General features: G+C 36.2%; 5 protein-coding genes across 11 annotated transcripts in view; 2 read left to right on the top strand and 3 right to left on the bottom strand.

The window, feature by feature from the left end:
- LOC121314551 (FSD1-like protein) overlaps positions 1 to 292 on the bottom strand; it is a 33,212-nt gene extending 32,920 nt beyond the window's left edge. For all 4 annotated transcript variants that reach the window (XR_005950116.1, XR_005950117.1, XR_005950118.1 and 1 more), the window contains exon 1: positions 164 to 292. Coding sequence is in view for 1 of the 4 variants with exons in the window: in XM_041247950.1 (XP_041103884.1) it covers positions 164 to 178 (15 nt within the window). In the remaining 3 variants the exon portion in view is untranslated. The remainder of the gene's footprint in view (positions 1 to 163) is intronic.
- Positions 293 to 3,005: 2,713 nt separating this feature from the next.
- LOC121314535 (intraflagellar transport protein 74 homolog) lies at positions 3,006 to 43,681 on the top strand. Its single transcript, XM_041247925.1, has 20 exons — positions 3,006 to 3,094; positions 4,025 to 4,161; positions 4,476 to 4,611; positions 4,712 to 4,760; positions 4,865 to 4,963; positions 5,150 to 5,210; positions 5,875 to 5,934; positions 6,369 to 6,430; positions 19,703 to 19,841; positions 20,414 to 20,476; positions 23,210 to 23,353; positions 24,873 to 24,913; positions 25,681 to 25,760; positions 27,578 to 27,631; positions 28,127 to 28,224; positions 28,925 to 29,051; positions 34,530 to 34,693; positions 38,337 to 38,462; positions 41,846 to 41,906; positions 43,371 to 43,681. Exons 2-20 carry the CDS (start codon positions 4,039 to 4,041, stop codon positions 43,484 to 43,486), a joined length of 1,803 nt encoding a protein of 600 aa, XP_041103859.1. The 5' UTR covers positions 3,006 to 3,094; positions 4,025 to 4,038; the 3' UTR covers positions 43,487 to 43,681.
- On the bottom strand, positions 8,356 to 80,911 carry LOC121314542 (leucine-rich repeat-containing protein 19-like). Its single transcript, XM_041247936.1, has 5 exons — positions 80,729 to 80,911; positions 14,346 to 14,431; positions 13,261 to 13,774; positions 12,479 to 12,676; positions 8,356 to 9,379 (listed from the first exon to the last, which is right to left on the bottom strand). The coding sequence occupies exons 2-5, from the start codon at positions 14,421 to 14,423 to the stop codon at positions 9,123 to 9,125; spliced, it is 1,047 nt and encodes a 348-aa protein (XP_041103870.1). The 5' UTR covers positions 14,424 to 14,431; positions 80,729 to 80,911; the 3' UTR covers positions 8,356 to 9,122.
- LOC121314515 (angiopoietin-1 receptor-like) lies at positions 55,697 to 87,934 on the top strand. Of its 4 annotated transcripts, XM_041247903.1 has the most exons (24): positions 55,697 to 56,060; positions 62,868 to 62,947; positions 69,877 to 70,179; positions 71,759 to 71,869; positions 72,671 to 72,823; positions 73,370 to 73,501; positions 74,077 to 74,214; positions 74,854 to 74,979; positions 75,327 to 75,481; positions 76,024 to 76,168; positions 76,555 to 76,716; positions 77,341 to 77,475; positions 77,967 to 78,254; positions 78,921 to 79,229; positions 80,065 to 80,228; positions 82,746 to 82,956; positions 83,132 to 83,242; positions 83,537 to 83,727; positions 84,199 to 84,312; positions 84,533 to 84,603; positions 85,150 to 85,190; positions 85,724 to 85,820; positions 86,505 to 86,604; positions 86,983 to 87,934. In XM_041247903.1, the coding sequence occupies exons 3-24, from the start codon at positions 69,894 to 69,896 to the stop codon at positions 87,055 to 87,057; spliced, it is 3,315 nt and encodes a 1,104-aa protein (XP_041103837.1). In that variant the 5' UTR covers positions 55,697 to 56,060; positions 62,868 to 62,947; positions 69,877 to 69,893; the 3' UTR covers positions 87,058 to 87,934. The 4 variants fall into 4 exon arrangements, with proteins under 4 accessions (XP_041103837.1, XP_041103828.1, XP_041103819.1 ...); XM_041247894.1 differs by lacking the exon at positions 62,868 to 62,947 and having other exon boundaries at positions 75,336 to 75,481; XM_041247885.1 differs by lacking the exon at positions 62,868 to 62,947 and having other exon boundaries at positions 86,983 to 87,933.
- A 2,162-nt stretch (positions 87,935 to 90,096) lies between these two features.
- Positions 90,097 to 99,675, bottom strand: zgc:152968 (uncharacterized protein LOC564848 homolog). The gene is made up of 15 exons (XM_041250009.1): positions 97,970 to 99,675; positions 96,580 to 96,678; positions 95,607 to 95,820; positions 95,142 to 95,278; positions 94,815 to 94,955; positions 94,436 to 94,547; positions 94,061 to 94,135; positions 92,936 to 93,085; positions 92,327 to 92,440; positions 92,112 to 92,185; positions 91,764 to 91,874; positions 91,559 to 91,674; positions 91,038 to 91,176; positions 90,814 to 90,934; positions 90,097 to 90,407 (listed from the first exon to the last, which is right to left on the bottom strand). Exons 1-15 carry the CDS (start codon positions 99,623 to 99,625, stop codon positions 90,316 to 90,318), a joined length of 3,351 nt encoding a protein of 1,116 aa, XP_041105943.1. The 5' UTR covers positions 99,626 to 99,675; the 3' UTR covers positions 90,097 to 90,315.
- Positions 99,676 to 108,210: the final 8,535 nt, after the last annotated feature.

Genomic DNA, 108,210 nt, shown 5'->3' with positions numbered 1-108,210 from the left:
ACAAAATTTGCTAAATCTGTTAGGTCATGAATAGTCTGAGTATATCATCAGCTCAGAGCAGTATTGCAACGGTGTAATTTATAAAACGTATCAACCCTCCACAGAAATTGCAGTTACATCGTCATAATTTAGAACATGCACGTTGAAATAAGATTTCACTTACTTTCTGGGGGTCCATATTGAGGAAGATTAATATGGAAGAAAAATATCTCGACACAGTTTAAAGAAGAGACAAGTTTTTTAGAAAAGGAAGACGAAGTTACCAGCCTGATACAAGTCGCGGCTCCACAGACATGCGCACTTATCAACACTCCGCCCTCACGTAAACCGAAGGGATATACGACCTCTACGTTTTATTAATAGTCATAAGCTGCAGAGTTGCACTAATGTATAGAGGGTCTGAAATAGAGGGCGCGTGCTCACAAAACATTTACTGTACTGTTAACTTTCTAAAAAGAAACTCAAACGTTAAGTCCAAAAAAATAGAGTTAAAAAAGTGTATAAGTGGAAAGTAAGGTGTATTTGTGTAATGCACATGATAGTGTCAGGTGAAGAAGAGACCTTTGAGGTTTTGAAAGCTTGTGAATAATTATTATTTAGTTAGTCCGATAAAAGGTATCACTTGTCATTCTCTTTGTCTACAGTAATTTTGCAGTTTCCCATGCTTATACTGTGATTTTACAATGTTTTAGTACTTTCTGATGCTTTTGCACTGGTGTACTGTAGTAGACTTGTATGAAAGATAACACAACTGTTTTCTGAATCAGTGATGTGTGGGGTTAACTTGATCTATGTTAACTGTAACTTTCTTTGTTGTTATTTTAAAAGACTGTGTTCAAAAAGATGAACCTCAACCACTCACATATTGTAACAAATATAAACAAGTTCATTTGAAATGCTGAAATTGTGTGGAAACCAGTACAATTCAAGAACAACCTTGAAAGTTTTAACACCTGAGAGATGTCTGTGGTCTACTAACACACAGTTTATCATTTCATACATTTGTATGGATATTTTGTTTCAATTCTACTAATAGTGAAAACACAAAGAGTAGCTTATGTGACAGACAATGAGGGCCAGAAACTTGACATTCCTGGCATATTCACCTTGAAGGAACAGTGATGCTTGAGGATAGTATCACTAAACTATTGCAAACCAAATGATCATTTAGAGATATCTTAAAAAGCCATTTGAGATATCTCTAAATCGTAATTTGGCTTGCCGTACTAAACAGCAAAAGTGAAGAAAAGGTTATAGAGCACCTTTATATCACAGTGCACTGACTGGCAGAGTTGCCAACTAATGTGTGTCACATTTACACAAGTTCCACTGGAACTTGGGGGCCCTGTGTTTCTATAATTTATATAAAGCTGAATTAGCTAGCATCAGCATTGTATATAAAAGCAGTTCCTAGTGTATTAAAAGGTAAAATGTGTCCAGCACACTCCATTGTGAATGGGAAATAAGACTTGTATGCCAAGAATTAAGATTCCATGAGGCCCTTGCAGTGAAGATGCTCCCATCAAATGTTTACAACATCCTGACAAGAGTGGATGTAATTCAAGCAAAGGGACCAACTCATGGATTTAAACCTCTGAATATGTGGAAATAGCTTCCCCTATGGGCTAGAGGAAGCTGTGACAATGCAGAGAACAATCAGTGGCTACTCTAGCTAAAAATTATCATTGCGTAGTGTCTAAAACCTTTTCTAAACCCAAGTGACTTGATAACCCCACATTACATTGGACACATTTGTGTAGTTACATGGATTCAAGCACAAAAATAAAAGTCACAAACAGGTTAAAATGATACTGTTTTGCCAAAACAAGACTATAGGTGCTGTGTATTGAAAGTGATGAGGGCCATCACAGATAGTGCTGAAACCTATATGGAGGCCCACCTGCCTAAATTGTTTGGAGGCATGTTTGAAAGATGATGGTGAGATTACAAAGCATTGTGACATTTATGACAACCCCTTTGCCTCATGCTTCCTTCCTCCTGGCTAATCGACTCAGTAGAAATTCTGCCAAAAGCATAATGAAACACACCTTATCTTTTATGTAGATTCTAGTCATAAACAGCTGGTTGAAGATGAAAGGCACAGTAACTAAGTGTTTCCGCTCTGTTGCATAAAATCATTCCTACAAATTCAAACTGTTGGTTGGAAAGAATTTCCCTTCAGTGAAGCTCATTATTGCGTTGTTTACAATATAATGCACATGTAGTAGCAATGAAACTGGGCCTGTGTTCACCTGATATACTGTATTCACTTCAGAGCCTGGAGAGCTGAAGAATTATTAAACTGCCCACCAAATCTGCAGTGACTCACAATCATGTTCAGCGTTTCAATCATTCTCTCAGTGCATGACTCTAGCCTTTATCATCAGAAATCTTACTTCCTCCACCCTTTCAAACTGCATTTGTTATGGTACTTTTTAATATTAATAATATATTATAATATATATATATATATATATATATATATATATATATATATATATATCCTATATATCTGAATTTATCTGATACTATAGGAGTATGTTATTACATGTATAAAGATTTTTTGAGGCTAAACTCAGAATATTAAAATCCTTCTTATTTGCTTAGGAAGAAGAAACTGAATTCTTAGATAACTTTGATTGCTTTTAGAAAATGTACTTTTCATTTAAGGCACTAGATTCTCAACTAGGTGTACTGCCCTATATGGTTTAAAATATTTGGGTTATTTTTTATGCCTCCAAACATGACCTCTCTCTACAGATCAAGCCTGCTATCAGGCCAGAACTGTAAACTTAATATATCCAACTCCAAAACAACATTAAAGTTATGTGTGGTCCACTTGGGCTTTAAAGACAAGGCAAGGAGTCTAAAAAGAAAATGCATCCAATCACAGCAGTCCCTCGGTTGAAACCACACCATCGCCACTGCTGATGGGAACGAGACTTGGTTTAAAGCTACACAGTACAGTCCAATACGTGAGGTTGCAGATATACTGTGAGTAGAAAATTGAGTTATCGCGATAGCAGCTTTCTGGTTGCTGGGTTACAAAGGAAGAGTCCGCAGTAAGAAAAGGCAACATCCACTGAGACGTAAGGTGGGTTAACGATTACTTAAAGAAAATAATTTCAAATTATGGTAATTATTTGAGGCTAGTGTGTCTCCAACATTGTCGCCGTTTGTTTTTTTACTGCAAATTTGCACAAGGTAATTAGCAAATGTGTTAGGTAGCTAGCTGTACGATCAAGTGACAAACTGTAACTTTGTACTCGATTGTTCTGTTCTTTTCCAGTTTTGTTGTCTTAACTTTACGCTACACGATAAAAGTATTTGTTTAGATAACAGATGTCGTTTTGGGTACTAAATCAGTACTTACAAAAACATACAAGAGATATTGTGATATATGAAGTGAAGTGTTTATATCGTATTATGCAAAGTAAAACTCTTATTATTGTTGGCGGTTCAATTGCTCAATATATTTTATCCAACAATCAATGTTTCATAAGGCAGCTAGAGAGGAAGAAATATCGTGTACACTTGCAGACGTAATGAAAGGTTGGATTGGCTTATTCGGGTCTTTAGAAAAACCTCGTGAGAGGTTAGTGCATGTGTAACAAAGTAGACACCGTCTTCCTGTCAATGCATCCTCATATTCGTGTTGAATGAAATGGGTATCTTTGGTACCGCTTGTTAATTAGGCCGAAATAAAACAACAATTAAAATAAATAAATAAAACAATCAAACAGATCTGCTTAAAACTGCTTCATATTCAGAAAGCAATGCTTTGGTATATGAATACTGTATGTCAGCGTTATTATTATACAGATTTTGTTTACAGAAAAAAGGGAAAGCAACTAAAAAAATAGCATAACTAGCTCCTAAAGGACCACCTGGTATTTTTGTAATGTTAAACAAATGTGTGTAAAGTAAAGGTTGAGCATAGAGTATGACCCTTTTTGTATTCTTTTTACTTCTCATTATGTTTACAACCCTGTATGACATCCATTTCTTTGTCTGTCCAAAACAGTTTTAGAGTCAAAGATGGCAAGTCAAAGACCCCCATCAGGACGCCCATCGACTAAAGGTGGTATGGTACAAGGTGTAGGAAGACCACCACTTACTGGTATCAGACCCCCAACAGCAGCAATCAGGGTTGGAACAGGGGTAAGATGTAGTCACAAATAATTCCTTATCTTGTTAATTTTCTTGTAATGCTTTATACTTAGCCTTACTATATACTGTTAGGTATCCTGTAAGTACATTTTAACAATGAAAAACAAACAAATCTATTTGTCAATTTTAGTTTGGAAGCATGTAAATGGAAGACTGCTGTTGATTTGTCTGATTGATTAATCCAGTGATTGTGAGATGCATTTAAATATTACTACAAGGAATTGTATACAGTACAGCTTACTTGTTTTTTCTTTTTTGCTATGGATCCAATTTCTAAAGATTACTGTATGTGTGAACTGTTCCAGATGCCTCCTGGGACAGGTCGTCCAGGCACTCGTGGAGGATCAATGGGAACAGCCGGGGTCCTCTCTGCTCAGATCAAAGTTGCAGACCGTCCCGTTACCCAGCAAGGACTGAGTGGCATGAAGACTGGCATGAAAGGTATTCTCACTCATCACATAAATAGTTAACTCTAAAGGTGTATTGCACCATCTGGTTTTCAAAATGTAATGTAATTCGCTTTTTTTATTCTGGTTTTTAGGACCACAGAGACAAATCATGGACAAGTCTTATTTTCTTGGACTCCTTAGGTATGCAAGGCTTAAAGTGAATAGTTTCTTAAATGTTCATTTTAAACCTGTACTTGTAACATTTACAGATGTAACATGTTATAATATTTTGTACCCCTTAACAGGAGCAAGATAAATGAACTTACAACAGAGGTCAGCAAATTGCAAAAAGAAATAGACACATTCAATCAAGAGAATTCTGTCTATCTGTCCTATGAGAAGAGGTAAGTACAGAAGCTGATGGACCGATCTTTTATAAGGATTCAAATAAGCACCGGATTCTTGTAGATTTTTGCAAATGGCTGGTAACATTATTAGACTATCCGTAAAACACTCATTAGAAACATTACAATATGCAGTACCAGTAATAATACAATTTTCAATGTGATTACCTGTTAATCTAATTTCAGAGCTGAAGGTTTGGCTCTTGAAATAAAGGAAATGCAAGGACAACTGGCAGATTACAACATGGTATGTATTTGCTTTAGCACATAGTTAGAGCTAAAAGTATATGGTGCCGGTGGTAGTGCCATGTGTCTTGATTTATGCAGATCATTGGCTATCTGGTGGTGTGATGTCACCAACACATGGCGCACCTCCGATTCAATTTAGTGTTTAGTTTCAAATGTATTTTTTGGCTTCACTACATCAAAAGAAGGCATACAAATTGTATGTTATTGGTTACCTGTGGTTTAACAAGTTGCTGCATTTAACTAGTAAATCAAATACACATTGTTATTTATTTATCTTTTTGTTTTGTTTCAGCACAAACTAAAGTATCATTGCAAAAAGTGAACCCTACTTTTTTCTATACTGCTATAAACCTCCATAGAGATTTACAATTTTGAAAACGTTTGAGTGAGACTTGGCTGTCCTGGTATCTTTTGGGAGATTTAGTTGAACAGGGGCATAGCATTGGTCTGACAAAAGTTACTCTGAAAATGAGGGATGGACAAAACTTGCTTTGGTCATACACTATACCGTCTGTGTGTAAATTTATGATATGAAAGATATTTAAAATGCAACTACTTATCTCTGTAGCATGGTCTTCTGTGAAGTCTAACTTCTTACCCCATCTAGTGGTATAGGAGTATAAGGATCAGTCTTTTGTTTTATTCGCTAATGTCTTTTTCAGCTAGTAGACAAATTGAACACCAACACAGAAATGGAGGAAGTTATGAAGGATGTTAATATGGTAAGTAAATCACAAATCATAAAGTAATAACTTGAAACTGTTAAATTGTCTTAATTTTTCTTTCCTTTCCTTTGTTCATACCAAGGGAAGTCTCTGTTAAATTGAATAGAAAAGTGGGGTTTGCAAAGGAATGTATATATTTTTTTCTTGTAGATATCATTTTGATATCTTTTAAATGCAATTAATGCACATTTTTTTCAAACACTGTACCAGCTTAAATCACGTTTATAAACTCACATTTATAATGCTATTTTGAAGCAAGTCCACAGGCAAAGGCATTCAAGAAATAAAACAACTGTAATAATAATACCAGTAAGAAACAGCCAACTAATGTTTTGATTTTATTTGAGCAGGACACAAGCAATAGCAATTTAGAAAAAAAAAAAACATGAATTAAGTTTGCCTTATTTATATAGACCTGTATTTTTTTTCAGCTGAGAACACAAAATGATAGAGAAGCCAAAAGTATGGATGTCATTTTTACAGAGAGACGTGAGTAAGTACTGAAGCATTATTATCTTACATACTAATAATAACACTGTCTGAATTTATGCAGTACATGATATCAGTAAAATTACATAGATTTCTAGATTTACATATGGTATCTTTAGATTAATTGCATTAAAAAGACACATAGCATCCCCCCAGTGGCGTAGCTATGAATGGAAATTTAGGTGGACGGGCAAGTACCTAAGGTCTAACGTCACAGGAACTAGTTTGCAAACATGATTTAAATCAATTAAAACTCTGAATACATCGGATATCTCCCTGGGGTTTGAGCAGAGCAAAGTAGCCAAGACTGAGAATGTATGGTGCCGAGTGAAGCATTGCAAACATTTTTTGCAGTTTATAAGAGTACTTGCACATATACACTACAAATACAAAGCACATATGCATACAACCTACTGAAACAAACACTGTGCACAATAACTGCAAAAACCATTTCATTTGACCAAAAAAAACAGAAACTAAAAAACCCTCCAAACAAAAAAAAACTGTGTTGCTTTTTTTCTTAGCTGTATTGTAATCTGTTAGCTATATTGTAATAACTTGTTACCTCTGTAACTTGCCCTGCATAAGGGCGTCTGACAATCATAAATTAAAAATCAGGCTATGCTCCTGCTGCCTTCAAACCAGAATACCTTCGTTTCCAGCTAAATATGGCGGCTTTCGTTTTCACTGGATTTTCTCAGGTACAGCTAAACAAAGATATTGCGTTGGCTGCAAAACACGTAACAAGTAGTCAAATATAATTTTTTAAAACCAGCCTTGAGAGACAAATTCAGCAACATTTTTCAAGTTTTGTAAACCTTTTAAAATTATGTTGACATATGAATGAAGCAATTTCTATAAATCTTATACACGGCAGAAAAGTTAACGGCAAACCTTAAGACAAAACGCATGTTTTTGTATTGCTTTACTACGTAGAAATAATTATGAAGTTGTAAAACCACAGATACAAATCATTATTAATAAATTATTAATAAATTGTAATATGCATATCAGTCACTCGCTAGCTCATTGTACAGTAGTGTGACTCGAACACCAATCATGAAGTCGGTATTTGTTTGACCGCGTTGCCATAGTAACCAAATGCACGCCGCTGATAAAAGTATGAATTAATAGTGTGAAATACTGTAAGGAAAATAAAATGCCTATTTTTTCACGATAAATTGAAGAAAGCTGAAAGCAACTTATTTTTTTGCCAATGCCTGCCTACACTACACATTCCAAACACACTCATTTTTTAGTTCCCAAAATATTTGGAAAACTATCTATAGACGGAACTCCCAACCACTATATCTCCTATGTAAACAATTTAAAATGTTTTAAGTAGACAGAAAGTAAATGTACTTACATATATTCGTAGTGAATGTACTTTAAAAAGTCAAACAGGCAGCGTCACCAAACCAGCGAGAACACAGTATTACATTTGAAGCAATTACTAAATACAATGAAAGTCAGTCAGTTACTTACCATTGCCTAGTTATTATCCTCTCGTCTCTGCTCCTCCTTACACAGGATAAAGCGTCGGGGCTTGCAGTTTTATAGTCACGAAACTCCAGAAAATCACACATATCTCTTCAAATGACAGCAATTTTAAGCTGTTTGTCAGCATTTGGCCAGTTGTCTTAATCGTGTTCACTCGAGACTTTCTACTAAAATAAACTTAAAACTGTGCGCATATTTATTTTGCCATGTTGACCGTCGCGCTGCTACTAACTTACTTTAAAAATGCACATTAAAATAAACGTCTGTGACTTTTAAATAGATTCGCGCCAGCTGCCTCACAAGCTGTCAATCAAACGTGACTTGCACATGATTCGTTGTGTGAGAGGAAGATCCGACCCAAATATTGCATCACAATTACTACATTGATTTGATTGGCTAAAGCCTTTGAATTAAAAAAAATAGCCAATTTGACCTAAACTTAAACGCCCGCCTTTGGGGCACACAATTTATGTTTATTATTTTTTTTTTTTATAAATGTACTTAAACTTGGCATTCACATAGATGCAGATTTGGATGGGCCAGTGTGCAAACTGGATGGACCATGGCCCACCCAGGCCCAACAGTGGCTACGCCACCGCATCCCCCATGAGATGTGTTATAAGTTTTCCTGCTTTTGCAGCCTCTTTAGACTTGGAAAGTAATATAAACATTAATTTAACCATGATATTTCTGGCAGAAAATGGCTGTGTAAAGATTTGCCATTTAATATCTGTTTGTGAAAAATAAATCCAAGGCAGATACATGGCTTTAAAGTTTTTGTGCTTGTTTATAAAGTTTATTATAACACCACCACACTTTATTTTGTTGTTTAGTTTATTTTGTTAATTGTGATATTTAAAATGTACACATTTTATTACAAGGAATCAAATTGAAGTATTTTGTGGTGCGTTGACTTACATAGCTTTCATTGTCTACATGCATAACAAGCGAGGTAACTACATACTATAATCTTTCTTCTGCTATTTCTGTATGTATCTGTGCCACAGTATCTTTATGCAGGGCTTAAAACAGTGATGCTATTCTAAAACACAGAGGCTAAGGTTGTACAATTATGTGATTCTCAAAGTTGCCGGCCATTTATGGATTGGGCATCAGGAACGAATAAAAATGTTTACCTCTGTACTTATCAAGAACCTCACGTGAATTTTCTGTTGCGTGGGATTATCAGGTGTCATTTAGTTCTCTCTGCTATCATTGCATTCCACTGCATCAATATATCTGTCCTCAATAAACCCATCTTCATCATCTGTGAATTTGCCCATGCTTTCTAAGGTATTTGGAGCTTCTTCCCGTAGCCGCTGGTGCTGGTAGCTGAAGAACATCTTATACCATGCTGGACATTTCACAGCACAGACAATGAGCATGGATGTGCTCAGGACAGCCACTATCACTCCCAGTAGAAAATGCCAGCTGCTCCCAATAGGCTGGGAATCTTGGTTTGGAAAAAACAAAATATAAAAAAATCTTTAGATTGAAGAAGAAACAAACTTTATTCATGACCAAAGGGAGATTGGTTTTACTAAAAGCAGCTATAGAAACAACTGCCACAAACATACTCCAGCAAGAACAATTTGTGTGAAAGCAGATTACCATTAAAGTGGGGTGGTGGGGGGTGCAATTGGCCCCCCTGTACTTCATACTAGGTGTTCATTTTAGTAATGGTACGTATATCTAAAATGTGTAATTTGTTTTCCTGCTTCTGTCTTCTGATTTTCCCCATCCTGTGCCTACTAATCCCTCTATCCACCAGCTCAAGCACTGGTTTATGAAACATTCCCTCAAGGGCAGTACCAAGGATAATTCCTGTTTTTCAATTCCAATTTAGTATGTTGATTTACCTATTTCTAGTTTTTCTTCTAAGTTATTTTTTGTCCCTTACATTAATAATTTGTATAGTTTATGCTCTCTCTCTATATATATATATAGATATATATATATATATATATATATATATATATATACACACACACAGTGCCCTCCATAAGTATTGGGACAGATGTCAAAATTGCTATTACTATACTAGTAAAAGATGAATATGAGGCAAAAGTACAGAATGTCATCTTTTATTTCTGGCATTTTCAATAGATAAATGTTTTACCAACTAAGAATAACATTACTTTGAGTCCCATCCCCCCATTTTATGGGCACATAAATTGGGATAATTCAACTTAAAGCAAATATAAGAAGTATAAAAGTTAGTATTTAGTCGCAAATCCCTTGCATGCAATAACAGCAGCGAGTCTGCGACCCATTGACATCACCAAACCCTTGGTATTGTCTTTTGAGATGCTTTGCCTAGCCTTTACTGCAGCCATTTTCAGATGTTGCTTGTTTTGGGGAGTTTCTGACTTCAGTCTCCTCTTCAACAAGTGAAATGCATGTTCAGTCAGATTTAAATCAGGAGATTGACTTGGCCAGTCTTAAACTTTCCACTTTTTTTCCCCTGATGAACTCCTTGGTTGCATAGGTAGTGTGTTTTGGGTCATTGTCCTGTTCCATTATTGTCCTGCTGCCATCATCTGTTACATCATCAATAAAGATGAGTGAACCCCTTTCCAGAGGCAGCCATGCATGCCCATGCCATGACACGACCTCCACCATGCTTCACAGATCAGGATGGTATTCTTTCAATCATCTGCAGTTCCTTTTTATTTCTCTCCACACTTTTGCCTTCCCATCACTTTGATAAAAGTTAATCTTCATCTCATCTGTCCATAAAACTATGTTCCAGAACCCTACTGGCTTATCACTGTACTTTTTTTAGCAAATTCTAATATGGCCTTTCTGTGTTTGGTGCTGAACAGAGGTTCGCATCTTGCAGTGTAGCCTTTCTAATTCTGCTGCTGAAGTCTTCTGCGAAAAGTAGATTGTGACACTTTCACCACAGCATTCTGGAGGTTGTTGGTGATTTCACTGACACTTGTTTGAAGGTTTTTTTTTCACAGCTCTGGTCATTGTTCTGTCATCAACTGTTGTTATTTTCTTAGGCCGACCTGGTCGTTGCCAATTGTTGAAGACACCAGTGGTTTCTTTCTTTTTCAGGACATTCCAAACTGTTGATTTGGCTCTGCCCAACTTTTGTGCTATGGTTCTAATTGAGTTCCTCTTTTCTTTTAGCATCCAAATCGCTCACTTTTCTTTCATAGACAGCTCCCTAGTCTTCATGTTGGATTATGCCTACTAACACCAAACGCAGACTCCAAAGGCAAAAGCAAAGGTTAGAACTGAGACTCTTTTATTTTTGAAAATTCAATGCAACAGGAAACCACTGATCAATTAGAAACACCTGTGAGCCAAATGTCCCAATGCTCACATAAAATGGGGGGATGGAACTCTGAAAGTGCTGTTATTCTTAGTTGGTAAAACATATGTGTATTGAAAAAGCCATGAAAGGTGACATTCTGTCTTTTCCCTCATATTCATCTTTTAATCGTATTTTCATATTGGCCACGAGGTGGGGTTACCTGGATAGGTATAAATGGAGGCATTTCAGTTTGCTCATTTGGTTTTGGTTTCTGAGATGGTGAATAATGTAGGGATATTTATGGTGTGCTGTGTCTGCCTAAAGAAAGTGTTGATACCTGCATTCAGGCATTATTTTTTTTAAATTTATTTTACCTGTAAATAGTTTGAAGTTCTTCCAGTAAATAGTCCTGCTTCATCTGTTCTATTTAAAATGATTGTGTCTGAAACCGAATTCTCCTGCCTTAGCCTGCTTACCTGCATAACAACACTGAAGACCGTGCGACTAACACCACAGTGTTGAAACATTAGGACTGATGCGAGATACAGTACTGTGTTAATCTTTCAAAGTAAGCGATGGACATACAGGAACTGAAAATCCTCTTATTCATTTCTACAGCCATGTACAGCATGTGCTTTCCCTCTCACCAGTCGCCACTAACATATTTTGTCAAAAATTGCAGCCCAGGTTTTCACACACATTATGTTTTCTGTTCTGTGTTAAATAGTTACAGTTCAACCTGTTCTGTAATAAGACAGTCTTCTCACAGAGATTCTTGTTCTTGTTCTTCAAAAGTTGAGCATTTAGCGTTTTATATTATTAAGGCTTCCCCCCTATTAAAATTTGAAATGGTGCTTTTTCCTTTCACCTACTGAAATGTATTTGTTCAGTTAACTCATGGTGTAATAATTTCAATACATAATAAATTTGCGGTCTCATTTTAAAAAAGTAAAGTATTTTGAAGAAAGATAGATCCACTCTGACTTACTGACCGGTACTAGAATTTATCCATAACAGTGGGGTTAACACCCCTGCTCTTCTTCTAAAGATAAAAATGATATCTTGGTGTCAACACAGGGCATTACTTTAAACAACTGCACCTCCTTTAGCACAGTGCCCCTTAACATTATGCTGGGGTATTTGTTAAGCTCTAACTTAATGAGGTTAATGAGTGCTCCGTGCTGAGCCACCAACACTGCATTAGCCATGGTCTACAGTCAAAAGGTAAAAAAAAAAGTGTTTATGTGATTTTGCACACATGAATATTGATAGTTATCACAACAATACCTTGTACTTTTGTCTGTGTCCTATTGATAACAGATGACATAGCTCTAGAGGTGTTCCCTTTTGATTGTATAGTTGAGGGTTGTGGTGCTTTTGTTGTGGTAGACCCAGCAGAGCACTGAGTGCCATTGATCAGCACTGTCAGGATACACTGGCCTTTAAGTTCAATTGGGCTTTCACATGTAGTTTTGTTGTAGTTTGCTGAAACAAGACAACAATAATAAATAGGATTAGGACATGGATGATTTCTAGTTTAAACCCTCAAAGATGGCTAGATCTGAACGCATATTATATACTCAAGATATTGTAGCTATATAAATGTAGGGCGAGAGAAGGCATAAGAGTAATATGTGATACCTTTTGTGAGTATCATCTGAATATGTATTATTAATCAGATTTTTCAGATTCTTTTAAAATATGTTTGCTGAATAATCAGCAATTATTAGTGCCAATAGATGACAGTGTTGTGTATAATTGTGTGCTGCTGTGTAACTACATTTGGCCAAGCTTATGAACTAGGCATACCTGAACTCAGAAAAAGTAAAGGCAGATTTAAAGAAGCAACAGAACCTAGAATAAGTTCATTATTGCTTATTAAGCAGTAAGGGAAATGGAAAAAGGCAATTAAATGACATTCAAACTTTGTAATAATGTCAAAACAAAAATGGAAAAAATACAAAAATAACAATAACTTCTAAAGATCAACATCTTACTGTCCAGAATCATGATGTTAGTACTAGAACATATCTGGTCAGAATAGGCCAAAATGAAAAACAGACTCTTACCTAGTGTTATATTTGTGTCCTTAACCCTTTTTTGCAGTGACAGTAGTTTACAGGTACAGTTCCAAGGATTGTCCTGTAAGTTTATGCTTTTAAGACGAAAGAGGTTTAATGTTCCTTCTTTAAGGGTTCGGAGTTTGTTCCCACACAGCGTCAAATTCTTCAGGCTGGATAAGTTTGCAAAAACCTCTGGATGTAAAGTGTTTATTTGGTTGTGGCAGAGGTAAAGGTCTTGCAAGCTGCCCAGGCCTTTGAAAGCTTTTGGCTCAATTCTGCTAATGATATTGTTTGCAATATCAAGTACTTTCAGTTTGGAGAGGTTATGAAACATGTGCCCAGGTAAATCTGAGATGTTGTTGTGGTTAAGATAGAGTTCAGACAAATTGGTATATTTATTAAGCTCTCCAATGCTTTTGGGGTGTATATCAATTTTGTTGTAGCTCAAAATTAACTTTGTAGTATTAAGGGGTAAATCAGGCGGGATAGCGGTGAGATTCCTGTTTCTGTAGTCACCTATCTGAAAGGAAAAAAAACAAACAAACAAACAAAAAAAAACAATAAATAGAACAGTGGAGTAACAAATCCATATAGTTTGTGCAAAGAGTCTAAACAGCAAAAAGAAGGCTGTTTTCTGTCCCACAGTTTAATGGATAGTTGACAAAATGACCTTCTTATAAAATAATTATTGGGTGATTGTCTAAAGCTCTTTTCAATAGCATTGTACTTGAACAAAGATTGTCCTGTTCTACCAGACACTATTGCACGAAATAACAAAACTGTGATTTGTGGAGGAAATGTTTAAATTGATTTGTCTGCACTTGCCATTTATTTTATAATGTAATTTCTTGTCTCCTTGTCCTGCCAGGTAAATATGATGTATATCTCAATGGTTCTAGCTTGGTTAAATAAATACATTAGGTAGTTTGGTAAAATTTCAGCTTAATGTTATTCTTTTTTCAATAGAACTAAAGTTAAAGCCAGGATAGAAAGGAGATAATACGTTTCCAGAGATTTCATTTCATGCCAGCCATGGGCCAAAAATGACTTATTTGCATTTGCAGTATATTTTAATGATGGCACTGACTTACTTCATCATTTGCAAATCCAGAAGCCAGAAAAAAGGATGCCGTCCATACTAGCAGTAGGTAGCAAGCAGCCATCATCATTAGATTTGCTAATAAAAACACATTAGATTTAGGTGTAGAAATTATTTGAGACTTATCTCCAGGCAGGCCTGCACAAGCTTCTACCAGACCTAAGACATTTCTAATCATCCACTTAGTCTATTATCTGAGAATGCAGGAATGAAACACAAAATGCTATTATTTTTGTAAGAACACACAACAGTTTTAGTCTGAAAGAAAACAAGCTTGTTAATAACTGACCAAATTCCTTTAAAAAACCCCAAAAAACAGGTACAATAAAGGGTTGTCAGTGGGCAGAACATACATATTTGTGAAACCAAAAACCCTGTGTTTTTAAACAAAACAGTCATACAATAATAATATACAATTATATTTAAAATCGTATGTGGATTAAATAAAATATTTTTTTTGTTTTATTCCAGTTGCTAGTACTTGCATTCAAAGCAATTGTTGTAATTGTAATACAAACATATGAGTGCACTTTCGAATCTTGGTTCAGTCATAGGTAATCCGGAATAAGTTATTTTGTATATGGATTCTAAAACAAGATAACTCCTGTTTAGGCTGGCTAGAGGCTTTATGAGATGAATAATTATAATAGGCTTTTATCATGAACCTGCAACTTTTAAGAGTTTCAAGAACCATGAAATGGAAGTTCAGCGTTCACGTGGTTGTACATGAAGCAATACAAGATACAAGATATTGTATTGTTTCATGTACAGTTTTAAATTGAGTTTAAAGCCTGTGTGAGTATTATTTTTTTTTAATAAATAACTCCTACCTGAGAAGAAATATAGATGAGAAATGTAGTTGCTGCTTTGCTTCTTCCTTTGCAGTGCTCCTCACATAGACCTTTGTTCTGAGTCATAAAGTCTTCCATTTCATTTTAGCTAAAGATTGACTACAGTTTTGCTATTTGTTAAGCCTGTACCTTTGCAGCCATTACAGATAAGTTGTAAGTACTGCTTCCTCATGACAAAGTATACACAAATTGTTGTAAACATATCAGTTGTCTGGGGGTATATGTAGATCTGTATGTCATCCAAGTACTTATCTAATAAAAACTTGTTAACAACATTCCTTAGCAGAAGTTTCTGTTGATCTGTCTGTCCACATTTTTTTTATTTACTTCTCTTCTGAAAGGAGACTTTTGTGGTCTCAAAAGCGTGTGTGTGTGTGTGTGTGTTAGTTACATTATATTATGTTATAATTTAATATAATATAATATAGTATAACATATTATATAATATGTATGTAAAAGAGAGGAGGCGGAACTATATTTACCAACAGGAGCCAGTAACTATAGTTCTTTCCGAAGGGAATCTGCAGTCAATATTTGTTTTATGAATTAGTCAAGAAGTCCATAGTGATTAAAGATTTTCTGGCACAAAACTGTCCGTCTGACTTTCTCACTGCAACATAGACTTCTCTGACGAATCGCGCATTTATTTACATCGTCGAGTTGGATTTGTTTGAATTTTAGGAAGTCAGAAAATACTGAAGCAAGGTTTTTGTGACGATGTTAGTGTTTGCAGCATCTTTGTTTTGTAGTATATCTTGTAATTTGTGTGGAGAGGAAAGACGATCAGTGTGATAACAACATAATTTGAGTGAGTTTGTGAAAAAACTTAACCGTAAACAGCGTCACAAAGGCAATATTTTTGGTGTGCTGGTCCTTTTTTTTTTTTTCGTAGCTAAATCTCTTAGCCATTTCAGCAGCAGAAGCTTTGTGCGTAATGCACCACACGTAATTTATCATGTGATTACAGGTGTGTTCAGTTGATAAGACAGTACGGTTGATCAAAGATCAAATAATTGACTCTACTGAGTGTGTAATGTGTGTGTGTGTGTGTGTGTGTGTGTGTGTGTGTGTGTGTGTATTATATGTATATATATATATATATATATATATATATATATATATATATATATATATATGTGTATATATATATATATATATATATATATATATATATATATATATATATATATATATATATATATATATATATATATATACACATGCATATACCAGGGATGCACAGAATCCAAGTTTTTGGGATTCAGCCGAATACCGAATCCATCTCAAAAGATTTGGCCAAATAATTAATCTACAAAAACTGTCAAGAAAACTGAAGGAAACTGTTGGATTAAGAACAGACTGGCAGCTACACTGACAAGGGACGTGCACAGTCTATAGTTTTGAGCCTTTCAGTTATTTTTATTACCAAATGGAATTATATCCTGAAATAAGATTTCAGTTTGAAACGTACACAATTTACCGTAAGCCCCCTCCCTCCACAACAGAAACGTCAAAATACAGAACCGTTTACTTTACCTGTCTGTACAAGGAGAGCTGCATCTTTGCTGTAACCAACTACCGTATTTTCTTTAATGACATTTCAACCTGTGTCAACTGATCTGTGAGTAGGGTTGCCGACAGGCTCCAGAATCTCAGGATACTAAGGAAAGTTTTGTAACTTACTTCTCTAAACTACAATGTATTCAGTAAAGTTAGTGTGAATTGTGCGAACTATCGCTAAATTAATTGAATTGTTTTACTTAGCTGTTACCAAAAGCACACACATGCCTGCCAGGATCGTTTCCATCAGTCAGATCTATACAGCAGCTGGTTGGCTTTCTGAGTCTCTGACTGGGCGGGACTGTGTGAAGCAAGAAATAATAAACAAATAGAAACTTTACCTGCTGTCACAAGGTTAAATGAAAGAGTACAGGTGAGTGCAAAGTTATCTATAATAATGGTGTTGACTGTTTTGATAGATGTTGTTTATTGTATAAAAAAAAATTAAAAATTCAAGCAATACGATAAATCGTTGTTACGAGGCTCTCCGGATAGAAGCGCCACCACAATTAAACAACTAAATACATTCACTAAACTGCTGAAGCAGTTCACACTCACTTTGCATGTCGAATACATTGAATACATAGAGAGTTAAAAAAAAAATTGACCTGCCTTACAGTGTCCTGAGGTTCTGGTGCCTGTTGGCAACCCTATCTGAGAGCTATGAGGAAAAAATTACAGTGATGAATGACCTGAATCTCCCTGCGAAATAAAACGTGTGTAACACATATAAAATAAGCTACAAAATAATTTTCAAAATATTTTATTAAAACACAGCAGTTCCCAAATAAAGCAACTTGTATTGTCACATTACAATAACATAATTTAATTTACTAACTGACAGTTGTAAAGTAAAAAAAAAATATATTTCTGTGCACCTAGTATTATTTTTATTATCTTCAGTATAATCTCTTTGTTTGACAGACAAATAACAAAGTACAAAAGTCTACAACAGTTTGCTGTTACTATATATTACAGGTTTTGCATAGCTTCACTCCATATTATGCTGTTGCATACAGGGGTATGTTTGCATTCAGCAGCTGCGTGTGTTTAGTGCGTGTGTCACCAGTAATTTAGAGTTCATCAAACATGTTCTAGTTATTAAATACAACAGTTACATTCATACCAGATTCATGTCTTTTTATTTAAATAAGAACTGCATATTTTGGAGGGATGTATTAAAATGGATGCGAGTCTGGGCGGATATAGGATTCGGTTTTGGTTCCCTGAATCCTAAGTATTCGTCTGAATCCGAACCCTGCTCAAAAAGTAGGCATTCGGGTCGAATCTGAAACTGAATCCTGAATTCAGTGCATCCCTAATATATACAGTGGTTTGCAGAAGTATTCACCCACTACCAATAAGATCACATTTTGTTCAATTACAAATAATGTGTGCACAATTTTTCAAACAAACTTTTTTTATTCAAAGCTTAAAGGTTAAATGTCAGCAAAACTTGCAAAGAAAATGTTCAAAATGAAATTTACTGGTATTCAGACCCTTAAGTCAGTACTTGGTAGAAGCACCTTTTCAAGCAATTACTTGGATAGGTCTCTACTAGCTTTGCACAGTAGGGTGGTAAAATTTTTGCCCATTCTTCATGAGGAAATTGCTCCAGTTCTGATAAGTTTGTTGAGGATCGTTGATGGACTGCACTCTTCAAATCTCGCCATAAATTTTCGGTTGGATTCAAGTTAGGACTTTGACTGGGTCACTCAAGAACATTAATTCTCTTCTTGTTCAATCACTCCAGTGGGGCTTTGGCATTGTGCTTTGGGACATTTGCCTGTACTTTGCACCATCCATTCTCCCATCTATCCTGACAAGCTTCCCAGTTCCTGCTCCCACCACCATGCCTGACAGTTGGGATGGTGTTGACTGGGTGATGTGCAGTGTTGTGCTTGCGCCAGACGTAACACTTGGATTTTAGTCCGAAAAGTTCAAATTTTGTCTCATCTGACCACAAAACCTTTTCCCACATGTCTGCAGTATCATCTACATGCTTTTTTGCAAACTCCATACTTGCCTTAAGATGAGGCTTTTTGAGTAATGGCTTCTTTCTTGCCACCCATCCATACAGGCCAGCTTTGTGTAGGGACCGGCTTATTGATGTGCGAACACTGACTCCCATCTCAGACATAGAACTTTGCAGATCTCTCAAGGTCATTGTTGGCTTCAGAGTGACATCCCGAACCAGTTTCCTGCTTGCCCGGCTGCTCAGTTTGGGTGGGCGACCTGATCTGGGTAGTGTCTGGGTGGTATGATGCATATTCTAGTTCTTAATGGTCGACTTCACTGTACTGAGAGGGATAATCAGGGCCTTTGAAATTTTGTTGTACCCTTCTCCTACTCTGTGCCTCTCTACCACTTTATCCCTGACTTGTTTCGAAAGCTCCTTGGTCTTCATTTTTACTTTGCTGGATCACTATGTGAATTGCAGCTTGAAAGTCTTTATATACTTGAGGGAAATTAGCTTCAAGTTAAACAACTTTGAGTGGACACAGGCTGAAACCGTTTTTCACTAATTTTGTGACCTTTCAAACAAATCATTTGCACCTGAGCTGATTTATGGCTGGAGTAGCAAAGGGGCTGAATACTTGTTCAACTGAGATTAATCTGTTTTTCTCTGTAAATCTTACTCATTTACCAATGTGGAGTAGTTTTTGTAAATTCTACATGTAAAGTCTAATATGAAAGCGTTGTGGAGTATGCTCAGGTGCCAACAAAATGTGAAAACTTTGCAAACCACTGTGTGTGTATTTCCAAAAACATTCTACATCTGTATGGGACACTGCCTGTCACATTCCAGAGTATGGGACACTGCCATGCTTGTCACTGAGATAGACAAGCTTGATGGAATCACAAATTTAACTTGACTTTTTAGGTAACACGAAACCAGAATTATGTTACCTTACTCTCTTTGGTTCTTTGATTTCAGAAAGGAAGAGATGATCCGAGCCGTAGAAGAAGAAATTGAACGGGAGAAACAAACAGCAGACAGCATTATAAAAAAAATGTCTCCTGAGAAACAGGCTAAATATGCTCATATGAAGACCAACAATGAACGGCTACTGCAGGTCTGATACTATTGATATTAAAAATAAATAAATAAATAAATACACACACACACACACACACACACACACACACACACACACACACACACATACATATGTCACACATAGATTATATATGTGTGCACGCACACACATGTACATTATATATATATATATATATATATATATATATATATATATATATATATATATATATATATATATATATATATATATAATGTATGTATGTGTGTGTGTGTGTGTGTGTATATATTACTTTATTAACACGAACAACTTTAGAAATGCCCTCCTTTGCAATTTTTGTTTCTTTGCTTGTGTGTGTTTTTTTTTTTTTAAATTCAAGATTCAATACAGATTTTTCAAGTACACACTATAGATAAAAAAAAAAAAAATACTGCAGCTTTCTGTCACATAAGAAATTGAGCTTTGTGGTAGCATAACATGCAATGTTCTTGGAAATTAATTGAAAAAATAAATAGTGTAACTACAGTATAACAATGATGTGACTAACCCAGATTAATTTTCTATTAATTTTATCATTGCTGTAATTACATGCAATGTTTATTTTACAGGTGATGGATTCTCTTCAGCAGGAGCTTGATACACTTAATGCAAGGAAGGAAACTTTGGAGGCTGTGAGTTTAATGCATTTATTGAATGCTTCCTTAACCCTGAGCAAAGCTACTGCAGGTTGTGTGTGGACCTTGTCTGGAAGGGTTTATAATCTTTGTACTGGAACATTTTTGTGGTGCAAAGAGCTTGAACCTTCCAGAAATATTTATTTCTTAGCATTTTTCAGTGTTAAAACAGCTATGCGTCTCTCCTAAATTACCCATTTCACAGGGTTTACTGGGTTTAAGGTAGGGTTTACTGGGTTTACGATAAGGACAATAAACTAGTCACAAACCAATCGCAATATGACTTCATAATGTTATTAACAACCAGAGGGTAAAACAAATGAAACAAAGTTGTAATGTAATTAAAAAGTTACACCTTGACATAGTATTTTGTATTCCCTTCTGGGGATGGACCTGTTTAAACACAAACATTTTTAATACGTGAATACTAATAGTATTGCCTTTTCTCTAGTTTTAATACACAGTTGCACTGTAAACAGTCTTATCACTTATTATCCTCACGTGGTATGGGGCTGTTAGAAAACAGCAGGTAGAAATTGCCCCCTGTAACTTTATTACTGTAAGTTTGTGCGGTAATGCACAGATTTGCATCACCTGTTTAAATTTGGTTTGATTTCCCCCTGACAGTGTGGGATTCCTGCATGTGGTGCTCTTGCGGGTGTGTCTAAGGTAGCATCGCATATACAATGATAACCCAGTATTAAAGTCTGCAAATGCAATGTAATAATATGGTAAGAAAGAAAACGACATGCTATTGCAGAAATAAAGCTCTCCAGTGTGCATAGTCTGAGACAAATGTTTGTAATGTTTTAATGTTTGATTAAAACATATTTAATATTTAAACCATGACTGTAGTTTTCACTCAATGTACATTTAATGATTGTCCTGTCACGCTGTTAGATAAGGAATGAAAATAGTCTCATGTTCATAAAGGATCACATATATACATGGGGGGGAAAAACACAAAACTTTCTGCTTATAGTTTATCTGGACAGTGCAAGATATCTGAGTAGATTTAATATTTCTGAATTGTCCATGTCTCGGTTTGTTGTTGTTGAAAGATGCTGTCTGAGCTCGTCGAGCTGACAGGCTGGTTGCTTTCGTCTGTGAAAAGCATAGATTGGCTGTTTGTGGTGGATAATGAAATACATTTGGACCGTTCGGAGTCTTTGTTTAGTATTTGCTGTTTTTTTCCTGGCAAACGCTCCCAAGTAAAAGTTGAGACATGTATTTCATAGGTGATGAACACTAATAACACTATGTAACACAATTTTTGATCCTGGGTAATAAGTGTTATTTCTTAATTGCTCATGCCTCAAAAGTATAGAAAATGGCTATTATTCCCCATAAACTTTGCTTTTGTGACCAGGACAGTAATATTTTGGAATTTACCTATTTCCAATGAGAAAATGGGTGAATTTGTGTCTTTTCATTCACATAGTCAGAAAAAAACAACATATGAATCCAAATTAACATGTATTTTTATACTAAAGTAATACAAAAATGACTACAAAAGATTTAGAAGTGAGTAGTTTTTCGAGATTTACGATTATACTGTAAATCATTTTCACAAATCAGCCCCCAAATGTAGTCTCCCATCATGTTCTCGTTATACAGTCCTTGGTAGTGGCGTTCAAAGTCCAGTATATCCTGGTGGAAGCACTCGCCTTGCTCCTCTGAGTACGCTCCCATGTTCTCCTTGAATTTATCAAGATGAGCATCAAGGATATGGACTTTGAGGGACATCCTACAGCCCATTGTGCCGTAGTTCTTCACCAGTCTCCTGAGTCACCCTTCAACAGTCTCAACCAGCTCCACATAGTTTTCGGCCTTGTGATTGCCCAGGAAGCCCCGAACCACTGCGACAAAGCTGTTCCAAGCCGCATTCTCCTTACTAGTGAGCTTCTTGGGGAATTCACTGCACTCCAGGATCTTCTTTATCTGTGGTACGACAAAGACACAGGCTTTGACCTTTGCCTCAGACAGCTTAGGGAAGAAGTCTTGAAGGTACTTGAAGGCTGCCGACTCCTTATCTAGAGCTCTGACAAATTGTTTCATAAGGCCCAATTTGATGTGCAGTAGTGGCATCAGTACCTTCCGGGGGTCCACCAGTGGCTCCCACTTGACGTTGTTCCTCCCCACAGGGAACTCGGTCTGCTGTGGCCAGTCCCGCCTGTGGTAGTGCGCCTTGGTGTCCCTACTGTCCCAAAGGCAAAGATAGCAGGGAAACTTGGTAAAACCGCCTTGGAGACCCATCAGGAATGCCACCATTGCAGCCTCTTGATGCCATCTCAGAAAAATGCAGCTATGTATCCACTTAGGCAGCTGGAACTAAACTGAACTGGTGGGCTTAAGGCCCCTGTATTTATACTACTATTTATATTACTGGAAAGTTCTAGAAGTTACTCCAAGTTTACTCAGCACTGAATCTATCTGGAATGTTCTGGAAAAATAGGTAAATTTCAAAATATCACTGCCCTGGTCACAAAAGCAAAATTTGTGGGGAATAATAGACATTTTCTATACTTTTGAGGCATAAGCAATTAGGAAATAACACTTACTACCCAGGAACAAAAATAAATAAATAAATAAATTGTTACACGGGGTAATTGATGGTACTACACTGTTCTGAAATGTATGTTGTTAACGCAGTTTGAAGTTAATTTAATGAAATGAAAAGGCAGGCTAACCTGAATCCCCTTGTTCAAGTACAACTGTTTTGTCTTTCAGGAGATAGCCCATTCTCAGGTGAAGCAGGAGGCAGTCCTGCTGCATGAAAAGCTACAAGAGCTTGAGTTGCGTCGAGGCCAGATGATTGCTGAGGATAAAGCCATGGGATCCCCCCAGGAAGAGAGGGAGAGGCTATTGAAGCAGGTGAGAAACACTGATTACCTCTTTTTAGGGTTACACCGTGTAACAATTTTTTTTTTGTTGTTCCTGGGTAGTAAGTGTTATTTCCTAATTGCTTATGCCTCAAAAGTATAGAAAATGGCTATTATTCCCCACAAACTTTGCTTTTGTGACCAGGACAGTGATATTTCAAAATACCACTATTTCCATTGAGAAAACGGGCAAATGTGTGTCTTTTCGTTCACATAAAGTCAGAAAAAAACAACATATGAATCCAAATTAACATGTATTTATACTAAAGTAATACAAAAATGACTACAAAAGATTTAGAAGTGAGTAGTTTTTTGAGATTTACGATTATACTGCAAATACAATATAATCGTAAATCTCAAAAAACTACTCGCTTCTAAATCCTTTGTAGTCATTTTTGTATTACTTTAGTGTAAATACATGTTAATTTGGATTCATATGTTGTTTTTTTCTGACTTTATGTGAACGAAGACACACATTTGCCCGTTTTCTCAATGGAAATAGTGGTATTTTGAAATATCACTGTCCTGGTCACAAAAGCAAAGTTTGTGGGGAATAATAGCCATTTTCTATACTTTTGAGGCATACGCAATTAGGAAATAACACTTACTACCCAGGAACAAAAATTGTGTTACATAGTGTTATCTAGGTAACCATTTACTAGTCTATATAAATATATAACTTAACCTCTTTCCTCTCAGCTTTTCATTATACAGAAAGTGATCCCTATAATGCTTACCTTTAACTGAGCTGTATCCTGCATTGTCCATAACGGCAAAATATTTTTTTTGTATAATCCCAATTGTATTGATATTTGTATTCACTCTTGGGTGAACGTTTGCCAGGAGAAGGAACATTTCTCTTGTAAACATTGCAGTGTATACAGGTCATGTTCCCTCTTGTTTTGTGATCCTACAATACAACAATCATTTCAATAAAAGCACCAGCATTGTTGCAGGAGGGAGCATGGTCTGGATACACTATGGGCCTGATGTTCACAACATATGCAAGTTTCGCAAGGGCAGTTGCAGGGATTTTTTCCCCTCAATTCAGCCTTAACAACAAGTAGTGCCCAAGAGTGAAATTTAAAACTGGAGTTGCGAGAGGGAAAAAAAAAAATTTCTCATTCTGTTAATCACAAGTATTTTTTCCTCTGTAGGAGGAATTGTGAATAATTATACAAGTCCATCAGCAAGTGCAAAATTTAAAATAAATAAATAAATAGATGTTTTCCGCAAATCACAATGTTAGGGTCATATTTGTTGAATGCGTCAAGCTAAAATACTTTATAAAGGAGATTGACTGTGTGAAATCCTCTTTCTCCTGGCAAACGCTCCCAAGTAAAAGTTGAGTTATTCTAATGTGAACAATAATAATTGTTGGTACTACAATACAGTGCTGGATAGTCAATCAATGTGCGAGTTACATCTCAGCCCTGTGAAATCAAGCAATATCTCCATGATTAAACTATTGTTTTGCCAAGTACTCCAGATGTTTTTCTTTTTCCCTCTAGGTTAAAGAAGATAACCAGGAAATAGCTGGCATGGAGAGACAGTAAGTGAAAACCTTACAACTCTCCACTATACTGGACTATATGGCACCCAACTGTATCAGTACTTGAATCATCTTGTACTTGTGCTTAACTGCTCCACACTTTACTGTATTCTACTACTGTTCTGTTATAATTATACTTTCCGTGTCTTGTAATTGATTTTACTCTTAAAGGTAACCTTATTTGAAATCATTTGTATCCATTTATTTTACTTACTACTTGCTCTTAATGGAATTTACTCTTATAACCAAATATTTTTAAGTTTAACTGCCCTTAGCTCTTAGTAATCACTATCAAACGTAATTATTTACTGTCATTTTTTTTACTCACATTTGAATTTGCTCTTGCTACTGATTTTATTGTATTCTAGAACTGTAAGTCACCCTGAATAAGGGTGTCTCCTAAGATAATAATAATAATACTACTAATAATAATAATAATACAGATAATGACATTATTCCATTCATCTTCCAATCACACTGTAGGTGCATTTTTTAAAGAAACAAATTGTATAGCAAACATGTAGTTTCATTTTAAAACACAATTTCTGGTACTGTACAAGATTACAGATAGTTTATGATTTACATGCCATACTTCTATGTTGTCTGTTACACTTGCACTTCTTCCTTTTACCTGGATTGTGAAATTCTGTCCAGTCTTCAGTGCCTTTTTTCTGTTACTCCCTAGCAATGCAGATTTTTCAACATCTTAGCCAATGACTTATATTTTCAGCATGGGCTAATGTAACCACGTTGGTTTTCTTATTTAGGTTGACAGAAATACGAGAGAAAGTTAGTCAAGTAAATGTGGAAATGCGGCACATAGACAATGATATGGAGGAACAGCAAGGTAAGCTGTCATTACCTGTCTTGATTATAATTTATCTTGAACCTTTGTAGATGTTGGCTTGGAAGGTAGCAAACATTTTCCTTAGTGAAAGAGTGTTAAAGGTTAATTTCCAGCTAAGGGGAAACCTGTAAACCCTGATTCTACCAACACAGGTATGGTGTGTAGGAGTGCTTTGTTGTTGATTGCCTTGTCCTTTGAATTGGATATAGTTGCAGAAACTCTTTTTTCTGGAAATCACCCAAAGATTAACTGAACATACAGGTAATTGAGCATATGATGAGGGATGAAAATACGTGTACAATACTGACAATGTTAAGTAACATAGATGCATTTAAAGTTATAATAAATCATTCAAATGATTGGTTACCTTAAAGGGCACATAAGGACCTTTTTATTTTATTGTGTTACATGTTCCCATGTGTTGCTACAGCTATTTACGTAAGGTATGTATATTGTTTAAATTCATTTTTATTTACATTTTGACCACTTTTTTAAACTTTTAAATTGCATTCCCTACCTCAAGGTGTCTTCCCATGTACCCACATGGACCTCTCAGAACTACATTTTCCATCCTCCTTCTTCTCACATATGTACCTGGGGCTGTATTCACAAAACCGACTGAAGTCTAAGAAGTCATCAGTTTGGACTTGTCTTATTCAGAAACGAATCTTAACGGAATTTTGGTCTTAAGTAAGGTCTTAACTTTAAGACTACCCTGAAGGAAGCTTAAGTACAGATCTGCCATGGAAACAACTTTCTGTTTTCTGCCATGGCTCGACAGGCGATAGCAGATGATTTATTTGATGGTGATCCACATGACAATTGACCTAAGCATGTTTTTGTAGACAGGGGAACCCCGTTGTAAGTTTTTAGCGAGACTTAATTGAGAAGTCAGTACTGTCTTTTTTTTGTTTGTTTTACTTATGTAATCAGTGAGAGCCTAACCATATAATTATATCAATTATAATATCTTTTTGATAGAAAATCCTTTAGTAAAATATATACATTTTACATTATTTATATTACATGACATAATGAAGTCCCAGTGAAAAAGCTAAATTATCAAAATTATCAATCTGTCCCTCAAGCAACGGCTTTCTCTGAGTGGAAGACAGTGAAGACGTTGCTCAAGGACAGAAACAATGGTCTAAGTTAAGACTTGTAACAAAGTCAGCAAAAGCAACTTAAGTCAGCTTTGTGAATACAGCCCCTGAGATGGATTTACCAGTGAGCAGCAGGATGATGGGAAATGTAGTTCTGAGAGGTCAATGCAGGTACATGGTAAGCCATCTTGAGGCAGGGACTGCAATTTAAAGGTTATGTAAGCAATTGAAGCAACACAGGGGAACATGTAACACAATAAAATAAAAAAGGTCCTTATGTGCCCTGTAAGATGGTTATCCATTTTACTGTTTTTCAGCATCTCTTGGATGTTGTTAGACTTAGTTTTGGCCTTGTACAAAACAAACTGATGTGCAAAACAAACTTTTTGGTACTTAGAATGTCATGCTCAACATTTTCTGCCATTCCTTCCATTTCCCTCTTTCCCTGTCTCTCTTTTATTTACTCTTACTTGCTTTCCACTTCAACTTCCCATTCATTAATTTTCATACAACTTTAGAAGGTAAGAACAAGTAGCATCCAGTAATGAAGTAAACTTACCAGTGTATTTAGATACACTTGAAGCAATCTGTGAAAGTACTTGCTGTTCCTGTAAACATATATATATATATATATATATACACACACATTTGTTTAATACATTTCAATTTGACAATAATACATGTAATTGTATTGGATAATTTATGTATCCGCAGGGGGAATACATCAGAAGTACAAAGAGCTCCAGAGAAAAGACGAGGCGATGGAGAGTAAGTGAAACTCTCAGTTTATACTTGCTAGTTTTGAAAATAAGCATTGATATTTTAAAAAGTGAAAAGTGTACCTAAAAATATCTCCAAACCTATTGCTAGCATTGGGGGTTGGTTGGTGGTGGCACATTTATGGCAAATTAATGGTATTGCCACAACTATTACAACTAATCAGTTGACTACTGTAACTTACTAATGAGGTTCCCCTTTTTGAAACTTTGTAAGTACTTCTTCACATACAGTAAAAACAGGGCACAAAGGTAGGCCCAGTTGTGTATTGTTTAAATTATTTCCCGTCTTCATTTATAGCTGATTTTCTTTCTACACTTTTTGTAGATAACACATCATTTATACAGCTAACGTGTTTTTGTACATTTGAAATGTTTTTCTAAGTTTTTGTGAAAGGCAGACCGCGAATGAGTATACTGTTGTATACTGTATACTGTTGACTGCAGTACATTTAAATAATTGTTATTGAATAATTTCCAATTCAAGATTTCCTGGAAAAATATGAAGATAATAAAGCACAAGAGCTGGAGCGCAAAGCACAGGTCGAGGCCAGCATTGTTGCACTTCTGGAACATACAAGCAGGGTAAGTGCTACTTCACAACCTTTTATTCTAAACCCCATTGCTTTTTTAAAAGTATTTTCAGACATTATTTAACAATTTATTTTTTCATAGCAGCCAGATAACACCAATATGGCGGACATTATGGGTTCTTCTCACATGCTGTCATTTATTAAGAGCACCTCAATACAGTATTGTATTGTTAAATAGCTGTTACTAACGTCTTTAGGCAGTTGATGTGTTACCTCAAACAGACATCTCATTTAATCACGATTAATACACTCAAACATGTTTATATTAAAAAAAAAAAAAAAAAAAAAAAAAAAAAAAAAAAAAATCTAAATGTAGTAATTGTAAAATGAATACCAGCTTGTAATTACATCCTTTTCCTTACAATAAGGGTGCTAGGTGACACAGCAAGCTAATTAGTTATTTTAAGAATTTCAAGGGGTATTTAAAGCCCAAAATTGAATGGGGAAAAGTAAGCCCTAGCTCTTTCAGGTGATTTAGGTGTTGGATATGTTATACCATAAATTGAGCTGGTGGTCGTGGTTGTTGATGTTAATAGTCTTTGTGCAGTGTGATAGTTATACAATTAATTAGAAGATAGCGAGGGCCTTCTAGTGAGTATAGAGGAAGTATATCATATTAAAATTTAAGAAATAACTTAAGTGTATATTTTACTCATTTCTTGAGGCAACATACTTATTTATTTTGCCCTCAGAATATGAGCCGGTTGAGGCAGATCTCGAATGTAACGGCACATGAACTGAAATCCATGCAAGAGGACCTCAATTTCAAGGAGACAGAAATGCATAAATCCCAGAACACAGCCAAAGGCCTCTCTTCAGGTGAGATCTAGAAAGCTTGTGTGTTCAGAAAGTGTTGGCATTTATAGGAAACCAGCAGGGAAATCATAAATGGGGTTGGAGTGGCATCTTCTGTGTTTCCGTAGTATATCAATTTGTTTTTAATGTCACAAATATAAACTACAAAAATAAATATGATGTTGTACATGGAACAACATGTAGTAAATACCTAAACAAACAATTCGTCAACAAATATCTGTGCTTCAGTATGAAGTCGCATTATGAATAACAAAGCAGCTTTAGTCTTTTTTAGCAAAATAAAACCATAGTGCGCAGCAAAAAGAACAAAAAAAGACATCAAGGGCTCCAACCCTTGAATAATAAAACAAAAAGAAATCTAATCAAACTATTATCAAAGTCTTGTCGATGGTCGTCTTAGGCATCGATTCTACAAGTCAAAAGTGGTACATCTTTTTTTACAGCACACAGGAGGTAATAAGCAGGATACTGTATAGAATGCAGTTATCAAATACAGTGGTAGAAATTAATGTATTACACATATAGATGCTCATTCTAAGAGAACAGAGCAAACGTTGAAAACGTAGAGCTAAAAAAATGTATCTATTGGGCTAAATCAATCATTTTAGACATGATACACTTTTTCTACATCTTTCCCACCTTCCTTGCGCGTGGCAGCCTATACAGTATAATGAATGACTCAGTTTTTGCAACTAGCTGAAGATGGAAAAATGACAAGACTTGGCATCAAAGTAAAAATAATCTATTTAAATGTTTAATCACATATAAGGTTATCCCAGGATCTTCAAGGAATTGAGAAATTTTCATTTCAAACACATTGGGGTGCATTTGCAGCCTTTGCAGCTGATAAAGGGTTAAAGGGAATCCCCTAGTTATAACATGACAAATATCAATGTTGGCAACAATTAGTCTAACACTGATTTTGTTTCACTGCGTTCATTAAATAACAAGATCTGTTTAATTATACCTCATTGATGATAAAACCAAAATCCTTTTGGGGGGGGGGGGGGGGGACCTGGGTGATGCTGGGCGACCTTTACCAACTTTTGTCACACATCTGCTAATTGCCTCCCTCCTTTTTACTGGATGTAGTTAGCAAATAATCTTAGCTTGCTGTTGTATCATTGCCAAGGATTTCCTTCTTTTGTGTTCAGCCTCTCAATTCACCCAACATGTGTCTTATCAACATGCTAAATAGCAACCAGTAGCATTTCCAAGATTATATGTTATTCTGAGCAAGTATACATTTGCAGATTTTTAATGGAAGTCGTTTTTGTAGCTTAATTAGAATATGGACAATTTTAACAATCCTAGCAAAAAATATAGCCTATCAAAGCAGTTTTAGAGGAATGCTAAATCAAACGTTTGATACAAACGTTCTAGAAGACATGTATTGCTACAAAGAAGTATCTAGGTGGTCGAAGCAGAAACAAGTGATATAAACGGAACTGTGGTCTTTTAGAGCACAATATGCTTGAAGTAGTGATCAGATCTCAAAAAACAGACAAGGCAATCGGCCTTTTAGCTGCAGAGGTGTTCAGACAGACAACTATTTATACTAAAATAATTTCCTGTTATGTACAGGGTTCGTACGGCACTTGGAAAACTTTTAAAAGCCTTGATTTTCACTTAGCACTATTCAAGGCCTCAAAGCCTTAAATTTGATTGTTTTTTTCGGATTGGCCTGGAAAAGCCTTGAAAATTGTGGAACCATTGTTCCACATTGTTTTAATTGCGCCTTGCTGTTAAAAATATTCTTGTTATATCTGTAATCAGAGACATGCATGCAGTGCTCGAGTTCTTGTAGTGCAGATTCCTGCAGTTCCGCTTAGAATCGCGGAGATGCGCTCTCTTCGAGGGATGCTGCATGACATCACTAAACTCCATCCATAGAAATCACCAGTGCAGCTTTGAAAAGTGGTTTCGGGAGACTGGCTGCCAATGTGAACCAAAGACGATGCAGAGATCATGAGTGACCTGCTAATCGTAATGCAAATATCCACTAAAACTACTACTGCCCCCTTGTTAGTAGAGTCAACCGACGTCTTAACATTATACAGGGTGATTAGAAAGTAAGTTTAACACATCAACTCACCATATCGTTGATGTGGTAAACTTACTTTCTAACTGTCCTGTACAATGAAGCCATGAACAGCCTTGTCATTGCTATATTAAATGAATGAATGAATTAAACTAACATAATGTACTAAAGCCGTGATAAGTCAGGTATAATGTTACAATGTTAATGAATTACATCAAACTGACTTTGTATAGATAGATAGATAATCCAGACAAATGTAAATATAGGAAATTTAAAAAATATATGTTGCGCTGCAAGGTTTGGAGAAAGCATTTCTCTAAAAGCTGCGTGTGACGTCAGACAGCCAGCAGCCGCCAGCAGCCGGTGCTGCGAGGTCTGGGATACGAGAACGCAACCATTGTCTCAACGTAGGTTTGCATGTGAAAGTGTTGCGTCACAAAACTGCTCGAAGTATGATAGTATATTTATTTATTTATTTATTGAAATGCTTTCTCTATTATTGGATTAATAAATCCACTGCACTTAACCTGTTTTTGTATAATTAAATCTTTCAGTGATCAATTTATTTTTTAAACAAACTTTATAATATTTAATTATCTGTATTTATACAGTTTAGTACTTTAATTGTTTTTTATGTTACCGAATCCATTATTTTAATAACCTATTTTAACCTTTTTGCTTTTGTACCACCGTAAGTAATACTATACTAGCTAGCGAAGTTAGTTATAGTAAGTATGTGCGTTAACGTGAGGGCATACTTTAACACAGAAATACAGTAAGTAAGAAAACATCAGAAAGAATTTACAATGTTTTTCGATGGGCACTAGTTTACTGTTCTAGTCTTTTATGCAGAATATAACATTACGTACCAGTTTATATAGTATAATGTTTTTCTTATTGGTGTTTCTAAGTCACTGTACTTAAGGCATTGCTTTCTCATCAACAGCCACTATGCAATTGCTTTTTAGTGTTGAGGGGAGTTGGTAGCCTGTGGTGGGGAAAAAAGTGGCGATCTAAAACAGTAAATCTTAAACGAAAGGGACGAAAGGAGTGTTGAGGTGTCTATCCTGCCTTACGGCAGACATGGGGGTTTAAAATAACTACACAGCTTTTTAAAAAATAATAGAAAATGTCCATGTTGCAGGAGTGCTACATCGCTACAGGCCATTGAGTTTCCCTGACTCGCTCGGACTGATCAGCTTAGAAAGTACGGGAAATACAAAAAAAAAAAAAAAAAACAATTCTTAAAATATCTTATACTTACCCTAAATAAAATGTCAAAGAAACTGAAGCAACAGTCAAATCTATTTGCATTTGGATTTGGAAAATCCACATCTAGCCAACTCCATGAAAATGAGAATGTAACTGAAGATGAGGAGGAGGAGAAAATAAAGAAATGTGTTCACGTCTCAGGATTTTTTATATAGTTATCTTCCCTGGCATTTGATTAATACAGTTATATTATATTAAAATGCCCATAGGGACCACAAGACCACCTTTTCACATGTCACAGTTTTATACATTCTTCAGAATATTCAGGAAAAGTATTTGTGAACCACACAAAAACACATTCCTTGTCAACATTTATAAGAAAATGTGCGGCTCTCAAAAAAGTGTATTTTCTTTAACTTGCCGTGAATGGTTTTATATATCAAGAAAGAACACCACAGTTTGTTTTTATACAAATTTTGAGAAGTTTTTAATTATGTAATCATATGCTAGCAGTAAATGACTTTTCCACTCAGATCATTATTGGCCCAAGCTTTGCTTCCTGTCGTTACTCAGAAGAACATTATAACAGTGGGAACCACAGGTTATTACAGTAGTTCTTAATTCAGACCCCCTAACCTTACTACCCTGCATTTCTATGGTAAAAAAAAGGGGTTTGCATTCAGATTCAGTCTTTCCTATAGGTTAACATCACTCAAGCGTATGTAACCAAAAAATAAACATCATCATTCATTACCTTTTGTATTTGACTTCTTATAAAAAAAAAAAAAAAGGTATTTAATTATTAAGCAGTTGAATGTGCAACATACCAATTCTGACAATAAGGAAACTAGGTGCAAAGGAAATTTGCTACATGAAAAGACCCAACGGCACTTCCACAGTTAGCAATACATTTAGTGAAGTGTTATGTTCCAAATTGATTTTTTAATTCGGCTTGGAATTGGGTATTGTATGTCTGTGTAACTGTTTTTCTATTTCCAACAAAAAGGGGATTATAAGAAACATTAGTGTCATTTAACTCAAGGCAGCTAACTCTCTTCAAATGCTTTTTCAGGCACAAACTGCAGCCAAGTGGGTTGTCTCAGCATGCCTTCAGGTTTATTATAGTTCTTGTAAAATAGTCTAGTAGTAGTAGTAGTAGTAGTAGTTAGTATAAGGCTAATGAGATCCAAGGTCAGACAGTAGTCCTGAGACAATTGTATGGGTGGAAATCATTTTGGAAAGTTGCTTATCTTCCTAGTACCTAATATTTGCAAGAAAGAGTTAATAATGTGGATTTTAATGTGCAGGTTATCACTGAATTAATGTCGAATTTTACCTTATCCTCCTCCCAGTCAAACTAACACATGATTTTCCTCATCCAATACTGGCATTATAAAATCCTGAAGAGGCACTCTCTCTGTACATCAGGATAGTTTTGCTTAAGAGTCTCAAGCAACTGACATTCATAGAAGGTGAAGGAATCCTCAGTTTACAAAATGAAAAACCAGAAGGACGCTAGAGAGAATAAACAAAACATGCTGATGGGACTCTTTATCCAAGATAAAGAGGTCAGCTGAGCAGAGTCTCGCACTTTTACTGCTGTGTACACACTGTCTGCTCCTAACAGAGACTTCATATCTTATCAAGAGGAACTGGGCTACATCCTCTTCCTGCTGTTCGCCTGCAGGAGCAAAGCATTTTTCATGTCAAACAAAAATGCCTTTAGTGTAAAAGGATTGTGGGGGGTGGTAATGGGAACAAGTATTGTGGGAACTATAAAGTGCTTTAAAAGTGCTTTAAACTATAAAGTGCTAGAATAGTGATCTATATAGCTCTGAATAGTATGCCATTAAATCAAGGTATTCCATAGCACTGCAATGACTACAAAACATTGGTTTCCAGCTTTTTATGCTGGTTATTATTATTATTATTATTATTATTATTATTATTATTATTAAATTGAAGTTAAAATTGTAATGTGACTAAATTAAAATGTAAAAATAAAACAATAAAAAATGAAAATAAAAATACCTTTTAAGGGACCCTTATGATTGTGTAGCATTTGGCTACTAGCTATATTGATAGAATACGTCTTTTTCTAATTGACTTTCTTGTACAGTAAGTTTTACCATAAAATCAGTGTCTTCTTTTGTTGTTGCTACATAATCTTGTTAGTAGAATTTCTGTCATTATATGTAAACTCACACATATATTGGTGACTGTTCCAGAGAGCCAGCGGCTACAGCAGGACCTACAAAAAGTTGAACAGTTGGAGAGCAAGATAAATGCAGAACTCAGCACTCTGAAGGAGAAGATTCAACAGATGACTGATGGATTAGTCACCTACAGTAACCTAGAGGCACTGAAGTCAGCAGGGGAAGATAAGAAGAAGGTAACTTTAGAGAGAACAGCACGTGCTGTGTTAACATAATCTTTATTTTATATAGCGCCTTTCATAGTGGATCACCATCACAAAGCGCTTTACAAGATAGTGAGGATAAATGCATAATACATTAAATACAAACAGTAAAAAAAAAATAAAAATACAATGCAAATACATTAACTACAAGGCTAGGATGTGAATTCTAAACATTGTAGATGTGTGTGTCATACAGAATCATATGAATAAGATGGTGTGAAAAACTTGAAATAGCAATTTAGACAACAGCTAAAAAGATATCGGGCTTAAAGAGCATTGAAAGACAGTAAAAAGTGGGAATTGAGAGTTGATTTGAAGCGAGCGACTGTGGGAGCTACACGCACTAAAGCTGGGAGAGTTCCAGAGAGCCAGGGCCATGAAGCTAAAAGAGCACTCTCAGAGTGTGGTGCACTTTTGCTTGGGTATAACAAGCAGGCCTGAGTCAGAGGACCTCAGCTTGCGTGCAGAGACATAGTAGGTCAGCAGGTTGGAGAGATACTCTGGACCTGTGTGATGAAGGGCCTTGTAGACAAGCAGGAGGATTTTGAAAGTAATCCTGCTTCAGCCACTCAGGGAAATCAGTCAATGTGTCCTTTGCAGAAACAGCATGCATAGAATAGAGTTTATTATCCCCATCCCAAGTCACAAATGATATCACCAGAGAAAATAGTCGGTTGATGGGGCTGTCTGCATGTTTGTTGACCAAAAGTAACATTTCCAGAGCAGGGGTAGTATTCCCTTATCCTTAAACAGGGTGCATGTTTTGCTGAAATGTTTGACACTAGGAAAAGATGATGTATGCACTGTTAAATATTATTGTAGCCCTTAGCGTTGTGCATGTAGCAACAAACCCAGACAGCTGATTTTAAAAGTCTGCAAAATTTAAACTGAATTTAACTTAACTAAGGGCCATTCCGCCTAATTCAAGTTACATATGTTAGTTGTTTCTAACATGTTTTGAAGCATTATGTTTATAGGCTAACATGCTTGTTGACTATTAAGAGAATTGAGATTTATGTATTTTGGCCACAAAGATACTGTACATAAGCATTTATGTATCATTTTACTACTGATGGTTTCTGGTAATGTTGAGCCTAGTCCTGGTCCTTAGGTTGTACAGACATAACAAACCTTAGCAGGCTTTGCAAGTAGACCTGAACTAGGATTTTGCACATGAATGTAAGACTGTGGGTTGCAGTCCCAAACAAAACAATAAATAATACGTCCAAGTCCCGTAGCGCAGGCACGGCTCCAGAGCTGAGACAGGGATGGGTTGAGGGCGTGTGCAGGGTTAGGTGCTCCAAGGGTTAGTGCTGGCTCTGTAGCTTCAGCACTCGTCTGCAACGCAAAATAAAAACAAAACCCAGCAGCGTTCTGACTTTCAGTGTAAGGGGCTGTACTCACGTGTCTGCATCCCCTTTGTACTCCTCCCTGTGATTAGCCCGGTGCCATGGTCTATCCAATCGCAGCCCGCAACCGAGATGATCACAATAGAGTCGGTTAGAGATGGCCGACTTCAGGTTCTGTCCTACCATCAAATCGGCCCATCCCTGAGAAGGCGTACCACTAAGCCCTTTTAGGACCCCCTAAAAATATCTAGAAAGTAGACTTATACAAAGATTTTTACAGTAACCACCAAAAATCTGAAGAATTCTGCTTAGTTTTGGGAAACGATAAAAATGCCAAATAGCAAGTTATTAGCTTTACCAAAACAAATTCAGTTTGAAGAACACATAAGTACTGACAAAGTCCAAATGTAGAATTTGTTTAATCAACAGTTTTCTAATGCAGGATTGCCTTTCAAAACAAGTGTAAATTTAGTTATTAAGTTGTCCTTTTATTATGCAACAATTCAATCTCGCTAGATGTATTTTGTGACAATAAGTTACTGAGTACAATGAAGTTCTACAGGAAATTTAAAGGTTTAGGACAAATAAACATGCAGGTCCAGATGGTTTTGATCCTTAATAAAAGTTGCTGCTGATATTATAGCTAATACTTTGTTGTTTATATTTAGTGCATCAATTTTGACAAACGAAACCTGAAAATCTGCATTTGTTACACCATTACTGAAGGGTGGCGATGATTCTGAGTTGAATAACCAATTTCTCTGTTCTGACTAAGGTATTTGAGTCACTAGTTAATATACAGTTAAAGCACTACTTAAATTCTTATAACATTCTTAGTGATATGCAGTCTGAGTTTAGGTCTAATCATGGCACAGTGACAGCAATCCTAAAAGTAATGGATGATATTATCTTGGCCTTGGATAAAAATGACATATGGGCATCTGTGTTCATTGACCTTTCTAAGGCTTTTGAACCAGTGGGTTATGAGCTTCTGACTCAGACTTGTGGCTATCCATTTAGGTGATAAGGTGGTTGGATAGTTTAATAATTATTTACAAATCGAACCAAAGTATAAAAGTAGAATTAATTTAAGAGTACTGAATTTAACAACAAGAGAGTTCCTCAGGGATTTACTAGAGCCCCAAGAAAAGTTTAAAAAATGTACTGTACACTGAGAAAAATAACCAGAGCTTGTTGACGTTCCATTGTGTTCTATACGCTGTTGTGCGCTGGAAAGGAAACGTGTGTTAACCTTTTCTTCTCAACCAAAAGTAAAATATCATGAACTGTGACAAAGACATATATAGTACTTTTGCAGTAAGGCATGTGTTACTATTTTAAACTAATAAAAATGTCATCCTTTTTTTTTTTTTTTTTTTAAATCAAAAAGCATGCATTGCCCGTCGGTACATGCTACGCATTCAGAAAATAATGGTTAAATAAATTAATTTAAATGAATCTACTGGCTATTAAAAAAAAAAAAAAAAAAACATTAATTTAAAACATGCATTTGTCAGGGAAATAAGCAGTTTTTTTTAGATTAATTGAACATGCTCCTCTTATCCTGAGTGCTAGGAACTTCTATAGTATGAGAGATGTCAAGCTACTGACAAAGCATTCCAGTTCAACAACTACAAACTGCAAAAGAGCCGACACCAAATCAGAATCGTTTTCTTACAGGTTTCCCGACTTAAGCCTATTTTACCCATTAATTGGCTCACTTCATACACCCTATATTCCCAGTTATACTGCATGTTGTAACATTTTACCTGTTCAGCCAAGTTTAACATATGATAGAATATTCCCAAAACTGGTCTGTATAAAGTTCAGATTATCCTATTCTAGTGGTAAAACCAGGGACACACACCTCAGCACTGTATGCAGTCCTCAATAAAATATGTAGCATGAGTAAATATTGACAGCTTTCTATTTGGAATATACTGTACCTATTATTATTATTATTATTATTATTATTATTATTATTATTATTATTATTATTTTTAATTGAGCAGGAAGATGGTAATCTTTACCCTTAAATATTGTCCGTAATAGCCAATTAGCTATAACTATGATACATGCAACTTATTCTTGCCAAGAGTGTATGTTAAACAGGAACAAGAGTAATGTGTGCTTTCTCTGGAATGTTGGGAAGACTGTTTTGCTCTTTATATTCAGGGTTGCCTCAAAACACAGCCAAAAAACAAGCCAAAAAATTCATACTTGCTTATTCCAGCATAATACACATATTTCTAACCCTTGTTTCTCAGAAACTGCAGGATGACAGAGTGGCACTAACAAAAAGACGGGACACCTTTAAGAAGGTAATGCAGAGACTGAATGCTGAATATGAAGCTTTGAAGATGCAGCTCCAGGAGAATGAGACTCATGCACAGGTAAGGTTCATTTTGCCTGGGAGTACATCATCTCTTGTTTCTATGCACTCTGCAGCCTCACACAACCACATTGGTTTATTGAATGAAGATGCTTGTTGATTCATTTTCTGGTAACAGTCATTTAGTAGTCAGTTAGTTTATAGGCAACTGACCATATTTTATGATCACAAGAGCTCTGGATTAAGGTAGGGATGTCTTGGAGAAATGTTTCTGCTTGAGTTTTTTCTACTTATGCGGGAATTATTTTATTTTTTAATCATTTCAAAGATACTTGACTTAGTAACACAGAAAGGTCAGAAGTCATAGCCTCTTCCCTCATAGAAAGACAAGATTGGATTCTTCATAACAAGAATATTTTCAATCAGCTCTGAAGTCAAATTTCCATTCTTTACTTCGTTAATGATCAACCATTTTTAAAGCTCCCATTTGGTAGTTGGGATGCCAAAGAATATGGTTTTATTTACCATATATCACCCAACAGGAAATTATGTTTTTAACTTATTTGTTTCTTAATAAAAAACATGACCTTTCATAAGTTAAAGCAAGGAGATAGAGGGTTACATCCTTTGTATTCTACCCTATCAAAAACACCATTGTATACTATATAGAACACTATTTTCCAAGTTTACTGTATATAATACATAACATGTATATACCATGAAGAAATTCTCCCAATATTTGTAAGAAGACATTTTATATTTTGATAGTTGTTGTTTCAGTCCAGAATTTGTATGCCTTAGGAACTGACTTTATTGTTTATAAAGCCAGAAAACTGTCTTGCTAGTAAAATGATACCCCTGTTAGCTTCCTGATGACGTTCCGAGGTATAAAGTAGACAGTTTGTCAGACATATTCCCTCATAATTTTAACACTGCACTTGCTCCAATATCACTGATTGTAATCAGTCACAGGAAAATCAGATAAAATGGTAGATTAAAGAAAACTAGCAATAATATCAAGTGTTTTAATTTTATTTGAATATTCAGTTTTTGCATTCAGTAATTGCCTTTCATTAGCCTTGTAAACAAATTAAACACTCTTTAAGTTTTAAAAGCCTCAGATTTTTTTTTCTGCATTATAATGATACAGTGTAACACCCATGATGATATTTTTAACTGATAACTTCAATAGAGGATACACCATGAACGTTCATTGACTACTTCAGTTATTCCACAGATGAGCCAAATAACCTGTGCTCTTAGGGGCGAGCGGGCTGTTTTGAGCATCCATGGCATATTCTGTTTATATAACAGTTGTAATGTGTAGAGTAGAAAGTGTGTTTAAACCTGTGTTTTACAGCTGCATTCTAAGAATTACTTTTTTGAGATCAAGCTCTGCATAACTTGGAACAAAGCTTTTTTTTTTTTTTGGATTTGAATGAATGCAGGAGATTCCAAAATGAGGTCAAGCTAAAAAAAATATTCATGCAGCAGCACAGAATATGAAAAAGTGATTTGATATTAGATCTCTCATTGATCTTATATGCCTAACATTTGCTAGAAGATGAAAATAATAACATAAAATTAAATACTTTTCCCCCCAACAGACCTTAAAATCTAAAATGTCTTTGATTTGGGCTCATTGTTCTTTCTCGACTTTCTGTTTTTCCCATTAATTGTATAACTTTCTAAACCTCTGCTAAACACACTGAATAATACTACTGCTACTGTAAAGGGTTAATTTGGCATATTATATACAGTTGTAGTCAAAAGTTGACATACCCTAATGGAAATTTGTATGGACTGAAAAAAAGTTACAAGAAATAGATGTCTATAATTATTTATTTCAGCATTTTTTTTTTGGTTTTTGCAAAACTCCAAAAATGCTAATTCAAAAGTATTCATACCCTGACAAGGTAAATGAAATTAACAGCTAGCTGAGGCACCTTTAGCAATAATAACCTCTTTTTAAACGATTAGGATGTTTGGCAGTTACTTTTGGCATGATTCTTTAGTGATTTTTGACCATTCTTCAGCGCAAAATTTTTCTAGTTCATTCAAATTCTGAGGACTTCTCTTGTGCACAACCATCTTCAACTCAATTGGATTTACATTGGGACTTTGACTAGGCCATTCCAGAACCTTCATTTTATTCTTCTTTAACCATTCTGAAGTAGATTTTGATGTGTGCTTTGGATCGTTGTTGTGTTGAAACATCCAGTTGCGATTTAAACCAAGTTTTGTAGCGGAAGGTTTCAGATGATTGGCCAATATCTTTTGGTATGCTATGAAATCCATTTTACCATGTATTGGAACTAAATTGCCTGTGCCATTAGAGGAAAAACAGTCCCATAGAAGGATATTACCCCCTCCATGTTTGACAGTAGGTGTGGTGTTCATTTCTTTCTCACTAGACTTTCTCCAAACGTAACGACTATTGGCGTGGCCAAATAGCTCGATTTTTTTTTTTGTTTTGTTTTTTTGTTTCATCACTCCACAAAAACTTTGACCAGAACTCATATCCATCATTCAAATTACCTTTTGCAAACTTTAAGCGATTGTCCTTGCAATGTTTTCCTAAGAGTTTCCTTGGCCTGCAACCATTGAGACCTTCACCATGCAATACTCGACCTGTGGTTGAAATGGAAACCCCAGTCCCACTTGCAGCCAGTTCACTTTGAATATCTTTGGCAGTCAATCTCGGATTGTTATTAACCTTCCTCACAATTCTTCTACTTGTTCTTGGTGAAAGAACCTTCTTTCTTCCAGACTGAGTTAGCGTTGTGACAGTACCATGAGTCTTGTACTTCTAGATAACAGAAACAGTAGTTGAAATTGGGATACTCAAATGCTTGGAAATCTTCTTGTATCCTTCTCTTTAGATAGCTGTTTACTTTTGCCCATATTGACTTCTTGCTAATGACAGGTGCCTAACCCTTTTATACTCCAAGAATGTTCACCTACAATCCAGCTTCTTCTAGACCTTTCTAGAATTATGTTCTGTAATTCTCATACTGAAATGTCTAGCACCTTGTAGACAATACGATCATAGCATCAAAGAGTAGGAATACTTTTAAATTAGCATTTTTTGGAGTTTTGCAAAAAAATTGCTGAAATAAATAATTGTAGACATCAATTTCTTGTAACTTTTTTCCTCATCCTCAAAAGCAAAACTTTGTTACAAAAGATTTTTCCTAAAATTATTTGTTTGAGAAATTTCTAGAAATTATAAATTTCCACTGGGGTATGTAAACTTTGACTACAACTATATGTACCACAAGAGTTATATTATAACACTTCCATCTGCCATCTTTTGAAGAAAAAAAAAAGCAAACATTTCAAGACGATAATTCAAGTAATGGACCATGTTAGCCTTGTCATTTACTGCTTTCAATACTCTTTCCTTGGAACAGGCTATATGTTAATATTGTCTTGTCTTTTCAGCTAACAAACCTGGAGAGGAAGTGGCAGCATCATGAACAAAACAATTTTGTTATGAAGGAGTGTATCCTTTTTTTTTTACTGGCTTGTCTGTGTCAGTGATTTAGCCTGCGTATTTGTTTTACTTGGTCTACGAGGTAATGGTCAATATAGGCGATTATTAACATTTTTACTATACTGATGCCCTATTGACAGAGTTATTGAGGGACATATCTTGGGTACTGCTTGTCTTTACAATGTACGTGCATAAAATTGGGGATCAAAAAGACTATTGGCGTTCCAGTTTTTCAACTAGGGGAGTCACTGCACACCATTGTTCTGGAGACAGGAGCAGATAAAAGTATGTAACATTTTTTAAACTAACATGTTTGTGTGCCTGCTCCTTGTGAATGCTGTGCATAGCTCTTGTTTAAACCTTACACTACTGTGTTTTCTTTGATATTTAGTGAGCAAGCAGTCTGAGTGACGTTATAAAGCCACAAACCCCATCTCCAGCTGTACTGCTTTCCTTGAAAAAGGAGAACATTTTGGGATACCATTCTACTTGTGAGATATCTTGCTCATTAAAATATTGAGCATATTTTTTATAGAGGAGACGATTATTCAGAGATACTCGGGTATTTAGTAAATAAGGGGTCGGGAGTGAGGAAAAATTTGTATCCCCACCCCTGGTCTTGCTGTAAGTCATTTGTTGTTTCCATAATTTTTACCAAAATAATTACTGTCTTTAGGTGGTTGGCCAATGAGTATTGAAGAAACGAAAATAGTTAATTGTGTGTCTTACAAAAATAAGCCCACACAGTCCCATATATATATATATATATATACACACACACACACACACACACACACACACACACACACATATACACACACACACACACACACACACACTCTTGGTAGAATTTGGTTACTGTTTGAAATGTTATCAGATGCTACCTTATTAAACGCTTTCTCTGAGTCTGGTAATTCCACAGCAGTAGAACATTTTTTGTAATATCTTAATATGTAAAGAATTAAGTTTGTCTATTCCTTTATGCCTTCGGACCCCGCAGGAGCCAGTGCAACCAAACTTTGCATGGCCTCCTCTTTCATCCAGGGGAAGGTCGAGGGCTAGGTTTGGATCCAAAATTTTGGCCTCCGGGTTATTTTTATTTGGTAACCCCATTGCTGGATCACTACAGTAGCCATGTATCTCAAATTAAAGAAACCCACAAAACCAAAAAATAAATAAGAACAAAAACTGGCAAAAACCAAAAACAAAATAGTTAAAAAAAGGGAAAGGGGCCCGAGTGCATTGTACGACACCCAAGATCAGTAACTTATAGGAAACCATAAGGCTACCGTTCCCCAATTTGTCAAGCATGAAATATTGAAATATTGAATTTCCCCGGGCAACACTGAGTACTTCAGCTAGTATTACACAAAACAACAACATTTCACTGGCTTCATCATGCTGCAGAGTTGTGGCTCCATAGTATTATAATGTTACTTATTGACAAATTAATTCCTTAACTCCTCTCATTAGTCATAGCTACTAAGGAAATGGAAAGTGACTACCGGCCAGTGGTCAAAAATGTGACTAAACAAGTGACAGACTACAACAAGATCCTCATAGAGAGCCTACAGAACACCAGGAACTGAGAGGCTGCTTTCTTCCTCTGTGGAATACAACGACATCACACAAACCACTTACTTTTCAGTTTCCTCATTGAAATGTGTGTACAGAGTACAAACTGAGTGCACGTTCCACAAGTACATTCAACATTTTATCTAAATACTTCTTTCAATCATAGACATATATTTCTATATGCAATATTTAACCTAAATAAAATTAAATGTAACATGTATTTAGTTGTGTGCTTTTTGTTTTTACTTTTTATGCAATAATATATTTTATTCTGAAAGTCAAGAACACAGGCTAATGTCTTTATCAGCAACGCTGACACTGTGACATTATTGTGTTGTTTTGCCTCAATCTATGATTTGAGTGTTTAAGTCTAACTTTCTCTTTGGGTGACTAGTAAGCCAACAATCAACATGTCATAGAAAATAGCCTAATAATTGTGTAATAAGCAAGTATTTTATTTGTTGATTTATTTTTAACGGTGCCCTTAACATTATGGGATGGTTCATTTTGTATTTTTTGTTTTGTCCCAATATTTGTTTATATATGTGTGTGTGTGTGTGTGTTTAGCTGCCCATGAAGGTTATGATGACACCAACTAAACTTCTCACGTTTACAAGAATATATAGAACTTGGAAGGCCCCAGCCCCAGCCCCTGCTCTGTGGATTTGTTTGTAAAATGTGTGCAGCAACAGTACCATATATTGACAGTAGTGGTTTTATCTTTCTTGGGAAAGGAAATCCTTGATACGTTGGTAAGACCTTTCAGTTTCTACACATTTCTCCTCACTATTTTTTTGCCGAGCAGTGGATATGGTTTGGTTGTGCTTTGTTTTTTGCCAAATATATTATCCTATTGGGAGTTACAAAAATGTAGTAGATTGGTTTAAAACCCAGTAACACAACATTCCATGCAGTACATTATGGAAATCGAATAGATTTAGTCCTGCTGAAAACATGAAAAAAAATATTTTAAAAAGTCTGGACTGAATAATCATATGTTCAGCAGATGCTTAGAAAAACAATGTATGTGTGTAGTTTACATGATAAATTACTGTGCAGATTTGATTGTTGAACTCCTAGTCTGATACCTCACCCCTTTGCCTGGGCCATTTGTTAAAATAATGTGATGATATACTTTTATTCAGGAAGAATGAATTATGCAGTACTGTACATACATGCACTCTAATAATGCTTTACAATTTACACATGCCTAAAATTCCTCATGTGCTTGGTAACTTTATATTTATAGGGGCATTTCACTTAAGTGTAACAAAATTCCACAAAGTATACTGAATGTATGGACAATCCATGCCAACAAAATATCCTGCATAACCAATACATTTAAACATTTTTTATTCAGTCTAAATATTTATAGCTAATGAACTGCATTTTTGTATTATTTCATTTGACCAAAATAGGGCAAGTTTAAAAAGCTCTGACCTATATAGATGTGATCTCTATATAAAATAAAACAAAAAAAACAGGCATTGAGGTTAATGCATAATAATATTATATCTATCGCTGCTAGAATAACTTGACCTGGCCTTGATTAAATCAAAATTATGTCAGCGCTTTAGCCTTTATAAAGTGTAGCTATGGAGCGGTCATAACCTTTGATTTAACGGAGACAGGTCCTACAAGTCCCACGCAGAAGAAGTTGGTCTAATGCTTTGTAATGATGCTGCAAAGTCACTGATAGAATGTGAAGCAGACTTCTCTAGAATTCTCACTGCTAGGTTATACACTAAAATATGCTCTCTCTCTCTCTCTTTATAAAATATATATATATATTTTTCCACTGACTGCCAAAACACTTAAACACAGCTCTTACAACTAAATAAATTTCCTCTGCAACAGGTATTAGGCCTCCTGTGGCTCTCACTCAAATTCTATGCATCACAGACTTGATGTTGGCCTAGCAGCCCTAATACCTGCTGCCCATGAAGTGGTCTTACACTGGCCGTCAAAGTAAATCGAATGTCTGGAGAAATAGAAATCAGCGGTTGCAGCTGTCAACTGGCATGATTTCACAGCGCATCTGCCATCTTAGTTAAAGGACTCACATAAATACATCTTAGAGAACAAATGTTTTTAGACAGAAAAAAATAAAAAATTCTCTAAAAACATGAAACCTCTAGATCTGGAGAGAAAACCTCTGATCTGGCAACACTGATTTTAATGATGTACTAAAAGCTCTGCGCCGGGATGCTTAGCAACCAGTTTAGATGTCCTTCAGAAACAGCTGCACAAAAGTCTCCTTGTTATCATTATCAATCGCACATTTACTTGGTTGCTTATTAGTAAGGCTGGGATTGAGTCATGGTTGTCACAGATTCCATGATTTTAGTAGAGAACATTGGACTTTAGCAACACAACTTGAAATTTTTTCTGCATACAAAAATATACTTTGGGATGTCAAATGTACAACATGTTGTATCAGAATTATATGTAAACAAACCAAAACGTCAAATAACTGTAAACTGTACCACAGCCGAAGCAACAGATGCTCACAAAGAGACATTCTTTTTGAACTTCAAACGTTATTTTTTAAAGGTGTGTAAAACCTACAGTTTTTGTTTGTGGCCCTGTAGAAACAACACCATATGTTAAGTAAAACGAACATTTTTGTAGTGGGACAGTGGCTCTCAAAAGTATTCACCCCCCTTAGACTTTTCCACATTTTATTGTGTTACAACATGGAATCAAAATGGACTTAATTAGGAGTTTTTGCCACTGATCAACACAAATAAAGTCCATAATGTCAAAGTTATGCACAGCACGTGCTACTATTTTCTCATTCAGAAGTTGGCATCTCTGCCTATGTGTTTTTAATAACCATGTCATCGGCAGAAGTATCTTCCCCCCACAAAATGGTACACAAGACTACATGGACATTGTGTGAACATAGCACACAAAATCAGTTAACTCACATCTGTATCAGCCAGAAGTTTAGAAGATCACTATTAGATGTCAGAGTGAAAACAGAAGCCGAGGCAACCTCAGACCACCACCTACTTATGGGTTAATTCAGATTTAAACTTAAAAAAGTTTCATACCAACAGAAACAGAACTACTGTCAGATATACTGTGCAGCTGATACCAAAGTGAAAGCCAGCTTTCAGATAACACTTTCCAATAAATATGAAATCCTGAAAACTCAGAGGAATCAACCTGAACAAACTTGGCAAAAAATAAAGAAGACATGGAAAAAACATGTGAGGAAACCAAAAAAATGTGAAAGAATCCTCTTGGGTAAGACTAAAAACAAAATGACACTAGCAGGATGAATGAGTGACTAATCAAAACATCCATGCACCAAGCAAACAGTAGAGAGCAGAAAGGGTTAAATGGAGACAGGAACTTTGCCTTCTGATAACACTATTGTTTCAATGAAATTGATTTCCGCTGAGCATTATCAGAACAGTGAGTAGTCGAGTACAGTATTTCTCAGTTCCGTCAGCCAAGGGAAAGAGCCCCTCCCTCATCCCCAAGTGTACAGGATAAGAGCTGGGTCCCTGCTGGAAAGAACCCCAGAATCTCACCTCAAGTTGTCCAATGGCAACATATGGGGCTTTCGAATAAAAAGCTTATTGGGCTTTTGACAAACTAGAGACATGACATCTGCATTCCTTTCATTCCCAAGATTACTGCCAAACACAAAATGTAGATAAGAATCTGTGGCAAAGTGGTGAGTGGGTACAGGTGAGTGCAGTGCAATGCAGGTAAGAATCACATAGATAATTATGAACTGGTGCAAGGGTGTTTATTGAACATCTATGTTACACAGGTCCGGATTGTGCTACTGGTAGTCGATTAAGAAACAGACAACAGTTAAGAAACACTAACAAACACAAGACAAATTCACAGTTTCACAATACGGCAACACAGACTCCTTGTAGGTTTAAAACTAACCATTTACCAAGGAACAGATTACTTTGCTATGCCCCTTCGTTAACGAGAGCATCCCCTCCTCTAATCTGCAGATGTCACACCATTTCTCGTTTGGGTACCATAACTCAGTCCCTTTTCTAGCAGGCTGACTTCCACCTACCCATGGGAATAAAGTGTCATACCTTTTAGTCCAGGGTACTCTGCTCCATTTATCAAGTACCCTCTCCGTTCAGGAGGGAGATCTAACACCAAGCATCATTCGTTCTCTGTCACAGAAACATATTAAAGAAGATATGATATGCTGAAGTTACACTTCATGGCACTGCATGTTTGTGAATCAAGGCACTTAAAAGTTGCTGCTGTGCCATTTCATGTTTTGAACTGGTAGTGAACAATAAAAAAAAAAAAAAAAATGTAATCAGGAAAAAAGCAAAACAGCAGTCCAAAATACTGTGAGGCCTGATTTTTTTTGTCCAACTGATTTTTTCTGTTCTCTTCACAAACATTTTTAACACTCCAGTTATTATTATTATTATTTTTTTTTTACTAGTTGAGACCATATTGACCAATGTTACTGGACTGAATGTAACAATGTTGTGAGACCCAAAAAAAACAACAATACAAGCATTTCTCAAATACAAGATTTCTTTCACCATAATGATAAAGAGAAATTATACTATCAGTCACCATACATCCTACAGAAAACCCAGTATTACCTACTCACTATGGGTGACTTCAGTTGTCCAATGAAGATATTTCATATGATGCCAGCCTTTATAACCCCCAAACAACCTTTAAGTGTTTAAGACAAGTGTTACTTTACATGACATTAGAAATAGCAACATTTGAACTCTGTTAGAACTTTCCTAGTACTGTATATAAAAATAATATTAGCTTCCGCTTGCTCATTTAGGAATCAGTCTCTTCCTATTATTTTTTTTTTCCTAGCAACTGTGATATAAATACTTTCCACTGACCAACCTGTGCCCAATATCGTTTCCTTTTAAATATGTTTCACTACATTTAAACAATAAAGATACTGTTTTATACTTTGGCTTCCAGCAACCAAATAAGTTGTAGTCCATTGTAGTTGTAAGCATTTATCACCATCCCAATTTTTCATGAATACTACACTATGTATTCAAACCGTCTTCATTAATAGAATAGAGAGTCACCACTATTAGTTCATTATGCTGCCTGACAGGTACCCAGTTACCTGTGTGTATCTCTATATAATACACACATATTTAGAATTTACTTTAGCTTGCAGTTCAAGTTCTTCAAAAATAGGGGTTATAATGAGTTGAGTTTATTGTTAATGTAAAATGTAAGAACCTTTAGTTAGAAAATGTTGAGGTTGTATGACCAGAGTCATAACCAGAGCTGGCATTCTACCGAGGTCACACTGAGGTTTCAAGCTATAGCTGCCATTATTCATAAGACTGCTTGGTATCTACTATTCAACCTCCACATCTATGTTACACAGCAAACCAGAAGTGAAAATTAAGGAGTCTTTTGTAGAATTTTTACATGAGCATCAGCATTGATGATGCAGAAAAACGACAAGGACACGGCCTTAGTGTCCTCATTGCACAGGCCACGAGTATGAGCTCTCAGTAGCGGAGCTGAACAGGTTAAAATGTATCTTGGTGAACCTCTGGTTGTAATTTCATTCTAAAAGTGAGCTGGTGGATCAGCCAGTGGAACACATGCTGTTGGGTCACCAGGTCACAGGTTTGAATCCCGACTGGGGTTAACCTGTTCATGCACCATAAACTAGCAGACGAGCAAGCTGTAGGGGGTTCTGTGTTATTGGGTTTGACATCCTGTGAATGGAACACAGAACCACCAGCCTCTGAACACTGATTGAATTAAGTACCCTACAACACTTGAAGAAATAATTGCTAATGACTCTGATGCCTTGGCTAAATTCCCCAGGAAGATTCTTCATATTCTGATGATGAGGATGAGGTGCACAAGTAAAATGGGTTTTAGTCTGTGGTACCCAAATACAGTATAACTTTATGCAATGGATTACATTATGACAACACTTTTTGCTTAGCTATTTAATATCCCAAAGTGCAAAGACTTTGGAATAAAAATCTAAACCCGATCAGGCCTTTGCACATTTTACCAAGTGTGGTCTGTTTTAAAGCAAGGTACTATAAAGGCAGTGCAAGGTAAAGGCATATTTTCAGAGAGGAATACAATCATTTCAAGTACAATGTGTTTCCTGCATTATTCACTGTTGCTGTTTCTGCCCTGCTGAGTTTTAGCATGTCTGATCACTGTTCTGATAGGAACGTCTTTTAAGGTGGTTCAGTACAGGAAGTCAGCAAGCACAGCTCCCATTTTATAAAGGATCTCATCTGGGGGACAGTGAAGTTTGTGAAACTTATTACATCATTTGTGAAGTAAAGTGACTTTGAAGAACGTGATAAATAATATGGAAGATATTTGGCAATGGATCAAATGGATCTATCTGGGTCTTAATAGTATGAACATGTCTTTTGACACAGTTTGATACACATAGAAAAAATAAGAATGTGGCAATACAATTAAAGGTGAAACAATTTCCATGGTAAATAATACATATTTGGACATGTCTTGTCATCAAAATAAGCATCTTATAGATCCTTGTCATTTGGATGTACCTGGTCCACTAGCAACAGCCAATACTATAGGTCCTGACTGTAAACATCATAAAAAATACAATCAGCTTTTTTCTTTTTACAATGAAATATGTTCAAGCTAGATAATTGAAGTTTTAGGGTTTTTTCATATGGAAAGTCAATAATTATATTGTTTCTTTGTCCTGGATTGCATCACTTACCAGTGATAAATCCCAAGGCAGCTATTACATGGCACATTTCCACTTCTCCACTGCATACTGTACATATTGGCAGTGTGCCACCAGCACGTGTGCTGTGACAGATCCTTAGGATTCACAATATGAGACTAACCTTTAATTTCACTGGAGGAGTGAAAAAGCTGACACTCCTACCACTGGAGTACGTCTCTACTTCTCTATCAAGAGCAATTACATCACTGGGCAGACCCCCACACCACTGCCATATGCTGCATTGAAAGATGGAGTGATTATACCTCTCTAAAATGGCTTTACACTTTCTACTGTGGTTTTACCAGTATTACTGCTTCTTCGTAGAACGCAATTGAGACTCTTGGAATGTTTTTAGGCAAGACAAGTTGCCCTAAACAAATTGAATGGTCATGTAGTACATTATAGAATGCAATGGTTGTGTACAGTAGTATCAGAAATGATTATCATTTGCTATGTCAGTGTGCAGTATTTATTCCAAAGCCACTGTTTTCATTGTGGTTATGGTGTGGTATGGCAAGGGTTTTGCTTCTGTTTCCTTAATTGATATATCATTGTATTTTTCAAATTGTTCAGCTAGGGCAGGCCACACTTGATGAAAGATCTTAAAGTGTGTAGTATAGAACTTTTGGATGTTAAATGAAGCACCAAAATAAATACAGTGTATGGTGTAGTGTGTCGGTTTCATCAAGAGTATTGAGCAGAGGTCGGCAACTTGTCCATACACGGGCATACATGTCAGTGGCAGTGAATAAGTGTGACACACACACGCACCTAATTGTATATAACTTATATTTTGTTTGTCCATGGCTAAGATGTTTTTTTTTTTTTTTTTTTTTTTTTTTTTTTTTTAATGTCTGTCAACACTCGACATAGTATATAGTGTAAGAACTAGAAATGTTTGTTTTTTTTCATTAGCCAGTGATTACATTAAGCATTTTCTGACAGTTTATTTGTGATTTCAAGTTGGTTTCATCTGCACTAGTAATGAAAATACTTTTCATCCTACATAACGGGAATGTCGTTTACAAAAGTGAAGGCAAAGGCCTATGTGACACTGAAACAAGTAACTTACATTCCAACAGCTGTTTTTGTATTCAACTCTACGGACTTGAGGTACTGTATTTACTAGTTCTCATTTTGGAATATAAATCCAAAAGCAGAATGACTGGAAGCACTGGTCTAAATTACACTGCCTTGAAAGCAGATGCAGAGCTTGATATAGAAAGTAATTGCCCAAGTTCAGTTGTTTATTTAGGTTTGAACTTAGTTTCCTAGCCACACAGTGCATTTGTTATAATAGAATACTCTATGTATTTCGCTCATGAGTATGGCCATAAAAATAAACAATAGAGTACAATCTTTATCAGATAATCTTAGCTAAATAAACTGACAGCATTGTCAGGAAACACATTGGTAGAAGGGTTACATTACAGCAGGACATAATCCAAGACTTTGAACAGAAAAAGTAGCATATACTTAAATGGCTATGTCAGTCACCAGAGCAGAACCCAGTTCCATTTAATTATATTTCTGACTCAAGATGATAAAGCAGGTACAAGTAAAAATATGGTAACATATAGTAAATACAGCAATAAACCAAATATAGACCCCCAGATTATACAATAAACAATCAGTATAAACATAGTGGGCAGGGTATACAAAATTGCAACAACATATAAACTTGATCAGTCTGTAGTTAATAGTCTAGTACAGAAGATAGGAGTCAGGAGTTCCGTGAGTTAATTTCTGCCTCCTTCTTATATATATATATATATATATATATATATATATATATATATATATATATATATATATATATATATATATATATATACACATATATATATACACACATATATATATATAGGTGCAGTCAGCCTTAGGACTGGCTATTTTCAAATATGGCAGTGCAACTGTTTTTTCTTGGTATTGTCTTTACCACAATGTTCATACAACATGTGTCTTACTCTTATCATTACATTCCTTTGACAGCATATTTCTAAAAAGCATATTTCTTAGTACCCTATGATCTTACATAAATAATTATAAAGCTGCCCGCAAGCATAACTGTAAATAAGCAAGTTACACTTCCACAAATAAAAAAGTAAGCTTATTCCTACAAAACTGGGAGGTTAAATCCCATATAGAAAAAAAAAATGTTTCATGTAGTAGTTTTATATATGTATCAATATATAATGTTTATATGCATCTGTGACAGAGAAAGAGTTAATCTTGGTTATAAATCTCCTTTCCGACCTGTGAGGGCGCTGTGCAAAGGGAACAATGTGCCCCGGACTGGATGGTTGACAATTAATTCCAAGGGAAAGGTGGAAGTCAGCCATCTAGAAACGGGGCAGAGCTACAGCATACCAAGTCATCGCTCCAGAAGGGAAGCGATGCGGCAACGGATTGGAGGAGAAACGGTTGCACTTACTAACCAAGGGAGCATGACTGATGTTCCTTTGTTACGGTTAAGGGTGAACCGCTAAAGGAAAAACTATAAATGTACTGTGAGTGTTTTGTTTGTTTTTGTCGTGTTTAATTATACTAGTTTGTTCTTGCTAGACGGCTAACATGATCTGAAGCTGTCGCTAAGGCCAGCATCAGACCTGGACAACACCTCACAACTGTACATGAATAAATTGTATTTCACCACTTGCACTTTAGCACACACTCACTTGTGATCGTGTGTGTCTTTGTGTGTGTTATAATGTGTGTATTCTTTTGGGACTGTAACCCGTTGTTTTGAAACAGTGTAATACACATTGTTGTATATTGCCTGGGATTATTCTTGGTCGTCGCCAGAACAGGATTATAAAAATAAACCTTTCTATTTGGATTGTGAACTTTGTTGTCTGTCTTCTGTTTTGTTACATTCACATTACCTCTATACCTGAGCACTGCAAACCACTTTGCCACAGCATCATACTACAATTATGGCCACTTTCATATATGTCAATTTATATAATTCTTATATGAAGCTATATAAGAATTACAGATACAGAAAATATATGATGTAAAAATGTGTATGTTACGTACACGTTATATATGCAAAACATACTAAAAACATTAGTGTATATAAATATTTAATTGTTAATATATGATTGTTATATTTTACACATATGAAACATGACATTTAAGCATGTATACTAATCTCAATATTAAAATTATGGCTGCCTATAAAAGTATCAATGTATAATTAAATAGCACAGATACTTTTTTGCAACAGTACTATATGTATAATGTATAATTATATTACATAAAATTGTTTCAGTACTGACTATTAAAAAGGGATAGAAGGCAATATTGTACTGGAAATTGCATTTTAAGTAATTTTATCAAATTTGCAACAATTATTAAAATATTCTCATGATTGCCAAGGGTATGCACACTTTTGGCCATAACTATAAATATAAGCTCAGAGATGATGCTGCATATTACAAAATTCTCTTCCAATACTGGTTTAAAAAAATGAAGAAAAAAAATCTCCAAGAAGAAGAACAAGCAGCCTAACTTGACAAAAACATGTTGCAGAATCATGTTGGAAAAGCTTATACAAAATAGCCAAGTTACACAATGATGTACATTTTACCATATATTTGTAAACGCATACTTTTTTTTTTGTTTTGTTGCAAAAACAGATATAAATTATGTATAATTTACTTCATTATGAACACACAAACTCTTGACTGCCTACTTAAATGCAAAACACAAATTGGAACTGTAAAGTGTAATTAGAACTGTAAGAACTTAAAACATTTGAGTATTTGTATTCCTATTAAATCAAGGCTACACTATCACATATCCAATCTGTGCTCACATCTCCCTCACTTTGTTGAGTCTATGTATGCTATAGTTTCTTTACTTTTATTGCAGTTCAGTCAACTCACCATTGACTGCTGAGCCAATAGCAGCCTGTAGGGTATTAGGCCAGTTCTGCAACGTTGTTCCTTAAAATGGAAACATATCACAATTAAAACATAACAAAAAATACACCAAATGTTACATAAACATTTTTCCGAAATATTATTGTCAATAAATGTCTATACCACTAATACAATATTGCAACCCATATTAAAAGAGAGGAAGAATGTATGCTAACTAGCAGACTAAAATGTACTTTATCAATATTAAAAAAAAAGATTCATTAACAAAATATTACTGTAGATGGCATCAATCTGTGTTGCATCTAATGCAGGTCTGCGCTCCATAAAGTCTTTGCTCATCTCTCTTAAGTTACTTTTCAGCAAAATATCTACAGGGAATAGATTCACAAGAGGAGTGCGCAAATGATGTTGCTGTGTGTGAATTGTTGGCTAAATCCTCTGTAGACAGTGATACAGTTTCACTTTTGTCCCTCATATAATTTATAGTTTGTTTTTTTTTCGCAGATATTATTTGATTACCAAATTTCTCTTATAATTTTTATTACAAACATGCTTTAATCTAAAGCAATTGATTTAAATCCTACTTTCTAGGCATTTCTGCTTTGCGATATTTTGTAAATGATTCAGCATTAACAAATAAAAATAAAATGGGACTGCTTTTAATGAAAAGGAGAGGTAATGAAATATAGAGATAAGTATGTAAATATACAAATAATATATTAACTGTTTATGTATTCTAATTTTACAGATAAACAAAGGCATTTTTAAATATTTAAATTCAGTTAAATGGGCAGTATCTTATATGTAGACGTTTACTATATGAATCCTTACATATCCTTGGAAATACACACATAAGGCCAATATAAGCCTTATATGAAACACATGTTTTATAATAGTCATTCAAAATCTTATATGAAACATAGATTTTTTTTTTTCCATATTGGGAATTATTAAGTTCCCCATAACACTACAATATCTGTTCCTAGAGTTATTTTGCAATATTCCTTTCACTGCAGTTTTTTTTGTGAAGCGCTAGTATTTAAGCTCTTGTCAATTCACAGTTCATCTTAAGTGGAGGCTTAGGCATAATTTTCAGTTAATAATCACAAGGCAGATGGTTGTAATCCCAATTTTTTATTTTATTTATTTATTTATTTATACCAGATTTCCAACAAATACCTGATACAAAGCAGAAAAAATAATACATTCCATGCCAGTTATGAACAACAAATTATGAACAATAAATCACTCAGTACCTCCAAAATAGTTTGTGAGTACGGAACATCACTTAATTTTGCGATTTCAGGCCTAAATTGAATGTTTGCTAATACTTTGTTTTGAATGATACAAATGCATTTAAATTCACAATATAGGCAGTTAAATAACTTTTCCAATGGCCTCATGACCGGTACAGCATATTTCATTTCTGAAATGCTGCGGACACAACCTTTGCACTACTACTCAATAACATGCATATATTTGCACATTTACGTTACAGACATTTTCAGGAAAAATAGTGATTAATATTAGTAACAAACTTCTGTCCAGCGGGAACCTGGTCCCACAGGTTGTCTGGAATAGACACAGCTTTACAGTGAGGCATGTATTGTATGTGGTGGTTTTAGCTGGCATTCAGGTCCTATGAATGTAATTAAAATAAAGCAATTGTTCAGACCCTGCCTTTCCCATCCTAGTGTACAGAGGAAACAGGAAAAAGGAACTCTTGACTCCCCATGCCTGAACAGCTCTGGAGGCTCTGCTCTAATCCACTTCAGACTTGGGAGGATATGCTGCTGCCCCTTTAGGCTTTTCAGACAGGCTCTCCAAGTCCTGACAAACCACTGAAAAAACTTTTGGAGACAAAGTAATGTGCAATGGATTGTAATGATCAGCAAGCTAGATGGACGAGTCCTAGGAAAATGCATTATTTGGCATTGTTATTTGTCCACTGTTGCATGTTAGTTTCAGGTAAGTGGCTCCTTTTTATTTTCATGCCAATTTTACATTTGGAGTGAGATGTTTTTGAGTAGGGTGATACAAACATACAATCAGGTAGTTTTTGGACCATCAAGAAAAATAATACGTTGGGGGACATATTTGTTATACTAAATAAATTGTTTTCAAAAATGTTATATTTTCTACTGTTTCACATCTTAGCAATTGAATTATTTAATAAATATAGGTAAAGCATGTTTTAACAAGAATGAACAGGACTCTTAAACCCTGTGGTAATTTAATAATTATCAAGGTATTGGCTTGGACTGGACAAGCTACAAATTTGCAAGTTTTACCCAACTAAGACTCCTGGCTTAGTAACTATCTTGGTATCCCTGAATAGATAATGGTCTCCTCTTCAAAAATAGGATTTTATTGAGCAATCTGTCCTACAAGAATGGTATAGAACAAGAATTATCACAATTTGGTAATCGATTCTCCAGATATATACTGGAAGACAAAACCAGCTATATACTGTCGTGAGACAGTTGCAGTGTGATAACGCAAAAATGTCACAAGGATGCAATCCACTAGTTTTTCGACTAGCTTTGATTCAGCTGCACTACATTAGTCTTGTCACCATATAAGTGTGACATACAGACAGATGGATGAACAGACAGATAGATACCTTCATATAGCTCCAGAATCTGATGATCTCAATAATGTATGCTAGATAGAGTTAATACCAAGTTTCATAATAACTGGATATATGCAAAGATATCCAGACAGATATGAAGTGTTATACTGTCAATTTGTTTTCTTCTAATGATGGCAATGTAATGTCACCACTGTATTATAGTTTGGCTCAACTGGTCTGCATTTATGTTACTACCTCTTGTTTTCTTAAATTTTTCATTTAAAGGACGCACCAGGTACTATACTAGGTGAAAGAAAGTTACCAGTTTGCTTGCCTTGACTTCCAGGAAGTCTGTTACTGCTTTACTTACTGCTTCATTTAAAACAACTGGCAAAATAAACCATATATATATATATATATATATATATATATATATATATATATATATATATATATATATATATATATATATATATATATATATATATCTCAAATGCCCTTCTCTGCTATGACAAAACACAGCAGCTTTCTCATTTACTCAGGCACCAGCTTTTCTGACTCAGACCATGATCCTTAGCCATTATGTTGATAGTTGTTGATAAGAACTAGCAGATAATAATACCTTTTAATTAGGTCTGCAGTTTATTGCTTAAACAGGATAAGACTGTTCATTCTGTCTTTTATTCTAAGTCTAAATATAAGTAATTATTGAAGCAATAGTTTAAATTACTAGTGATTCTTGGAATTATTTCTTAATTTCTTTACTAATCCTTCATAATTACAAATAAGTTAATTGATAATAGTATACAAATAGAGGCATCATTTCCTGATCATGTTGGGTTTAAAACGCTGCAGCTTGTGATGAGAAGTGGAAGAGGGTTAGAAGTGAGAGGTTGCCTATGGAGTGTGGTAGGGAAATGTTTTGAAATTTAACAGAAAGCTTGAGTTAATCAGGGAAAATGGGATTAGCCAGTCCTTGTTAGTTAATCATGTGTAGGTCCAAGCCTGGTTTGGTCAAGTACAGATATCAACCAAGAAAGAGTTAGGTTAGGTTTGTTTTATTTTGTCTTGTTTATTGACTGAACAATAAACGTATTCAAAACAGTTTTAAACTCAACCTCTGTCTCTGGCTCTCATTCTTAAAAGGGGAGGCCAGAGTTTTGTGACAGCTGCTTCCTTACCAACCAAAGAGTAGGGGCTGCTTTATGACTATATATATATATTATAGTATATATGTTAGGACCCCAATCCCAAATGCCAGATCAGGCAGACCACATCGGGTTGGGTTTGATTTAAGTTTTCAGAACCCAGAAATCTTTTTGTGTTTTGGGTGAGGTTGTCTTGCAAATGATTATTTTATTAATGTGGTAACGTGCTTTGATTGGAAGACCGACGTGCACTGTGACATTGCTGCTCATTGCTTGGGTTTTCGAATGTTCTTCTGCAGATCAGGTTCGGGTTAAGTGAATGTTCTGCATCGTGACTGGGTCATTCGCAAGACAACCCCACCCCGAACACGAAAAGATTTCAAGGTTTTAAAAATGGAAATAGACTCCTACGCGATCTGGTCGACCCAATCTAGATGGGGGTGTATTTCGGTTTGGGGTCCTAACATACACTACTGGTCAAAAGTTTAATGTCTCAATGTATTCTGAAATTAAAGCGTAGAACAAATAAACAACTGAAAATATAAAAGAAATCATGGAATCGTTTTGTTTAACAAAATTTAATCTAAATTTTTGACTCGTCAAAGTAGCCACCTTTTACAGATATAACACCCGAACACACTCGTGGCATTCTTTCTACAATAGAAATCAAATATTGTTTGGAACGTTCTTCCCAACACTGTTGCAGAAGTTCCCACAAATGTGTTGCACTTGTAGGTTGCTTTACTTTCACCCTTCTGTCCAGTTCATGCCAAACCAGCTCAATGGGGTTTAAGTCTGGAGACTGTGCTGGCCATTTCATGATTTGAACCCCACCGTCTTGTTCTTTTCTTCTAAGGTAGTTCTGACATAGCCTGGAGGTATGTCTTGGGTCATTATCTTGCTGTAGGATGAACCCCTGACCAACTAGGCGTATACCAGAGGGTATTGCATGGCGCTGCAAAATGCTGTGGTAGCCGTTTTGGTTAGTGGTGCCACTCACTCTATGCAAGTCGCTGACTCTGGATCCAGCAAAAGAGCCCCAGACCATCACGCTTCCTCCTCCATGTTTGACAGTTGGTGTCACACACCGAGAAACCATCCTTTCGCCTACTTGACGGAGTACAATAACCTTGCGTGATGAACCGAAGATTTCAAATTTTGATTAATCGGTCCATAAGACCTTCTTCCAGTCTTCAGTAGTCCACTGGCGGTGCTTCATGGCCCAGGCAAGCCTCTTTTTCTTATTTTGCCATCTTAGCAATGGCTTTCTTACTGCCACTCGACCTGTCAAACCTGCAGCTCGAAGTCTTCTCTTCACAGTTGAAACTGAGACTTGCTTACTTCGACCAGTGTTAAGCTGTGCTTGAAGCTGTTGTCCTGTGAGCCGCCTATCACGCAAGCTGTTGACTCTCAGAACTTGTCTTCTGATTCTGTTGTGGCTTTGGGTCTGCCAGTTTTCTTTACAATTTCTCTAAAGGAAAGACCAACACTTTATGGGTTATAATGGTCTGTCTGTCTTCCTTTGTTATTTGCCTTTTTCTTGCCATTATGATAGCAATATACTACTTCCTGCAGTACAATACTGTCCAAATAATACTTACAAGGGTGTAGTAACACAGTCTGTTCCAACACCGCTTTTATACAGACAGAGGGTTTGTAAGTAATCAACAAAAGTTGAAACACTTGTACGAATTGCTAGCATCAACTTTCAAGGCTTAATTTACTTCCATTGCTGCAGAACAGCTGTAAGTTGTTAACCCATTACTTGTTCCCTGAAAAAGGCCTTTTTGTATAACTCTGAAATGTACATATTTTTTCAGTTTTTGGTAATCTAAACTTTTTTTTGTAACATCTGGCAGTTTACTGCTTACCTTTGTACCATTTCAGGTTATTCACTGGACTTGAACTGCTTAAATTTCAATAAAAACTGGAAAAATGGGGGTGTTCTAAAACTTTTGACCGGTAGTGTATATACAGTGGTTTGCAGAAATATTCACCCCCCTGCAAAGTTTTCACATTCTACACAAACTACTTCACATTGATAAAGCTAAAAAATGCATACAGAATACAAATAAGTAAGATTTACAGAGAAAAACAGAATAACCTCAGATGCATAAGTATTCAACCCCTTTGCTACTGCAGTCCTAAATCAGCTCAGGTGCAAATGATTTGTTTGAAAAGTCACAGAATTAGTGAAATGGTTTCAGCCTGTGTGTACTCAAAGTGGTTTAACTTGTAGATAATTTCCCTCAGGTATATAAAGATGTTCAAGCTGCGACTCACATAGTGATCCAACAAAGCAACCATGAAGACCAAGTCAGGGATAAAGTGGTAGAGAGGCACAGAGCAGGAGAAGGGTACAAGCAAATTTCAAAGACACTGATTATCCCTCTCAGCACAGTGAAGTCCATCATTAAGAAGTGGAAGATGCATCATACCACCCAGGAACTACCCAGATCAGGTCACCCTCCCAAACTGAGCAACTGGGCAAGCAGGAAACTGATTCAGGATGTCACTCTGAAGCCAATAATGACCTTGAGAGGTCTGCAAAGTTCTGCGTTTGAGATGGGAGTCAGTGTTCACACATCAATAAGCCGGTCCCTACACAAAGCTGGCCTGCATGGACGGGTGGCAAGAAAGAAGTCATTCAAAAAGCCTCATCTTAAAGCATGTATGGAGTTTACGAAAATAGCAAGTAGATGATACTGCAGACATGTGGAAAAAGATTTTTTGGTCAGACGAGACAAACATTTAACTTTTCAGTCTATATTCCAAGCGTTATGTCTGGCACAAGCCCAACACTGCACATTACCCAGTCAACAACATCCTTAAAGAAAACCCGTTTGAGTCAGCCAAGACTCTGAAACTGGGGAATTTATATTTCAGCAGGACAATGACCCAAAAGCACAAAGCCAAAGCCACACTGGAGTGGTTGAACAAGAAGATAATTAATGTTCTTGAGTGGCCCAGTCAAAGTCCTGACTTAAATCGAAAATTTATGGCGAGACTTGAAGATTGCAGTCCATCGACAATCCCCAACAAAATTATCAGAACTGGAGCAATTTTCCCGTAATTAAGTAATCAATTAATTTTGTTTTTGTTTTGACTTGACAGCTGATCCACCAAAGAGAGATTATTATCACTATTCGAATGCTTTTCCACTGACAGATATTTTCAAGATGAGTTTACAAAAGTGAAACAAGGGATAAGCTACATTTATACCAGTCCTTTATTTTATACAAAGTAAACATGCATTTATAAATCTCCAATTAATAGCACATACTTAATTTATAGATCGATATAAATAATGTGTCATTAATTATTATCATCAATGAATTTTCTTTATAAAATTCAACTTTATTTACTAATTTGATTGCTATTAATTGAACTTGTTCCAATTACTGTGGACCTAGATTAACATGTTTTCAAAAAGGAAAATGTACTGCTCTTCTCCAGCCTCTTTCATTTCTCTGAAACATGCTTGTTTTTAATTTCCTTTTCATCTGAATTTCAACCAAGAGACATTTCAGAAACTTCATCAGTTGGAGAGAAAATACACTTTTGAGCAGTACATGTGAAAAACAAAGACATAAAAAGAGAAAAACTTTTACCTGCTTGATTACACAATATACTGAAATATAGCTGTAAAGTAGGATGCTGCACACTTTGCTAGAGCAAATGTTTTTTTTTTTTTTAATTGAAATCACTATTCAATAGAACACTACAGCAAACTCGGTCATCTAACACCCACGTAAAACTGGCGTAAAGTCACAAAATGCAGGTACAACTAGCTAAAGCAAAACAATACAACCACAAAGACTCAAGTGTGACAGTCTGTAATAAAGTCATTGAAATGACAAGGTAGTGTACGGATCCTCAGAGGCCTCTGTGGTGCACCTATGCCTGGAAGCTGAGTGGACAACTCTGCCTCAGTAGTGGACTCACTGGTAATTTCATCATCCCCAGCAAACATGTATTGAGCATGTGGTGGGATGAAGCTCTAATGAACCTACTTCTGTGCCATTTAGAACAAGGTTGAAGTACATAGGTAACCGGTCCAACTTACTTTAAAATGTGTATGAGACAGAAGACCTGAGGCTGCAGCTTGTCTCCTGCTTGAGGACAATTTATTTTGATCCACTGGGACATGGGTCCTAACATGTGGTGTGGCTCGATAATGCTGAAGAGTCAAAAACAAAACAAAAGAGCCTTAGTGCACTAATGAACCCCCCCCCCGTCCCCCCCAGGAAGTGAGCTCAAAGACCGTTTTTGAGTGAACCTTTTAACCAAAATTTTGATTCTGATTGAACCTTTTTACTCCTCCATTGGCCTCCGGATAGTAGCAGGCTGTAGTAGTGTGGTTAATGCCTTTGTTTACAAAGTAGTTCTTGAAAGCATGGGACACAGAGACCCATTGTTGGTAACTGTAGCTTCTGGCAGCCCCCATTGAGTCAAAAGAGAACTCGGTGTCTTTGCCACCACTGAAGTTGTAACGAGCGCTGTGGGAAGAACCTTTGGTGGTGAGGAGCACTGTATATTTCACCCGCTACTCTATGTCAAGCTGAATGTTCTGCCATGGTCCTGAGGGCCAGATGTCCAATCCCGTGGAGCGTCTTTCTTAAGCAAAGCTTGCAATGGAGCGGTACTTGTGTCATAGGCGGGTACGAAGCAAAGATAATAATTTGTCAGTCCCACGTAGGAGGACAACTGCAACCTATTTTGCGTATCAGGGAGATGTAGGATGGCTTCACTGTCAGAATGTAAGGGTTTGACACCCTGACTGGATAGCTGATACCCTATGAAATAAATATCCTGTGCCTGGAACTGGCACTTATCTTCTTTCAGGGTATGGTTGTACTTGTAAAGACGCTGTAGTACTTGTACAAGTTTAGCATAGTGATCACGCAGAGAGGTGCCATATATAGCTAGGCCTGGGATGCCAACTAATACAGTGCACATTATCTTCTGAAAACAAAAACGCTTTAAAACAAAATTCTCCCTTGGGTGTCACAAAAGCTGTTTGATTTTGGTTTTCTTCGTTGATGGGATATGTAGGTTACCCTGCTTGAGGTCAAGTTTCCTGAAGACCAAAGACCCATGGAACTCGCTGTCAATTCTTCCTTTGTGGGTAGGGGGTAAGTCATGAATGATGGCCTTATTTACTGACCTAAGGTCCTTGAAACCTTGACATTCTTCAATAGGCCATTAACTATATTGATGCATTATTGGTGTGTGACGCTTTAGTAGTATAAAGAGGCACCGATCTGCACCACCTTACAAAATGATTATATAAGCCACAATTGCAACTTTGCTCGCCTTTGTATGGGCAATCAGAAGCCCCCTCCATGCTGTGTAGACCCACAATTCCTGCATCTCCCAAAATGTGTAATTAGAGAGGCTATAGTAAACTGAAAGCAATGTACTTTGGGCGGAATCAGGTTTGCCTGAACAAGTGTTTAGCCTTCTTCCACTGCTGCTTCAATCCAACAGGCAAGTCAAGTGCCCTAGCTATCTAAGGAAAGCTGGTTAGAGCAGCAAACACTTACATATTTGAGGAGTGCATGTCTTTTCAATTAATTGATCACAAATCATTTAGTTAGTCTCAAATTTATAATTATTTTCTAAACTGTTTCAGGCACTCACCTCCTGTTGTATGCATTGCAGAAATATTTAATAAATCACTGTGTCTAGCTCTAAACTGTGCTGCGAGTACATTTACTGCTGCCTCGATTTATCTGTCTGCAGATCCCAGGGTGGCAAAAACTTGCTGCCTTTCTATGCCTAAGCAGTGTAGCAGAATGGCTCACTTATGAGCATCCAATATGTCTTCCAATCCTGAAGCCAAAAGTAATGTGGAAAAAGAATCCAGCCACTGGCGGATCATTGTGTAGAGCAAGAAACATAGGCCGGGGGACACATTTTAAACTCTTTAAACTGTCATGCAGCTTTTCATCTTACAGTGCTTGATTTCAATAGAGAAACCCAACAAATGGGTTTAAGCCACACTTTGTTATGTGGATTTGAAAAACTTCAGATTAAAACAGTTCTGTAAATTCTAGAATTTCAAAATTTTATAAAACAGCTTGTGTTGCTCAAATATATTTCTTGTAAACGGCTCAGGTTTCTGACATAAATGTAGCTTGAAACATGTCTCTTGAAACATGTGGTTTTAGAAACATTTCTTTGAGAGCTTGCCCTAGGGGGAAAGTCGATCAACTACTTCCCTGCAGGAAGTACATTTTAATAAGAAGTTAGCAGTAAAGCATTAAAAGATATGGCAAACCATGGTAAACTACAGTACATGCATTGTATTACCACGGGAAAAGCATGGTCAAATTTCAAAGTTGTTAATGTTGAATGTCTTTGGGGAAGATAATGCTGGGAACGTTGAAGAAAGCTAGAAGTGTGGAGTTCCAGTACTATCCTGCAGGGAAGTTAGCTTGATCGACATGCACACATAGTTAAGCTATAGATTTTCCCTGTGGGGAAAAATGAACTAAGTTGATTTGATTGTAGTTTTGTTTAATTAACACACATTTTTTCTCATTTTAAAAAAACAATTACTGGACTGGATAAACATTTCATTTTAGTACTTAAGTAAGCATTACATCATAAATGAAGGTTATATCACATACATGGTTTGTCCAGGATACAGATGCCAATTGAAAAAACAAAATAAAAACAACAACAAACAAAACAAAAGCAAAAGCAATATAGTACTTTTGTTTATACACTTTTTTTTAACCAGTTATCATCTGTATCCTTTAAATGCAGAGATCTAACACAACTTCCCCTCTTCCATCATCAGACTACACCCCTTTCTAAATACCAATTAGCTCATACTGTACTCCACACCCAGCTTTCTATAAAGCAGCATGCCAATTATTTAATTTATTTAGCTAACACAATTAAAACGCCAAAGAAGCTTTCATTAATTATTGCTTGGCGCACTATGCCACTGCTGCACTTGGAGATAAAGTAACTACAGCATGTATCAAAAACATCAAACCAAATGGAAAGGAAATGCCTGAAGTACAGTAGAAAAGTAACTGTGAGCCTGTAATACAACGCTAACCCTTGGTACTACGGGGCCCAAATTCTACACAATACATGTTGTTTACAAACACTAACCTATAGGAGTCTTTTGTTCATAAAGCATTGTCCATAATACTTTTTATTAGGTGTTTATAGAAAATGTGCACCACCTCAAGAACAGGTCCAGTTCAATTTAACTCATGACGTTTGTCTAGGCTGTTGTTAAAGAATCCAATAATAGTCCCAACATAGCAGCTATAATTAGCTCAAAGTAGACTACAAGCATAAAGATTGATGTGTGACTCTGTATCATGTTTAGACCACAATGCAAAATAAACAACCATGTGACTGCAAGCTACTTTTCTTTTGTCTAAGGTCAATTTTGTCATCAACCTGCATTGGTTAAAGGGTTTTAGAAAGACTAAAACTGAAAGAAGATAACTCTAAACATGTTTAGATTACTTTTCAGGTACCAGTTTAAATGAAAAATTACAACCATGTCCAGTCTTAGTGAGGGAGACAGTTGGCTCTAAGTACACTAGATGTACACTGTATACTGTTTGTAACATGGGTGGATATGAAATTATATTTTAAAGTTACTATAATTAAATTAAACTGCTGACTACACTTCCCCCTTAGAAATAGTTTTAAAATATATACTGCACCTTTTACCTTTACTCAGACACACAGGTTTGTATATTCAGAAAGCAGATTCAAACACAGAGAATAGAATAGCCAAGAAAACATAGATACCAGAATATGTATAGAAGAAATACATTTTTTTTTTTATTATTGCATAAAATGTTGAGAGCAGTGACAAATAGTTATTTAGGGTCACAATGAAAGACGCGAATTATGAACAATAGGAGCACAAGGCGTTGACAGGAACACAGAGTAACAAGGATCAAATCTGCAACACTATGGTCTAATAAGGTTGCTGCAAGCCTACCATAAACCAGGGATCCACTGTAGTGAGGCCCATGCGTTCATTTCTTGTAAAGTGGGGAAGCACTGTATCTATTTGGAAAGAAAGTAACCTCCTCCCTCCTTTGTAAAAACACAACAAAATCCATATTACGTGTTTTGCAGTTTAATAGTCGATCTGATAAGGGCCATTTTCATAATTCTTTATTTTACAGCTTTCATTGTTTTGTGGGAGTAACTTTTCAAACCAATGTCAAAGTTTGTCTGTGATTTACTGTTGCATAGTCAATTTAGAAAAGAACTTCAGTTGTTCAAACATTCAGTCTTTAATGATGAGACATTTTAGTAGCATTTATCAGGTTTGTTTAATGAAACATGACATTTATAAAAGGAAATCTCCCCGTCTCAGGAGAAGCTGTAGGAGTTATTCAAACCTTCTAAGGGTGTTCATTTTTTATAAAAAAAACCCAAAGAAATGCTCTACATCTAAAGTAGAACTGCCCTTTGCATTTTTTATTTAGTCTTCCAAATGAACTGCTAGATACCAGAGTTTGTATGTAATCTTGAAATGATCATCTGACATCGACCTCCTTGTTTACTGAATCTCATTCATGTCATCATTCTGCCAACTTAACCATTTTCCAAACTAGTGTACTTTTAAAGAAGATTACTGTACAAAGGATAGGTACTGTACGTCTGAACTGTTGTGAAGGTTAAGCTCTGCTGAACCGTCAAACTATCTGTCATTCGTATTGTTATATATGTCTACATAATACTTTTATAGTAATGATATTACAGCAATTTAAGTAATTTCTATTGTAGGGAGAACTAGAAATATAAAGTTGTCATTGCCATTCATTTGTGAAGTGCAGATGGTGACTCTTTAGTTAGTGGGTTCTGGCTATCCGGGTCACAATCCCGCATAGTGTGAAACCACGTAACTGGGTTGTACCTGGGTTGACCCGGGTCCCAGGGACCCACCTCAGGATGTGGGTCAACACTTTTTGACAAAGGTTAAATGCATGACAGCCGTTCATAGGCCAGCGAAATAACAAACAGCCACGCCTGCGTGAAGGTTTCACTTCTGCAAGGAACATTTCTGTTTATTCTGTTTAGCCATATTGTTGTTGAGTGAGACACAGCATGAGCCAGATTGCAGCAGGGATGAAGAAACAATTGCTATAATAAACATTTGGGCCGACGGTTCAATCCAGAGGAACTTGGATGGAAGCATCCGTAACAAGCTGCTTCCGGGGCATTGATACGTGCATTGTGCACTTGTGTCTGTCACCCAGTTCAACCCTGATTTATTAAAAACAGTGTGAAATCGCACAGCCAACCCATATGACACCGGGTCCTGACCTAGGTAGGTTCTGATCCGGGTAGAGTATGCCAGTGTGAAAGGGCCTAAACAACTAAAGAACAATATAAAATATGAAAGAACGATTTAGTCCCTTTTAGCTCAGAATATGAACATTTCCACAGTGTGCACAGCATCTGTTTTTTTTTTTTTTTTAAGGAATGTGTTGCATGTAGCTGCAATTTAAGAAGATGTAACATTTGTCCAACACTATAATGGTGCTTATAGAGCATATGGAAGAAATCATAAAACAATTATCTGACGATAGCAGCATGGGAGCTGTTGACCTCAACGCTGAAATAGCTCTGCTTGATCTCAAGCATGCCATATATCATCTTAAACAGCTCAGAGCCCTCCACCAATATATGGAGGAGATTAGCAAAATGAATAGCCACACTGGAAGTATATGCTCTGCATTCATGCGAAAATATTTATAAAATGTCCAAAACATTCAGCCGTAGGCCTCATTGGAACAATACGTTATTTATGATATGCAATACTTAATTTGTTACAGTAACCGATTCCACAAAAATAAGAATTACATTTATAATCTTAGCAGCCCTTAATCCATGTAGTCCTGTGCCTCTCTCAAGCAGAGACTGGCTTGTGCCAAATTGTGTGGTGGTTTGTGAAATCGTGACCTTCCTGCTATAAAATATGCCTTATATATAGCTTTTCTAGAAACCAAGAGCAGGTCATGAATATCAAACTTTATGTAAGTGAACTTTATTAAGTAAAGAGCTAAAGGGGAATTGGGGCTTTGTAAGATGAAGTTTATAAATCAAACCGAGGTCATTAGATTTTTAGAGTGTTTTCACATCTCACAACTGCAGGGACTTTGAAAAAGAGGTCAAACCATCTTGTTGTATAATATCACAACTGGTTTTGGATACAGATTGTTAACATTATTTTCCAGTAGAATTCTGGGAAGGGCAAAACATTGCGTGCGTTCAGACAAACCAGAAATGCGATGGGTGTGCCAAGATTGAAACAAAGTGCATAGTTAATCAATTTGAATGAGACGTCCCCTTTAACAGAACAATGTGTGCACTGACAGAATGACATATATTGTAAACAATAGCAGGTGAGATTCTAATCACGCTCAACTACATTTACTCAACAAGCAGGCACAAATAGAACAGATTTCAGCTCACGTCTTGGGAAATCGCGTTGGGATCCCATACTGATCACTTGGCGGCCAGTGAGAAAGGGTTTCAAAACCACTCACTAGAACAGCATGGAACAGACTACCTGGTAGCATAAAATGAAGCTCCATTCATTTATTAAAGCATCTCTTCCAAGCAACTGCTGCAACACCTTGTTTTAGGTTCAATTTTGCTCATGTAAAAAGCTCAAGCAACACAATAAAAAAATGTGGATTTGAGCAACATGCTTGAAAAGTCAACAGTTGCTAGAAAAAGACAGAAGTTGCCTGACTGTTTCATCATCTTAAGGGAAGCAGAAGTGTTGACATTATACATAGCTGTCTGCAATGACAGCATGTGTTGTACAGATTTACAGTATAGATTTTCTATTGCAGAAAATTATTGAACTCATTCAGCATCTGGTTGCCACATTTATATTGATTTCCCCATGTCAAGTTTTTGTCACCCTAATAATGTACAGTTACACAGGTTTAAAGTTAAAGGTCATGGCAGTACCCCTACCTACACTACAGTGACCTCTAGATTGCCCTTTTTTTACCCTTTTTTTAGTGCAGTCATGCACTATTTTCTACTGGCAGAAAATCATTGACTTGTCACTGCAAAACATACACATACTAGGCCCAATTGTGATAAAATCATGCTGGACGCCAGCACAGAGGGCAAAGTCCTACTTGTTTGAGTTGTATTGCACACTGCTGTAATGTTGTCATTTTGAAGGACTATAGCGTACTTACTGGACCTACCTGCATGGACAGCCCATCAACCAACAGACCTTTTTTTTTTTTTTTTTTTTTTTTTTTAAAAACCCATAAACACCTCTCAATTGATTTCTGTTATTTTTGCTTTGTTAATGATGTCAATTACAAAACAAGACATTCAACAATATTAACTTTTTTTTTCAAAATTGACAACTAATTTCAAGAGTCAGTTAAAGTCGATCAAGTGCACTGAATGTAAGATATAGAGGTATGACAATTGCAGTTTACATATTTGCATGTTTAATATTGTTCAGTGTGTTGGAATTGTTTTGGAGAATAAGATTAACAGACTTGTTCCACCTATTGAATCAACTTTCCTTAAAAAAAAGTGCATTGCACTGTCGTCACAGTTGGGACCACTGTATTAGTGGTTTTCCACTTGGAGCAGGAACAGACCCTGATCGGCTTGGGTTGGTTTTCATATGAACAGGGCATGACTCATCCTGCCAGTGAAAGCAGCCCAATTCCATCAACAAAGCTGACACAAACAAGCTTATAGTGTATATATTTTTGTTTTATTCAGACAGCTAAAACAATGAAAGTTAATATAACAAACATATATATATATATATATATATATATATATATATATATATATATATATATATATATATATATATATATGCAAAGGTGTCAATCATGGTGAATTGTTTAGTGGCTTTGCAACAGGTTTTCCTAAATTCAGACCACAAAAAGTCCCACAAAACCTAGGCCTCTATCAACCTTCATGACACAATAATATGTACCATCAATGACACAATACAATCTATTTTGTATCTCATTCATATTTACTAGATTAACTTTTATTTTTGTGATTTCAGGTAAAGCGCATGCACTAATGGACCTCACATTGATAAACCCAGACCCAATTGTTACCAACTCAGAAGCATCTCTGCTGTGTGTCAACAGTGAGTGGAGCATTCCTGATGTTCCAAACATTGGAAGAGATTGGGCTCTACCTAACCAGCAGATGTCACAGCATGCCAGTCAAGATGACAGTCATCGCTGCGCATCAAAGGTTACCTGGATGGAAAGGAGCAGCGATATCTTTGGTGCCTTCTATTGTGGTGAAAGAAGTAAAGACTCTTCAAATAAAGTATATACAGTTAAGATGCTAGATGAAGGTAAAACATCATTTTTCGTTTCTCTTTCATACAACACTTGTATCAATTCGTAGTCACATCATTATATATAGATATATATATATTATATATATATATATCATCACAATATATATATATATATATATATATATATAATAGTGTATTATCTCGAATTTCTTTATTTTAAAGTATAATCGTAAATCTCGAATGTTGTTTGGGCTTGTTTTGAAGAATGAGGTCACTATTTTTCTGTCAGAAATATTGCAACCCTACTTAGAAGTTAAGGACCAGAATGGAGTGTGGTAACCAGCGGTGTACCACAGGGATCAGTATTAGGTCCTCTGCTATTCCTAATCTACATTAATGATTTAGATTCTGGTATAGTAAGCAAACTTGTTAAATTTGCAGACGACACAAAAGTAGGAGGAGTGGCAAACACTGTTGCAGCAGCAAAGGTCATTCAAAATGATCTAGACAAGATTCAGAACTGGGCAGACACATGGCAAATGACATTTAATAGAGAAAAGTGTAAGGTACTGCACGCAGGAAATAAAAATGTACATTATAAATATCATATGGGAGATATTGAAATTGGAGAAGGAATCTATGAAAAAGACCTAGGAGTTTTTGTTGACTCAGAAATGTCTTCATCTAGGCAATGTGGGGAAGCTATAAAAAAGGCTAACAAGATACTCGGATACATTGTGAAAAGTGTTGAATTTAAATCAAGGGAAGTAATGTTAAAACTGTACAATGCACTTGTAAGACCTCATCTTGAATATTGTGTGCAGTTCTGGTCACCTCGCTATAAAAAAGATATTGCTGCTCTAGAAAGAGTGCAAAGAAGAGCGACCAGAATTATTCCGGGCTTAAAAGGCATGTCATATGCAGACAGGCTCAAAGAATTGAATCTGTTCAGTCTTGAACAAAGAAGACTACGTGGCGACCTAATTCAAGCATTCAAAATTCTAAAAGGTATTGACAGTGTCGACCCAAGGGACTTTTTCAGCCTGAAAAAAGAAACAAGGACCAGGGGTCACAAATGGAGTTTAGAAAAAGGGGCATTCAGAACAGAAAATAGGAGACACTTTTTTACACAGAGAATTGTGAGGGTCTGGAATCAACTCCCCAGTAATGTTGTTGAAGCTGACACCCTGGGATCCTTCAAGAAGCTGCTTGATGAGATTTTGGGATCAATAAGCTACTAACAACCAAACGAGCAAGATGGGCCGAATGGCCTCCTCTCGTTTGTAAACTTTCTTATGTTCTTATGATCGTACATCTTTTACCAGACACATTTTTATGAAGTTCATATTAAAGTGAAGTGATTCTGATGGTCGCAATTCTGAGTAAAAAACAAAACATATCACATTTAAAATGATGTAGTTAACAAATATACAGTATATACAGTACAAATGGAGCAAACTGAGGTTCTTGAATGATCAGGTTTGCAGTATACATTTTAGGGTGGCTGTATTAAGATGTCTGAATCGTTCAAATTGACCTCTTGATTTAATATTGTCAGAATGTCTACACCAATGATAACAGCAACAATACTTTCACTCATTCCAGACCTGCCTTTTTAATTTTTGTTTTTCAGCTACCTTCTGTCCTGAATCATTAACTATTACAGTAAACAAGGGTGAAATTGTCAACATTTCTTTTTCACGTGTGAAGACTGTCTCAGAGGACGCTGTCATCTATAAAAATGGTAAAGCGGTTTTCAGTCATATAATCAGTTTTTGAATTTAAAGTGGATTATTTTGACTCATGAAAAAATGTTTGTGACTTGTGAGTTTATCCTGCAATACAATCCAGTCACAAGTGTTGCTTTTGTACAAGTCAGTCTAGTTATGAACTTGTGGAGTGTCATGATGTTAATACTCTGAGATTAATCAAACTTATAAAATATTTCACAAATACACAAACAGCATGCATGTTCACCCCTCTGACTGTGTCACAATACATAGGGAAGTATACGATAGACAAAATCCGTCAAGTGCATCCACCATTATGGTGCACATCATTATTAATGACACTAGTAAAATAATTAAAATGGCGATCATGGATTTCTTATTGTTACTGTCTTTTAAAATAAGCCTTGTCAACTAGATGTGATGAAAAGGATATCAGAGAGACAGTATAGTATTACCGCCAAACGCCTAGGAGAAGAGCCAGCGTACCATGTCACCACCTGAAACTTAGACACAGATTCAACATGAAAAACTCTGTTAGGACCCGAACCACATCCTCTTTCTCATGTTCTTACAAACAATGCAATACTTTCTAATGTGAACCCATTCAACACCAAGTTTCATAGTGTAATTGTACTTACTTCATAGAAAAAAATCATTACAAATACACTTTTACTAATAGCATTTACTATATTAAATATTGGTCTTGCTTTGGATATTAATTACCGCCTATTTTTCATAGGTATTTTTAGCATCAACTCCTTAAAACCCTCTTTTATTTTAAATTTAAATTGAGAGTTTTCACTGGTGTTTTTCAGGCTCCTTTATTCACTCTGTGCCCAAAGATGAGGTTCACCCGATACTGGTGTATTCACTCTCTTCTGTTCAGCTGCAAGACGCGGGTCTCTACTCTGCCAGATACATCGGAGGAACAATTTTCACCTCTGCTATCACTAGGCTGATAGTAAGAAGTCAGTGCAATCTCATTTATAATAAAGCTGTCTGCAATACAAATAGAAGGCTTCATAGTCCCTGATTAGCACTTACCTACTTAATGGTAGAACTAACTAGAACTAACACTAAAGAAGCTTACACTCACAGTAAAAGGAAGGCAACCCCACTGAACCACACATTATACTCACTCCAGGTACTGGCCCATACATGTTATCATTCAGGAACACTGGACCTCATCGTTACTTATTGCCTTTACATTTCTCTCTCCCTTGCATAACACTACCATTTTATTAGCAAATGTGATTTGAATTCAACGCTGGAATTTTAAAACGCCACACGTTTTTAAGTCAGTTATTGAACACAACAGAATAACTGTTGTCTGTGTTTTGTTTTTTTTTATTTTAAAGAAAACATTATAAATAATTATTGATCACTCGTATCAGTGATTATTTAGAAAATCATTGTACAAAATGTCTTCAGAGGTTTATGTGTTTTCATATTTTGTGTTTTTTGCACCTGGCCACTGATTTGTTCTAATGTCTCTTTTGTATTTCATTTACAAGAATGTGCAGCTGGAAAGTGGGGCCCTGACTGTAAACAGGACTGCCCTATATGCCTAAACAGTGGAGTCTGCCACGACGAGACAGGAGATTGCATCTGTCCACCTGGTTTCATGGGACAAACATGTGAAATAGGTAAAGGGCTCAATCACGTGAGGTGGTGTTAGCAGGTATTTTAATAATGTTTTTTTTCCACGTCTGTTTTCACAAATAAATAAAGTCTGACATTTGTGGAACTTTAATTCATTCTGATTGGTTTAACCAGCCTCATCTACAACGGGGTTGTGACACAAAATACACAAACACGATCAAATCAACAGATCAGCAGCAGAGCAGTCAGATTTGAAAGACAGTACTATAGAAAAAATGTCACCAATAGTAACTCACATGTGGTTAATCACATATGCATTTTACAGTCAGCAACAGTACATGTGTAGTACAAGCACGGGAAACTGCACAATTGTATTTCCTACTATTATGGTTATCTACTGATCGGATATCTCAAGGAAAACGTCTCATTCTACCTGTATGCATCTTTCTGTTTGACTTGGATGTGGTTTAACCTTACTGAGTCTAACATAGCAGTACCATATAATATAATAATATTATACGAAGGAGGTGGGTATTTTACGTCACATGAGCAGTGTGGAAATAGTATTATTATTTGCTTTAGAGGTTAAGTAATCTGACTAAAATATATTTATGTCCAGCTTGTGGTGAGAACAGATTTGGAAGAACCTGTAAAGAAAAGTGCGATGGTGGGAGCTGTCAGTCCCGCGTGTTCTGTCTACGAGATCCCTACGGGTGCTCTTGTGCTACCGGCTGGAAGGGAATAAGATGCAATGAAGGTGAGGAATGGGTAGATTTTGGGTGTTTACCAACTGCACCTTCTACAAAGCAGAGAGTCTAGTTAAAGTTCAAGCCCAGCTGAAATCCTGGCCCAATTGTCAATATAAGTTACTAATTCTTTCTGGGCGAAGGACCTTAGTCACGAATTACAGTATGTCCACCGGTGTCATCTTAAAATATATTTGAACGCAATTCATGTTTTGGACCAGTGACAAGAGCCCAGGAAGATCACATTTTCTAAATAAGACTTTTTCTAATCTGTCTGAATGATCACATCAAGAGATACCTGTCACATTAGAAAGTAATTGTATTTTTGCGCTGGGGAGCCTGCATCGCAGCTGTTGTGTGTGCTGATCAGCTGGGGAGACAAAATTAGCTGATCCCTGGAGACAGCATTACACTTCAGCAATCAACACCAGACAGAAGGATATCTACGTCATCAGATGGAAAACAACGCAAATGGATGGAGATGCAGATGAATCATATTAGTTTAATGCAAAACTACGTCTTAGTTGGTGCTTATCTTGGCGAGAGCAGAGTTCAAATCAGAATGAAGTTTAGCATCTACTCTCATGTAATGGAAATCAAATCATATTTTGTGGAAATAATAACCTCTCATTAACAATCTGTTCTTTCAGCTTGCCCGCCCGGGTATTATGGAGCTGACTGTAAACTCAAGTGTGAGTGTCGAGACCGTGGTGTTTGCGATCGCTTCCGAGGGTGCCTCTGCAAGGGCTGGCACGGCCAACGCTGTGAGAAAGAAGGTAAAGCAAGGTAACTCTGTACTAACTGCCTATTTTCAGCAGGAAGGAGGCCACCAACTATCTGGCTCCAATGGTCATTGTAATACAAAAGAAACTGACAAAGACTGGTCAGACGCTTGTCTTATTTTATGTCTTACCTATTTTATGATTCTCTGTAATTTGACTTCATATCCTATGATTTAGAGTTTAAAGTTATGGATGATGGCCCTAATGCTCAGACTTCTTCATATTTATATATTTGTAATGCTTTTTTTGTCAGATTTTGAACAAAATCTAGTCGCACTAAGGGCAAAATAGTTGGGCAACATTAAAGTGAACATATTCATAAGGTATTTCTTCTGTTACAGGTTCTCAAGATGTGCCTCCTCGAGTGACAAGTAATCTAAGGGATATTGAACTGAATTATGGGATACCTTACAGTCTCAACTGTTCTGCAATAAGCTACCCTCCTTTGCTCCATGGAGAGATTATGCTGCTGAAACCTGACAAAACAACTGTTAAAGTACGTCACTGGTAATACTATTGTGAGTGAAGGTATATGCTGCATTAGTAAAACTGGTAAAACAGTGTTTTTGCATAGCTAGACTCAAAATGTTATACACATCATCCTCATCAATCTTATAAAGTTATGTTATTATACTAGTTTTTCCCATGTATGTTTGAACTATGCTTTCCAGCTTCTGGAAATGCTGCTATATTGTGGTAACTACAATAAATTGGGCTTGCAGTGTATTCAGTACTGGAAAGCATAGCATGGTGGACAAGAAAATAATATTGAATGCAATTTATTTTTAGGTTGTCAATCGTCTCTCCATATTTTCCGGCTGACCCTTTTCTTAAGTTAGGGAGAAAAGTTGATGTGACCCGAATCAGAATTGTTACCTAAGTGAGGAATAGATCAATACATATGCTATCAATGTATATCTTTAATGTACATTTTAGCCCTCTATGTATATTTGAAAGATATGCTTGGGATCCAAATAAATCTGTTGCATGCATAATGATGAAGTTCAAACCACAGTGTTATTTTGATCTTGTTTCCAGCTAACAGATACTCAAATCTTGAGCAGCCAGTCTACTGCCTTATTCAAAGTGGAGAGGATACAACTCCGTGACTCAGGAACCTGGTCCTGCCAGGTGCAAACTGCTTCTGTATTTACACAAACATCTTTTAATGTGGATGTGAAAGGTAGGGGACCTTGAGAAACAATGTACTGCTTTACTGAATGAGAACAGCGTTTCACTCTCCTTGCAATACCCTCCTTAACTTTTATAACACAGCTTTTCTGCCTCCTGTGTACTGTGCAAGGTTGCAGTTTTATTTTTAAATCACAATTATTTTGACATCTGTGTCTACATTAATACAATTGAGTTTTAGCAAGGCATTTCCACTACACTCCAGCTATGCTATTTCAAGTGTAGAGCGTGCTTAAGAGAATTATATTACTTAGTTGTTGTTTTTTTTTTATCTCATATAGTACAAATAGTACTAAAAACTGAAGGAAATGGTTTGAAATTATATCCTATAATATCCTAGAGAGACAAAGAAGTGCGAATAGTTTTCTTTTTTTCTAGTTTCTCCAAAGCCACTGTATGCCCCAACTTTGAACAGCAGTGGGCCTTATCACCTGGTAATAGCCATCAACAAGGAGCCCTATACTGGGGATGGACCTATAACATCTGTAAAGCTTCTATACAAATCAGCCAGGGCATCGCAGTCATGGTCATCCATTGAAGGTAATATTTGTTGTTTAAATTATTGATTTATTTCTGTGCAACTGCACGACACAGTGTCTTATTCACAAAGCTTAACCCATGAGAAATTTAAAGAATGAAAGATTTCCCTTAGTAAATTGTATTGATTTTTCAACAAACTGTATTGAACTTTTGACTTTTCTGATTATGGATGGGTATTGCAATAGTGTATGGGGAAAGGCCAAAAGGAGCAGGCCATAGTTGACCAAAGTTGCATTTTATATGTTCTATGTATTTAGAAAAAAAATGTTTCGGAACATGTTGTTTTTTTATGATTAGGATTTGTCTATTTTATTGACCAAGAATTATTTTTTCTTTTTTTCTAACTGTTATCTTTAACATTCTTTAAAACAAAACAAAAAAGTTAATTCATAAAAATAAAAATCTTCCTTATATATATATATATATATATATATAAACTAATAACTGCAGTTGTTCTCACAAGCATTTCTGACAAGATTGCTAATGTTTTGCTTCATTTCTACATTTGTATTTTTTGATCTCCCTCTTGTGGCAAGACTCTGTAATGTTTTTTCAGTGACCGGTATATAATTTACCTGCCACAGTTCTTTACTGAGAGTACTGTAACCATTTTTATTTTCTCAGTGAATGGGCCACTAGTGAAGCTCGAGAAATTGAACCCAATGACAGTGTATAATATATGTGTCCAGCTGAGTCGCCAAGGAGAAGGAGGTCAAGGGCACCCAGGTCCTGAGGCCAGCTATTCCACTACCATGCTGCGTAAGGATTGCCTCTGTTCTAAGGATATGTTCTAATCAAGCACTTGGACCTTCCGGGCAGGCTTGTAACTAATTTGAATGTTTAGAAATGTAAAGTATTGCATATTGGGCGAATAAATCTATTATTCGCCCAATATGCAATAAGTATAAAACAAATGGGATAGAAATATGGAACAAAGACTTCAAAAAGGTGATGCAATTAAAAAAAAAAAAACAGATATAATGTTCAAATTTAGCACATAAGAACAAGAGGGAGACAGAGTAAATGTTATGTTTAGAATGGAAGGTAGAAAGCACTTTTTTTTTTTTTTTTTTTTTTTTTTTTTTTTTTTACAGAATTATGCACTAAAACTGGGAACATTTATAAATGACTAGATTCTGTCCTATTAAAACAGATCTCCCAAGCAGGGGAAAATGGTTTGGAAAGAAGGGAGTCTTGACGAGTAGAATGGCCTCTTCTTGTTTCCTAACTTTTCTTTTGATGTTTCCCAGATCTTCCTCCGCCGTCGGGAGTGAAACTGATTCCAGTCAGCCAGACATCCCTGAGCCTTATGTGGGAGCCTGTGGTCGGATCTCCAGAGGAGCGCATTTACCAGGTGGAATGCAGTCGGGTAAACGATAGATCAGCGAAGAATATAATCCTACAGGTGCCAAGGAACTTCTCCAGTGTAGATATCAAGGACCTGGAGCCCAAGCAGATGTACCAGTGTAAGGTCTGTGTGACGTGCAAGTCTGTAGGCCAGTGGAGCAACCCTGTGTCAGCTTGGACTTTCAGCGATGGTAAGGCTTGTACATCTTGCAGCTGACCTCAAGGCTGCACAGTAATGCCGGGGTTTCCCGTTCTATGGGCTCTGTTTTGAAGTGCAGTGACAAAGGCACATTTTCTGAGAGGAATAAAAGTGTATACCTAGTTTAATTATACAATTATTTTATTCTGCTGTAATTTTGTTGCTGAAGTTATTTTGTATTTAATCATGCTTTCCCCAAGCGTATCCTATGCATTTATTGTGAAATACCTCATCATTGAGGTTAAACATTTCATGATATTTCATCCATGTCTACTTGCCTGTATTAAACATTTTGATTATTAATCAGCTGGTAATTTGCTCTTGAAGCAATTCACTGTCAACCATTGTAAATGTCTTGGGAGAGGCCCTTTATATTGTTTAAATTCTGAAAAACATTTTGCTGTTCATACTGTTCAGTTAATACCCGCTTTAAATCATGGTGCTGTTTCCTCACTTTTCTAACAATAGCAGTGATTGAAAAATCTGATTTTATATTGCATTTCAGGGAAATACTGTAATTCTCTTTATGTAATCCTCAAGAATGTTACAGTACATCGTATCACCATGGTTATTTGGATAAGTAACAAGTTATATAGACACGTCTACAGGTGCAGAATTTCCCACTACTCATTTCTACAAACTTGTTTTGAATTGACAGAGCTCCCACCCCCTCCTTTCAACATCCAGAAATGTAACATCACAGATTCCTCAGCCATCATTTCCTGGTCCCTTGAGGAGGGAAACTCTGTCTCCTCTGTCATTATCCGCTATAAGAACAGCGATGCCGAGGACTATAGCCAGCAGACCGAGATTAATGTCCGGGAACATGCTGTCACACAGTTTCAGCTGAGAGGTCTGAAGCCTGACACTCACTACATGGTTGAGATCTGGGCAAAGAACAACATTGGAGTAAGCCAGGCAAACCCCAGTTTGGAAATAAAGACGAGAAAACAGCAGGATAACCACAGTAAGTTTGACATTTTGTGAGGTAAAACAGAACCAACTCTGGTCTCGATAGACTGTTCTCACTAATATATTTAAGGAATGAGGCAGTTCCATTATTACCAAGGAACAAGAAACAGCAATGGCATTGTCTCTATTACATTACAACTTTTATATTTTTTTTAAGTGTATTATTTACCAGTTCTTTGTCTAAAATAAGTTGTTCACTGGAAGGTTTTTTTTAGAGCTGGGTTCAATAACCTGCGTGACGGATTTCATCAGTAAGAAGTGGTTTTAGAACAGGTGTTACTGATTAGTGTCAACTTCTCAGCTGTGCTTTATTTGCCATTCCATTATTGAGTAATAACAGAACAGCTGACCACCATAAAATAACAATGGGAGAGCATTGCTGTTTAAATACATTATATTTTATAGGCCATTTTAAAGCACAACAACACCCAAAGGCATGCACTGTTACTTAGACTGCCCACTTCTAAGTGGTTGATGGTACAAGGCAACAAACCTGAGGCATTTCAGTACAATGGCACGCCTTGTTGTGTTTTTGCAAACATATTTTACAATTGATAAACTACACCCAAAACAACCTGGATTAAATATAAAAGCAGAAGCTGTTATATACTGGACAATTACTTAATCCAGCCCAAACATATCGTTAACACTAATACACAAACATAATCATAAACCTAACCTTTAATGCAAAACAAAATATATCCAATTGGCATATTAGGTTTCTGAGTTAAAAGTTACCTAAAAGTGAGTTGCATTCTATACTGAAAATTTGAAATAGTTTTTGCCATGTCTAACATTATTTTATGTGGTGTGACTCTTTTTTTTTCCAGTGTCATCATATAATTTCCAAAGTGATGGCAACATGCTGCTCATTGCTATCCTGGGGTCTGCAGGAATGACCTGCTTCACCATTCTGATAGCCTTCTTCATAGTGCTGCAGCTCAAGAGAGCCTCCTTCCAGCGCAGGATGGTACAGGCTTTCCAAAATGGAGTGGTATGTACTACAGTTGTCCCGTGTTATACCGCCTCAATCGCATATCTCCAGCTATTCTATCTGAACAAATGTCACCAATACAAAAACATTGCTAGTTTTACCTGTTCTATCGCCACCCCGCTGTCCGCCGTCTACCAACTTCCCAAGCCAAGCAAACGTAAATATAAGCATTGTAGTTTCCTTCATTGTAGCGCCAGCGAAATAATCATGGCCAATTAAAACAACAAAGTTATGCAGTTAACCTTTGACTCGCTTTTCTAATTCGTTGTTAACTGAACGTTCATAACAATGTCATCAGCACCCCCAAGCAAAACAGAAAGTACAACATGACGAGACAACCCTACATTTAACACCAGAGCAAAAGAAAAAAAAAATCTGCATGCATGCATCTGAAAATAAGAAAGCAAGACATCGCAAATGTTTTCTCGCCTAAGTGAGGCGTATGCTGTTAATAGAAGGACAATTGCAGACATTGTAATGGATAAAAACAAATGGCTTACCTTGTTGGAACGGATCGATTTGCTTAACCTGAGAAAGTCTTGACGCAGTCTAAAATAAGTGACTTTTATAAACCACAGTAAAAAAAAAAATGATGATATCATTCAATGGGGGATGGTATTAAGCAGGCTTACAGTCGTGCCACAAACAGTACAGTTAAAACAAAAAACAAACAAAAAAAAACCGCTGTTTTTATGAAATTATTGTTTGAGTGATTTGACACTAAATAAGTGTTTATTTATTTATTTTTAAGTATAAACTTCCTCAAAAGTAACTATGTATGTATGGTTTATACAGATGGTCAATAGTTATGAACTACTACCAGATACTGTAATTGTATAAATAAATAAATAAAACGTTTGAATTTATTGCAAAGGTTGTGTGGATGTGTGTGTGTTTTAAATATTTTTTTGGACACTCCCTGTAATGCCACCCTCACTTATTGCCCGTTTTTACCCCCATGGCCCTTACCTGGCGGTATAGAGGGCAGACTGTACTTACAGATCAAGATTGAGTGTAAATATACAATAATATTACCATTTATATGTGTGTCCGACAGATTTTTTTGTTTTAATGTTTGGTTTATATATATATAGTGGTTAACTGAATTATATTTTAAAATCAATCTGCGCAAAAATACCGCCTTTTCCCCCTTAACATTCTAATGTACAACTAATCTGATAATATAAAAAGCTACTTAAACAAAGCTACTTTGAGACAAACGAAATCATGTCTGTAACAGGAGAGCGTAATGAAGGCTTAATTCGCAGCTACCGGACAGCAAATACAGGGAAGACACGACTGGTCCACAATTGTCATCGGCTGGATCCAAACAACACCCTCCCTCCACTGCCTGCGAGCTTGAATGACGCCCCGCCTCCAACAACAACTTTCAAGTCAGACTCAATACTACACGGAGTATTCAACACTTGTACATGTCTAGATAAATTATAATAAGAAAGAGTAAGACCCCAAATAAATACATATGTTAGGTAATAATAATAATAATAATAATAATAATAATAATAATAATAATAATAATAATAATAATAACGTATTCTCTACGTGTATGTTGTCTTTCTATTCTAATTATGTTAGGGACTATTTTCCTCAGCGTAATGTTAACTGGCGAAATATCAGAAGTTCAAGGTAAACATAGGCTTATAAAGTTTTAGCGACGTGCTCTGTCGCTTATATATAATATAAATTACTCGACCTTCGGTCTCGTTATTTATAAACTGTCACAGAAACACGAGAATGAATTGTTTTCAACTGAAGAGGCCCATCTATTTTTTTTTTTTTTTTTATAATACATAGATACCCTTGTGTTGCTAATATTAAAGAAGACGAGGTTCAGCACTACAGACAGTTGGTTTTTTAAAGTGTTTATCAGTGCTGTACAGACGTTCTATGTCGTTATCAGTTTAGTTACGAATGTAACTAGCAGAGGGAACCTACAGGAACTGCTGAATTTATCCTGAAATCATGTGAATCACAGGTGGAGATCCCTTAACTTTGTATGTGATTTTGAAGGCGATTGGTTACACCTGAGCTAATTTAGAATTGCTATTACAAGGGGAGTGGACACTTATCCAACGAAGCTATTTCAGTTTTTATTTTTAATTAATTTTCTACAAATTACTAGAATATTTTTTTTAACATGTAAGTTGTAGGATAGGATGTGTAGATAAATGAAAAAACAAATTGAATGCATTCTAATTCCTGCTATAGGGCAACAAAAGGTGAACATTTTGAAAGGGGGTGTAGACTTTCTACAGGCACTATATATATATATATATATATATATATATATATATATATATATATATATAAGTCTGGGGACCCTGTATCCCCTGTTATCAGACCCCTGTTTAAAATGCATTGATAAGAAGAACATTAACTTCATAGGAAATCATCTCAGATACCCACAATGGAAATGACATCATTCCTGTATTATTTTGTTCCTACTGACTATATATAGGTATATATAATTATTTGAAATCTGTTTTCCTTTTGTAGAGGGAAGAGCCGGTGGTTCAGTTCAATTCAGGGATGCTCACAGTCGCCAAGAAATCCAAGTCAAAGCCGGAACCTGTTGTGTACCCCACACTCCAGTGGAATGACATTAAATTCCAGGATGTGATTGGTGAGGGGAATTTCGGGCAGGTTTTAAAGGCCCGCATTAAAAAGGACGGGCTCAGAATGGATGCAGCTATCAAAAGAATGAAAGGTATTGCCTTTTAATTATTTAGTGTTAAATATGAATTAAAAAAAAAAAAAAAAAAAAAAAAAGATTTGGTCCATCAATGCATTTCCCTTTCTTGAACACCATTGTATTCTCATTGTATAGCTTTATTATTACCATAGAAGGAATGGGTTTGTTCAGTATTTATTTCCCCTCCTAGAATATGCCTCTAAAGACGACCACAGAGACTTTGCTGGTGAGCTGGAAGTTCTTTGTAAACTTGGAAATCACCCCAACATCATTAATTTACTGGGAGCATGTGAACACAGAGGTAGGATTTCTGTAACATCTCACTTCTCTTTTGTGAAAAGAATTGTAGATATTATAATACATAAAAGTAATAAAAAAATATACAAATTCACAAATGTGTTCACAAAAACACTAAAGTCTAGTTCCTGGATAAAAAGAGGCGTTATTCTCAAGTTGAAAAGCACTCAGCAAGGAAGCGTATGTAAGTGTGTGTATGTTTTAATAACACAATATAATCATTGTGTATACTATGAAACAAGAGAATCTTTGCATTAGGACATTGCTAATGTTTGTAATGCATGTATGTTGGGTTCAGGGTATCTGTATGTTGCCATTGAATATGCACTGCATGGAAACTTGCTGGATTTCTTGCGGAAGAGCAGAGTGTTGGAGACAGACCCTGCGTTTGCCATCGCAAACAGCACTGCCTCCACCCTGACCTCTCAGCAGCTCTTGCAGTTTGCAGCAGACGTGGCTCGGGGCATGGACTATCTCAGCCAGAAACAGGTCAGTAATAAACCCTTCTTTTGTTTACCATTATAGAAAAAGTATCACCCTGTGGTCATTATAGTCACATTGCCAGTGTCTTCTAAGGCATAATAAACTTTCCAGATTGTAGGCCTTTGGCCCAGCCTTGTAATATACAAAATCTCACTATAACAGTGGCTTATTGACAAGCAGCACCAAACAAGGATCATAGAAGAACTAGGCTGTCTACCTCTAATTGGATACCTGTTCTGAAAAATAACAAGTATCTAGAGAATGGCACAACAAGGGAAAAAAGAAGAGATCCAGTGCATGGTTAGGCTATTACAACGTATGAGTACCTGGGGTTTTGCCTGGTCGTACCAATTTGTAATGTAGCAGTCACACCCTCTCTAACTGACAGTAACTGCCAGATAGATCGTTTACTGTGTTTTGAAGTATAGTATAGTATAGTAATTGCTTTGCATGCTTATAATTACAGCTTTGGTTTAGTTTATCCACAGAGATTTAGCTGCCAGAAATATCTTGGTGGGAGAAAACTTTGTTGCAAAGATAGCTGACTTTGGATTGTCAAGAGGCCAAGAAGTGTATGTGAAGAAGACAATGGTGAGAATGACTTCAATCTTGTATATTTAATGCTGACGCGTTGCCGTACAGGCCCAGACCCTTAGCAACCAACGAATGACATATTACACAAAACATATTTTTTTTTAAAATGTACCTCTCACTTTAATAATAATAATAATATTTTTTTAGAAACCCATGAAATATTACTAAAGAGTCTCTTATTCTGGGTAATTTCAATTCAGTTTTCGGAATTTTACAGGGGAGGCTTCCAGTTCGTTGGATGGCAATTGAGTCCCTTAATTATAGTGTCTATACAAGTAACAGTGATGTGTGAGTATCTGCATTTTTTGTTTTACTGATTTTCAAGAAATTTGAAATTAGGCAACAGAAGTATAAACAGTATAGATTACATGGCCTAATTAAAAGCTACTGCACAAAATGATCTACACTTATTGGCACTGTATAATGAATATAAAGGATTATATATAAATTGGAATGTGCTTTTGTTTACATTATAATATGCCATTTGATGTTGCTATGCCAACAGTGCCAACCAATTGGAAACAAAGGTTCCAATTTTAGTTCAGAAGAATCCTATGGGCCATATTCAGAAAGCCTTTACCACCTTTTAAAGCAAAACTCAAACTGCTAATATTACAGAACTATCAAGAAACAATTAATTGCATAATAATGTAAACTATTACATTAACCACCTGCTTTATTTATTTGAATTTTTTTTTTTTTTGGTGATAATTTAGATTAACTTAGTACAGGCTTTTTGAATAAGGACCCTTGTTTGCTATTTAGAAGTGTACTACTTTACATGTCAGGGAAGAAAATATATTTCACTGGCTTAATGTGGTTGTATTTTTACAGATGGTCATACGGTGTACTGCTGTGGGAGATTGTAAGCTTAGGTAGGTATTGTGAGACTAACAATCATACACTTGCTGCACTCACATTTCAATGCATTGTTTTTATCTTTGTATTCTCTCTTGATTTCGTCAGATATGTATAAATGCATCTATATATGCAATGCAGTGGCACTACAATGATAATGCAATTATTCTGTAGAGTACACCTGAGCTAATTTAGAATTGCTATTACAAGGGGGGTGGACACTTATCCAACGAAGGGAAAGTGGGCACAAGAGCAGCTTTTGACTTTTGGGGCCACAGTATTATTCTTAGATTTTTACATAACAATAAATGTTATGAACCAATCTATGGTAAGCTGTTGCAGTAGAATGATACCATATTGACACCTACATGCTAAAATATCAGGACCATTGATCCATTTTTCAGTATGGTAGTTAGCACCAGAGGTTACAAGTTTAGGGTAGGATAATACACTGGTATTCCCATTTCTTTAAGGTGATCAGCCTTGTCTTTAGGATACTGATTTTCATGACCAGCCTGTCCTAGATGTTGCTGCTTTTGTCTTATTAAAGGTGGCACACCCTACTGTGGAATGACCTGTGCTGAACTCTATGAGAAGCTTCCACAGAAATACAGGCTGGAGAAGCCGCTCAACTGTGAAGATGAGGTGTATGTTGTACCAAGCACTCTAACATGGATACATAGTTTTTAAATTGAATTACATTTTATTTAAGTATTTATTTATTACTCAAAGATTCAGTGAGTCATGGTCATAACGATAATAAAAAAAAAAAAAAAAAAAAACACCACAAAGGCTAAATAAGCAATCACATACCATACGATATTGAAAACAATCACATAATGTATTGAGATGCATTATTAATGCAGTTTTAAACTGGTTTGCCCTCTCAAGAATACTGGTGAATATGTTCTATCATTACTCATTCAATAGTGAACTGTAATTTAAAAAAAAAAACAGTAGCGAGAGCTTCTTGTTTCATTTGCTGCTAATGCCATTTCTGAATAAAGATTCAAATGATGATTTGTTGCTCCTCCATCTAAAGCAAATCTACATACTTTATATATCTACTCAATTAATTGTTCCCATAATCTATCTGGGGAGATAACATTTGGGTATTTTTCCTACTTCTCATGCTCAGGCAGTGTTTTATCCTACGAGGACTCTTAACATAATCGTGTATATGAAAGCTAGTGCTCGATTCAAATCCACCCTCTCAAGTTGTTATGGCCATATAACAGCCTATGCAAACCATAGCTTCAGGTTTTATTCACATTCTGTTGCTTCTGAACCAATAATTCCTGCTGTGATGTATTGTTTCTCATTATTTAAAGGTATGACCTGATGAGACATTGCTGGCGTGAGAAACCTTACGAAAGACCATCATTTGCACATATCCTGGTGTCACTGAACAAAATGCTCGAAGAAAGAAAGGTAAGATTGATTCGCTTTTGCAATGATGTGGGAGATAGATAAGTTACACTAAATTCACCACAAAGTACAGGGGGATGCAATGTGTTATTGATATAATTAACGACACCAGTTAAATTTTCATCAACATTACAACCATTATGTCTCAAATGATGAAAATTTAACCGGTGTCTTTAATTATATCAATAACACATTGCATCCCCCTGTACTTTGTGGTGAATTGAACTGCAACTGTAAGTATGAACCCATTGCAGAACCATAGTACCAGTGTACAACCATTTCCACGGCAGGTCTACAGTAGGAGTTACCATTCTAAGATTTTCACTGGAAGCTTTTTTATGAATTACAGCTTTTTTTTCTACCTCACGTTGTTTTTTGCAGACATACGTCAACACAACTCTGTATGAGAAGTTCACTTATGCAGGCATTGACTGTTTGGCAGAAGAAGCAGGTTAAAAGAAAGATGATGAAGCCAATGCTGCCACTGGTCCTTAACTGCATCACATTGTACAAGCAATTTACTTTAGAAGAGCATGAATGAATCGTTTGCAGAAATATGCTAGTGGTATTCATTATTGCATTGGACAGTCAGTATAGAGATGATCCCATTTCCTTGCTATACTTTGCACAATATAAGTCCCAGTGAGGGACCTCTTTCTCCCACAAGTTGCATAAGCCATTTATTTTAGGGGTAATCACAGTATAGCGAGGAATAGGTGATTTATTAAATCCTGGGTGATTTCCCAGTGCTGTAAAATGCTCTTTAAAATCTAGCTGTGGCTTATCCCTCCTGTTATAGGTTGATCAAATCAACTGTGTCTAAATGTAAAAAGAAAAAACAATATATATAGCTAAAAGCAGGAAAAGATTGTCCCTGCTGTGTAGAGATGGATCAACTAAACATTTGCTTTAGCGCAAGGTCTGCCCCAGTTTTTCCTAAATGTTAAATTAACGACTCTGGGGTACATTTGTCAAAACAAAGGCAATAATACTAAATTCACACATCCGGGGAGTTTCATATACGTTTGAAAAAAATTCATGTGGTATTCCTTTTCTAAAACAATTGTACATAAATACAAACGTTACTTTTTGTGTTTTTCTCATCTTTCTACGGCACCTGCATGTGTTGCATTATTTTAATTTCAATGGATCATAATGTATTAACATTTTATCACCTGAAATTCATTTTACATAGGGGTTGAGGAATTTCTTTGTAATTGTAAGATCATGTTGCCATTAGAACAGTCACTGCTAAAGTCTTTTGTGATATACTGTAAAAACTGTTAATAAAAAAAGTTGTTTTAAAGATGTTCATTGATTCTATCAGTGCTGTGTGATTTAATAAATTGACTGGTGATGCCTCACAACAAAGGAAATGCATTCATATATAACGGTTGTGTCATTTTGTACCGTAAACTGCACCCAAGATGTACAGAGAGACATTATCAATGGCCTATTACATGACTATAACAAACTACATTACTCAGTGTTGCTGTCTGTTGTGTTGTACTTATTCCTGCAATATCTTTTTCTTCCTTTTCACACATTTCCTTGTTTTGATATTTTTATTCAGATGTGCTTGGTCATAAATCAAATTACTGAATTGTTACCGTAAATGCAAAAAAACAAGATAGGACAATTAAATGCATCCATCTTCCAAGATAAAGGCTTTTTACACATTTACAGTAGAGTCAAATATTCAAGAGTGCAGTTAAAGCAGGCAAAGTTAGGAACTTTCCAGTTTTTAGCCTTGCAATGGATCCATGTTTCTTTCAGGGTGTAAGTCAATTATTCAGACAATAAACTGCCTACACCCCCAGTTTTTGATTCAAGTGCATGCAGAAAACTAACTGAAGGTTGAACAGAAATAACCTACTGTAAGATGACCCACTTTTTCTAATTATTTAATACTTTATGTCCATGAAACATTTTAAGTTGGCACCTTTAGTATAAGCCTGTTTATGTTGACATAACATACGGTTATGTAATTCAAAAACAAATCCTGTGACCCTCAATTTGATTTGCTTTTGAAATTACAAATGTATAGTGACACAGCAGTTTCATTATAATATTGTTCATTCTAGTTAGGGGTAATTGCCCTTAATTGTTGGGTCACTGATCTTTCATGATTCACAGACGGTTGATGTGTTACACATGCAATTGAGTGGTGACAGTAACTAGCTCAGCAGCTGTATTTTTTATTTATTTTGCTCAATGTGGAGAAATTATGAAGTGATTCATTTTGTAATTTTGCAACTGTAAACAAGCACTAATTTTAAATGGATTCTTTTGTTGAACATACTAAGAGGAACCTGCAATTTATAACTTCATATTAAAGTATTTTTTTTTAGCAATACCTGTGTTAAACATGTTAAAAAGTTTTACAAGGAAAGCTTAATAGAACCAGGATAAAGTCAGCAACCCATTTCTTACAAACCCCCCCCCCAAAACTTAAAGAATGTATTCTCAGTAAAATAAAGTATTACCTGAATTGATTCTTCCCTGCATGGAATATTTTTAGGTTTGTGTGTGTCTATACATATATAAAAACTATAAAACATATATCGGAAGATATTAATCATTTAAATGTTGCTCCTTATGCAACTTCCTCATGCAAGAAGCTAAAATGAAAGGAAGGAATCCTTTTGAGTGCTGCACCACAGCACTGATCGGCTCGTTCACACTGTGTAATTAAATAATCATTTCAGTAAACCAATAGTTTGCAATTGATTTCAACTTTGACTTCAAAACCCCACCCCTTCATGTTATTCTGACTTGAACCAGGAAGTAGTCCTCTACCTGCTCTTGTGATTGTACCTGTAAGAATAACACATTTTACATATTATAGACATCTAATGTGCTGAACTGTTCACAGGAACATCAATTAGTTTATCTTTATCATTTGTTCTGTGGGGGTGGGAAAAAAAAAAAATCAAAAATGGTCACAGCCAGAAAAGTATTTTAATGAACATTGCGGCACAGGCACATCACACAAGCATTGTCTTTTTTATGCCCATACCACAACTGCATGCAAAAGCAGCTTATTTCACCTATTCTCCCCCCCCCCAAACTAGGCCACAGGCCTGTTTTTTTTTTTTTTTTTTTTTTTAACTACTCTATGGTCTAGTAAAGTGAGGTTCAATACCTCAAGATTAAAGTCATACGCTTATAGATATTTCTGGCATTTCAATAACCAAGAGCATTATATATATATATATATATATATATATATATATATATATATATATATATATATATTTTTTTGCAACTCCAACCACCAATTGGATTAAGTGGTACATTAACCCCACCCCTTCCTATACTTAGACCATAAACTCATTACCACACAAATAATTGACGCTTTTTCCGGACTATTCCACTAGGGTACAAAAGATCAGAATCATTGAATATGTGGTAGAGTGCTGTGTCTTGACATACCCACACAATGAAATGTGTAAAAACAGACAAACATTTAGGGAAAATAAGCAAAAATACCAACACTAATCCATGTACAATATTGAACAGTAAAGAAATACATTATACAACACAAACAATTAACAAAATGACAATGGTTTGTTTAACAATACTGACCAAAAACAGAACATGATGATGGGAGAAGAAATACTTTAAGTTACAAGTACAAAACATCCAGAAGCAGAAATTACTGCATAATACATCTTGGTAGTGTTCTTTGCCACCCCTCAAGGGTGGTAGAAATCACCATCTTTTCACTTTGGCATCCTCCTTTACTTTCCACAGCATTAGCTCCATACAAGCAGCAGCATCTTCACTGGAGTCATGACCGCCCACTGCCAGAAAACAAGGAGAATAGTACAGGGTTAGAAACAAACAAAATTGTAGTACTAGACTTTTTCAAACTTACTCATCATTATCTGAATTGCCCAAGTTGGAATCAGCAACAAAAAGTTGGGGTACCTAAAAACATTAGCTTTAAAATTAGATTTTTCCTAAAGAATAAACACAGCTATAGAACTGATTTGTTATTTATACAAAAGGCACCTAGTAAATGCTACCACAGACAGATCTACCACCTGTTCGTACCTCGCTACTGTGTGATTACTGTACAGAGTGGTCAGAAACTGACAGCAACGCACAGGATGACAAGAGGAAACATTTCTCAGCTGCGTCACCTTACTGACCACAAAGCTCTATCTGAAATTAGCATATGGGCTGCCCCCTCATACCAGAACCTACCGTTCTCTTGAATAATCCGCCTCAAATAGTCCGCCATTAACTTCCTAAGTGTTCGCTTGTTTGGCAAACCCAAACGGTGCGGAAAAACAATAGACGTGTCAATGACAGTGTTGTGAAAGAGCTAGGGAAAAACAAAACTGTACTTCAGTTTTTGAATGTTAAACCTACACAAAAAAGTTTTCCATTTTGTTATTGATAGATACAATTTCATAATATTTTTTTACCTTAAGTGCAAACAGATCATTTTCAAAGCAGTGACCGATTAAAATAGTTTCAGCACTGAACAGGTTAAGCAGCACTGCCTGAACATCACGGATTGAGGGGTTTGTCCGTTTCAGGTCATCTTCAGTGACTCCCGAGAACCTTTAAAAAGCAAAAAAAAATAAAAAAAAATAAAAAAAAAAAAAAAAAGGATTTACACAAAACCCTCCATACCTCTCTTGCTACTATTATAGTATGTTCAGTAATTGAAATACACCTGCAAGGTCTGATCATAGAGATGCAAAAACCAAGCAGGTAATGGTGAACTGTATTCCTTTAGCTAATTCGTCATTCCAATTGAAAATCGGAAGACTGATACTTCCCACAAAGCTATTTGCTGCTTTCCACAGAGAACTTTAAAATTAGCTTAGGTAGATAAACTGAAGAGTCTTTTCTTGAAATGTTATTACAAATGACACAAAATACCCAATACATCCAGTATAAATATTTCATACTAACAGGGAACTTAAAGAACAGATCATACCTGGTGTTATAATCAATAACTTCATTGTCTGGTTTAACAAAAGTGTCGTAGACAACCTGTAGACTGGGGTTTACCACAGTAACCCTTGCGAGTTCCAGACCTTGAGTAGTATAGCACTACAAAAAACAGGGGAAAAGAGAAAATAACTGGGTCCAGTACTGAATGTTTGTTATTAGTGTTAATATTTAAAAACAACTGTACTCACCATCTGACAGGCCAAAGCAAACACACCAGCGTTCCCATTACTGAGGAAGGACTTTGAAAATGTCTTTACAAAACCTTCAAGGTTCTCTTTACAGCCATCATGTACATGAAGCTATTTAAAAAAGGTACAAAATAGGATAAGAATGTTTTCAAGTTAAGAGCACTAAAAAACTTCTAGTAAAAAAAAAAAAAAAAAAAAAAACCCTACTCTTAAAACCACTGAGCTTGGATCACTGATCCATGCACCTACAAACAAACGAATTATAGCCTACGTCCCAGAAGGCCAATATTTAAAAAAGAGTGCAGCAGCCACATTTAAAACTAAGAGCAATAAACAGAGCAACATTACCTGGAAAACTTGACATCCAGGTGTTCCTACTGCACCTTCACAACAACTATAGCGAGTATCTAAGCCACCAGGAACTAGAACAGAAATGTTACCACACAGAAAACAAAGGATTTGTATTGTTGTGCATTCAGATCCTCAATCACTCCACTAAAAGGTGGTGTGTGTGTGTCGTGTCTCCCCCCCCCCCCCCCCCCCAAAAAAAAAAAATAGCTTGCCTTTTTTCTTCAGCACTTTCCCAGAGTGGTAGTTGCACTCCTCCTTCCGAACATGTTTCCCCGACGACGTCACAGAATATGTTGCTCCACATCGACAACAGATCCTCTTCAATGCTTAAATATGCAAATCCATTTCCTCACATTAACAATTTCAAAATAACATATTTAGAATAGAAGAGAGAAGGATATGCTTGTTTTTTGGTCTAGTGAAGGAGAGTACATTTAAAATTGTTTAATATACATTTTATGGTCCTACTGGCCCACTTACATGATTTAATTCCCCACACTTCCTTCATTCCATCAAGAAAGTGGTACAATTATTTTGTTCTACACCCTACATTAAAGAAAATTGATATATAATATATATATATATATATATATATATATATATATATATATATATATATATATATATATATATATATATATATATATATATATATATATATATATATACACACACACACACACACACACACACACACACACACACATTTATACAAAACGATATACAAGCGCCTATACAGATTGGTGAAGTTGTACATTTCTGCAGCACAGGGTTGCTAAGAGACACCTAGGCTTGATCGGAACAGCAACAAATTTACTCACAGCCTGCGGTGCTTTTCTTAGAGACATCACCAAAGAACAAAGCAGCTGCTGGTTTATCAGGATGCTGAAGAGGGAAGCCATTCACTTTTAACATCTCATCAGTCATAATGTATTCCTTCAGCTGCTCATAGAATGCAGCCCCAGCTGAATCTGAAAGACCAAAGAGGTGCACAACTTCAGGATCAGGGAGGACCCACTGGGATACAACCATAACTGCATAATAGCATTTCCACAGACAAGGTCATCATTAGTGTCTTGTGGCAAACTGCTTTGAAAATTCCCCTTGACAGTGCAGACTAAACAGACTACATACGCATTAGAATGTTGTGGAAGAAATACACACCTTTCTAGAAACCTGCATGCATAGTAAATGTCTACTACAAAATAATGGTATATGCATATTAAAATAAGAATCCAAAATTTGCATTTAAAAAAATACCCCTATATAGCCATATATGGAACAATAAATTAATCGTGGGTACTGCCTAGCAGTTTGGTCTCATAAAATCTGTACAAGGAGTAGTTGAATGGTACAATTGTATACTCATGAAATTAAATCCCTCATGGTGCCAATTGCTACAGTCTATAGCACAGATTTTTGGGAAACAAATCTCTTAACTTCAAATATGCTCTTTATTACATCAAGAGCCTCACGAAATACCACTTATGTCTCAGAATGACTGTGCAGCAACAGGAGGTGTGCGCTTGGTTGATCTGTGCAACCTAGGACCCAACATCAGTTCCATTAGAACAGTCTTAGGAAAGCTTACATAACTGCGAGATCAACTTCCAAATTATGTTTTGACATATGGCAATTTATTCAATAAAAAACATTTTATAGCCTACATACCTGCTACAATTTACAGTATCATATCAATGTCTTATGTAATTACAAGGGAGTCAAAGAAACATTACCTTCTGCTTATCAAGTAAGCAATCATGGTGGCAGTCAACATTTATATCATACTACTGCCTATATAATTAATAGCATATTTGGTATACCAACAGTAATAATTTATGAAAGAATTCTATGTCAAACATCAATTTCAGCAATCCTAGAATCTTACCTGTTAGACATTATCCTAAATATGGCATATTAAAATATAGAAATCTTGAAAAGCTCACCGTTCGTCTTTTCAGCCTGCAATGTTCCACCACCAGAGGTGTGACCTCTTGAACTCTGCAAACTGGAGTCTGTGCCTGCAACAGAAGATAAATATAGCATGGGAAACCTCTCTGAAGCAACAGCTGAATTTCAGCCTAGAACAAACTCAGAAGCAAGGTCAAGTGGTTTCAATTTCTACAAAGCACCAAGTAGGTTGCTTTAGATATGGACAAGGTTTGCTAGCTGCAACAGTGAACCAATTTTTATTATATTTATATATATATATATATATATATATATATATATATATATATATATATATATATATATATATATATATATATATATAAAAAAAAATCAACCTTCAGAACTGGCAGTTTAAAATATCAACTTACTGTTAGAAGGGCTGCACTGGTTCTTCAGCCTCTTAAGAGAGTTTACAGCTATACTCAGGTACTTTATCTTGTTGGTACTGCGCTCAAATACGGCCTTTTCTTCAGCCAACGCCTAATAAGAGAAATGACAATGCCATGGGTTTGGTAATTTTTTTTTTTTTTTTTTTTTTTTTAGTAAAACATTAATAGATTCCATCACTTATTCTTCATGGTTTTACAGCAACTACTTTGAGCAAATGGTTTTGGTTAAATTTGACAATACCTCTGGGTTCTCAATATGCTCCAAACACAAAACTGTGTACTGCGGCACACAAACTAAATGTCAACTATACCAAGACTATCACTTACAGTACAATAAAAAAGGTAGTTGAACACAAACCTTTTCAAATGCCTCCTGTACAGTGAAGGATGTTTTCAAAAATTCTTCAACAAACATGTTGACGTAACGCTGCCTCACATCATGTGCAACTTTTGAGCTGGGTTCTACAACCAAATTTGTTTTTCTGCGACTGGCTATTGCCTAAAAGCCAACAATTGACAAGGTTACGAGTTGCCTAAAAGAGTTAAAAGTTCACACAAGTTACTCCCTGCATTGTTAAAATATTCATTGTTGTAGGGCATATATACCGTACTTTATAAATTAATAGATTCATTCTAATAATTAACAATTCCAACGCAAGAAATGAACAAGCTTAAATTTAAATACCTTGGCAGGAGTATAAGTTGTCCGCTGTTGTGCAGATGTGGCTGGAGCTATTGCTGCAGCCCCAATTATAGTCCCCTCTGGTAAAATCAACTGTACATTCGAGCTCTGTGAAGAAACTGCCATTCCACCAACTGGTACTAGATTTAAGCAGACTGAGGAAACAAATTAGGTAGAAGGGAAGACAAGGGAGCACAACTGCCCCCCCACCCACTACCAAATTAATTGACAGGCACCAAGTGTCACAGCTGGATAAGTGGTTCTCTAGGTGTATTGTATGGGGACCTCCACATGTCTGCTCTTTCACAGGGTCCCCCCCCCCAGTTCTTTGACCACTTAGCTTTTTTTTTTTTTTAAAAAACGAGCATATGTATACTGGAAAATGCTCTGCTGCAGAATTGAGTTTTTCCAGAATCCTTGCATTAGTAACATTGAACTGTGTGCTCCCTGTTGACTAGGGGATCTTACCAGTTTGCGCAGTGCTGGGAAATGCTGGAGCAGCAGGGGCTATCACAGTGGTTTTCTTCGGCACAGTAGTGGCAGCAACAAAAGCCTGGCCACCTTTGACAGCAGCAGTTAATATAGAAGCCTGCTGCTGCAACTGCTGGATTCGAGTGGGATTTGCAAGCTGTGAAGTTGGCTCCCTGAATGGCACTAGGACATGCTGTCTGCTTGACCTTACCTAAACATAGAAACACAGTTTTGGTACTTAAAACCGTGTACTCCTCCCCTCACTTCCCCCAGAAGGACAACTTCCTTCGAGTCACACTAGAATTCAACTACAAACAGCCATCACTTAAATATGCAGTACAACAGTGGTGAGCTAAATTGGTCCTTCCAGTTCCTTGTTCCAACTATTTTCTAAATGGTTTAATTGAATTAAGGCCACATCCAGGTCCCAGTGTAGTCATTTAATTATACCTGGAAAGGAATTCACCTCTTGCACAGGAATTGGCCATCCCTGCAGCACTGTTAGTTGCCATCTTTAAGCGATGCTTTGCATTTAGTCACCCAATGTCCTAATTACAAAATTAGGAATAGGTTATTTATCAACAGGAGTTACCAGTTACATCAGTACTATCCTGTGCAACCAGTACATTTGAAGTGAGGTCAGAAGTGAGGGATCTAACAATCTTTGACTAATCCAGTTCTGTCTTTGCATTATATCCCAAAAATGCAGCAGATACAAGCCTTTATTTTTGTTCCAAGGAAAGTCTAAAATACACCACTTTTAGGGCCGGCCGGCCAAGTAATTTACCCTGCCACCAACTTCAGCAAGACACCAATGCATTTCACTGGTGAGCAGGGCAGTAACTAGAATAGAAGTACAAAATAAGGCCACTTGGACAGCAGGACTTGCTTTGTGTTGGAAGCACAGGATAGAGCCTGCAACATTGCAATAAAAGCAGTTCATTAATAAAACTCAAATTAATGAAATTACATTATGCTTAGACACATGTGCAACTCTCTTCTTCTGTCCTGGGAGGAGACTTTGTTTTTTCTCCATGTCTGGTCTGTCTATTTCAATACATTCCTGCACCTGAAAAGAGGAACATTATTGCTTAGTCAAAAACTCGAAATGCAAACTCAGCTACATCTTATCTTCAAGAGCACAGATTTACAGAAAGGACGGGAATATGAAGAGTCCCAAGATCTCATAAAAACCAGGACTTGGGCATCAGCAGGGATCCTAGTTTACTGCAATAAATAAATCTGCAAGTAAAACAAAAGGGCTAACAGTACTATTGGGTAACAGTTAACACAGGAAGTATTTATTGTTCTTGTTACACTTGTTTGCTGTATTTTAGTTGATAACTAATTATTCTTGAACTGTAACCTTGTACTACAGTGTAACATGATTAAGTCTCTTTGGATAAATAAGTCTCCCAAATAAAAGTGGTTATACTTTCACATTCTAATCAAGTTACAAGCGCCATTAAATAAAACAAGCTTTTAAAAACTTAATATTTAATGTTAGTTCAGCTCAGAGTTAGTCTTAGTCTTCCGGACAGCTATTGTTAAAATACAGCTGCAGCATTCCACCTAAAATTGGTCTGAATCAGGAATGGCACCACCTCCCCAATGCGTTTGCTGAAAGTCTTAAACTACCAGTTGCTCCACTTTGTACAGAGGGATGTCAGCTTTCACACACATTGACAATCTTAAACAGTTTCCCCGCTGTTCTTTGGCAGTTGTAAGACGCAGAAATGATCCAAACAGTGGTCTGTCACTGTTGGGATGGCCCTGCTGTTTCAGCCTCATCTTGTTTACGTTTGGCGCTTCCCATGTGTTCTACAGTGGTCTACCTAAGAGTGTAATCTACAGCCTTGCATACAAAAAAAAACATTACCATCGACATGAAATTCATCCTTGCCAAATTCGTTGACCCAATTTAGGGTTGATTTTTTGTTTCTGGCATCTCTGAACACTGAAGTAAACTGAACTTGAATACCAGAAGCAGTTTTATTAGACAGGTATGTTTATGTAAATTTAAAGGAAAGTTGCCTGTGTTAATGTTTATATACGATGCGTGTATTGAATTGGTTATCAAATAAACAAAAAAAGCCTTGCGTGTTTGACCCTCCAAGTAAAAAAAAAAAAAAAAAAAAAAAGAAAATCTGTATTAATCTGCAGCACACCAATTCCTAGTATCCCTGGTCTAAGTACAACTAAACAAATGTGTAAATTCACTGCATGTGCATATACAAAACTCTATACTGCAAAGACAGGGATCTCCTTATAGCCCCAGATTCTAATACCTTCAATACCTTGTGTGGAAATATGTACAGGAGATATGCATTCCCAGGAAGGAGGTACTAAACATAACTTACTGGTCTGCTGCTCCTTTCCTTTTCTTCTGGTTTGATCTCATTGGCTTCCATAAAAATCCGGTAACATTCTTCCATTTGGTCATTGTCAGATAGACACATTTCCATATCTGAACTATCCGATTCAGATGAAGATTCCACCATAACGATCTGATCTTGATTCTGGGATTGCCCCAAAGATGGATTTACAGCAACGTCACAAACCATTGCTGTCTTTGGCACATCTGGAACGGTTGGCTCTTGTGGAGATGGTGAACTGTGAGCCACGTGTTTTTTACTGGACTTTTGCTCAGCTGTATGCTGATCTTGATTTTTAGGTCGCAGAGGAGATGCAGTCTTCACAGCAAAGTCAAATTCTCCTTGAAGGGGATCTGGTTTTGGTACACCCAGTGTGGTTGTTTTTTGTTGAGAAGGCAGACATTGGGTCATGTTTTTTGAAGTGGATTTTTGCTGGTCTTGGTTTTTAGGTTGCACTGGTGACACAGTCACCCCCACAAAAGGTGCTGCCTGTGGAAGTACATTGGACTTTTGTTGAGAAGGCAGACACTGGTTCATATCTTTGGTGCAGAGTCTGTCCATTTTCTGCTGGTCTTTCTTTTTAATCAATTGCTCTCCCATTCCTGGATCAGCTTTATTTTTAAACTTTTCCTTTGGTAGCATGGATAGATCAGTTTGTTCTTGTAGCAATTTCGTGCCAACCTTGGCATGGTCCAATGTAGGGCATCTTACAGGAACTCGCAGAGGTTCAAATGGTTTTGAGGCAGCAACAGGGACTTGTTCCATTTCACTCTTGGATCTCTCTAAAAATATAACCTTTTTGCTTCCAGTTAAATATGTAACACCTCCTTCCTTCTTTACTTCACTCAATTCTCCTTTACATTCACTGCCCTGGTTAAGGCCTACAGCAGAACTTGCACTGTGATCTCCAAGCACTCCCTCACCCTCTTCCCCAGAGATCACTGGGAGGCACTCGACAGGATCAACTGTATCCGTTGTCTCCATTTCCACAAGTGCTGATGTTGCATCAGGTGTTTTTTGCAGAAGATTTTTGGCAACTACATCTGATTCCTCAAGCTGGTTTTCATTATTCTTCCATCTCCTAGAGGCTCTGGGTTTCTTGAAATGAGTTACCAAAGGTGGAATATCAATGACAAGGTCACATTCCTCATCAGATCCCTCGACCTCAAGGTCATCCTGCCATGCCATGCAATCCCTTGTTACTTTATTAGGTGGTTCTGACTTTCGTCCATACGTATCCTCCATGGTTCTCTTTATCCCTCTCTTTGGATCTTCACACTGCTTTGCATTGTTGTTCCCCAGATCCGCAGAATAGTTGGACAATGGATCATATTCCAAATCAGTTGCTGGTCTAGATTTATCCACCACATATTTACTACTGGTGACCAAGTAGGCTGAAGCTCCCTCCAATTTGTGTGTGCGACTGGGGCATGTTGCATTATTTTTGTTGCCACAGTCATGTGCTTTCTTCAATTCTACTGATGTTGCTGTGGCAGAGTATGGATCTGTATCCCCTTTTTCATGTAGGGTCTTGTAGTGGGACAGTTTCTTTTGCTCTTGCTCAACCTCACACTTGACTGTCTCAATTGCTTTGTTTATCCTATGAAGCTCCAAAAGGCTGAGATCCTGTTCAGAGAGCATAGGTGGCTTATTTAGGTGTTCGGTATATTTCTTTGGAGTGGTTACGTCAGTTCCAATTTCTGAAATGTAAAACATTAAAAAAAATAAACGGCAGAACAAATAAGTGGGAACAGTTTCTAATGTAATTTTACATATTATACTGGTTAAAACCATATACAAAAATATTTTATTTAGCAAGGGAGCACAACACCAGCATACAAAAAAAATTAAAATCCAAAATTTATAGGCAAAGCAGAATGTGCTTCAAGGACAATTCAGAACACCCTCAAGAAACATAAAATAAACCAGGATGCTATTCAGAATTTATAGCAATGTGATTCAATATACATAATACAATGTACTCCTTACAACATCAATCCTATCAACACCCCGACATCTTATTGTTGTTTTCTATGGATGCAGACCAGGGCTTCTCAAACTTTGTCCTGGGGACCCTCTGTGGCTGCTGGTTTTCATTCCAACCTAGCTCTCAATTACTTAACTAGTCCCTTAAATTATCCGATAATTTGCTTGGACCTTTTTACTTGTTTTCAGTTATAGAACAGTTGCATATTTCAAGGTAGCTATAACATTTGATAAGTAACTTAACTGCAAATGTTTATGAGCTGAAAACAAGTAAAAATGTCTAATTGAGCAAATTACCAGTTCAACTAAGGGTCTAGTTAAGTAATTGAGAGCTCGGTTGGAAGGAAAAACCAGTAGTCACAGGGGGTCCCCAGGACCGAGTTTGGGAAGCCCCAATGTAGACCATTCTGGTCAATTAACACCTGTAAATAAAATGCTTACTGATGCTCTCCAAATTAACTTTCAATGTACTACAGTTATTTCAGATAACAGTACACAACTCAACTGTAGTACTGTAATATCACAGCTGTGGTGTGTTCCTTTGTAATTAAAGTCCCATTCAAAATAATGCACCTTGTAATAAGCCACAGCAATGCCATTATCCCTCAAATATAAAACTTCTAAGATACTGTTGTAATTGCACAGCTAAAATGTAACTCCCCTAGTAAATTAAAGGTAGTGAACATGTTAATTAAATAACATGCAACTATCGGAAAAAATAAAGTTACAGTAGGCCTACTTAGTAAAATGGTGCTGTCTGCTTTATTTTATTATAGTGTGTAGGGGGAACTAGTTACAGATTTAAAGTGCTTCTGTCAATTGGGAATGAAATAAAACTATGTAGGTGCCATTCAAAAAATAACTAAACAGTTTATTCATATTTGAGGGTTCATTTCTTATTTTTATGATGGTTGAGACTTCAAAATGACACTGAAGGACAGCTTTGAGATCCATTTGCTGCACCTGAGATTATATACACATTTAAGTAACATGTGATTTATTTACTTTTTGTAAAAGTAAAGTGTTTGTGGCAGTTATTCTTTTAAACATCTGGATGCAGTTTCCTAAGTTACGCTGGCACGGTTGAGGATATCAATGAATACTAAATCGACCAGGCACATGAGCAGTTCTAACATGACAGGTGTCACAGGAAATACGTTAGCTGGGTTAGCGTTTGCCTTTGAGACTTTAATAATGCACGAATCTTAGAGCTTAAAAGGCAAGGTTAAGTTGATTTTTTTCCCCCATCTGTGAACTTTAATTCAGAAGACTTCCTGCGATCTTTCCAATGTGTCCAGTTAATTGTTTTACTCGTAATGTAGTCAGGGTCTTTATTAAAAGCTACATTACAGAGGCAAACGCTAACTTATTTCATGTGACACCGGTCTTACATCAAGCCTGTTCATACACATTTTTATTCAATGGCATAAAGGGTTCTGTTTGTCATTTCCCTTAAAAATGACACTTTTGGTGACATTTCATATGTTTGTAGGTCTCCCGAGGCAGAACAGAAGTCTGTAAAATTTAATATCAAAAACAATTACCAGATATGAAAAGTATGAAATGAGTACAAAATTGTATGTAAAAAAAAAATCAGGCAGGTCTTTAAGCCAGTAAAACCCCAAAAGGTTAACAAATCCACCCAATTGGACAGCATTTTTTAAAAGGCAAACCTTTCTGGAACACATCTGGTTAATGTAAAAACCAACTCCGAAGCAGGTCTGACCTCAAGGCTGTCCTTCACCGTGCCACTTAAGTTTCAATTGTCTCAGAAGTATGGAATTAACCATCTTGTTTCTAATTAACTATTGTGCCAATTAACCATCTTTAACAATCAACAATGAATAGCACCACATTAAAAAGGCACGTCACCATAGAGCTAGCCTTTACCGTGGGTTAAGTACAGTGCTGTATTCGGCATTCAAATGTCAACTCTAATCTAGCGAAGTATCCTAGACGGGGGAACCAAAAAATCACAACTGGGAAAACGCTGTAAAAACATTTATTTAAATTAATGTGCACACAAGCGGTTATAAGTCAATCGTACCCGTTGCGTTATATATCTGAGCTTAAGTTAAAATAAATTAAAATAAAAAAAAAAAAAAAACCCACAACAAAACAACCAGTTTGTCAGGGGTGAGCGGTTTATCTGTGGTTGAGTTTGTCAGCAACAAGCACGGAACATACAATACCATGTTTACCTACGCGTTTGTTGATTTTTATCTCGTTTAACAACAAGACAAAGTTTTACTCCTGCAATTTTATTGTAAGTTTTGCTTTGTGGTATTTTGCGTGATTGTTCTCACCCGTACATCACTGTTATTGTTTGTATATGATTGAATGTTCACTCCTTACCCAGCGGTTTGGAAGCAGCCACGGTAAACAAGTTCTCGTCTGTCCCCCTGCCATGTTTGTAATGACAGTACGGCCGCTCACAGATTCTCCTTTTTGAAAAGGGACAGTCTATCCTGCTAAATAACCCCGCTGAAGGAAGCATCGGCAACCTCACCCCAAAAACATCACACACATACTTATTTTAATACTTTAACAACGGATTTTCTATAACGAACGCTACAACTAAGCAGTTCAAATTCACGTTGTGCACCAACTATTTAAAACCCCAAACTCCGCCTATAGTCGATGTAACAACCAATTGCTTGAATTATCACAATCACGTGTTTTTTTTTTTTTTTTTTTTTTTTTTTTTTGGATCACGTTACCGCATGTAAAGAAAGTATCAAGAGTCGACTCTGAACTACTGTAGGTAATACCTGCCTTAGTCCAAATCTGTTGTAAAACACACTATAGTATTCGTAATATATTTGTGTTATTGCTCATTACTTTTACTAAACACACACACACACACACACACACACACACACACACACACACACACATATATATATATATATATATATATATATATATATATATATATATATATATATATATATATATATATATATATATATATAACTGTACGAGTTGTATATTATTGGTAGGCTTCTAAACATCGTTGGATAGCAAATATGTTGTAGCCTTTGTGTTTTTATTGTTATTTATTTATGTATTTATTTATTTATCAACAACTGCACATGTGTGTTAGTGTTTTGTTAACTGTTGTCTGTTTGTTAATAGACTACCAGTACCACGAACCAGAACCAGCAATTCTCCAAATGGGATCCAGACAGATTTTTTTGTTTGTTTGTTTGTTTGTTTTTTAATAATGGGGTTAATATTTTGTATATTTTTCCTTTTTTGTTATGCAAATCATGCATCAATAATAGTACTATAATTCTCACAACTGATACTGTCTTTGGCCTTATGGTGTATATTATGAATATGTGTAATGGAAATATTGTATAGGTGTTTTCGTAGTGTTTTGGTATTTTGGACTGCAATGAAGTTCAATGGGCTGTCAACAATTTCAGTGACTTGCCTCAGTCATGTTTATGACATAATCTGATGTGAGTGGAGTCAGGAAATATACCCATTCGACTTCCCTGATGAAAAACGAATGGAACTTCATCACACTAAGTGACACGCTTATACCATTAGAGCCAGGGTAAACTACATATTATTAACGCTGCTTATATGTACGTGGTGGCATTGCTATATAGAGCGAATCGGTATACTACAAACACCGTTTTATCACTAAACTTTATTATCTAGCTATACTCAACATATTCAATGTCAAGCCCTTGGTGTACAGTACACATCGGCAGCATGCATATACACCTCATTTAATACAAATATTATATATTCTATACATCTTTTTAAAATGAGGGAACACAATTACATGTAAACATTTGAAACTAATGTAGATTCCACAAGTTAAATCTGGATATTGTTTTATTAACGCAAAGGTCTGTTGCAACTTATGAAAACAACTAATGATTCTGAAATGTATATATTTAAAGCAAGAATTCATCAGTGGCCTATTAAATACTTCACATTGTACTGTAGGCTATGCCACTGTCGGTGCATATATTGAAAAAAATGAACTGGTACATAAACTGGCCCATGATTTAAAAGACTTGAAATACAAACGTACCGATTTTTGACAGCATACCATTTTCTGACCTTGCACGTGTCACGGTGTGGTGTGCATTCCATATTCTAATGACACACCACTTTCTGGCCCTAAATAATTGATAAGACTAATGAAACCAATTAAAATAGACTATTTTAATAGCCATTCTCTCACTCTTAGTATTATATTTTTGTTTTTTAAGCAGCTAGTTAATTTGAGTACACTCCCGGGTGTGTAATTTGTGGCTAATTAGTTTACCATATTGTGTTATATGTATTGGTACTTAATATTTAGTTTATTATTTTAAAAAAGACATAAATTATTATTATTATTATTATTATTATTATTATTATTATATTATAATAATAATAATAATAATAATATATAATAATAATAATAATAATAAAGATTTAATGAACCGTGGTTGTATCAGAATAGTTGCACAGAACTCCTAACAGATTATATAGGCCAAGTGGCTCATATGGACCTTATTAATTTGCATATCTTGATTTTTAAATTTTATTCCCATTGTCCACATATTTGTCTTGTCAGCATTTGTCAATGTTAAAGTTTGGAAATCTTTTTTATGTAATTATTTTTTCCTGGAGGCCTTTTTTGATCCCAGGATTTTGATCTTTAATTATTTAATGGGATATTTAATTGGCTAGGATTGGCATGACTTCCTAGTGCAATAGCATTTGAGCGTTTGTCTTGTGGGACGGGGGATAGAAACCCAACACTTAACTGATGTTTTTGAAAAAATAGGTTCGGGTGATTTTTTTAACCTTATATTATGTTGGGAAAAAATATTTTATTAGTCAATGTTGTGTGTAAAGTAATTATATGTTTGACAAGTACAAACATAAAGACAGTCACAACAGTTGCCCATAAAGTCACATGTTCACATTCTGACATGCACAAACTTAAATATGAATGCTGCACACTAGCACTTAGTGAATTGGTTTATAAAGTAAGTTAATATAACATAAAAGGGGTAAAGCCAAATCCCAGGATTCTGGCATAGCTGACCCATACTGTAAGAAGCACAAGTGAAGGCTGAGATTGTGACATACAGGACTAGGGATTTTGTCTTAATCACAACATGTATCTTATGATTTGCATTGTATTGATTTTGGTTCATAAGACTTTACTATACAAACTTAAGATGCACATTTAAAAAGTTTAAGAATACATTTTCACTATAGGAAATAATGCGATTAACATAATGAAAAAATACTACATTGAGCTAGTTTCACAATCCCGATTCTATACAGAAATACTCTTCTTCAATGTCCACTGTTCCTTATTAACTTCATCATAAGACAGAGCTTGTTTCAAGCTTATGTCTCCAAAGGTAGTTTAGTTGCTTGGACACAAACTTCTTTGTCCTTTGAAGCTTGCATGTCATTTCTGAAGCCAAACATTTACACACTTGCTATCACTGCAGCAATAGAAGTTTATGAATGTAATTATTACTAGGCTGGAAGCATACAAAACATTTAAAATGGGATTGCTTTTTTTCACATTTACAAAGAAAACATACAACTCTCATACTTTCATCATTTGCAAACGGTAATGTCCTTTTAAAAAGACCCTTTTAAAACCCTTAAATGTGTCTCCTTAGCTAAAGTTCATTAAAGAACAAGCTCTTCTGCTATAGTCCAATAAGCATTGTCATCTTCAACAAAAACTTTGTAGCATCACATGAGTCCTGTTGCCCCACTCCCCTAAGGACTGGTGGAGTACAGTTCTGAAGAAGTCTCCTTTTGAGCCTCCAAGATGCAGATCTCATAGATGCGGAAATACAGCCGCCATGATGCAAGAGGTTCCCAGAATATACCACCAATTGAACAATCCAAATGAAACCCCTCTGACGATGGAGTAGAGTCCGAAGATTACCAAGATGATCAGAGAGAAGATCTGAACACACACTGGGGGCCCAGTAGCTTTCTCAGTCATGATGAAAAGCACAAAGACCTCATTCGCTGCTGGAAAACAAAATCATATACTATGAACTAAAGACACCTCATAGTCCAGGTAAAACGTCCTCATGTATTTGTACAACAATAAAGCATAATATTGCAGAGCACAAAGGAATAAGCTGCCCTGGAGGAGACTTGGAGTTTCAATAGGAGTGTTATATATACTGTTGTCTGGCTATGCAGAAAATCCACTTTACTCAAATTCATTAGCCCTCATGAGGATTGTGAGAACATAAGAACATAAGAAAGTTTACAAACGAGAGGAGGCCATTCGGCCCATCTTGCTCGTTTGGTTGTTAGTAGCTTATTGATCCCAAAATCTCATCAAGCAGCTTCTTGAAGGATCCCAGGGTGTCAGCTTCAACAACATTACTGGGGAGTTGATTCCAGACCCTCACAATTCTCTGTGTAAAAAAGTGCCTCCTATTTTCTGTTCTGAATGCCCCTTTGTCTAATCTCCATTTGTGACCCCTGGTCCTTGTTTCTTTTTTCAGGCTGAAAAAGTCCCTTGGGTCGACACTGTCAATACCTTTTAGAATTTTGAATGCTTGAATTAGGTCGCCATGTAGTCTTCTTTGTTCAAGACTGAACAGATTCAATTCTTTTAGCCTGTCTGCATATGACATGCCTTTTAAGCCCGGAATAATTCTGGTCGCTCTTCTTTGCACTCTTTCTAGAGCAGCAATATCTTTTTTATAGCGAGGTGACCAGAACTGCACACAATATTCAAGATGAGGTCTTACTAGTGCATTGCACAGTTTTAACATTACTTCCCTTGATTTAAATTCGACACTTTTCACAATGTATCCGAGCATCTTGTTAGCCTTTTTTTATAGCTTCCCCACATTGTCTAGATGAAGACATTTCTGAGTTAACAAAAACTCCTAGGTCTTTCTCATAAATTCCTTCTCCAATTTCAGTATCTCCCATATGATATTTATAATGTACATTTTTATTTCCTGCATGCAGTACCTTACACTTTTCTCTATTAAATGTCATTTGCCATGTGTCTGCCCAGTTCTGAATCTTGTCTAGATAATTTTGAATGACCTTTGCTGCTGCAACAGTGTTTGCCACTCCTCCTACTTTTGTGTCGCCTGAGCCTAAACCCTGCATCTTTAATCTGTTCTTACAAGTACAGTTTCTTCAATTCCAAAAGAAGATAAAATGCTCTTAGCTGGCTTGGCTTTTCATTGCTGTTATACTGTCATGCCTCTATAAATACTGTATATATTATGTGTGTAAAGATGTACTTATTAGCACAGCGGCTGCAGCAACAGAACTGAGTGGCCATTTAAGGAATGGCCTTGTGTTAGATTTGAACTAACATAACTGTCTTGTATTTTTGATTGTGTATATCCATGGGAAAGTTGTATGATTAGATATAGTAGGATGCAGGGATATCAATTGAATAACAGGTTGATTAGAGAAAGTACTAAGTTTGAGGGAGTCCACGTAAATAATTTATGTATAATAATAATGTCTAATTCTAGTGTGAACCGGACATTTTTGCTAGCTTAAATGATAAAGATTCGAAGCAAACGGAATGTTGATGTAACAGGGGAGACACGTGTGTGTGTGTGTGTGTGTGTGTGTGTTCGCTGCTTGATTGACAGGAGATCGAGGCTGAGGTTGGTGTTGACATGCCCTGCAGGCATGCAGGTTCTATTTATGAACAGATAGCTCTCGTCATGCTACGAACAATGGTAGCGCACAGAGGACCTACAACAAAGTGTACCAAAGGCAAAAATAAAACACTGTACCAAAAATTACAAATAAAAGTTGTTGTGAACACAGCTAGCACTACTCCGCTAATAAATGGAGGTCCCGCTTATACACCTCACTTGAACACCTGAGCTAATCCTTAGTAATTCCACAAGTAAACAAACCCCAACCCCAGTTACACACGCAGTGGTCGTGGTTTTGTTTCCTTCTTTAACAATTAAACCCCGATCCTGGTTTCACACCCGTAGTCGTCGGTTTTAGCTTTTTGATTTCTTGGTCTGGGTAGCATGGACGGTCTTCATCCTGCCGATTGTTATGACCTTGCAGCAACCCCGAGTTGTTAATTGGGTCCTTTATACACCCCACTGGAACACACCTACCTGTAGATTAGGATCCCACAGCTGACAGATAGGATCTTGCAGGAGCTTGAGGTTATTCATTAACTATTTATATATATATATATATATATATACAGTACTGTGCAAAAGTTTTAGGCAGGT

This window comes from Polyodon spathula, chromosome 1, assembly GCF_017654505.1.
Source record: "Polyodon spathula isolate WHYD16114869_AA chromosome 1, ASM1765450v1, whole genome shotgun sequence".
Taxonomy (NCBI): domain Eukaryota; kingdom Metazoa; phylum Chordata; class Actinopteri; order Acipenseriformes; family Polyodontidae; genus Polyodon; species Polyodon spathula.
The sequence above is the reverse complement of the archived record's forward strand: the minus strand, read 5'-3'. Positions and strand labels throughout refer to the sequence as shown.

Coding starts and splice junctions, on each gene's coding strand:
- LOC121314542 (XM_041247936.1), bottom strand. CDS start 14,423: ATGATGATGGCTGCTTGCTACCTACTGCTAGTATGGACGGCATCCTTT. Junction 13,775..14,345: donor CTGGATTTGCAAATGATGAA/GTAAGTCAGTGC, acceptor TTTTCCTTTCAG/ATAGGTGACTACAGAAACAG. Junction 12,677..13,260: donor GGACACAAATATAACACTAG/GTAAGAGTCTGT, acceptor GTCTTGTTTCAG/CAAACTACAACAAAACTACA.
- LOC121314535 (XM_041247925.1), top strand. CDS start 4,039: ATGGCAAGTCAAAGACCCCCATCAGGACGCCCATCGACTAAAGGTGGT. Junction 24,914..25,680: donor ATAGCTGGCATGGAGAGACA/GTAAGTGAAAAC, acceptor TTTCTTATTTAG/GTTGACAGAAATACGAGAGA. Junction 38,463..41,845: donor AGAATGAGACTCATGCACAG/GTAAGGTTCATT, acceptor TTGTCTTTTCAG/CTAACAAACCTGGAGAGGAA.
- LOC121314515 (XM_041247885.1), top strand. CDS start 55,967: ATGGATTGTAATGATCAGCAAGCTAGATGGACGAGTCCTAGGAAAATG. Junction 76,169..76,554: donor TTTTAATGTGGATGTGAAAG/GTAGGGGACCTT, acceptor CTTTTTTTCTAG/TTTCTCCAAAGCCACTGTAT. Junction 84,604..85,149: donor TATACAAGTAACAGTGATGT/GTGAGTATCTGC, acceptor GTATTTTTACAG/ATGGTCATACGGTGTACTGC.
- zgc:152968 (XM_041250009.1), bottom strand. CDS start 99,625: ATGCTCTCTGAACAGGATCTCAGCCTTTTGGAGCTTCATAGGATAAAC. Junction 95,279..95,606: donor TCCCAGCACTGCGCAAACTG/GTAAGATCCCCT, acceptor GCTTAAATCTAG/TACCAGTTGGTGGAATGGCA. Junction 94,956..95,141: donor CAACTTATACTCCTGCCAAG/GTATTTAAATTT, acceptor GTTGGCTTTTAG/GCAATAGCCAGTCGCAGAAA.